The sequence below is a fragment of the Camelus ferus genome, chromosome 6, assembly GCF_009834535.1.
Source record: "Camelus ferus isolate YT-003-E chromosome 6, BCGSAC_Cfer_1.0, whole genome shotgun sequence".
Classification (NCBI taxonomy): domain Eukaryota; kingdom Metazoa; phylum Chordata; class Mammalia; order Artiodactyla; family Camelidae; genus Camelus; species Camelus ferus.
The window spans coordinates 83,135,247-83,273,268 of NC_045701.1; the positions used below are offsets into that span (position 1 = coordinate 83,135,247).

At 40.3% G+C, this 138,022-nt stretch overlaps 3 protein-coding genes and 1 long non-coding RNA gene across 7 annotated transcripts; 2 read left to right on the forward strand and 2 right to left on the reverse strand.

Annotated features, from left to right (window-relative positions):
- Window positions 1-6,016: 6,016 nt before the first annotated feature.
- On the reverse strand, window positions 6,017-36,512 carry ATXN3 (ataxin 3). 3 transcript variants are annotated; one of them, XM_032482539.1, is made up of 11 exons: window positions 36,434-36,512; window positions 30,921-31,085; window positions 30,639-30,683; window positions 29,223-29,308; window positions 28,730-28,796; window positions 26,334-26,421; window positions 21,574-21,706; window positions 20,914-21,080; window positions 19,385-19,481; window positions 13,923-14,056; window positions 6,017-10,329 (listed from the first exon to the last, which is right to left on the reverse strand). In XM_032482539.1, the coding sequence occupies exons 1-11, from the start codon at window positions 36,455-36,457 to the stop codon at window positions 10,235-10,237; spliced, it is 1,101 nt and encodes a 366-aa protein (XP_032338430.1). In that variant the 5' UTR covers window positions 36,458-36,512; the 3' UTR covers window positions 6,017-10,234. The 3 variants fall into 3 exon arrangements, with proteins under 3 accessions (XP_032338430.1, XP_032338429.1, XP_032338431.1); XM_032482538.1 differs by lacking the exon at window positions 6,017-10,329 and adding an exon at window positions 16,894-16,899 and having other exon boundaries at window positions 13,793-14,056; XM_032482540.1 differs by lacking the exons at window positions 6,017-10,329; window positions 13,923-14,056 and adding an exon at window positions 18,407-18,460.
- Window positions 36,513-41,094: 4,582 nt separating this feature from the next.
- NDUFB1 (NADH:ubiquinone oxidoreductase subunit B1) lies at window positions 41,095-46,419 on the reverse strand. Of its 2 annotated transcripts, none has more exons than XM_006184192.3 (3): window positions 46,232-46,419; window positions 42,139-42,283; window positions 41,095-41,210 (listed from the first exon to the last, which is right to left on the reverse strand). In XM_006184192.3, exons 2-3 carry the CDS (start codon window positions 42,276-42,278, stop codon window positions 41,174-41,176), a joined length of 177 nt encoding a protein of 58 aa, XP_006184254.1. In that variant the 5' UTR covers window positions 42,279-42,283; window positions 46,232-46,419; the 3' UTR covers window positions 41,095-41,173. The 2 variants fall into 2 exon arrangements, with proteins under 2 accessions (XP_006184254.1, XP_032338432.1); XM_032482541.1 differs by lacking the exon at window positions 46,232-46,419 and adding an exon at window positions 45,999-46,132.
- On the forward strand, window positions 46,092-73,621 carry CPSF2 (cleavage and polyadenylation specific factor 2). The gene is made up of 16 exons (XM_006184191.3): window positions 46,092-46,574; window positions 49,783-49,840; window positions 52,996-53,178; window positions 54,193-54,352; window positions 54,432-54,537; window positions 55,518-55,647; window positions 57,497-57,612; window positions 58,840-59,027; window positions 59,966-60,256; window positions 65,290-65,390; window positions 65,799-65,999; window positions 68,303-68,455; window positions 69,143-69,368; window positions 70,468-70,767; window positions 71,964-72,098; window positions 72,479-73,621. The coding sequence occupies exons 3-16, from the start codon at window positions 53,030-53,032 to the stop codon at window positions 72,569-72,571; spliced, it is 2,349 nt and encodes a 782-aa protein (XP_006184253.1). The 5' UTR covers window positions 46,092-46,574; window positions 49,783-49,840; window positions 52,996-53,029; the 3' UTR covers window positions 72,572-73,621.
- Window positions 73,622-86,615: 12,994 nt separating this feature from the next.
- LOC116664386 lies at window positions 86,616-90,519 on the forward strand. The gene is made up of 2 exons (XR_004320902.1): window positions 86,616-89,250; window positions 89,661-90,519. It is a non-coding gene; the product is annotated as an uncharacterized LOC116664386 (long non-coding RNA).
- The last annotated feature ends 47,503 nt before the right edge of the window (window positions 90,520-138,022 follow it).

The following is a 138,022-nucleotide window of genomic DNA, read 5'->3' on the forward strand; positions in this document are numbered from 1 at the left end:
GTGAGGGGTATGTAGGGATTCATTATAGTCTTACTTTTGCATATATTTGAAATTTTTTATAATAAAGAGTTAAAAGATATACAAGTTTGACGAAGTCTGGGCTAAAGACATTTCCTCCTTTTCCTGCCCCAAACCCCTGTAGCTAATAAGGGTTTCATCATCACTTAAATGAGCAACAAAACCAACCCAGCAATATCAAACATATCTCATCAAACAGAGCCCATGAACCTAAGTGGTTCCACGTGGTAGGGTGTAGGCTGCCCAGCTGAAATTCTGAAACTAGGATTTTTGTAACCTCAACAGACAGGAGGAAAAAAAAAAAAAAAGACTAACAACAACAACAACAACAACAAAAAATGCTATGAACTTCAAACTGGTTTCCATTTCTCAGGATGCAGCATCATCAATACTTTTCTAGGGAAAACCATCCAAATGGGTTTTTTTGTTCTGAAGAAAACATCCAAATGGGCTTATTTATGCAAATGTAAAGCAGAAACCCATCTTTAAAAGTAAATTAGACTGATCTTTCCCCCTGAATTTCTAAATATTATGCTTATAATTGCTATTTTCTCATTCATTTTAGACATTAGCTACCTACTCCCTATTATGGGAAAAAAATGATTATATAATCTTATATTACCTCTTGTATTACCACATGCCTCTGTTTCCCTTTTTTCTGAGCTCCCAATATAGTGATATCATAATTATTGGTAAAATCATTAATTAATGTTTATCTTATATGAATTTTATTATTGTTAATTGCTGAGCCATGTGGTGTACTAAGATTATATTTCTTTTATTTTTTTCAACTCCCTGTTCTTCTTGAAGTTAACAAATTACATCTTTTAGATTTGCCCAATTTTCTGTTATTACAGGATCACTAATCCTTCTAAAACTTGCCAACAGAATTGTAAAACGTGTTTCTGGTAAAGTTTTCAAGAAGGCATTAAGCATTTTATTGTTTGCCTAGACCCCTTTCTGCCCAGAGCCCTGTGTTTCCCTGCCTCACTCTCCTCTGACTTATTCTCTGGGCCTTGTTTTTCTTTCTGGAAGCTTGTAGAATCTTCTCTTTATCTTTGATGCTCTGAAATTAATAATGATGTGCCTTGCGGTAGGATTGTTTGTTACTTTATTCATTATGCTGGGCATTCAGCAAAGCCTTTCAAAAAACTATGTCTTTTAGTTCTGCAGATGATTTAGAGTATTTTTTTTTAATTGATGAATGTCTCCGCTCTAGGGAATCATTTGTTTTTCAAAGACTTATTCAATCCTCCTGATTTTAGTCCACATCTCACCCCCACCTTCCAAGATAGTGTTGCCCCATTTCCTGTGTACTGTTGGACATACCTCCTTTTCATACTTAGTATGCAGCTTCCTCAGTTCTGCTCATTCCTGTATCAATTTTCCATCTTCCAAAGAAAAGTTCACATCCCTCTTCTACTATTGCCTCAACTGGCAGTGACTGCTAATTGTCCTCCAAAGTCTCTTCTCCCCTTCGTGTCTAGTAATTGAACCCTCACTTTTTACCTGGACACATAGTTTAGCAGAAGATGCCAGTGTCCCTCCTGATAGCACCATCCTTTTACCATTTTCTTGCACACCTGTTCTTGGAGTGCTTTTGCTCCCAAAAGCCAACACCTGTTTCTCTGGGCAGAAGGCTGCCAGAGTGCACATTGCCTATGCCCAGAGAGCTGAAACACAATCTTGTTCAGTAGTGTTTTCAAGTGACACAATGCCCCTGCCCAGTGTGGGACATTTCTAAGATGTGACCATACTGCCTCTGGATCTGTCTGCAGGACTGAGGCTTTGTTTGCTGTTACACTCTTGCTTGGCTTCCTTTTCTTATCTCACTTTCCCACTTCCCTACACCTCTTTTATTTCTTCCTGGGAGCATCTTTTTAAAAAAGTAGTTTTCCCTTATCTCAGGGTCTGCCTGTAGGGTGCCTAAGACTGAGAACCACGTTGTAGCTAGGAGTGGCCATGTGATTCAGTTCTGGCCCGTGTTATATAAGTGGAAGTCTTGTCTGCAACTTCAAGGAGGAAACCTTAAAGAAAGGGCACATGGCCTTTCCCCACCCTCCTCTCATTTTCTGATTGCTAGAGTGCAGATGTAATCATGGGCACCACAGCAGCTGTCATAGTTCCATGAGTTGACGTTGGAAGCCATGGAAGCAATGGAAGCCATGTATGTAAAGCAACAATACAAAAAGCAGGTTCCTGACACTGTGTGATGCCCTATCAGCCCTGTTTGGTAATCTGCATTTCCTGAAGATGAGAGAGAAAAAAACTTGTAGCATATAAAGTCACTGCTATATTAGGTTTTTCTGTGATGGCCAAATCTCATCCAATGAACGCATCTCTTCTGGTCTCTCTGTATTTGTGAGTTTATATATATATATTTGCTTTCATTTTGCTGGGATTTTGGAAGGGAGTAAATACAGTTATCAAGCCTCTGTAATTGTTTTGTGATACAATATACATAACAAAATTTACCATTTTAACCATTTTTAAATATAGAGTTCAGTGGCATTAAGTATATTTACACTGTTGTGCAACCATCACCACCATCCATCTCCAGAACTTTTTTCATCTTCCTAAACTGAAACCCTGTATCCCTTAAACAATAACTCCTCATTCCCCGCTTTACCTAGCCCCTGGCAACCACCATTCTATTTCTTGTCTTTATGGATTTGACTAGTCTAAGTACCTCATATATGTGGAATCATACTGTAATCCTCTGTACTTAACCGGAAGGCCCTAGAAGACGTTTGAAATGATTGTTCAAAGAAGCTAAGTCTGCTTTGGGCCTGAGAAGGTTTTCAGGGTTGGAGACAGAGCTGCTCCTGTGCAGAACAGAAATAGAACTTTTAGAGAAAATGTATCTTATTTGGAGAAGGCATGAAAGCAAAGGAGATGGCATAGGTTCTGCTCCCTCCTGGCCTCTGGCATTGGGTTTGAGCCATTTTTGAGGGGTGAATGCCAGAGCCCATCTGAACTATTTTCTGAGCGACTCAGCAGGACTCTGGGCACAAGCAGAGCTGCTTGGGGCCCGTGTAACAACGTGTGGCTTAGGGCTGCGATGGGGCCATTCCACTCACTTTAGCTTGGAACCAGTGACGCAGCTGGCGCTCCAAGGATTAGACATGATTGAGCTTGGTACTTTTGCATCTTATTTTTTAACAGATTGTTGCTGGCATACAAACAAGCTATTGGCTTTTGTTGCTTACTGACTTCCCTTATTAGTTCCAGTAGCTTTTCAGTGAATTTCCTTGTGTTGTATAGGCATACAGTCATACAATTTGGCATCTTCCTTTCTGATATTTACACTTTATTATTCCCTATGATAACATGTTGCCAGTAACAAAGGTTCACTTATAGGTAATTTCAGCAGCTTTGGGAAGGCTGGCCTCACAAGCAGCGAGGCCAAAGGCCAAGTGAACAGGTCAGATGTTATGACACATGTTCATGTGTGATATGATGGTGTCCTGGACTAGAAGTGGCTGAGATGGACAGAAGGGGGCCACTCAGAAGTTAATCACTACAACTGATGATGTGGATTGACAAGCAAAATATGATGCCGAGTTTTCAAAACTGAATTGTAGTTGTGTGACAGTGATGGGAAAAGTGCATAAATATAACAGGAAGGAAAATAAAGTGCATAAATGGGAAGTGGGAGCCTTGCCTAAAAGTCTGATCTGAGACAGGTTAAAAAACACCTTTAGAGTTAAAAATTTATTACCAAGCACAAGTTCTTGGGCCCAATGCACAGTGAGGCCTAACAAACCGAAACATGGGAGTTTGGAGCCAAGGTTTATTGAAGGGCCAAGCAAGGAAAATAGGTGATTCCTGCCCAAACCACCCCCTCCCCCAAAGGGTTTCAACTGAGCATTTTTAAAGGCCAGCTGAGGGAGGGGAGTCCCAGGGTATGTGATCAGCTGTGCACAATTCTCTGGTTGATCGTGATCAATCCTTGGGAGCCAGAAAGTCTGGGGGCCACATGCTCATGATCATCAGGAAGTTAATTTCTTCCATTTGGTGGTGGTTTTTAGCATCTTAAAAACTCAGGAAGTATGCATGAGATACTATTATCTGGGCATTTAAGAGAGGACCTACAGCAGAGGATACTGGGGAGGGGTCTGACCCCAGAAGTCCCCACAGTCCTGCTTGATTACAAATTCAGCCAGTTTTCGGGGGTTGTTTAAGTTGGACAGTGGCATGGGACGCTCCTTGGTGGAACATGTAGTTGATGGGCCTTTTAAAAGATTTTTTTTTAAAAGACTTTCAATATTCTAGAAGAGACGGTATTCTAGAAAGTGGGCCAAGTTGCTTAGTGTAATAAAGTATAAATACAATCCAAACTTATCTTTATAAAACCATACATAGCATTTTGCCTACATCCCAATACCAGCTTTTGTTCATTACTTTCTAGCCTCTCCAGCCTTCTGTGTTCCTCAGAGACAGGCAGCCACCCCACCCCCCCCACCTCAGAGCCATCGTGCTTGCTGTTTCCTCAGGCAGGTATAGTGGCCCCACACCTTTGCATGGCTGCCTCATTTTTCAGGTGTCTGAAAGTCACCTGTGCAGCGGCCTTCCTTGAACCCCGATCAAAGCAGCCCTCCCTCCCAGTCACATGCTATCACATCATCCTGTTTGTCTTCCCATCTCACAGAATAAGCATAGCACTTAACATGTCATGAAGTCGTGTTCAGTAATTTAAACGTTTCTTCTGCCTAATGGCCACCCAGAACGCAAGCAGGGCAGAGTATCTTATTCACAGTTCCGTTCCAAGAACCCAGAACATGCCAGGCACATGGTGAGTGCAAGTCTTGATGAATAAGTTAATGATACAGGGACTGTTTCTCTCCAGCAGCCTAGAGACCAAGGGTGGTTGGTGTTCCTGACCCACGAAGAACTGGAACGATCTTGAGACAGAACAGGACACAGCACAGGGTGGTAGTCCCATTGAAAAAGAAAGTCCTCACAGCAAGGGGTGGCAGTGAAGTTTAGGGGCAGGGATATCAAAGGGGCAAAAGGACAAGGAGAGTGTTGGAGTGCCTGGGGGTGGGACAGAGCCTGGCGTCTCTGAAGACCTGTAAGGAGGCCTGCTAGTTTGCACACAGCGTGGAAAGGGAAAATGTTGAGTACAGGCTGAAGAGGTCAGCTGGACCCAGATGACCTATAAAATAAAAAATGAGCATTGGCAATACAGAAAATGGTTAAAAGGATCCTAAAACAGGCACATCTTCAAAATAAGGACAACCCCAAGTTTCCCTAACTTCTATATAGTTTTTAGCTGACACATAACATGGACCTTCAAATCAACATGGATTTCATAGGACCCACAGCTGAGTGTTAATGAGATCAGCCATCTAGTGGCATCCAAATTCAATGGACTGGTCCTTCTCAGGACTAAGCTATGAAATTATGCTCAACAGATGCATGTAATAAATTTGAAATTATTTCAAAATTTGTGCCCAACCCTAATTAAAGCTAAAATGGATATACAACCCTCACTATAAAACACAAGGATCCTGTAAGTCTCAACCTGTCCACGTGGATTCAAGTTGTTCCTGGTGTCCAGAGTTAAATGAAATGAGGAAAAATAACATTCTTAAGAATTTGTTACTAATGTACTTTGGACCTCAGGGCTAGGGTTAGGGTTAAAAAACAATTGGGCCAACATTTAAAAATCAGATTTCAAATAAAAATATGGAATTCTTTGCCTCTTTTAGAAAAGATTAGAGGATCCAGTAATCATGGACCCATAGGCAGCAGTTGGTTGGAACAGAGTATCAGTGCCCCCCCCCCCCCAGCTTCATTTATCACCATGGTCCATAAAAACGCTTCTCACATTCGCTCTGCATGTCAATCCCCGGGGATCCTGTTTAAAATGCTCGTTCTGATTCAGGTGGGAGTGTGGCCTGCATTTCTGAAAAGCTCTTGATGGTGCAGATGCTCCAGCCATACTTTGACTAGCAAGGCTACGAATCAACAATAAACACAAATAAAAACCGAATAAAAAAAGCAAACATTATCTTTATTTAATAATCTTTGATATTTAAAATACAACTCATCCAACAGCCACATTAACAATTGAACCATCAGTGTTCAACAGTGCTTTGGAAGCCCGGCTTTTCTAAGGACCAGTCAGGAAGGCCTGTGTGTGCAAGGGCAAAACAACTCAAGAGGGAGGACACACACAGAAGGGCTGCAGAGTTGGGTCCTGAGCAAATGGCACTGCCACAGTGCACTAGAGTCACAGCCAAAAGAATATTTTTTGTTTCAGATGTTTTTTGTACTTGAATTTCAAAGCTTATTTATACAGAACAGTAATTTTTAGAAAGTTATTCCTAGGAGTCCAGTGTTAAGAAATTAATCATATTCAAATGTACACTTTACTCTTCAAAAAAAAAAGCATAAAAGAATCCTGGAAACATTCACTTTTGAACTATGCAGGAGACAACTGAAGCACTTTCTAAATGAATCAGGAATTTTCACATATATTTCACTAATGCATCCCACTCCTTGTATATGTATCCACAGTTTTAAAATATTTATTGATACACTATTATTAATTAAACATGCCAATTACTGTAAATTTAGGGGTGGTTACTAGCACTAAATCTTAAATGCCAGACCATTTTGGAAAAAAATTAAAATAGTATAAATTTTCTTCAAATTAAAAAAAAAATCAAAATTCAAGAATTAACCGTGTCAATAATCTTCTCATTCATGAAAGCAAAATGGAACAAAAATACTTTTATGTATAAGGCTTTAAAAAAACAATACAAGTCAGTTCATTTCTTCAGCAAAAGATGCTGGTTATGAAGGGACCAGAAATGGAGCAAAGTTTTTATTCTGAAAGTATGCAAAATTATTTACACTGATGAGATGATCTGCTAATCCAATCTTACTTTTCTTAATTAAGATCACATCTGTAACATCTCCATACTTGTTGGGACCCAGAAACAACAAACAATTCACTTTGAAAGTAGTGGCTATTGGCCTCTCCAACTGCAGATAAAGTTTTTAATAGAAAGTCATCAATATTAATTATTGAATCTTCAATTTAAAACATCAAGATTTTTTTCCAATCTAAGCTATTTCAATTATTTTCATATTTTGGTTATGCACAGAGAATCAAGCTTTTTTGAATTTGAATAGGTCCAGTGGGCCAATTTTAGACATTTAGTAAATCTTGGCACTAGCATGACATTATTTTAAAACGGTATCAAACATGCAGACATTAAAGATGTGACTTTGGCTCTTACTGGCATAAAATTTCCTTTATTCGACTTAGTATTAAGTGAAATAATGTAGACTATGGGTAGTTTTTGCCTATAATGATCTTCAACTAGTTTTGAGTTTTTCCTCATTAACTTTGGCATGAATAAAGTCTTAATTAAGAAAAATTGTTTTAAAGAAAAAAAAGCACCTCCATAAATATTCTGTGAATTGTAAATTATTTGGCCAAGACCTTAGAGATGAAATATAGTTTACCTGCAGCGACCTTTTCAAACAATTTACATTACTGAAATATTTGTATGTTTTTTTGTTATAGTCAGTTTACACTGTTGTGTATCTGTATGTTAATTACTGTAAAAATGTATATTGATGGTTTAGATCAGATATTAACTACTCTATTTTTAAAACATAAATAACTATTAAATCCATGACATCTATAAATATGAAAGTGTTATTTCCAAAGCTTGTTTAAACTTTAACACCAGCATTGCCACTGTACATATTTTACCCTGGCAATATGAATTATACATTAGAAAAATGATACCAATAGTTTAAATATTAAACATTAAGGTGTTCCCAATTGGTAAAACAGAATGGAAATCTTTATATAAATAAAGTTCTTAGCAGGGCAGTTATTGTGAATTTCACTGTTCCTGACTTGCAGGTGGTTTACACTAAATAGCAGTTCCTGACGTGTGAACTACAGCTTTGTGTAACTTTCAATTTTTCTTACTGTGGTTATGAGCTTTGGCATCTTTTCATACTGGCCAATCAATTAAGAAATGGAATCTAAGCGTGTGATTAAGTTTAAGCCAATGCATACGAGATGGCAGTTCACTAGTGATTCTGAATCTGCCTGTCAAACAGCAACTTCACAATGAACTAAACACATTCAAATGTATCCAGTGTGTGCTCAGCTCTACTTAAAAAAAAATCCCTAACAAAGGAAGGTCAACATGCCGTATTTCCTTAAGTGCTTTAGCAAGGGTGTGTAATGTAAGAACTTTATAAACTCTAATGAATGTTAAAACTTTTAAACGCGTATTTGTTTTCTCATTTTTATATTAGGCAGCTCATCAATTCAAATGCACGGAAAGTTTAACGTAATTTTTCAATGGGAAAAGGTAAAGGCCAAATATCCACGGAAAATATGACCAGCACACTGGGGATAATTACAAAAGTTCAGTCTTAAAATATTTTGGTTTGTAAATCTTAGGGATTTGTACCAAACCCCAACATCCCTTGCAGTTCTAAAGTTTTATAATTTTTCTGAAACATTTTCTGCTGTCAAAAGAAAACTTTAGTTTTAAAATAAAACTGTCTAATTTTACATAAGGGAAACTTCAGAAAACTTATTTGGCACAAAATGACTAAAAAAAAGAAAAAGCTATTTCATAATCATAAATAAAGACATTTTCTCATCTCTTTTCAGTTATCAGTAAGTTCTACATCAAAAAATTTTCCCTGATAAAATGTGTGTAGCCATACACCAGGGTATGGCAATATACCATACTTTAATTTTCTAAGTTGTCAGCTGAAGTTTCTTCTTAAATTTTAGCTTATGACAATTCAGCATTCAACAGGGCTTCAAAAGGGGATGGAGAATGAGGGAAGGGGAGTAGGTGACAGAATCTAAAAGGCCCATTTCAGAGGGCATAGTTAATTTTCACCAAAATCATCCCATTGTATTGACCCAGCAAAAAACTCTGTGTGCATCTCAATTAAAGAATGTTTATCAAAACTAAAGACTTTCTTATTTACAGACTCATTAACTACCGTTACTTCTGTAATTCTATGGTATTTAAACATGATGCAAGTGTCAAATCACAATATAAATTTAAATGTCATTTTGTTGGTAAATTACTTTCATGTTCTAGATCATCTAGACCTCTGGCAAGCTATACCTACTAAAAGATGTACAGCAGAAGGATACCTCTACATTCCATGACTCAACTGTAAACAAAACCAGTATCTCCAGTCACAAGAGAGAAAATAAAATCAAACTGCTAATAAAATTGAAGGCCAAGGTTTATCATACATTCATGGTGGGCACTGTATGTTATTTTACAAAAGAAAGAAACTGGCTAGCACACTATGCTTCTCCTATTTTTCTCAACTGGAGAAGAAAAGGAAATAACAAGGTGCAGGAAAGAGGGTTACAACAAACCTGTAAAGTTCTGACGTAACTGGGAAGACATTTACAAAGCATCTGGGAAAGGACGTGCTCATACACTAACAAAATTCTCATTTATTCTCAAATACTTGTGCAGAGCTGCTTTCAGAGTTTAGGAATGCATCAGAATCATGAAATAATGAGCCCCTTTTACAGTGTTTAAGAAACAAAACCTCAAGAAAGATTACCATCTTTCAAAAGAATTGTCAAAAGTAATGAAAACCAAGGAGCGGAGAAATTGTGATCAGAGAAAACAACGTGAGAAAACAATGAAGTGCACGATACATAGTCGGAGGGAAAACAGGTTATCCTTCCAGAACTATTACTGTTACCAACACAGAAGAGACATTGTCCTAAAAGGTCAATTTGGTTAATGAGAAGTAAAAGCAACTCTTAGAAGATGAAAGTGAGCCAAATTCCCTACGAGAACGGAAGGAAAAGAAAACAAATTGTGTGGGAACAGTTTTGTGGCAAGAGCTAATTGTAATCAGTTGGTCTGCAAAAAGATCCAAGAAAAATGCCCTAATTTTAGACATGTTAGATATTGCACACTCAAAAAAGAAAAAGGAACATTTAGAAAACTATTTTAAATGTCTTTAATTGCTGAATGCCTCTTTGGCTAGTGTTTGGATCATTATTTAGTCCTACAACTGATGCATTTTTCTAACATCTCATCTTTTTGTTTGCAAACCACCTAAGTCTTACTTCCTCTGTTGAAAACTGTTCTCTTTGACACATTACCAAAGTGGACCCTATACTGTAACGACACAGGATAATATTGGAAAGTATGAATAACTAAATGATTTGTAAAAGGTATTATTTTTTTCCTTCTGTTTTGAAATTATTTCTAACAGTTTCTAACGACATGGTTACAGCTGCCTGAAGCATGTCTTCTTCGCTCATAGTATCACCTGTTGGGAAAAAAACATGTATTTCTTAGAAATTTCCAGGAAATTTTCAAAGTCATCAAAACGTAAGCTCTTAGAAAATGTCTATTTGACCACTACAGTTGCCTTTGTTGACTTAAAAAATTTACACACAGTAAAATCCACTCTTTTACAGTTCTGTAAGTTTTGACAAATACGTATGAGTGGTATAACCACCATCCCTGCCCAGATACAGAACATTCCACTGACAAAAAAAACTCTCTTACGCTGCCTCTTTGTAGTCAATCCCAAGCCCTGAAGTCTAGGCAACCACTGACATGTTCTCTGCCCTACAGTGCTGCCTTTTCCTGCATGTCAGCACAGGTGGAATCATGCAGTATGCATGCAGCCTTTGAGCATGGCTTCTTTCACTTAACATAATGCATTTGTATTGTTTCCAACAAAAGCATTATACTAAGGAAAAGAACATTTAACCCTGTCTATAATTTGTTACTTTAAAAAAGTTTGTTTTGAGAAATAATTATTTATCCACAGGAAGGTGCAAAGATAGGTCAGAGAGGTCCTGTGTACACTTTGGCTAAATTTCACCCAATAATTAAATCTTACATTAATTAGAACTCAAACCTAAACCTGAATATTGACATTGGCACAATGTTGTGCATAGTTCTATGGTATTTTGTCATATGTGTAGATTCGTGTAACCATCACCACTGCCGTCAGGACAGAGAACTGTGAGGGTACCACCAGGATCCTGCCTGCCATCCCTTTTCATTCACATGCACTTCTCTTTCCCACCACCTTCCCTAACTACAGGCAACCACAAATCTGTTTTCCATCTCTATAAATTTGTCACTTTTAGAGTGTTACACACATAGAATCATATAGTATGAGATCTCTTGAGAGTTCTTTTTTTGTACTCAGCATGCCCTTGAGATGCATCCAAGTTGTTGCATGTATCCACAGTTGGTTTCTTTCTTTTTTAACCATTTTTTTAAAAATTGAAGCATAATTTACAATGTGTTAATTTCAGGTGTATAGCAAAATCAGTCATATATATATGTATATATATACTTTTTCAGATTCTTTTCCGTTGTAGGTTATTATAAGATATTGAATATAGTTCCCTGTGCTATACAGTAGGTCCCTGTTGTTGATCTATTTTATACATAGTAGTGTGTATCTGTTAATTCCAAACTCCTAATTTATCCCTCCTCTGTCTTTCCCCTTTGGTAACCAAAAATTTGCTTTCTATGTCTGTGAGTCTTTGTTTTGTAAATAAGTTCATTTGCGTCATTTTTTAAGATTCTACATACAAATGGTATCATATGATATTTGTCTTTGACTTACTTCACTGACTATGATAATGTCTAGGTCCATCCATGCTGCTGCAAATGGCATTATTTCATTCTTTTTTATGGCTGAGTAATATTCCATCACTCACTCACTCTCACACACACACACACACACACTTCTTTATCCATTTATCTGTTGATGGACACTTGAATTGCTTCTGTGTCTTGGCTATTGTAAATAGTGCTGCTGTGAACACTGGAGTGCATGTATCATTTGGATTTAGAGTTTTCTCCGGATATATGCCCAGAAGTGGGATTGCAGGATCATATGAAATTACCTTAAATGTAAATGGACTAAATGCTCCAACCAAAAGACATAAACTGGTTGCATGGATACAAAAACAGAACCTGTATATTTGCTGCAAAAGACTAACCTCAGATCAAACTAGAGACTGAAAGTGAGGGGATGGACAAAGGTATTCCATGCAAACGGAAATCAAAAGAACACCAAAGTAGCAATACTTCTATCAGGCAAAACTTTAAAACAAGGACTGTTACAAGAGACAAAGAAGGACACTACATAATGATCAAAGGATCAATCCAAGAAGATAATATAACAATTGTAAATATACATGCACCAACATAGGAGCATCTCTTTTTAATCCTGAGTAGTATCCATGGTATGGATGTACTGCAGCTTGTTAAACCATTCACCTACTGTAGGACATTTTTTTCTTCCAAGTTTTTGATCATAACAAATAAAGTTGCTATGAGCATTTGTGTAGATTTTTGTGTGATCGAAGTTTTCACCTCTCCGGGATTGCCCAAGAACATAACTGCCAGTTATATGGTCAGTGTATGTTCAGTTCTTATAGAAATTATCAAATTATTTTCCAGAGTGGCTGTACCAGTTCAAATGAAAATTAGAACTCTTACCTCCCTCTACTTTCTCCTGTTTATTAATATAATTGCCTTAAGCATTTCCTATATTTTATACTAAAAACCAAGTCAATGTTTTAATTCTTGTTTCAATCATCAAATGAATTTATAAAACTGAAAAGGAGAGGAAAGTCCATTGTATTTGCTCATATTTTTATTCTTTCTACTGTACTTTTTTCCTTCCTGACGTTTCAAAATTACTTCCTTTATCATTTCTGTTTAGAGAACTTCCTTTAGCCATTATTTTCCCCTTCATTACTGAAAAAAATTTTCATTAACTACAGCATTCTAGGTTTAGACTTTACTTTCAGCACATGAAAGATGTTGTGCCACTTCCTTCTGACTTCCAGGATTTCAGATGAGAAATCTGCTGTCATGTGAACTGCTGTAGGCAAGGTGTTTCTTAGCTGGTTTTATTCACCAGCTGAAGGACAGCATTTAAGCAGTTTCCAATTTTTCACAATTATGAACAAAGCTGCTGTAAGCATTTACATATGAGTTTTTGTGTGAACCAATATTTTCTTTTCTCTTGGTTACATACCTAGGAGTGGAACTACTGGATCGCATGGTTAAGTGTACATTTAAGTTTGCAGGACAATACTAAACTGTTTTCCAAAGTTGCTGTGCCATTTTACATTCCTATTAACAATGTATGAGAGTCCCAGTTGCTCTGATTCTTGACCACATTTGGTATTGCCAATTTAATTTTGTTATTAAGCCATTCTTATAGGTGTGTAATGATATCTCATTGCGGTTTTAATCTGCATTTCCCTAATGACTAGTGATGTTGAGCATATTTTCATGTGCTATTTGTCATCCATATATTTTATTCGGTGAAGTGTCTGTTCAAACCCTTTGCCCATTTTTTTGAGTTGTTTTATTTCAGTTTTGAGAGTTCTTTGCATATTCTGCTTACAAGTCCTTTGTCATACACAATTTCTTTTTTACTCAACTTCTACTACCAATAACTGGCCAAAATTGAGGACCTATTAAACCAAAGCCTGATAAGTAACTCTAGACTTTCTGTTGTAATTTAGATTATATTTAGGTGTTTTTAGTTTTCCAAGAGGTAAAATGTATTTATTCTCGACCTACTAATATTCATGATCTCTGAGGAACTTTTGGAGAATGCACTGTGAAGTTGCAAGTATTGTTTATAATTTTAAAGCAAAAGATTCACTGAGTGCTTTAAGGACACTTAAGTACATTTGGAGTCAGCCTGCTCCTTAATCCAAGGAAATGTAGCAGATTACAAACTCATTCAAGGGTTTTAATACAATTAAAGATTAGAGGAGAAAAAAGCAGATAAAGCCAAAATCACGTAGAGTCTGTGTGTCAAACCCAGCATGCAGGTAACAAATGTGATGTATGGTTGGCGAGGCGTACCTAGATCACTGCCAAGTGCGCCTGAACTTGTGGTCGGCTTTTCACATGGCTGTGTAAGCTGTCCTGGTGGCTCTTGCTGCTGCTGCTGCTGCTGCTGCTGCTGCTGCTGCTGCTGCTGCTGCTGCTGCTGCTGCCTGAAACATTCAAGAGTGAATGTATGTTTAAAAAACAAAACCTAAGGAAATTTGCCATGAGAAAAACTATCCATGTGGAAAGCAAATGGTTCTACAAAACAAGAGTCACTGGCATGAATACCACCAAAGAAGGCAAGAGCAATCAGACTGTTAAAAATAACTGAAAAGCATCACAGTGCTGATCCTAGGAAGCCTAGATACAAAATTGAATTTATCAGACAAATAAATTGATAGGTATTTTCACCACAAAATAACACATTGTACAAAAGGAGTCACTAGTAGCTATTATTATGCAAATGTGTTGGTTTATAGATCTTTAATATGGTTAAAAAATCGCTGCAAATAAGCACCTTTGAGAATACAAAGCATCTCAAATTACCATGCGAGTTAACAAGATCTTTCCAGGGCTGGCTCTTTCCTGTCTTTCAGATCTGGGCTTCCACCTCTCCTCAGAGATACCTTTCCTGACCACCCCACCTAAAGCAGCCACCTGGTGTTCTCTCTCATCGCTCCTTTTTAATTTTCAGCATAAACTTATCATCATCTGATATTCTTCTGTCAGTCTCCCTCGTTAGAGTATAAACTAACAAGAGCACAAACCTTATCCTGTTTGTTTCCCTGGTGCCTAAAATTGTATCTGTCACCAAATACTTGATGAATGAAAGAAATGAAAACAACTATTTAACCTGCATTAACAAAGTAATTAATATCTGTTGCATTAAAACAAGTTCTCTGTGAATTTTTACTCAAAAGGAAAATCAAATTCATAAAAATCCTCATTTTAAAACATTTAAACATGATGGTTAGGATGTAAGTATGTAGGAGAATGTCCTTGTACTTAGAAAATATACCCTGAAGTGTTGAGAGATGAAATGGGAACCTGTCTGCAAGTTATTCTCAAGTGGTTCAGAAATGTCAACAATTGGGGAATCTGAGTGGAGGGTTTAGGAGCTCTGTGAACTATTTCTGCTTTTATGTAAATTTAAAATTATTTCATATATATCCATATGTAATATGCGAAAAATTTAAAAAACAAACCTTATAAAACAGCTGACAATCTAAGTGAGAAGCCATAGCTTTCAAAAAATGTGTAAAAGGATTTTAAAGGAAGCAGAATTTTAAAATAACCAGTAACACGGTTAATAGGATAGCACATTTTTTTCTAGGGTCCCTCTTAACCTTGTGTTTTAAATAGGAGAAACAAAGCGAATTCAGCTGATGGGACTTGCAGTTTCTCCCTGTTGGCCTTTGAGCCAGCACACTGATATGTGCACGGACTTATGACTCTGGGGTGCACAGCTGACGATGGACATGTGGGCAGTGGGCTCCCACAAGCATACCGATTCTGGAACATGGCACAAGACAGGCCATGAGGTATGAAGAATTCCTGACACACCCTCTCCATGCCCTCTCCCTCCTCCACTCAAGAAAGTATGTCAGCATGCAAGGCAGTGACGGGTGAGACAGCGACCTTAGAGGGATAGCCTTTTTTCTACTTTAAATTTATGGAAAGTGAGAAGTAAATCAACTGCCAACTTTGACATCTTTCACATGTGATGACACTGTACAACGGAACATGTTCAAATAGCAAATCAGCATCCATTCCCACTGTGCCTTCCAATATGCCTTTAGGATTACAGAGGCTAGAAAGCTAAAAACTACATGTCATAGATTGCTTTACAGCTGGGATTCTGGTTACCAATTAAACACTTGCATGGGATTTAAAAGGCAGAAATGAGGCACAGCCATTTTGCTGCTTGGTTGTTCTCTGCAGGCAAGTAAAGCCATGGAGATGCCAGTTCCAGAATCCTGCTTCCTGGCAGTTGCCATGGGGGCCAGACTCCATGTTCCCATGTTGAGACAACTGCAGTGGCAGCTTCCTGATCCTACGATCACAGCTGAAGCACTGTGTTCTTAAACTCAATATCCTGACTCCCCATCACCCACGTGGGGCAGGACTGCAGCTCTTCCACAAATTGGTCTGTGCTATTCTGGAGGCCTGGCCTCCAGCTCGTCCTACAATTGTGTAAGCCCTTAATTTCTGTATTAAATACTTTTCTGCTTAAAACACCTCTAAGTAGTTTCTGCTTCTTAAACTGGACCTTGATAAACTATGCCACACCACTGAGATGACAGCTCAAGTACTAGACAATCAAAGGCTATGAAAACATTTGTTTTCCTCCTTGGTGGGAAACACCTTTTTAGTGACAGAAAGAAAGAATCTGCATCATTTCAGAGCTAGACCTAGAGAAGACATTAATAATGCTAACACCTATCTGCGGACTATTTCACAGTTTCACACATTGCCTCATTTGATGCTCATAACGTGAGTTATTAAGGTTTTACAGTGACATAGCTGATACGGTAAAGTTTTGCTCGGGGTTTATGACAGGTACAATGGATGCGGAGATTACCACTAGGAAAGAAATATGATGGCTATGAAAATATTAGTTAACAACTCTCATTTATAAACTATGAACTTGTAACAGGTAGACTTTCAACAGTATTTTTTTACGCTTTATGCATCAAACTGTGACTACCACATTAAATGTGAAGCTTCAAATATGCTATAGGAAAAAAAAAAAACCCTATAATTTTCACTGAATAACAAATCAGCACCAGGGTCAGTCTGGAAAGGGTCAGGGGGAAGAAACAGCTTAATAACCTTAGAGCCAAGTTCCCCCAAACAGAAGCTACTGAAACAAGGACCCATCTAGGCTTAGTAATCCGGAATTCTAGTAAAAGGCAAAAATCAGCTTCTCAGCTCCTTCACTAATGAGCCCTACAAGACTCTGAATGCTAGCCAGTGCTAAAAACAAACCCCAAGAAGTCGGCACTGCTCCCTTCTCAGCAACATGTGACTGTGTAAAATATTCTCTAGTTCAACTCAAGTTCCCACCAGTATTTTCAAGGTCAAACCAGGAAGCAGATAGAAGGCTGAGGCTGAAAACCACCACTGTACACCCTCCTCCCCAAGCAGCTACCCTCCAATCAGAAAGTATTTAACATTTAACATTCACCATCTAAAAAAGGGTGCAAGGTCGAAAAAAACGCCTGCATTAGTCACAGCTAGCGCTGTTGCTTGTTGTAACGCACTCTGTCGTTATGGAATGCTACTGCATTATCCTCTGTACTATAAAAAGTTTAATATATTGGAAGTTCCATATTTTTAATCCAAAAGACCCCCAAAAATTTTTAATAAAAGAAGGATTTGTTTTTATATTTTAAAGATGTTTTCCTTTTCTTAGATGTATTTGTGAATTTTATACTTTCTCTATAAAGTATGTCTTGTTTGGACCATTTTATCTGGAAAAAACTGAAGTCTAAAAAAAAGCATGGTAGAATTATCACTTGGAAATTGTTCTGGAGAGCAGTTTAGAAGTCTGTACCAAGGACTTAAAAATGTTCATGTTGTTTAATGCGATAATTTGAAATCTTCAGAATAATGAGAAAAAATGATAGACAATGTGAGGTATAAAGTCATTACAAGAATTGTTCACTGCACCATTAATTATAATAGCAAATATCAAAAGGTTCATACATAAATTGTGATATATACATTCATTTTATGAAATAGAATATAGCCAATGACAAAGAATATTTACTATCATAAGGAAATGAGTACAACTAACATTCAATATATGTGTGTCTGTGTGACTGGAAGAGAATGTGCCAAAACACTAACATTAGTTCTTGAATGTAGGATTGTGTTCTCTATTAATTTAGATGTATCTTAAAAAAATTTTTCCAAAATATTATTTTTTATCTAATTAAACATTTTGAAGTTATTTTTAACATTATAAAGTTGATATTATAGAATTACCATTAAAAATTATCGTAATTATTACCACTCTTGTATGACAAGAGCATTTGGCTATATTAGAGAACATAACACTGAAATGAATACAAATGAAATGATATGATGATTTAGATTCATACTAAATAATCTCACCTTGGGGGAAGGAGAGTAGAAAGCATGGGAGATGGAGGCATTAAAAAAACAAGACTAGGGTGGAGGGTAGAGCTCAGTGGTAGCGGGAGTGCTCAGCTTGCACAAGGTCCTGGGTTCAATCCCCAGTGCCTCCATTAAGGGGAAAAAGAAAAAAAAAAACCAAAAACCAAGATTGGCTATGTGCTGATATTTGTTAAATCTAAGTAGCAGATAAATAGGGGTTCCTTATACTGGTTTCTCTACTTCTATATAAATTTGAAGTTTATTGTAATTAAAAAGTTTAAAAATTAATTTTAAAATTTAAAACGGGGTGAAAAGCACTAAAAGCACTATTTTGAGATTTTATGCATAATCAAACCCATTAATCTATCACTGAATAAAGACTAGAAATATCTCACATTAAGAGGATGTCAGTTGATCAGAACTTTCCTTCATATACTTCTGAGTTGTGACTTTAAAAAAAACAGAAAACAAGGTAAATATTATCTTCTTTATACTATCAAATGTAAAAGGCTCCAACATGTTAGATACTACTAAAGCACTACCAATTATGATGTGTAAGAGTCTTCTAAATGGCAGAGATGCTGAAATGTGAAAATACATGCATTCAGAATTGATGAAATAGAGTAAACAAAAGGCCAGACTCAGCTACGGGCCTTCGTTTTCTGGTCTGGGATCAGAGGATCTCAATATCTTTTATAGATCTTATAATTTTAAGATGAAATTTTATCATTAAAGAAAGAAAAAAGGATGAAGACTTGTGAATGATAGTTACTGGAAAGGATGACATTTTATTGGTGAAATTTCTATCTTGAGAGCACTTATAAAGCTGGGCAGTCAGGTTGTGGGAGCTGATGATTCAGATTTACAGTTACTCTCACGTCCCAGATGCTGACGGGCCTGCAGCACCCCAGCTGTGGCGGTGAGAGGATCACTGAACCAACACCTCCTTTTGGGAGGGTGTTCCCCTACAACAAATCCTTTTTTCCTTCCAATTGACAAAAGGACTTTGCAGGATTGGTCAGGTAACCAAGGAGAACACTCAAAGGATCATTAAGCTTTAGTCTTACCTTCACCCAGTTCCATTTTCCTTTTGATGACTGAAATTTTACAGGGTCTCCTTCACCCATTTCATGTAAATTTAATTAGTATTAGGGCAAAGTTTTCCCCTAAACCTGTATTTGATTTCAATTTATTAGTTATAAATTAAAAAAAATACATTCAAATGTTCACAGGCTCAGGCAGTAACCAGTCTTTTAAAAAAGGAGAGAATTCTAAATAAAATAGTTTAAGTCAAAGTTGTATCTTTACAAATAGACAAAATAGCCAAAGTATATATTAAATATATAATTTTAATATTATACCAACTACTTTACTTTTCAAAGTAGGCTTCTCTTCTCTTCCGTAGCTCTTCTGAAGTAAGATGTGTACCTGACATCTGTGGAATATCTTGAGATACGATTCTGGAAGTACCTGAAAACAAAATAAAACCGAACAAAAAACTTTATTTATCAATCCAAGCAATGATATGCTTATACTCATGTGAAGAAGCTTTTGAAAAGTTCTCTTCTCAAGAATATTATACTACTATTCTGTAAATGTAAGAAAGGATCTGAAAGTCTCAAGGAAAACCTGAATAAGGCAGTTTAAATATAACCTGCAACCAAAGCTGTTACCCATCTGTGATGTAGCAGGTGTGAGGATGTAAGTCCAACAACCAGCTTGGGAGGAGAAACCATTAACACCACGCTTGCATGCTCTCTTTAACTTATTAGAAATGAATTTACACTTTTAAAGGCATAGAATTCCTAAGCAACTTCAAGTGGATAAAACAAACCCATTCTCTGTATTCCTCTATCCTCAAACATTTGGGTACTACAACAACTTAAGTCTGTTTCCATGTTCTCACTTAATAATTGCGCCAATCAGAGATCCTGCACAAACTGTGAAATAAAGAGTGAAGTACACAAAAATGTCTAAAATTATAAAGGCTTGTGTGTCTGTCCGTTCCTGGGCTAATCTGGCAGGGTCCTACTAATCATATGGTGTACTCAAAGGTGTGCCAGGAGACGTGAGCAGTTCAAGTTAAAACATAGCATTAAAAAGGATAAGCTTCATATTAACATGTTGATTGCCACGTCACCCAGATCTGGGTGACAGTTTTGTTTCCTCAGGGGCACCCAATCCACAGTGGGTGATCACTGGATTAATGGAACCTCAATTTTATTTAGAAATTTAAGGAATTTAATTGAGTAATTTCATTAGAAAACAGAAGACAAATTCATGGGGTTTTTTTCTGAAAAGCATCTCAAATTCATGTTAATCATATTAATTAGATAAAAACAAAACTACAAAAAAAAAAACAACCTTCACACTTTCAAGTAAGCCCCTTTGAACAACAACCCAGACACTCCCCGCTGCCTGGATTCCCTGGGGGGTGCGTCTTCACTGTCCTCAGCTGATGGGCTTACATCACTAAAAAACTGTATCCACCAAGGTGGGCTTGAGCTGTGTAAGCTGCACAGCCAACAAGCGTTAAGAGTTTTGTAAAACCAATTTATATGCTCTGTCCAGGCCTTCCTCCATGTCCACCAGCATTCATTTTTAAAATAGCTGGTCTGGGTAAGGGCCCACAGACCTCACAATGATTAATCTCAGTTTACTGTTGTGCTAGCACAGGATTATAACCAAACAGAATAACCAGACATAAAAATATAACTAGTCCTAATATAACATACGTTGTAAAAAGTTATTTGTATTAAAAGAAATCTGAAAAACAGTAACTGACTGTTACATAGCTATTGCTTCTGCAGTGATTATCAAAGAATTCCTACAAATGGCATATGAACTTCCAGAAGAACTAAGAATGATCTGAATAAATTCTTCAACAACAGAATGGCTATACCTTGCATACTGAGCTGAATAGCCCTGCGGAGATCTGCTTCTTCATCTTCCATGTCAATTTCTTGGCGACTTAATGCCAGAGCCCTCCGCAAATCCTCTTCATCTTCGTCTAACATTCCTGACCCATCATTTGCTTCTAAGACTCGTTCCAGATCTGTTTTCTGGACCCTGAAAAATGAAAGCACTAATAGTATCTGCAGACTAGTCTTCTATTTTAGATATAACATAAAGACATTTATAAATCAAAGATTTTATGTCAGTCAAAACTTACACATTTTCTGGCAGATAAGGCCTAATAATGTAAATGTTGTATTGTGATGTGAATCGAAGTTAATATATTTAAGCAATTCAAAGAATTTACCCAAGTTTAAATCAATAAAGTTCACTAAAACATAAACATCTGGGGGGGAGGGTATAGCTCAAGGAGTAGAGTGCCTGCTTAGCATGCACAAGGTCCTGGGTTCAATCCCCAGGACCTCCTCTAAGAATAAATAAACAAACAAACCTAATTACCTCCCCTGCCTAAAAAAAAAAAAAAGCCATAAACATCTAAAACAAAAATCACCAACAATAAAAGGACCACACCTTCAATGTAAGCATGAAAATATAACTCTTGTAATGAAATACTGTCGTATATTCCATACTGCAGGCTCAATTTTACCTCTGTTCTTTCAGTTGTGCTAGTTCTTCGCCAATAAGTTTTGGTCGATGCATCTGTTGCACCCTGATCATCTGTAGGAGTTGGTCAGCTTCACAATCCGGCAGATCACCCTTAACAACAAATATAGAATAACCTAAAAAAAAAAAGGGCAAAAATAAATTAAAATAGCTAGTAAGTAATTCAAATTGATTAAAACTGATAGCAGACAGAGACAGCACAGTCTAGTGTGAAAAATATAAACTGAGGCATCATGAAGAACTGCGTTCAAATAATGATTCTTACACTCACTCGTGGGGTGATCTAGGATGAATTACTTAAAGTCTCTGAGTCTCACTTTCTTCACCTGTAAAATGGGAATAGCCATCTCACAGAGTGACTATGAGAAATAAGTGAAATAGTATCTGTAAAGGGCCCTATTAAAACAGTGCTTGACCAAGTAGGCTACTGACTAAATGATAACAGAGCGGCAAAGAAAGGAGTCAGAGCAAGGAATTTGGAATCAGATGCCTGGGTTTTAATCTCCTGGCTCTTTCACTTTCTGGCTGCATGGCCTCTGGTTAATCACTTTACCTGTCTATGTCTTGGTTTCTTCAACTGTCAATCAGATTATACTGTACCTTCCTCAGAGAGCTGTCTGAGGACACAGTCAGACAATGTGTGTAATAATGTGTAATATGGGGAAAATGAGTCACCTGTGGAAATAGCTGCCAGCAACACACACACACACACACGCCTCCTAACTGAAAACAGGGGCTGGAAACCCAATATCCCAAATCTAGTCAAGGTGTTGAAGATGTGGTTCATGTTTTGAAAGAATTACACCGGTCCAGTGTAATTTTTTATAGATTAGATTCCAGAAAGCCAGGGTTGCCCCAGCTGAATACTCCACACAACAGCTCAATAACGGTGGGCTATACCTAAGTCATTCTCATCAATTTATGTTTTTCTACCATAAAATTTTCTTCAACTTTGGGTCTTGTTATGGATATCCTTTGTAAGCATTAACAGATAGTGACACAAATGAACAAAGATCAAAAGGACTAGTAACAGAAAAATTCGAAACAGTAAAGCATAATATACTTAACATTTTTTTCCCACAAGGACAAGTGCTTAGAGTTCAGACAGCTTAATATGTTTTATGGCAGTAAAACTGTTTCCAGATTCTAGAATAAATTATGTCAGCTCACCATGGTATTCCATGAAGAGCAGAAACTGTCTTCCTGAGATGACACTGCAAGGATCTTAGGTTTTATTCAAGACAAGATTTCATTCTGTCTTGAGATTTCATTCTAAGTGTGCGAGGAGCCCCTGAAGGCTTGGAGAGCGAAGGTGTGCCCCAGTATGTATTACATTTTTAAAAGAGCACTCCAGGCTGCTTCATAAACATAAGATACTTAGGAACCAGAGTGCAAGAAGAGTGGTTCTCACTACAATAGGAAACCTTAAGGATAGCATGTACGTGGAGGGGAAAAAACCAGTCTCTAGTAAACATGTTCAGCTTGAAATGCTTTCTGGACTTGCAAGTGGAGATGTCAAAGTTAAAAGTTTGGTGTTTGGGGTAGATGCCTAGGCAGAAGATAAAAGCTTTAGGAATTATTGGCATATAGATTTTACTTAGAGACAATATTTAAAATAATGGGACAGCACATAGTGCAGTAGTCCAAGGACTGATCTCTCAGTCACTTCATTAGAGACTAAAAAGAGTTTTAACATCCACAAAAGGAATCTGAAAGCAGCAGCCAATGAGGTAAGAGGAAAACCAGAGCATAGTGGCCTGGAAGCCTAGTGTAGACAGTATTTCAATTAGGGAGGTCACAGTTAGGAACAAAAGTTTTAGGCATAAAAGGAGATACAAGCATATAAAATCAAAGAAGTTAAAACACTATGATCCAACAGGTGAACGGGAGACAACTACATGACAACCAATCCAGCAGCAATAAGCACACCAGTGCCCAGACTGTGATCTCTAACTATCATTACTATAGGGAAGGAAATATACAAGATAGGCCTGAAAATTCTTATTATATGAGAAAGAAGGGCTTCAAAAAGCTACTGCAGTCATTTCAGAAGCCTGGGAGTCAAGTTCCAAAGGTTCCCACCCACTAGTCCAAAGTGGGTCAACTTGAGTATCAATACAAATAATAATTACAATGGACAAATAAATGAACTATGTTTTAATGGGTTAGTTTACAGTGACACTTCAGAAACAACCAACCAATTGGTTACCTTTGGAGGAAGGATACTATAAAACTAACTCATTTTAAAAACTGTTAAAAGGAAAGAAATATTTATTCTGCTTTTTCTATATGAACCATACTTCAGGATAATCAAATAATTGGTTAAGAAAAGTCTATTTGTATAGAAGTCCTTCAGCTAATAAATGAAGGAATGATGGGAATCCAGTATCACCATTTTGCAATCTTTAATGAAATAATGAACTAGGCACTGATCATCAATAGCTACCCAAATCACAGAAAGAGAGCCAAGTGCCACACCATCTGTGAAGAGTCTTCCATCCTCCCCAAATCAACCTGCATCTGATCAAGCCTCTAGATCTAAGGACCAGTCTATTGCATATCCAGGGTTCAGAGGGAAAAAGAAATGCAACAAGCAAAATCCAGAATGTGGATGATCCATTTTCTTCAAAACAATAAATCAAGGGAAAAATAAAGTGGAGAAGAAAACTACAGCTATATTTAAGAGACATATCAATCCAATAAAATCAATGCACCATATTTCAACCTGGTTTAACTGTAAAAAAAAAAAAAAAAAAAAAAAAAACCCCAGAAGAATCAATCAAGGAGACTGAACACTGGCTGGCAAGTTGATGTTATTAAAGCAATGTGATTATATTTTTATGTGTGATTATAGTATTGTGGCTATATATACATATATGTATATATATATTTAAAGGGTCTTTGTTTTTAAAGATTTTACTTTAAAAAATCTACAAAGAAAATGATAAGATGCTTAATATTTTCTCAAGATACACTGGAAAAGGAAGTGGGCAGGGTACAGGTAAAACATGACCAGCCATGAGATATTTGCTGGAGCTGAGTGAAGGGTACATGAGGGTCCATCACAGTATTTTTTATACTTGTTTATAAGAAACAAAAACTTGTTTAATAAGAAAGTTATGTTTTGTTCTGTTTAAAGGAGGGTATAATCAACTATATCATCAAATAAGATGAGGTCAAAGAAAGACTGAGAATTGAACACTGGCACTGGCAAATATGGAGGTCACTGGCAATGCTGAGAAAAGGGTTTTTCAGTGACATGTTGGTTATGACAGTGTAACCGGAATGAGTTCATGAACAGAAGACAACACACTAGAAATGATTCTAAGGAGAAAATAAAAATGATAGACAGCTAAAGTTTCCTGGCATTAAAAGAAGCCTTTTCTTTCTAATCAATGGAGAGAAAAAGCACTTACTTCTCTGCTGACAGGAGTAATACAGGAAAAGAGAGGGGAAACTGATCACATAGGAGAGTGGAGAGACAAAAGCAGGAACAAAGGAGTAGGTGGGACGAGCTGGGATCTAGCCCCAAAGTGGAGGGGTTGGTTTTGGTTAGGAGCAGGGGACAACAGGCTCAACGCACAGGTAGAGATAGAAGTAAGGTGACAGATTTGCTCATGGAAAAATGAAGAAGTTTCTTTTAACTGCTTCTGTTTTCTTAATAGAATATAAAGGAAGGCCATAAGCTGGCAGTCAGGAGCAGGGAGGGCAGTGGTTAGAGGTTTGAAGGGAGAAGTTGTGAAGTCATCATCTTGGACAGTGGCACGTGAATATACCAAGAGAACTCATTAGGGGTGTCAAGCAGCACTAAAGACTCATTTGAAATTTGCTATCATAAATTTAGAGCAAAAGCAGTCATACTGTACATCTTTAGCCATGTTCAGATGCTCTGATGGAGGACTGGACAAGCCCAAGATTCAGTTTCAACTGGAGTTGGGATTTTGTCATAAAAATATAATGGAAGGAGAGAGGGAGAATGGAATTGAGAAACGCAACAGTGATTACAGTAATGATGGATTATAGAAAATAAGCAGGCTAATACAGGAATTAAGGATATAAGGGTAATGCTTAGGCTCTGTGGTATGGTTAAAAAATCGTTGGAATAGAAAAAATAGAAAATAATATGGTATAAAGACAGAAGGCAATAATCAAAGAGTAGGGTGCTTATAAGTGGAATTGGAAGGTGGTATAGCAGCAAGGCAAGAGTGAAGACAATGATCTTTGAAAGTAAGAAGCAAGAGATTGAACTGGATTGATTTTTGACATGGAAATCACCAAGAATGATGAAAGGATTTGAAGCAGAGAAATGACAGCAAGTCAGATTCTAAAATCTTCAGTGGGAAAGGAGGAAGATGACAGATGACTGCAAAACAGCAGGGGGTAGAGTTTAAGCTAGCGGTATGTATTTCAAGGGAGCTGGAGTTTTTAGGGAAGAAGTGTGGCCTAGAAGGGGCAAGAAGAATACCTACCCCTCCCCTTGGCTCTGTGGTACATGGAAGACAAAAGAGCCACTACTTAGAGGGGCTGCAAAGGAAGCAGCATCCTCAAGGGAGGGCCAGGTGTCAGCGAGAACCCTAACTCAGCAGCATCATCCAAATCACAGCCTAAAGTTCCCATAAAGTAAAACATAAAGACTACTTCCCTGCCACTGCCATAGAAACAGTACTGTTACACTCAAGTCTAATGAGATGGTTTTATTTAGCTGCTTCAAAGGATAACTTAAGATGTTCAGTCTTTACTTACCTTCCTGTTGTAACTGAGCCAAGAAAAGTGCAAGGTATGTGTCTGATATTAATTCTGGACCCGTCAAGAGAGAATTCAAGTTGAACCACTGGAAAAAAAAAATTGTCAATATTTAAGTTAGTGCACATTGTAATAAAGGAGTTTAATATGTTAAGAATAGATACCACCCATCTAAACTTAGAAAGACTGTCTAAACACTGAAAACATGTCAAATTGAAATTTTCAAAAATTATATAATATGACTTTTAAAAACTGAAATAGAATGTTGCAGATTTATCACTATTAAATGTTTTCAAAGTTTGCTTTATGCCATAAATTATGAACTCTCCACCCAAGGAAAAGAAACTGGTAGCTAGTACTTCACAGTATCTTTATTGATAGCTATAATTAAATCTTTTTCAAAGCATCAGTCCAACAAAACCTAATCTAATCACATTATATTGATGTGGGAGAAAAATGACAACTACCTGGTTTTCCCACTGCTGATAATTTTGGTCAAAAGATTTCAATTGTGAGAAAGCCAGACATTCCAGGAGGAGAATCTGTAACTGCCAACTTATTTTAAAAAGTTCACTAAACCACTATCACATGTACATTATTTGGTCACTACTTCACTGGAGTCCTAATTTAACCCACAAATAAAAAAGTTTCAGAAGTTGTTGTCAGCCTCATGACCAACTACTTTTCTTGGATTTTGACAGAGATAATAATACTTTTCTCAGTCATCTTTTTCATTACACAGGCACCTCAGACTAAAGACTCTACGGTGAAAAATACAATTTTAAACAAAAATATAAACTGGAACCAAGGATAATAAGCCATAATATGACATTTCCTGTATTTATCAAAGATAATTAAAAATGTATAAATTCAATTTTAAAGAACTAATATTTTGAAAAACTCAAAATAATAATGTAAGTTTACATGCAAATCAATAGAAAGGAACTTCTGGAATCTAAGTCTGCAGATCTTAAAAAAATCCAGCGATTACTTCATGCAGAAAAAGCGAAGACTACTTGATCATAATTTTTCTTAAAGATGTAACTAAAACCCACAGGTTAAATAACCTTGGCAGTGTCCTGCTCTGGTTTTTCTCTATAGTTGACTCCCACTTGGGCCAATCTCTATCGCACCACACTGCCTGTCTTGCTCTTTGCTCCTCAGGAGGGATCTTAAGAAATAACCACTTAAGATGAAGCTGCTTCTAGGCAGCAGACTTAAAAGACAATGGCAGGGTTTTTGTTTTGAACTACCTTTTATTGATTTAATTCAATGCACTCTTTCTGGATTTTCTTTTCTTTTTTTTTGTTTTGTATTATTTTATTTTTAAAAACAGCTTTATTAAGGTATAATTGAAATGCAGTAAGCTGCACATATTGAAAGCATACAATTTGAAAAGGTTTAACATAAATAAATACCCATGAAACCATCACCACAACCATGAGAGTACACATATTCATCACTGCCAAGTTTCCCATGCCCCTTGCCATCCTCCTCTTTCACTGCTCCTTGCCCTCCTCATCCCTGGGCCAACACCACTGGTCAATGTGCCTTCTGGCACTAAAGCTTAGTTTGCGTTTTCTATACTTTCATATAAATAGAATGATGCAGTATATATTATTTTGTGTCTAGCTTCTTTCATTTGGCATAATTACTCTGAAATTCATCCACGTCACTGTATATATCAATTAGCCATTCCTTTTTATTGCATTAGCCTGTTTTCAATAATGCTCTTTCACAGAGTCAAAATTCTAAGAAAAAGGACTTTAACTGTTTCAAAAATGGTAGCGTGTATACAAAGATCACTTTTAAAAGATAACATTTTAGATACTTTTTTTGATTTTAAGGCTTGTTCAAGACACATTCCTCTTTTTTTTTGGTGGGGGGAGATAATTAGGATTTTGTTTATTTTTTAATGGAAGTACGGGGGACTGAACCCAGGACTTTGTGCATGCTAAGCACGTTCTCTACCCCTGAGCTACATCCTCCACCCACCATGTTCTTTTTTTTTTTTTAATAGAAATGATTTATGTAGATATATTACATGGCATTTTGGAATGAATAACTTTGCTATGTTAAAGCAAACATGGTTGAAAACTTTTATTCAAGCTGGGACACTATTTCAGGCTTTGTGACACTGCTGTGCTTAATACAAATCTATGAAAATAGTAGTTAACTGACAGAACATCTTTGTCACATAAAAACTCAAAAGTAACCATGGATGTACTGCCTTAAATAGAGAATTTTACTTATGTCCTATCTATCTAGGTTGACACCATGCCACATACACACATTATTGGTGAGTTTCTTCATCTTTAAGGCACCAGTCCCTTACACTTTAGTTGCAAAAGGGGTGCAGAATGAGAAAAAAGGCAGAGAAGGAGCAGAACCATTACCTGTTTTCCTAATTTTCTAACCGTAAACCAGTGTTCTTTATAATTGCATATAAATGATCTTTCATTTCTAGAAAAAGGAAAAAATAAACATACAATATTAAGTTGAAATATTTTATATTCATTTAGTTTGTCTACTGGCAAATATCATACAAAACGTGGTAATTTAGGATTATGTTTACAGTTTCAAGTATCACTGATTTAAAAAAAAAAAAAAAAAACAGTGTGGATCTCAGTGTAGGTCAGTGATGCCAGAACAACGGCACTACACCCCGCCTGAGGGTCAGCTCTGGGCCGCCAGACACCGCGGTGTCAGGAAGCCTCAGCGGCAGATGCTCACGGGCAGGCCCAAAAGGTGCATTAGCAAGACCTGAGGGAATGAAGCAGGGAACATCAAAACAAAAGCATGCAAGATTTAGTTTGCTTCTTAAGAAAGCATAACTTTAAAAATCAGATATAGGAAAAGAAACGTAGGAAAAACAAAACACAATCTTACATAGGATCGATCCTCAGCCTCTGATACTCTGGACTGTTAAACAGGATTAGTTCTAAACCCCAAACTTTCAAGGCATTGCTTATAACCTGTTAAAAAAAAATTGCAACTTTAAAAAATTCCAAATGTAAGTAGTGTAACCATGTTGGTTGTGTGAACAATTGTACCTCATATACAAATTTCCCCAGAAGTCTGTGGTTTTAAAAAAGTGTGTGTGTGTGCGCACGTGTATGCAGATATATCACTAAACTCATAAATAACACACAAATAAAGCATTAAAAGAGTGCTTTTACACTAAGTTTCTGGAATGGAACTCATACAATTCCTAGATAAAACTGCCTCAAAAATCCAGATATATATTCTATCCAGTAAGTGCTAGCCTGAAAATCAGGCCACTGTATTGTACACATGTGATGGTTTAGCTGCTACAGGTCCTGCTTCAGGAAAGTTCTATTTGACCCACTACCTGGTATATCAGTAACAGGGATAATTTTATGTCTATTAAAATGAGTTCCTTCTGGGAATTTAAACTGAAGCTTTCATAAACGTTAAACTTCTATTATCATGGGTTCATAATTTGTACGAAGAAAACCCAAAAGGTAAACCAGATTATTTCAAACTGAGAAAAAAATGGGAAATTTCTGAAAATTCACTATCTACCCTCTAAGGTAGCCAACAAAGCAGCAAGTGAACCAGGTGCGAGCACAGACAAAAAGTGCACTTGGCCTGGTGGACAAATGAGAACGGACGCCAAGGGCAGCGCTAAACAAACAGGAAACAGCGAGCGCTGGGCCCTCCGGCAGCCGTTACCTGCACAGCCCACAACGAGGCACTGGCTGGAAATGCTGGTGACCGAGGAGCTCAGCAGAATGCAAACAGATATTTGCAGGAATAGGTCCCTCAAGAGAAGTTCTAATAAACTCCGGATACACCTCAGAGGTGTCAGAAATAGAACAAAAGACCCACAAGTAAGACCAAAGATCAATTTCACAAGTACATAAATATTCACCCATTGAATTCAAGGAGAGCGATAAGCTTAAAAAAAGGAAAAAGGCAAAGCCATCGACCGTAATAAAGGAATCCAAACCTGGGAGGCTGATTTAAATGTAGAGCTTTTTAAAAGGAGATTATTTAATTTGCATTTGGATGCTAATAATCATAAGTCCAATAAGTCATCATGTTGTTTCAGACTTCGAAAAAGCCCTAAAGATTCTACCATCCTAATTTTCATGTTTATCTATATAAAAATCTAGTACTCTGGAGCACAATCTTATTCTTAGACATAATCAATTGGAGGAACTTCTGAAGGTCATTACAGTGACTAAGAAAGGCTGTAAAGATATTCACATCAAGCCCGCCCTGAGCTTAAACAATGCCTGGGACGTAAACAACACTTAGTACATGCCTGTGATTACTTACTTGAATAGAGAAAAAACCACTGTCATCCATATTTCCAGAAGGCTGCTGTTGAATTTGGATAGGTAGTTGGGACGGGGGTAGAAGATGGAGAGAGAAGGATAAAATGTCGTTAGTGTGCATATTTAAAATCACATCTTGTGCATTCCCATCTACAAAGTCAAGAGCCGAGTTATAATTAACAAGTCAGATCTACATAAGAAGAATGGTTCATCCTTTTCTACACAGTACCCACACTTAAGATAAAAGAAAAAAAACATCATTTAGTGAGTTTGAAATCAGTACCTGTAAAAATGTGCGATAGTCTTCGCTAGTAACTCCTCCTTCTGCCATTCTCATCCTCTCTTCTTCATCGAGCTGATGTGCAATTGAAGATAATTCCACAGGGCTAAAGTATTCTCCTTGCAATAGGTTATTCAAGCAATGCTGAGCACAAAGTGAGCCTTCTTGCTAATATTTCCAAAAGAAAAAATTCAATTTTGTGATTTGTTAAACAGATTTGTACAGTATCTTTCCCTAAAGAGGAATTTAATCATTAACTTCTTAACACAGTCAATCTAACATTTTAAGCTTCAGACAAGCATGATTAACACAGATATACACATTTTCATTTATTACCATTTATAATTCTACCATTATTGAAACTACAATTATTCAGCCATATGATCAAAAACTTGAGAATGATTTATATCAAACAAACATATCATCTATCAAATACACCAAATCTCATATTTTACTAAAAACTACTCTATAATAAACATTTAGGCTCCCTCACTTTCAGTGCCTAAAATAAATACATTTTTGGAGATTCTATGCTGAAAGGAAATTTAACCCCTAGAACATTTGTTCTTTTAACAAGATAATCTCTACTCTATCTAAATGCTTGTTCATAGAATTTCAAATCCATAAACAGGTGAAGAATCTCAAGAACTAAGTAAGAAAAATTCTGTTTGATGTTTATGAAGACATGTAGCTACAGAGCCAAGGTGCTCTTCAAGGAACTCCACAGAAAATGTACACAGCATGGTGCAATGAGCAAAACTGTCCAAAACCCACCCCTGGAGCTCATTTCTGGACAAGCCAGCAAGGGGGCTGCATCCAAGCTCAGCTCTCCAGGGGGCTGTTGGCTTCTTGTTATGGGGGTGGGGAGAATACGACTTCCCCTCAGCTCAGGGTCTTTGGGTCTCGGCTGCTGGCTTTCTCACACAACTGGCACCAAAATCTAAATCCAGGCTGCCTGGAACTAAGCAGCCTGCTTATTAGCTGCCTCCCCTCAACAAGGCTGCTTTCGTTCTCCCTGCAGGAAGGGAGACAGGTGGGTGGATGCGATCCCTCCCTGTGAACCCAGCCCCAGGTTTGTCTCTCTGTGGGATGATGGCAGACAGCAGAGCATCTTCTGCTACCCCAGCCCTCTAAATTCTCCATTTCCCCAGTAAAGTCTGCTCCTTAACCAAGCCTGTCTGATATCCTGCAATTTGCCCCAAGTTATGTCACACACAGATCTGAGTAACACCTTGCAAGACATGTATTTTTCCTGATGAATTAATTTTCTAGGAACAAAGTTCAGCCACCGCAAAAGATATAGGACATATGTGTATAATGGAACAGGAAGGCAGCCCTGAGACAGTCCGCGTGTGAGACGGGGGCTGAGACAAGTTTACCTCCCTGTTTTGGTATGGAATATGGAGTGAGTAGCTCGAAGCTAACGAAGACACTATCTATCCCTCAAGTCACAGCCACGATGGTGAGAGAGGACTTCTCTCCACCTTTCTCCTTCTACTGTATTCCTATTGCTAGAAAGCAACTTCTCCTGAATAATACAATGCAAACTGGAGGGAATACACAGATGCTCTACTTATATTCTGTTGAAAAGGGGATAGCCAGATGGATAAAAGGCACAAAAAAGTGCTCAGCGTCATTAACCATCACAGAAACAATATGTTACTACTACACACTCTCCAGAATGGCTAATGGCTAACATGCTGGAGAGGATTACAGACATCAAAACTATTACATACTACTGGTGGAAATGTAAATTAGTATAACCACTTTGGAAAACTATTTGGAATATCTACTAAAGCTTAACAGATACCTACCCCATGACTTTGCAATTCCACCCCTAGGTGCATAACGTAAATGACAGAAATGCGAACATATGTTCATCCAAAGACATGTGTAAGAATGTCCACAGAAACACTATTTGTATTGCCCCCAAACTGGAAACTACCCAAATATCCATCACAGTAGAATGGGTAAATTGTGTTACATTCACAAAAGAATACTACATAACAAGGACAAGGAGTTAACTACAGCTACCTGCAGCAATACGGGTTAACGTTATTAACGTTAAATAAGAGACAGACTCAGAAGAGCACATGTTGTATGATTCTTTTTACAAAACCTCAAAAACAGGCAACTAATTAATCGATGCTGTTAGAATTCAGGATAGCGGTTACCCTCGCAGGGTGGAGGGAGAGTCAGTATGATGTAAGAGGACATAGAGGGCTTATAGAACGCAGGTAAATGTTCTGTGACTTGATCTAAGTATTATTTACACACTTGTGTTCACTTTGTAAGAATTCATTGATCTGTACTCTTATGATCTGTGTGCCCCTACATTTGCTATCCTTAATAAAAAATTTTAACAACAACAAAGTTTCTACTAACATACAGCTATTTCTCATGATGAGCTAGCTAATAGCGTAACCAGATTAGATTTTCTGAGAACAGTCCTAATGTAAATCTTCTATCTGCTGTCAAGCTACATGCCTCAGCTTGGGGCTCTCATACTATGGTCACCATAGATAATATTACATAGAGAAATAGTGAATCCAAATATTTGATGTAAAAATTCTTTCTATAAAAAAGTAGCATTAAAATACCAAAAAAAAAAAGCACTTGAAACCAAACCTTGTCTACGTAAAACTGTATTGCTTTAGGATACATCAAGTAGTTTTGTAATTCTAGTATGACTTAATAGAAGGAAAGAACAAATTGTTCAGTCCAAACTTAAAGTCAAATCACTTTTTAAAGTCACAAGATGAATCCAATTCTACAAGGACCAAAAAAATTGTAAAATGGCCCCACCAAAGATTACACTTTTCCAGGCCTGCCCCCTCCCCGCCAACCAAACTACCCCAACCATCTCCTCTTTCTCCTCAAGCTTTAACCCAAGATAGTAATTCATTTTGCTACAGTCAAAGTTCAATGGTAATCAAATTCTATGTTTTCAAGCCCAGACTTTATTGTGCTGGATCAGAGGATGAACAAACTGCATCTTCAGTTTTACTGAGATACCTCACAAGACCACAAAGGGTAACTGCAACCAAATCATTCCCTCACTGTCGCCAAAGTCTTCCGGACTAACCAGAAACTAGTTCAAATTCCCAGAGACACTACTGCCTACAACAGAAACCAGGCATAAACCCAAAAGGTACACTCAGAAGTGGCCTAACTGGGGCCACACAATCAACCCAGCAGCACTTTTTCATCTCATCTGAGTAATAATAAGGCCAAACCCCTTATCACGAGGTTTGGCAAACACAAGCATCTGAATAACAACAACGGCCAGCTCTTCTCCAGCACCATGTGCCAGGTGGCATTCTAAGCACTCATGACTCTGAGATGGACACTTTATTATCCTCAAAGACAGGGGAGGAAACTGGAGCACAGAGATTATAAGTAACTTGCCCAAGATAGTTAACGGCAGTGCTGGAATTCAAACCCAGGTAGAGGTTTCAAGTCTGTACTATCACTTCCTCAAGCCACTTATTTGGAACTTGGTGATTCCTAAACCTCAAATATCCTAAAGATGGCAAAGGACCAGAAATCTCTCAAACACACACACACACACACACACACACACACACACACACACACACACACACAGTATGTCATATTGTCAGCATCTTCCCAGTATTTTCATTAATTTTAAATATAATCCCAATAAGTTTGGTTATCACCCTCAGTTTATATCACATAAAAGTACCAATTCAGATGGCACAGTTACCTCACCAAGAACAGTCAGCAATAGAAACAGAAATAACAGAAAGCAGGCACCAGGAAACAACAACAACAAAACAAACTCCAACAGTTGGTAACCAGCTGGTATTAGGGTTTAAGTTAGGGATTGGCAAACTCTAGCCCTTTGGCTATGGTTATAGGTGCTTTTCGTACTCTTGAAATACGCCTGAAGAACTTTATAATAAGAGCCTTCATTTGCTAAGTACCCATTAGTTGATGGTAAGGGTAAATGTGTCCCTGAAGCATCTTTAAGTCTACATTTATGCTGATAATTCAGAGTGACTTCTTTCAGGCAAGTAGACTCTCATTAGTCTAGCTCCCAGCTTCTTTTGATCCCATGGTTTAATAGTTACCTTCACGGAAATCTATCCAAACCAGCTAACAATCAAAATTGTTAAAAATACATACACACTGTATAATTCTCAAGAAGTGATGTGTGAAAATTTTAAGTCTTCAGTGTTGAAACATCTGGTCCTACACCAAAGCTTTTGAGAATTAGTAATAAAAATATGTCCATGCAGGGTTCTCTTCATCCAATCTCCCTAGCCAAGCAACTAAATTTCTCTTGTCCAAGATTCATACATCATGTCAGTCAAAAGATTAGTCATAACCATATACCACTGAGTCCTTCCTTGCCCACACCTAAAAATTGGTCTATTCTAGTGCCAAAACTTTCTAAAATGTTTTCTATAAAGAAAAGCATTACGTAACAATTTGTTTTGATTTATACTGCACTTCTTTTGTCTTTGATTGCGTGTGAGAATTTTTAAATGGATAAATGATCATTTACAAGTATTTAACAAAACAAAACCCCACGTTTCCTAATAAATAACAGCCTCACCAGCAACCCTTTCCAAACATGAAACTATTATGAAATAAGATACGTGCCAAAGTTGTTCTGAGAAAGGCTTTACTCACACCCAAATGGTTTGATAATTGGATGCGAGAAAAGACGAGTTTCTCCACATGCCACTAACATTACCTTCAAGTGAATGGTCACGCAAGAATCAAAGCAAAACAGGCTAGGCGGACAGCAATAAATTTTTTCAAGCCACCCTTAATACCTAGTAAGAAAGCTGACTTCTTAATCCAGAAAGATGCGACTACCAAAAGAAATGAAGCCCAAACATCTCGTAACAAAAACTCTTGTGACGACTTCCCCATTCACGGGCGCATGGGGTTTCCTGCTTCACTTCCCTGAGTGTCAGGCCCTCCATGGAACAAGCCAAGGTCCCTGCCCTCGAGAGCTCACGGACCCAGTGCAGAAGGACATGAACATAACCCCAGAGATCTAAGTGTATGAGAGATTCCAATATAGAATTGAGGAGCCCAGAGAAGGAAAAGTTAATTCTTCCAAGGGGCAGGGCTGGGAGAGTGGGTGGAGTTGGGAAGAGGAGAGGGAGGTGTCCAAGAGGTGACCAGCTAGAACCTAGAGAGAATGGGGGAGAGGGACTGGAGAAGAAATCCCACGGAAAGTGGAGGGGAAGTGCAGAAGCCACCCCCTCTCTCGTGCCCCGAGGCGCCCCTGGCCCTGCCCTTATTCCCTCCCGGCTCCCCAGACATCCCGGGCCCCGGGCTCCTCGGGCACCGGCCGTAGGGGCGGAGGGCGCGACGGGGGCATCAGTGGAGCTCCCCTCCGGATGAAGCTCCTCCCGCTCGGCGAAATCGGGATGAGAGCGTCCCGGGCCCCACCCAGCTCCCCCGGAGGCAGCAATACCGCGCCCCACGCCCGCCGCCGAGCCGCAGACACCTCCCCACCGAACGCGGACACTCACTTTCTCGTGGAAGATGGACTCCATGTTTATTTGTCTGGAGCCAACGGCCCCCGCGCCGAACCACCCCCACCAGCTCCGCCCCCCGACCCCACCCCTCCGCCCACCCTGCCCCGCCCCTCCTCGGGCCGCCCCTGCCCACGAGCCTCGCGCAGACCAATCACCCCCGAGAATGCGAGTCACGTGGAGAGAAGAGCGCGTGAACGCTGGGGCGGTAAACTTGGGGTCACGTGATCTTTGTAGCGCGTCCTCCTATCTATGGTTATCCAGCAGGCTTGGGGGATGCTGCAGCGCCGCCTGACGTATGGAGGATCATCTCCTCTTCCCATCCATTGCTGTGGATTCCTAGGCTTCTAGGGGTCTGGATAAGGACCATCCAGGTTCTATGTTCTTGTTTTCCGTTTTACCTTGTACTTTCTATCATATTTGCATACAGTTATTTAATATCTCTCTCCTCCTCCCTCGCAGAAACTCTAAGCGCTTGTGTAAAAATGAGAGTTAGTATTTATATAGGGTTTACCGTCGGGTGGGCACTCTTGTAAGTGCTTTGCATATATTAACGAATTTAATACAGCAACCTTTGATATAGGGGGTATTATCACTATCTTACACGTGAGGAAACTAAGGCATGGAGAGATTAAGAACAGCACAACCAGTAAGTCCAGACACCTTGTTACTAGTGTTAAGTGGTCTGGCCCTGAAGTGAGGGAGGTAAAAAGTCCAGTAGTGGTCGTGGGAAGTCGGAGGGGGAGGATAGGAGCAGATCTTGCACCTTGAAACCAGGTTGAGAAAGGTGTGCTTTTTAAAGGCAGTGGAGAGCTATGTGGAGTTTTTAAAAGAGACATGATGAGATTTGCATTTTAGAATGATCGCTATGGCTGTAGAAGAGAGTCATTGCAATCAAAGGACTCTTGGGAGAGATGATGGTGTTTGGACTAGGGTGGTGACTTTGAGATGGAGAGATAAGATCATTTTGAGCGATAATTAGCAAGTAGGGAGACTCAACAGAACATGATGAGAGAGTGGGCTCACTAAATTGTGTTGCCATGGAGACTATTGGTGAGCTCCGTGAGTGCAGGTCCAGAGGAACAGAAGGGGCAGAGAGAGTTAAGGAAATGAGACTGCCCATAAGGACCAGGTGCTCAAGGGAGGATTCCCTTACCAGTTATTGAATGTCTCTGCATGTCCCATCCATAGTCTGTACTGAGACAGTCCGTGGTCTTAAGAAATTGTGGCCTAAGTAGGGAAACAGAATATAGTCTCATAAAGTGAAAAAATACTGTTTTTCTGCGTATTTTCTGATTTTTCTTTTTAAAGAAAGCATATGTCTGTGTAGAGAAACGTGTATTTTTTCATGTATGTGCATTACATGAAAGAATATACAGGAAACGCAGAGGTTTCATGTTTGAGTGGGAAGGGAACTAGGCAAATGGGAGAAAAGGGTGAGAGAGGGACTTTTCACTGTTTACAAGTTGAGTCTTGATTTTTGAGCTGATTAATGTATTACTTTTTCTGAAAAAAATATGTGATTGTATCCATGCCCTAGGGCTGCTGTAGCAGCCACAACTTACCACAAACTTGGTGATTTGAACCAACAGAAATGTATTCTTTTATTGTTTTGGGGCCAGATGTCTGAACTCAAGGTATTAGCAGGGCTGTGCTCTCTCCAGAGGCTCTAGTGGAGAATCCTTTCTTGCTTCTTTCAGCTTCTGGTGGCTCCTGGTGTTCCTTGGCTTGTGGCAGCCCAACTCCAACTTCTGCCTCTGTCTTTACCTGGCCTTCCTTCTGTGTCTCTCTGTGTTCTCTCCTCTTGTAAACACCAGCCATTGGGTTTACATCCCACCCGAATCCAGGGTGATTTCATGTAGAGATCCTGAACTAAATATATTGGCGAAGACTATTTCCAGACAAGGTCTTTTTTAGTCTTCTGGATGGATTTGAATTTTTGAGGGTCATGATTCAACTCTCTACAGTGATTAATTGCTTACTGGGATGTAAACGACCCAAAATGACCTTATAATTTTGTTCACTGTTAAATCCTTGGCATGTAGAATGGTGCCCAGCAATATTTAGTGATGTTGAATTAATACTAATTGTTTCATTAGGCCTTCCTGACCTATTGAGCATGTGATTAATAGTGAGCATCATGAAAGAAAAGATAAATGCCTGGGAGCCAGAATGCAAGTTTTGGTTTTGGCTTTGCCACTGAAGCCATGTGTGATTTAGGTATTAGATTTGTTGTGGTTCCTATTCTGATAACTCCATTTGATATTTGGGACATCCTAAACTTTAACTTCGTAAGATAACTCTACTGTTCATCAAAACTCAATGACCATACTTTCCAGGAAGCGTTCCCTGCTCTTCAACTAATTTAGGAGTCCCTGTGCTTCTTCTGAGCTCCTGTATGTGCCTTTGTCATACATGGTAGCTTTTGCACAGTATCATAAAAGCTGCTTTAACCATACGTCTTCGCCAATACCCTTTAAATGTCTTGATGCCTGGGTCCATGTCTTATTTGACTTTGTCTGTCTTGTAGCTGATGTCTTTTGAATGAAGTAAGAACACTAGTATCTGGGAATTATTCTTGATTCTTTTGCCCCCATTCTTCCACCTCACCCCTTGTTCCAATCAGTTCTCAAATGCTGTGTGTTTAAGTCCTCTCTCTCCCCTTTGTCTGCATTGCTACTGCTTAGTTCATGCCCTCTTGGTCTCTTCTGTAGCCCAATCTGAGGATCTCTGAATTGGTCATCTGATTACAGTTTCAGTACGTTCAGCTCATAGAGCTGTCAGTGATCTTTGGAAAATGCAAACCTCACCAGTTTTTCCTTCACTTAACAAATGGAATGTTACTATGTATCAGGCACTGGGACTAGAATCAGGAGAGAGACAGTCTCACTTTCATGGTGAGAGAGTGGGGAGTGAGAGAGACAGAAGTGTTAGGGACGACTTTTGGGTTTCTTCCCTGGGCAGCTACTGTGGCAGGAGAGATATTCACTGAGATAGGAAACAACTAGAGGAGAACATTTGGGGAAGAGAAGATAAAGAGTCTACGTTTTATAGATGTTCATCTAAGAGACATTCAAGTACTTATGCTGAGTAATGTGTGTATATCTATACATACGTATAAATGGTTTGGCTGTAGAATGGGGAGTTGTTGGCATAAAAAAGGGAACTGAAACCACAGGAGTGAAAATAATTATTTGCGGAAGAGGAAGGGAATGAAAAGAGGATCTGGCCAAGCCCTGAGGGTAGAGAAGGAATAGCCAAGGGCAGCAACAGACATTGACTGCTCCTTTAAACATTTCCTTCCCAGGGCTTCCATAACATTACCCCCTCCTGCTTTCCCTCCCAAAACCAAATATTTCAACAGAATATCAGACGTTTGACATTTTAAAATTTATGTGTCAGCTTAAGCGTCCTGAGTTCTGAAAAGGATCAGTGATAAAGGAGTATCATTTCATTGTAATTTTGCTTCTCTTAAATTCAGTCTCACCTAAAACAAAATTTGTTTTCCAATGAGATAGCTGAATATAACAGATTACATTAAGTATATACCCAGGAAACTATCACCATGATCAAGAAAATGAACATACTATACCCAAGTTTCCTTCCCTTCCATGCTACACCCCACTCCAGGGCAGCCACTGATCTGCTTCGTTACTATAGATTAGTTTGCAGTTTTTAACATTTTATATAAATTGAATCACAGTGTATGCTTTTTGTCCGGCTTCTTTCATTCAGGATTATTAATCTGAAATTCATCTGATATATTCTTTTTATTGCTGAGTAGTATTCTATTATATGGATTTGACACAATTTATCAATTCATTGGTTGACGGACATTTGGGTTATCTCTAATTTTTGGCTATTAACAAATAGAGCTGCTGTGAACATTCACGTAAGTCATTGCGTGGCTATGTGCTTTGTTTTCAGTAAATACCTCAGAATGGAACAGCTGAGTCATATGGTAGATATATATTTAACTGGAAACTGCTCAACTGATTTCCAAAGCAGTACAAATTCTGGCAGCTACATTTTCCATTCCTGCCAGCAGTGTTAGTTCCCATTGCTCTATGCCCTTGCCAACACTTGGTAAAATCAGTCTTCTTAATTTTAACCATTCTCATATGTCTGTAGTGGTTTTAATTTGCATTTGATTTGAGCATCTTTTATGTGCTTATGTGCCATTCTCAAATCTTTTTTTTGGGTGAAGTGTCTTTTATTTTTTGAAAATTGGGTTGTCTTCTTATTACTAAGCTATCAGTTCTTTATATATTCTAGATATAAGTTCTTTGTTGTGTGTATCTCACAAATATTTCTAGTCTGTGGCCTGCATTTTCATTTTCTTAAGTGTTTTCTGAAGAGCAAAAGTTTTTAATTTTGATAAAGTACAGTTTCTTGGTTTTTAAAGCTTGTTCATGCTTTATATGCAGTATTTAAGAGATCTTAGCTAAACCTAAGGTCACTAAAATTTTTAGCTATTGACGATTACCAAATAAAATCCTAGCATCATTCTTTCAAAGTGCCTTTGAAGCACATGGTTTGAAAAAAACTTTCTGAAAAATTGGGCTATGATTCAGTAATTATTTTTAAATTACTAAGTGTGACTGTTAGTTGAAATGTGAAAGATTACTGCAGCACAAAAAGAATCACACTTCAAATTCTTCAAATTAAATAATGAATGTGTTTTTATTTCTCCCATAATTTAAAAAATGTGAACATCCTGTAATTCAGCCATAGCCTTTACTTCCAGGTGACTTCTTCACGGGGCCTCAATTCCCTATGTGGAAAGAAAGGGAGGAAAGGCAAAAGTGTAAATAAAACTTTTATGAGAGGATAAAAAGGAAAAGTCAGAAGAATGTGAATTCAATATTTTATGTATTAAATTGACCCATTTAAAAGTGTTTATTAGATTCAACATATTCATTCTATTTTCTCATGATTTTAAACTTTTACCACCTCTTCAATTTTATTCTTCCAGATTAAAAACCTGTAATTTCTTACTCTGTCTTTATATGAGAGTTCATTTAATGTTTTCTAGACTCTTTCCAGCTCATTTTATCTTTCTTGAACTCTGAATGTGAACCTCCTCTACACGACTGTGGCTGCTGCTCAGTTCTGGGGTCCTTGAACTTCCTCCTCCCTAGCTGCAAAGCCAGAGGTAGACACGCAGTCTTGCACTCTAATTCTGATGCCAGATGAGCCATCTCCAGAGACACAACGGGACCAGACAGCTGCCATTGCTATTGGACCACTCAACCACCATGTCTAAAGCCTTTAAGCACAGTTGCTGAGAATACAGCACCCAGCCACAATTAGTGCCTCTGATTTCAGCCTCATCATGGCCTAAGACAGTATATGATAATATAGTTAAAGCCGTATATAGAGAAGGCTTTAGTGAGGTGGTTTAAAACTTTCTACATTAAAGTGTACCCTGAATTAAAAAAAAAGAAAGAAAGAAAGAAAGAAAAAGACTTTTCAAAGATCTGAAATAGCCTGTTCATAAACTGAAGACTTGTTTACATTCCAAAAGTAATCACACAGCTTTATCCAAGGATTAGACAGCAAACAAGATGACAAAGTATCACTTAAATCTAAATGCTCAGGGGGAAAAAACTACCCCTTCTGTTTATTTTTGGCACAAATGATACTAAGAATATTTCCAAAAGCTGATTAACTGTTGGTTTAAAAAAAAAATAAAAACTAACCTTTTGAATAAGAGACTCTCATTCCGGAAGGCAGTTAGCTTTTCATCATTCTTTTTGTCTAGATACCATCCAAAGACAAATCCCATAGGGACAAGTATATGTACCCAGTGGTCACGCACAACCTGAAGTAAGCTCATCATGAATGCTATTAAAAAAAATCAGAAATATAACTGCCTTTGAAATATCTTTTAAATAGCATCTGAAACAGGAAGATAGCTTTGAATATAGGGGACAGATGTTAAAAGTATAATAAGCCTCTTTAAATTTGTTTGGCATTAGAATGTAGTATTCTACTTAAAATCTACTTGATGAAGATTATATAGGTGACAATGATTAGTATAAAAATTACACAGCACTAAAGTCAATTTATTACTTTCTATTTGTAGCTCCACCAGTGATCCTATATAACACAGAAATGGAGAGAGTATTAAAAAATTCTACTTGCAAAAGCTGAGTATATGCACCCTCTTAATATTGATTTAGGACTTTTACATGTATAAAATAATTTTAGAACCTCTCACAATGCCAAAACAAACATAATAATACAATTTTTTTCAGAAGCAGAATTCTTTAGATAAAGCTAAATGATTGAAAACTATTTTCACAAAACTAATTTTTAAAGTGAATGAAAAGAAGAGAAATTTAAAAATTCATACTGAATAATGTCACAGTAGATCGGAATATCAATTAAATGACTCTATAAAAGATACGGAGAGAAGGGAACTTACTGTTATAGTGATTACTAGTACCAGAGTCATCATATAGTCTGACATAAAACATAAAATATTATTATTCTTATTTTACAGATAAGAAAACAATTTAACCCAAATAGGCATTACGTGTAGACCTGGAATTCAAACTCAGGTTCACTCCAAAGCTCTAGCTCCTTCAATTATACTGAAATGCCTCTTGTAGAGAATCCCCCTCAAATTGATATTTATGGTACTTAAGACTTCTTAAGTTCTAAGAGTTTCCAAAAGGAAGAAGAGGGGGACTTCAAAGAAGAACTGTAAGTCATCATATGGAAAATGAATTTGCACTAATTCAATAAAAACACAGTTGAATCGTCAATTTTCTGTAAAAAATTGTACCTAAAGATGAAATCAAAATAAATCTGTATGCACGTGAATCTATAATGAATAAATCATATATAATGGCTGAGAAGACCTGAAACATCTAGAAAGAGAATGCATTACTGCTAACAAAAGTGCTTCTGCGGTTATGCAGACTGGATTCCTGCTTCTCCTAAGACATTCGCTCTCACACACATTCTAATTCTTTATCTCTCAAACTTTACTCACTAGATAAAGGCACTGGGTTAGGAAGTGGACATGAAGTTAAAAGTCACACAATTATTACATACTGTCTTTCACAGAGTGTAATATTACACACAGCAGATTCCAGTCTGAATTATCACTGATCTACAAAATTATGATGTAAGTAAATGAGATGTTTGAAATAACTCCCCAACTGATTTGCCACAACTAGTTCTTGGACATTTAAATGTAAATGTAACCAATCTTAACTTACTCCTAGAAGATGGTGATTCTCTTAGCATTGTGCCTTCCCTTAGTAACATTATTTGCACTTAGATCCTTAAGCACTATTTGATAAACACTTAGGTACTTTCTGTGATTCTGACCAAGTGCCCACCAAGTTAGCCCCTTTATAAACCTGAACCAGTCAAGTATGGGAATAATAATGCATGCTTTAATCAAATAATGTAACCTTGAAAGCACTAAACTACAAAATACTAGACAATATAGGTCCCTGGAGAAGTCCAGGGGTCATCTATTCTCCCACCTGTCCTTATTAGGTCCCTCAAATTTCTTAAGAGGTGTCAAGTCTAACACTCACTATAACTAACTGTTAGATAATTGTATTTAACCAACAAAAGGAACTTGCTGACTCTCAGCCCAATACTTTTTAAATAAGCCCATGGCCACCTGTGGGCTATCCACCATTACTGTTGGCACTCCTCTAACAGGGTCGGAAGCCAATTTTGTCTGGCTTTACTCTGAACAGAAGAGACGAGCCAAGCCCCTGAGGGTCTTGTTGCATAGAGGCTTTCACAGAGACTCTACAGGTAAAGACAGCAGGACTGATAAATAAAAGGATTCTGTATGTTCAGAATCCACAGTTGGATTCAACCACCACGATGGAAGCCTGATTCCATCCCTGAGAGATAAACAGCAAATCTTAGTCCCAGAGGCATTTCATATCACAATTGTACAATCTACTGTTTAATGGCCATTTGTCCTGTATATGTCACTGCAAGACGACCAGGGACGACACAGATTTATGGACATGAGTGAGCTAGAATTTCTTAGAGAATGGAAGTCTAGGCTTGGATAAAGAGTGACATCTACACAAGTGCCCTCAATGGCACTGTACATATTATTAGTGTCCTCTTTATGTGAAGCCTCTCAAGAAAGATTTTGCCTTTACTTCAGAAAGCCTGAAAAAGCCAAACTGGTTTTTATCTTATAGACTTGGGCAATAGAGTAACTGATCATGTACCCTTTGATAACAAAATGATCCAAAATTTTGTCCCTACCTTTAGAAAGAGCTGATTCTTACAACACTCTGTCTGGCATGGTTCTTAATAATTTTCATAATCACCAATTCATGTAATCCTCACACTTCTATCCTGTATTAACTAATACAATGTCCCCGATGCAATAAGAGTATTTTTTTTTCAAATAAGTAAATTTAGGGACAATCAACTTTCCTAAGGTCACAAACACTGTAAATGGCAGAACTGGGATTAATACCCAGGCAATCTGGCTCCTTGGTCCAAGCTCTTTATTTGTGCTTTACAGTCTCATACAGTAAGTATAAAGGTCAACACTTATATTAACCTTAGTCTTAGCTTTATCTCATTTTTCCTAATAAGGGCATAACTAGGAGATATTATGGGTTTGGTTCCAGACTACCAAATAAATAAGGAGGTAAAGTGAGACACAAGAATTTTTTGGTTTCCCAGTGCATTTAAAAGTTGTGTGCAATAGCATTATGTCTAAAAACACAATGTATCCACCTTAATGAAAAAAAAAAACACCTTATTGTTAAAAGACGCTAGCCATCATCTGACAACCAAAGGTTGCCACACATCTTCAATTTACAAACAACGCATTATCTACAAAGCTCAATAAAATGAGGTATGCCTGTATTACCTTTTCCTCAACCCAATTTTTTCGCTTAGCTTCTAAAAAGACTATATAGTCTGTATTTTTCTTACGTCCCTCCGAAATCACGTCGGAAAAATATAGATGAGTCGACATCAAAAAAAAAATCCCACTCTCTAATTAGTCCCTACAGCAATTTATATGTATTGATCAAAAAGTGTCGACTTAACCTATAAAAAACAGTACTAGATGCATGGAGAAACTGAACTCCTTGAGGTCTGGAACCCTGTCTTAATGACATAAACACCCTGGAAATCAAGCACAAATGAATATTATCTTTTTTAAATTACGTTTTCAAAGTGCATGTTTTCTGAAATGGTCGGCTCAAGAGGGTTTGAAAATTAGAAGAGAGCAAGGTTAGCTTCCAGTCCTGAGTAAGGAGGAAGACAGAGCCCTTTCCCCACTGCAGCCTAGGAGCCGTGATTCCAGCCGGCTTCCGGCCGGTCCCGCAACATCTAAAGGTGTTTTCCAGTTATGACAGCCTCAGAGTACCCTCCGCCAAAGGAGCCAGGCGGGAAACGTGAGTCCAGCGGTAAGCAACCCCGACTCCCTCTCCTTCCCCGTCTCCTTCGCTGGGAAGCTTGGCGAAGCCGCGCCGCTCCAGCGCCGGGGAGGCCAAGACCCCCAACTCGGACCCCCACCCCCACCCCACCCCACCCCACCCCCATGTACCCGTCGCTGCCGAGGGCCTTCCCAGAGGTGCACCCTCCCCGCCTGCACAAACGCAGCTCTCGCCGCCTCGGCCGCCGCGAACCCCGGACCCACCTGCGGCCTCGGAGCTAACAACGACCCCACAACCAAGGGCAGCGGCGAGCCCAGCCAGCGGCGCCAGCGGAAGCTGCGGCCTGGGGACCCACCATTCGCTGCGCCCGCTCGAAGAGAGGGGTGGCTCCGGGAAATCCTACCTCTTCGTCCTTTCACTGCTTGACTCTTTCCTGTTTATTTTAGCTTCAACACATTATAAATTCTTTAAAAATAAAACTTCGGCCCCAGGTGACGAGACTTGGTGTAAGCGACACCGCCTTCCTCCAGCTTTGTCCCCCCAACCCCCGAATATGGTATCACCCTGGGTCTCCCCGCCTTAGCGGGTCGCCTCCAGTTTCAAGATGGCGGCCGCCACTGAGGGGATTCTGCTGGCTGATCGTCACGGGCGCCGCTGAGCCAACATCAGCTTTCCTCGCTCTTGAATCTGGATTCCGACTAGGGGCTGGGAAGGGCAGTGGACGGCGTTTGGGGAGGACTGACGAGGCAAGTGGGGGCGGAAAAAAGCCGTGCTCCTTTGGGGGGGGAGGGGGTGTCCTCGGAGCCAGAGGAAAGCCTGGCTCCGACTCCGACCGGGTCTCCGCCGGGGACGTGCTCCTGGGCTTTCGGTTGCGACTGTCCTGGTCGTTCCTGGCGGAAGTGCTCAGCGAGGGAAAGAGAGTGACTTCTCCGTGGGTCTAAAGCTCCTGGTCTTTTATGGCAGCCCCTACGATTCACTCCCATGCTCTCCTTCCCTCCTTTTCGCTCTTTCCCTCCGCCTGTTCAGTCTCTCGGGGCTGGAGGAGTTAATCCGACGCCAGCCTTGGCTCCTTAGCCTTGTGACTACCTTGTTTTCAGCCTCCTCGCTCGGGGTCTTCCCGTCGTCCCGGGTTGAGAGACCACGAGGCTACAGGGCACAAAGTAGGGGTCCTTTTTAGTTAATCCACTCCAAAGACCTTTAAGACGTTAGCAAGCTTTATTAAAACCGTCGCCCCCCTCCCCTGTAGCGTCGCCTTTGAGCGCTTCCAGCATCATCGCTCTATTTACACGCTCTTGAGTGAACAGGTCAGAATAATTTTAACTCCGGCAAGCCTGGCTTCCTGTGACCAGGCAACCTGCGTTATCAATTGCTCGTGCTCTGAGTTTTTATTTTACAACCCCTTTGATCCTGTTACGAAACCAGTGCTCTCCCGGAACTGAACAAGAGGAGACTTCTCTCACTTGACCCCCAGGGCTAACCCAGATTCCTTCCTTTTCCCTTAGATTGTGCATGGTTCCCCTTAGTTGTCATCAACGTGCACGATCGCTAGTGAGAGAGCAAGTAACTGTGATAGATGATTTAAGGTGAAATGGTGTCGGTTAAAAATCACTGCCCAGAAAGAATTTATGATATGATGAGACTTCGTTCCTTTCAGTACACATTTATGTTGCTTTGAGCGCTGTGCTTGGTATTGGAAATTGAGAGATTTCGCTTTTGCTCTTCCCCTATACATTTAACTTCCATTCAACATATATTCTTTGTGCCCACTTGTGCTGGATGAAAATAAATAACATTGCCTGGAGACACCAACATAGCTTTTTAAAGGGATAAATATTTGAGCTGGGAAGCTGATGAGGTCATCGGGATGCAGTACAGGGATACAGAGAGTTTGGAGAAGTTTTGGCTTACGTTGGGAGAGCAGGAGAATGAATGTGCTTGATCGTGCAGCACAGGGGTGGTTGGTGAAGTAAGAGGGAGATTGAGATAAACTTGTGAAGGACTTTGATTCCCAACAAAGGTATTTAGATTATATTTAGTGTTTAACAGGAAGCTGATGACTACTTTGCACAAGGAAGGGGCATGAGGATATTTAGTTTTCAGGACTGTCTCTCTGATAGCTGTATGGAGGATCAGCTTGGAACTAGATGAGAGGAAATTGCAATCATTCAGGTAAGGTAATGAGTGCCTCCCTGAGGAAGAATAGTAAAGGATGTCAGAGATATTTCTGAAATGTCAAATAGAATTCAACTGGTGGCAGCCAATTTGGTGGGAAGAGGGTGATAAAGAATTTTTAGTCTAGGAGACTAAGTGGTTGGTGATACTATTAAAATTAAGTCTAAGACATGTACATAAAACTAGAATGGTGCCAACCTGCACTTTAGGAGTGGCAAAGCACAATGCTCCACAGTCCAAAGCCTTGATTTTAGAGTCTAGATCTAGACTATTAGCTACATGTAACTGTTGAGCACTTGCAATTGTGGTTAGTTCGAATTGAGATGTGCTGTGAATATAAAATACACACTGAATTTTGAAGACTTAGTACCCCAAACCCCCCCCCCCCAGTAATTTCTTAATAATGATTACATGTTGAAGTGAGAATATTTTTGATATAGTGGGTTAAATAAAATTAATTTCACCTGTAAAACTTCATCGTGGCTATGAAAAAAGTTTTAATTACATTTGTGGCTTGCACGATATTTCTGTTGGACAGAGCTGTTCTGGTCTAGACAAATGACGGAAGGATCAGTGAGGAGGTGGAATTTGAGTGGGGCCTTAAGATGACGGTCAGCAGTGATGTCTGCGCACCTTGCTGGCACTCTGCGTTGCCAGTGAAGGCATTCAGGTTTTGTTCTTTTAAATAGTAAGAAGCCTTCAGAAATTTCTGAGCAAGGGATCATAGGTGCAGGGGTGTTTTGGAATATTAATCTGGCAGTAAGGTTTAGGTTGAGGTGAAGGGATGAAAGATTGGAGACAAAGAAACAGAAACCCAAATGTAAGGTAATGAGGCCCTGTATTAAGGTACTTGCTGTAGGAATGGAAAGGGAATGACAAATGTACAAGGCATTCCAGGGGGAAATAATCAGGAGTTGGTAACAGTCTATTCAGGAGGTAAAGGAAGGAATCAAACATGTGGAGTTTCAAGCCTTGGTTACTTGGATAACGACTAATGAATTCTTGTTACAGAGTTATTAAGTACATTTGAGGCTAAAGAAATTCAGTCTCAAAATAGAACCAGCAAAGTTGAAAGGAGGAAGTGGGCTGCTAAATTCTCTTCTTTTTTATCTCTCTACTTTCTCTGTCTTCTTTATCTGATCAATCATAGACACCTGCTAACTTTTCTAAACTACAGTATTACCTATATTACGTCATCTCACTTGATAATTGATCTTACAATGTCTGTTGCCTGTTCTCTGTTCAAACTAGGCCCATAGTTTCCAAGACCTTTCATTAACTGGCCCTTTTTTATCCATTAGGACTTTTCTTTCATGTTTTGCTTATGTGAAAGTGCCAGGCTAGTTTTGTCACTGGTACTCTGTAAGTTTTTGTTTTATGCCTTTGACCGTGTTATTCCCCATTTTGAATACCTTTCTCTTTGTCTCTTTCTATCCATGACCGACCTTGACAAATAATTTAAGATCCCACTTCTTTTTATGATTCTCACTAACAAGCTAATGTCAGTTTTTAAAATCTTATTTCCTAAACTGCATGTTTCAGCCCCTGATTATTACTACTTTGTTATTTACTTTTGTCTTTTATTGTCTAATCCCTCTTTGTTTTATGTAAGCTTAAGCTTCCTAAAATTATGACAAGTTTCTCTTTGAAAAAAGGACCATATATTCGCTTGCTGCTGCTCATGGTGTTCATCTTAGGGCAAGATAGAAGTTAAATAGCAGATTAAAAACAGAAGTAAATCATTATTCACAGTCACGAGACTCTTATTTCTTTATTTTTTAGATTGTAAAGAACTCCTTTGAATTCATGGTGTTTCATCCTATATACAACTGAGATATCAGTAAGTAAAAGCTGTCTAATAAAGACACAGCTTTATTATATTATAAGCAATTGTAATAAAAATATCTTTTCATCTATTGATATCTGGGTCTGTCTGCAAAAAGAACATGAACTCATTCATTTCTATCTGTAAGATACTTTGTATTTTCATTTCATAATCAAAGAAAGTGGGAGTAAGGTAGATTTGAGCAGGAAAAGAGTTGCTCTTAGGCCATTAATATAATTATGATACAGGGAGCTTTTTGGCAGAGAGAATTTTAAGTCCTTTCCAAAATTTTATTTATGAACATTTTAAATCAAATAGAGAATTAGTATCCTTGTACTTCTCCTATATTACAAATAGGAACACACTAAAGTCAATATATTTTTAACTTATCTGTTTCAACAGCTAATTATTAAACAACCACTATATGTAAGACATGTCCTAATACAGTAAGGATACAAAAATAGATCAAACCCCGTCCTGCACTCAGAGAGCTCTCCCAAGCAAGAGGAAGTGCATGTAAATAGGTAGCTATTAATGGTGTGATGACAGCACTAAGCTCATTTAATACTAGCCATCCTCATTTATTCATTTAATAAGCATGTACTGTGATCAAAATAGACACTCTGCTTTCATGGAGTCATCATTCTGGTGTGGAGGTTAAGAGGAGAGAAAGGCAGGGACAAAGTGATTAAAATAAGCAGCAAGTATCTAATGAGCACTAAGAATTTTAAGGAAAAGAAAAGGAAAATACACATCATAGGATGTAACTGAGGTGGGGATGGACTTCAGGGTGGTCAGAAAACGTCTCTGAGAAAATAAACTTGAGGCAAGGAAAATACACAAACTAGTTAGAGATCTTGGTGACAGTGGAGATAGAAGGAAATATTTGAGGTTATCTTTGAGAAATGTAATGGAGGTAAAAAAAAAAAATGTGGGACTTACTGATGGATTGGATGTGGGAAACAAATAAAAGAAGGAATCAAGGATGATGCCATCAGAGACCAGATGCGATTTAAAGCTGTGGGACTGGATAAGATCACCTAGAGAGAAAAGGAGAAAAAGAAAGTCCCACTACAAAGCACTGCCACATTTAGAGGCTGAAGAGAGAAAGAGTAATTAACCAAGGCTAGTGAGGAATGACCAGTTGGAGGTATCAGGAAAGCCAGGAGAGGGTTGACAGACCCTCTGCCAGAGACGGTGTTTCCAGGAGGTTGAAGCAGTTAATTTTGTTGAATGCTGCTACAGTTTCCAGTAAGTTGAGGCCACAGAAATGTCCACTGGCTTAAGTTGTATAGGTTTGTCAGTGACCTTGATGAAAGCTCTTCTAGTGAAATGGTGGGGAAAGACATCAGATTTGGTAGTGTGAGTGTGAGGTGAGAAAGTGGAGACACAATTGTGGGCAAATATTCTGAGAAGTTTTGCTGTGAAAGGGGAGCATAGAAATGATGAAGCAGTGGCCAGAGATTGTAGGATTCAGAGAGAGTTCTTTTAAGTTGGGAATTCTAGAGTATCTGTATGCTAATAGGATTGGTACATCAGTGATACATTGATGCTGCAGTGGAAGAAGGGAGTGACTGAAGAAGTTAAGTTCTACGGAAGTAAATGACAGTGGGATTCAGAGCACACGCAGGGGCTTGGCCTTGGATGAGAGCTGGGCTATTTGTTCCATATGATGGACGCAATTGTGTGCATGCAGATAGGTTAACAGATGCAGTATTGGAAAATGAGGAGTTAGTGTCTGATTACTTTTATTTTCTAACTAAAGAATAAGGTGAGATGATGACATGAGAATAGGATGGAGGGAGAGGTACATAATGCTTGAGCAGAGAAGAGATGTGAAGTAATAGTCTTAGAGATGGAAAGTCTCTGAGGTCGGGAAGTTCAAGAGAAAAGAAGGCCTCTTGAGAAGGCTGCAGGAGAAACAGTATCCTTTGAGAAGAGCCAGGTTTCTGTGAAGATTAGCAGGTGAGGAGAAGCTTCAGAGAAGAGATTAAAGTTACAGGAGGGTATAATAGTTCCAGGGGGCACACTGAAAGGATTTGGGAGGGAGAAGAGTTAGCGGATTAGGTCCAACTAGAAGATGTACACGTCAGTGATAATGGACAGCCTAGGAGTCTTGGATCTTTGGCTGTGACCAAGGTAAACAAGGATGGGAGATGTGGTGGGCTAACCCCCTGACAGGCTTTAGGAAAGGTGGGCAATTTGCCTTAGTTTGTTGATATAACCTTGGACAGATGGTGAGGGATCATCAGGTATGCAGGAAAGGCTAATTTATTTTAAGGGGCTAAGATCTGAAATGTTGCTGTAGATATGTACTTTTGTTAATGAATGTTTTTAAATAACATCTGCTTAATAGCACACAATTCTGGGTCCTAAATCCCAATAGATATGTTGATGTTGTATCTTCTTGAAATATGTGGTTGGCATCCCAACATACATTCCATCAAATATGTGGTGAGCACTTACTGTGTGTCAGCTTCTCTTTTAGAAATTGCAAACATAAAATACTACCTCTGTTTTTTTACTTACTCACATTCCGGTGCAAGGGTTCTTAACGTTAAACTCCTTGAAAAGTATATGAATTTCTATGTGTATAAGGGCCTTTTTGTTTTCTTTTAAAGATTGGGAGGAGAAGGAAAGGCCCATAGCTTTTTATCAGATTCTCCAGGGGGAAAATTCCCTTTATATAAGGACCACTAGTCTAATTGGAGAGAAAGACACATAAACTAATAACTATAATGCAATGAAATCACTACCATCACAGAGCAAAATAAAGGAGAAACAAGTTCACCATGAAGGATAGGTTCACTACTTTAATACACCTTCATTTATTGAGGAACTTGGTATCTCCATTCTAGGTAATTTACATATTATTTGAAATCTTCCAACATCCTTTTTATGAATATATTAATACTCATGTTTCATAAACTAGGATACAGAAGTGAGGAAGAGTTTAATTAACTTTCCAGAACCATACTGGAGTTTCAAACATAAGTCTGATTCCAAAGTCCGCTACTTTTCATTAAATCACACTGGGGATCCACTGAAGGACTCTTCGTTAACAATAGTGTGTAAGATTATATTTTAACTTTATACTTAACAGTGATGGAAATAGGTCTTTAAAATAACTGTGCTTTTATGTTTAATTATATTTTTATTTCTGTTGAAAGAAACTTTTGGATTGTTGTGATTGGACCAAAAAAAATGACATCTATTATCAAATTAACTACCCTTTCTGGGGTCCAAGAAGAATCTGCTCTTTGCTATCTTCTCCAAGTCGATGAATTTAGATTTTTATTGGACTGTGGCTGGGATGAGCATTTTTCTATGGATATTATAGATTCTCTGAGGAAGTAAGTTACTGTTAATACTTCTACCCTTTTAATAAATCAACTTCTCTTTTCTTCACTATGATACCATTTTTATGTTACACAGTGTTTGCTTTTTTCCTCTAATTTAGTTTATAGTAAACAGTTTCATTCTACATATGCCAAAGAGCCAAATAATGACTGTTTTTATTGGTATAGTTTTTGTTGACTTATAAGCTGTGTTTATTGAAATTCAGCAAAATCTTAAGTTGTTAGTTGGCCAGTGGATCGCTGTAGAAATTTTTGCACCCTAATTTTAGAAAAGAGCAAGATTAAGTTTATAAGAATTTGAAGAGAGGAAAAACCTCCCATGTAAAAGTTCTACAGTCAGATAACATTAGCATATTTTCTGTTTCTTTTGATGTGAGACATTTGAGAATGGGTGCTTCGAATTAAGACCATCAGATTCAAAAGGATACTCAATCCATCAAATAAAAATTTAGTTATGTTTGCAGTATTATGCTAATTATGGAAGGAACGAGGACTTAAACATTTAAAAAACTTAGAACTTGTAGCAAAAATTTTTTTCTTACTAATTTCTTTTGTCAGTGAGAACGTATCTTTCATTGATTAAAATTTTACTGTAATGAATGTACTGTCAGTCACCATGCTAAAAGCTGAGACAAAAATCTGTGAGAAATATGTGACCTTTTAAATATCCTTTCCTTAACAAGTTCTTGAACTTAATAGTATACAAGATAACCTTTTGAAATTAGCTTACATATGGTGTCTACTTTTTTACCTTTAAAAAAATGTGTCTAGACACCACATATTTATGTGCAGCTCACACCATAATTTTTGATATCTATGCAGGACAGGGTAGTAATAATTGAAATTCATAGGTAACATAATTTTAGTTCTTAGTTTTGCTCTTTTACCCCAGCATAGTCTTTAATTCAGAGTACTGAGAGGAATCACAACTGGCAAATTAATTTTGAGTATCCTGCCTTTACCCTTGAGAACAAGATTTGAAAAATGGTCATTCTGACTGTGTTCTAGGCATGTTCACCAGATCGATGCAGTGCTGTTGTCTCACCCCGATCCCCTCCACCTGGGGGCCCTCCCGTATGCTGTTGGAAAGTTGGGTCTGAACTGTGCTATCTATGCAACCATTCCTGTTTATAAAATGGGACAGATGTTCATGTATGACCTTTATCAGGTAACTTAAGCAATTAAAAACATTTTCTAACACTCCTGCAGTGATCATTTTTAACCATTTATTTGTATTTTTCTTTTAGTCCCGACACAATACAGAAGATTTTACACTCTTTACACTAGATGATGTGGATGCAGCCTTTGATAAAATACAGCAGTTAAAATTCTCTCAGATTGTGAATTTGAAAGGTAAAAAATGTTTCCGGTAGTAAATAATCAGACTAATGAGGTTTAACTTACTGAAAAGTACAAGGGGAATTTCTAGTAAAAATTACAAGCACTATGGTCTGAAGAATAAAAGATTAGCATTTTTTTACAGGGAACTGTGAACTTCCCCCAGGCCATTTGAATTTTAAAATATTCCAGACCAAATTCTAACAGAATGTAATAGCTCAGGCCTTTTCACATTAATCTGGGAAAGACTTGTTGAGTGTTTACGGTGCACAAAAGTAATGTGGCCAGATCCTCCTCCTCGGAACTCACAGTTAGGTTGAGGAGATGAAGTAGCCCGGAGGACGGAGTGTAGTGATTGAGGTAAATGAAGTGCTGTCGCAGCACAGAGTAGAGCGTGACTTAATTCTGGAATCGAACATCAAAAATTTTATCATTTAATTAGGTCAGGAAGTCATATATTAAGTATATGTTTATCATATATAGAGAGAATTATATTAAAAGGTTTTCATAAATATGAAAAAATGGTGCAGCAATGGACGATGAAGACTTAGCCAAGCAGTAACAGTGGTCTCAACAGCTTTGTTTGTACTAAATTTTTCTGTAGGGTAAATTCTTTACCATAAGGAGGTTTGAATTGTTGTCAATTTAGAGACTAGTAAAGGTGGAAACCCTTGAGAATTGTGTGCAGAATATAAATATTAAAATGTATTATTCCTGCTAAATAATTTAATAGTAATGGCAGTCTCTAACCTTCTATCTATCTGCACAAATATGTCTGCAGAAATACTAACAAAATGACAAGTGTTTGTCTCCATGAGGGAAGGCAGTAGTTGGGGGACAGGAGGCAGAGACTTGCATTTCACTATATGCCTTTTTACTTTTGAATTTTGTATCATTGCATATGTTAACCTATGAAAAAATGGCTTACAAATAAATTACCTTTTTTGAGGGTTGTAAAAAGAAATCTGAGTTTTGTCATTGTCTTGCTGACATAGGTAAAGGACATGGCTTGTCTATCACACCTCTGCCGGCTGGTCATATGATAGGTGGAACAATATGGAAAATAGTCAAAGATGGAGAAGAAGAAATTGTTTATGCAGTTGACTTCAACCACAAGAGGGAGATGTAGGTATAGCAAGACAAAAGCTAGTGGAAATGCAGTTGGTATTATTTCATTCTTTGGGGGAAAAATTAGAAACAAAGTTATTTTTTTAACCAGAAATCTAGAGCAATTTAAAAGCACCAAATGGTGAATGTTTTCAAAATTACTTAATTATTTGCCTTGTAAGGGGAAAAGTTTGATATGAGATAAAAGACACTGTTTTGAAATTTACATGCAAGTATCCACTCTATAAAACAGATATCTCTCTGGAGATGTTGCAAAAGAGATTAAGTTTTGTACATCAAACTATATTTTATATGCTCTTGACCTGCTATTTAAAGAAACTTTTCAGGTAGGATTTTTGTTTTGTTTTGCTTTTGTTTTTTGTTAACGTCAATAACTACCATCTAATATTACTACTTAAAGTCAGGCTTCCTATAGAAGGGGACACAGTAGTCTAATTTTATATACTTCATTTTGTACTCACAGCATTACTTTAAAATTGAAATTACTTTTGTAATTTCTGTACATTAAGTTCATAGCTATTTTATATTACGTTACAATAGTCTCAAGATCTTTTGTATCTTTTATTAAGAAAAATTTGAGATTAATAAATTGAATTTTAGGCTCTTATAATCACAGGTTTATGAGGAAAGTGTGGGTATTTAAATAAATGGCATTCAAAGTTTTTGGGAAAAACTTCTGTCTTTTTTTACCACCTAATAAAATAAATTTCAGGTGGGTTAGAATTAAATAGAAAATGAAACAATGTTGGCAAGTCTGATCTCTTATTTGGGAAAGACTTGGTAAGGAGAAAGGCAGTAGACCAAGTTACAAAGGAAAGCCCTGATAGATTTGATTACAGATAGGTTCAAAATGTCTGAAACAATAAACTAAATTAAAAGACCTATGGGGGGAGGGAAATAGCTCAGTGGTAGAGCGTGTGCTTAGCATGCACCCTGTCCTGGGTTCAATTCCCAGTACCTCTATCAAAAACAAACAAACAAACAAAAACCTATGAACTAGGGAAACTCTTCACAGCAAGTTGACTAAAGGCTTATTTCTAAGACTAGGTCTTAATCAATCAAAAAGATACTAGTTACAAAATGAACAAAAGTTATAAAGTCAAAAGAGAAAATTTAAGTAATAATGATTTTTAAAATTAAATCCCATTAAAATTGTTTTTAAATGGAAACTTTTCTTGAGTTGGTCAGTCTTTCTGGTTGAATCTTTCTGGAAAAGAGAGAGCTTTCTGAAAAAGGTTAAACCTTTCTGGACAGCCATTTAGCAATATCGTTTATTCCAGTAAATACATTTCTAGGAATGTGTCCTGAAGAAACAATTAGAAATGCAACTGAAGCTTTTTGTAAAAGTGTGCTTTGAGAGATTATTTATAATGGCAAGAAAAGTAACCTAAATATCAATAAAGGGAAATGACCAAATAAATATTGTACAGACACAACAGAAAGTTTTTATAATTGTTAAAAATTAAATTTAGAAAATGATTTTAATGTCATGGGAGAAAACCTGGATACAGAACTGAGTATATAGGCACATACATGGGATATCACCCTTGTGAAATATATACACATATATATGCATAGAAAAATTTATTTATGTACTTAGAAGGATGTACACCAAAATATTATATCGATTTTCTTTGAGTGATGGTACTCTGGAAGATGTTAATTTTCCTTCTTGAATTTACCAGATTTTCTTATCAATATCGACTTTTATAGTCAGAAAAGGAAAAAAACCTTATAAAAGAAATTGTGTATTTTTTAGGTGAGATAGGCTGTTGTTTATTTGAAGTGATGTAAAACATTCCTCTTCCTCTACTTTTTTTTTTTCTCTTCCTCTACTTTGTTATAGCCACTTAAATGGATGTTCCCTGGAAATGCTAAGCAGACCTTCCCTACTTATCACAGATTCGTTTAATGCTACGTATGTGCAGCCCAGGAGAAAACAAAGAGACGAGCAACTTCTGAGTATGTGTTACACGCAGTCCTTTCTCCAGAGCTGTGGACATGCATGGCAGTAGGAATTACTGTTTAGCCTGTTCTTTCTGACACGTTTCTTGTTATAAGAGATTGACTTACTCTAGCATTTTTGAAAAAATACTATGTGACTATGTCAATATGTTTACAAAAGATGCTTTAGTTGGTTTGAATTTAACTTTTGTGGGATAGGTATAAAGAGAGGCTCACTCCTGCCGTTCAGCATGTAGTAGCTCTCCCTGGCACTCACTGGTACATGTCTAGGGAACACCAAAACATACAAAGATCTCATATAAATCTACTAGAGAAACGTTTACACTGTAAAAGAAAAATGAACAAAGGAGATAAGTGAGGGTGCAGATACTCCTCTGATCTTGCTGTTGGGTGTTTTACACTCTAATCTGTATCCAGTCTTGATTCTAAGGAGATGCCTCTGGGCCATCCCTGGCTGCTGCTGCTTTGGCTTGAGCCCTTTTAGTTTACATTCTTTTCTTATAAGCTGCATGGGAATTCAACAGGGAAAGCTGGATTCCATTTTTAACATGCTTGAAACCACTGCCTTCATATATCTACTTAAAAAATATGACTTGTATACCATGTTACTCTGACTTTAAGAAGGTTTTCAATTCTTGGATTTTGTTGTTATTTGTTTTTGCTGGAGTTTGATTTTACTAAATATTTTCAAGCAGACTTTTATCTAGAAAGTCTTGTTGGAAGATGGAATATTATATTTTATTCTACAGGCACACATACATACAAAATATATGTATATTAATATAAAGTATAAATGTGCATGTATATAAATTTGGGAATTATATTTTATAACAAAGTTCATTGGGGTAGGCAGGTGAGAACAGAGTGACCTGGAAACCCTAGGCTGGTTGCATTTGGCCTGTTCATCCAGTTTTCTCAGTGTGTGCGTATGTCATTTTTGTGTACTCTGGGTGAAAAGGGTTGGAAGCCACCAATTTATAATTTTTCAGTGAAAACAAAAGTGAGAGTTAATGGCATTGTTTTTCAACTCCTATGAAGATATATTCACAGAATAAAAAGTGGTTGTAATAACCTAAATGAAGTTCTTTTATTTTGTATCTGGCATAGTAATTGCTTATTTTTAAATTATAGTCTTTATAGTAAAAACATGGAACTAAAGTTATCTTTAATTTTGTAGCAAAGTATTGTTACGATCTATATGGATTTTACGTTCTTGTTTTCTAGCAAATGTCCTGGAAACACTTCGAGGTGATGGGAATGTATTAATAGCAGTGGACACTGCAGGCAGGGTTTTGGAACTTGCTCAGCTCCTTGATCAAATCTGGAGAACTAAAGACGCAGGACTGGGTGTTTACTCACTGGCACTCCTCAATAACGTCAGTTATAATGTGGTGGAGTTTTCTAAGTCCCAGGTTTGTTTTCATGTTACCATTTTTTTTTAATTTAAATTTATTTATTTTTTGGGGGGGTCATTAGGTCTATTTATTATTAGTTTTTCTTTTTTCTTTTTTAATGGAGGTCCTGAGGATTGAACCCACGACCTTGTGCATGCTAAGCATGTGCTCTACCACTTGAGCTATACCCTCCCCACCGTGTTACCATTTTTAATAAAGAAGTTTGCTACAAGAGGTTGGGCTTATGGAAAACAATGTTTTAATTGCCCTTTGGATTTTCTTTTTCTGTTGAGGAGGAGGATGATGATAATAATAATAAAAACTAAAAATCAACCACTTACTGTTCTTTGTGCTTTACATGTATTATTTAATTTAATCTTTATGTGTCCTATGAAGTAGGTTCTGTTTTTTCCCCATTTTACAGATAGGGCAAGTTGCTTCTCTGATGCTTAGTATCATAATCTGTAAAGTGGGGGCAAAAAATAGAACCTACTTTATGGGATATACATGTTAGAATCCATTTTTTTCTTCCTTTTGAATAAGTTCTTTCTCTTGATATAGCAATATCTGGGGTAAGATATTTAGCACTTATACACTGCCTTTTGAATAAGATTTAAAGTGACTCATAACTGATACATAATGCAAAATTAGATTTTTAGGGTTGAACATTGGTCTGGAAGGATCTGATGGGGAATAAAAACAGACAATAAGCTTCTTGTCAAAGTGGCACAAATTTAAGCAATCATTAATGGAAAAAAGACTTAAAACAGGATGGAACTTGAACTCGTTGACTGTTGTAGAGTACATTGAAGTTACAATATAGTATTTTTCTAATTTTTTTTCTATTTTACATGCATTTTATTATATTCTCATTTCTTGAGTGTCATACATGGTAACTATTAACTAGTGTATTATAAGTATTTTCTAATTATTGTCACCTTTTTCCCCCATATTAGGTGGAGTGGATGAGTGATAAATTGATGAGATGTTTTGAAGACAAAAGAAATAATCCATTTCAGTTTCGCCATCTGTCTCTATGTCATGGTCTTTCTGACTTGGCTCGAGTACCTAGCCCTAAAGTGGTACTTGCCAGCCAACCTGACCTGGAATGTGGATTTTCACGGGATCTCTTTATTCAGTGGTGTCAGGACCCTAAAAACTCAATCATTCTGACTTACAGAACTACTCCTGGGACTTTAGCACGTTTCCTAATTGATAATCCTTCTGAAAAAATTACAGAAATAGAGGTAAGTGCTTGTATGTGATCTTTGTCTTAAAATTGCTTGAGGAGGTACATTATGCATGATGCTTATGACAATCAGTGACCAAAAAAACCCAAAACTCTTCTGTGGTACCCTCTGGAACTATACTCAGAAGGTATACATATGCACCATATTCTCAATCACCCTTTGAAAGTTCCTTTCACAGTCTTTCCCTAAGTGAAATCTGGCTGTTTCCTAATGATACTCTTTTTATCTGTAGCCTTCTTCAGTAGATGGTCCTCCTAAACTTGTTCTTTTGAGTCTTCTTCGTCTCAGGGAGCAGCAGCACTTTCCAGATATTTACTCAAGCCCCAAATTTAGAAATTTTAAAAATGTTCATTGAAGTATAATGTACACTGAAAAGCATGCATGTTATAAATGTATAGCGTGGTGAATTTTCACAAATTGAACACACCTGTCTAGTTCACACCCAGATCAAGAAATAGAATATTACCAATACTCCAGATGCTCCCTTCCTGATCCTCCCTATCCTTCCAAGGATAACCACTACCCTGACTTCTAAAGGACAGATTAGTAATTTCAGTTCCTTTTTCTCACCACCCATGCCCAGTCCAGCAGTGAGTCCTACTGACTTGACCTCCAGATAGATCCTAAATCTACTTCTCTCCAGCCCCACTACCATCGTCCTAGCCCATGCTAAGTGGTCTTGCCTGGACTGGGCAGGAGTTTCCTAACTGGCTTCACTGTTTATACTTGTATACTCCCTAGTCCCTTCTTCTCATAGTGGCCAAAGATCCCTCTCTCTCTCTCTTTCTCTCTCTCTGTCTCTCCCTCTCCCTCATTTTATTGTGGTAAAACACACATAACATGAAATTTACCATCTTGACCAGCTTTAAGGGTACAGCGCAGTAGTAGTAGTGTACAGCAGGTCTCTAGAACTGTTCATCTGGCAAAACTGACCCTCTGTGCCCATTTTACAGCTCCCAAAGGCATCTTTTAAAAATTCATCATTTCATGTCACTCCCTTGCTTAAACCCTCCAATGGCTTCCTCTTCCTCTTTGAATAAAATCCAGACTCCTTACCTGGGCTTGCAAGACCCCACATGATGTGATCTCCGCCCACTTTTCTGACCGTATCTCATTGCTCATTTTCTGTGCTCTACACTGTATCATGATCTTGTTCTGTGATGTTCCTTTGCATCTTTGCTCATGGCCACACCTTGTCATTCAAGTCTCAGTTTAAAGGTCACCTCCTCAGGCAGGCCTTCTCTGACTACCAGTCTAAAATAACTATTCAGTTAGTTGCTAGCCCAGCACATTACTTTATTTGTCCTAACATTCATTACTATCTGACACTTTCCTTGTTTGTTGTCTTCCATTTCCTACTACCAACTAGAAGATAAGTTCCATGAGAAGGGGATCCTGTTTTTTTATGTCTCTGGCACCCAGAACCTGACTACTTGATACACCAAAGGTCCTGCTAAATGTGTTGGCTGAATTCATGAATGACCAAATGAGTGAATATGTAGTAAACCAAATTTCTGATCACATTAGATAGGAGTTTACTATGTATGGTTTTTTTTCATCTACATTTATCAGTCTCTAGAGTCAAGTCTCACTCATTTAAAAATAGAAAATGAATAAGGATTAATAAATTGAAGTAGATTTGATTAGGAAAAGAAATAGCTTAGAGGTAATACAGTGAAAGACTAAGAAGAAAAATATCTTAGGGTTGATTATTCTGTTTTTGAATATTGCCATTAATTTTAGATATCTGGAAAAATAAGATACAGAGAAAAATTTATTATAGCAACAAGCATAAATTAAATCACAGGGTAAGTGTTCTGTTAAAATTTATTTGTGGTTAAGACAGATATCTTTGTGAGTTGCTAACAGTGTATTCTAAAGGAAAATAATGACACTTTTCTAAGTTGAACTTATTTCCAAGGAAGCTACCAGGCAAATGAGGGATGCCAGATGTAACATGTAAGTCACTCCTTCATCCTGTACAGTAGAAGCACTTGATTTTGGTTTAATTTTTTTGTTAAGTTTTATGTCATAATAATTTCAAAGTTAACAGAAAAGTTATAAAAATAGTGTACCTAGATTTCCCAATTGTCAACATTTTACTGGATTTGCCTTATGACTTCTTTATATACACGCAGACACAAAATTAGATTTTTTTTTCTAAACTACTTGAAAGTAAGCTGCAGATACACCATCATTACCTCTAAACACAGCAGTGTGTGTTACCTAAAAGCAAGGACACTCTCCTGCGAAACCATAGTATTTCCACTGAGACAAGGAAGTAAGCCCTGATACGCTGCCATGTCATCCACTGACCCCACTTGACTTTCAGTGATTTCTCCAACAATGTCCTTTGTAATTACGCTTCCCTTTTTTGTTCAGGATCCCATCCAGGATTGCACATTACGTTTAGTTTTCATGACTATTGACATTTTTGAAGCATGTATGATCTAGATTTTTTTTTCTATTCACATACAAATATCTGTATAATTTCTTTAAAAAAGGAATGGGACCAAATTATCTACATATTTTTGAACAATGAAAGTAAATACAGATTTACCTTATGTAATATGTGGTATATTGTAAACATTCAAATGTTTTTGAATAAATTAATTCTTTTTAGTAATTTGTAAATAATACATTATATACATGTACTGTGATTAAAAATCCAGTTGTTCCCCAAAGTATGGTGCAAGGACCCTGGGGGGATACTGGAGACCCTTTCATGGAGTTTACAAACTATTTTTCATAATAGTATGAAGATGTTATTTGCCTTTTACTGTGCCTACATTTATACTGACGAGTGAAGGCAATGGTGGGTAAAGTGCTGGTGCCTTCACGTAAATCACAGTGGCAGCAAACTGTGCTAGTTAATCACTGCATTTTTCATCACCACACATTTGTAGTTTAAACAAAAGTCAGTTTCACTTAAGAATGTCCTTGATGAAACAGTAAAAGTTATTAATTTTATTAAATCCTTTTAGTAAAAAGTTTTTTTTAATAATCTGGGTGACAAGATGGAAAGTATACAGAAGCACCTGTGTTGTGGACTAAAGTATGATGTTTGTTTGGAAGAAAACTACCTGTGTAAATTTTTGAATTGTGAGTTAAATTAGCCACTTTTTTCTTGGAATACCAGTTTTACTTGAACTAATGACAGGTTTATTCAGATTGGGATATTTGGTAAATATTTTCTCAAAAATGAATAACTGAGCTTGTAACTCTAAGGAAAACAATTGACAGCATTTGTTGCCTAAATCTGATAAAACTGAAACTTTCAAGTGAAAATTAGAATTTTGGAAAACTTATGCCCATCACTGTGAGATTGACAATTTAAACTTAAAAGACTTTTCTAATGAGATTGTTGATGATATTTGCAAATGTGATTTTTTTTTAAGTATTGTCAACATTTGTAAGATCTGTGTAACTTAGTGAACCAGTATTTTCCAAATTACTAATGCATGAAGTTGCAAAATAATGCACAAATGAAAGATCCAGTCAAAGTGTAAGATAAATCAGTAACTTTTCATATAAGAGTACAAAAGCTGTCTGGTATGGTTACAGATTCTGCATTACAACTAACCTTTAAGAAACCACCACTTTTTGAGTTTTAATGTAATATCAAAGAAGAATATTCACGAAAAGGCTATTTAGTTTTTTCTTTTCCAACAAGTGATCCTTGTGAGGCTGGATTTTCTTCATACACTTTAACCAAAAGAATATATTGCAAGAGATTGAATGTAGAAGCAGATGTGAGAATCCAGCTATCTTCGATTGAGCTAGATACTAAAGAGACTTGTAAAAATGAAAGATAATGCCATACTTCTTACTAATTTTTTTTGCTTTGGAAACTATAATTATCATCTTTTGTAAAAAATGATGTTAATGTTAACATGTAATGAATGGTTTTATTATTTTTTAATGAACAGATAAATATTTTTTAAATTTCTGTTTTTAAAAAATTTTTAATTGAAGTATAGTTGATTTACAATGTTAGTTTCAGGTGTATTAAATTTGCTTTAATTTCTGATATTAAAATATTAATTTGAATTTATTCAAATATGAATAATTTTACTATTTATTAAAGGTGAACATTTAATAAATGTAACCTACAAAAAACAAAAATTCTTTAGGGTTCTCTGTCATTTTTAATAGTCTAAAAGAGATCAGAAAGTTTGAGAACTGACTGATTACTGACTTAATCATTCCATGTTGATGGATTTTGAGGTTGTGTCCAGTTTTTCACAACAGACATTGCTGTCATGTACTTTTTTTCCCTTGTATTTGTGTGATCATTTCCATAGGATCAATTCCTAGAAGTAAAAACACTGTGTTAAACAACGAGCACATGTTTAGCTTTAGAAGTTGACAAATTGCTTTCTAACATAGTTATGCTAATTTTTTCATAGCTAAGGTACCCTTTCCCCATTAGTAATTAGCACTGCCCATCTCATAAATTAAAAGGTGGTATTACATTTAAAAATTTCAACAATCATTAATAAGTTATTTTTCTTATTTTATACATTGTATATTATTTTGTCCATTTTTGATGTGTTGGTCATCTTTGTCTTAATTGATTTGAAAGAGCTCTTAGGAAAAAGTAGCTTCTGATAGTCAAATGGTGCTGCAAATTATTTCCTCATTTTCTTTTCATTTTCATGCAATTTAAAATGTCAGAGTTTTTTTTTCTTTTCCTGTCACCGTATTTATTCACCTTTTCTTTTGGGTTTTATGTCATGTGTAGGCCTCACCGACACCAAATTATAAAAATGCTTTTCTGTATTTTCTTTTCCTGATGGTTGATTTTTAACCAGTTTGATTCAAATTAATCTATCCTAGAAATGTGACAGCTCAATTTTAGTACTGATCTAAATAGGATCTGTAATTGCACATAATGGAAACTTGAATAATTTCAGAGGAAAATTCAGTTTAAAGATGATGAATCAATTTAGAGATGTGATGTATCTCACACCCCGCTGCCTTAACCCCCTAATACTGATGTTTTCCTTTCATCTGCCATTTTTCTTCAGTTGAGGAAACGTGTGAAGCTTGAAGGAAAAGAACTTGAAGAATACTTGGAAAAAGAGAAACTAAAAAAAGAAGCTGCTAAAAAACTTGAGCAGTCAAAAGAGTGAGTTGTTTTCAGACAGATTAGAAGTTTATATATATAAGTAATTTTACACCTTATTTCTAGACAAAAAGTTTAATTGAAAAAATTTAAATTTTCTTTAGAGTTTATCTATAACTTTTGTTACATCGTTCAAAAGGTGCTACCAGAAATTGACACGACATTGTAAACTGACAATATACTTCAATTAAAAAGAGAGAGAAAAAAAGATGCTAGAATGCTAAATTCTTTCAAAGCTAATGTTAATATGTATTTATTAACTGGCAGTTAATGCTATATTTTACAAAATATCACTCTGATGTTATTATCATTGAATTAATATTGAACGTTAATTTAATAATAATTTTATAAATATTAATTAAAAATCTCTTGGAGACTTTATGATCTTTATGTTTTCCAAAATCTTCTTAGGGCAGACATAGATTCCAGTGATGAAAGTGACGTTGAGGAAGACATTGACCAGCCATCCGCTCATAAGACTAAGCATGACCTGATGATGAAAGGTGAAGGCAGTCGTAAAGGAAGTTTCTTCAAACAGGCTAAAAAGTCTTATCCTATGTTTCCTGCCCCAGAAGAAAGAATTAAATGGGATGAATATGGCGAAATTATCAAGTATGTGAGCAAAACAAATTTTTCTTTCTTGCAGATTGGAGGTATTAACTGTGTCATCATTTGAACTCAGTGAATTTGGTCTTTTTGGCCATCATGCACTTTGTCAATTTCTGAGTACCTCAGCTTGAAAGACACAGAAAACCTGGAGCTTGAAATGTAAAAACAGGAAGGTTAAGGAACGTCTAGAGAGTTAATATTAAAAGAAAACTGGTAGTTTTATTACTTAGGTATGCGAAAGGTTTAAAAAGATGACCAAGACCTCCCCCCCAACTTAAAAAGAGAAGTAAGGGACATGCGTTGGAGAAAGATATACTATAGGAAGAACTTTAAATTTTTTTAATGGAGGTACTGGGAATTGAACTCAGGACCTTATTCATGCTAACCATGCACTACCACTGAGCTATACCCACCCCCAAGAAAGAACTTTTGATGGCTAGCATTATGTTAAGTTTGGGGAATGGGTCATGTCTCAGATAGTGTTGCACACCTTTTGGTTATAAGAGGAATAAGAGATAGCATGAATGGAACCATGGAAAATCTACAAAATCTACACCCACTATTAGAAAAACAACTGAAATCACATGTTCTAAGCACAAATTTGGAAACACTACTCTCCTGCATAAAGATCCGATAAATGTCAAGTGCCTTAAGCACAATGCACGATGTCTTTCACTATCTGGCTTCTCCCTACTTTTGTTTCTCTGTATTTCTGTTACGGCAGGGTGCGTTCTCTACTCTGGTGGTACCCGCCTTGCCTCAGTTTCCTTCTGCTTGGTTTTTTCATGTCATGCCTTTACACATGTTTTTCCTTCAGCCTTGTTCCGCCTTCCCATCCCAGGAGCTCAGGCTGCTGAATCTGGCCTCACAAACTACTGGAAAACTCTCCTGTTTCTTTCTTGCCACCCCAACACAGTTAGGGTGTTGTACTTTCTTTGTACTCCTAAGATGCTATGTTGAGCATACAGAGGGCTTAGATTGTCCTTGGATTTAATTAGGAAAAGTCTACTGTCTGCTTGGCCCTCTAAAATAGTAGAGAGGAAAACTAACAATCTAAACAGTATTGGTGAGTTTTCTTACCATTTCAGTTAGTGGCCAGTCTGTTTAGCATATGGACAGTGCTCTTTATCTTCAATTTCCTTATCAAAAAAATGGGGGTAAGAATTAGATGAGGTTGCGGTTTTAAGGCGCTTAGCATAGAACCTGACTCATAAATGCACTTTGAGTGGTTGCAACTACTATTGTTGTGTGGATAACAGTTGGAGGTATTGGACTCCAGGGGCTAGAAGCTGCCATAGATAAGTCTAGGTGTTGGGTGACAGAGGCCTGGGTTCTCAGAAAGGAGTGTGAGGGGACATGGGGTTGGGCCATGACAAATACAGAGGTTAGAGAGAATGTTAAAAAAAAAAGTGCTTTTTAATTCTAACATAGAACTCTCTCTGATACTAGAAAACAGATATGATAGTAGTTTGTTGAAATAAAGATGAAGGCTTTTGACAGCAGGAGCTGTGTGCAGTGAGAGCCAAAGGCGAGGCTGGTGTTAAAGACTCCAGAAGACCAGCTGAAGCTCTCATTTGGAATGTGCATCAGAGACAAATGCTTTCTAATAAAATATCGGTAACCAAAGTGGGGAAAAAAAGCTGAAAGCTTTCGAGGGAGCTAATGATTTTGTATCTCGGTCTTCTCTGTAATGTGCATAATTGGAGAGTCATCTGTTTTCATTGGGCAGAGAAGGAATATCAGGGGTCTTAAGGAAACCAAAGAAGATCTGAGATTTATAAAGACTGAGAGTTGACAAGAGAAACTGCAGAAACTGAGAAGAAGAATTGAAAAATGCAGGGCCAGGTTGCAGTCGTACTTATGAGAGCTACTAAGATCTTCTGATGACCTGGATAGGGCCTTTTCACTAGCCTACATGGTGCGTTTTAAAGTGTACTCCTTAAAAAAAAAAAAAAAAAAGTTGGGAAAAGGTATAGCTCAAATGGTAGAGTGCATGCTTAGCATGCATGAGGTCCTGGGTTCAATCCCCAGTACGTCCTCTAGAAAAATAAATAAATAAATAAACCTAATTACCACCCCCCCCAAGTTTTAAAAAAAAGTGTACTCCTTGTTGGTTATGAACAATATAATATATGCAGTCATCTAATAATTAATATTGTGAAGTTGCACTGGCTTTGTATCAAATGTACATTTGAATCTTGAGATATGTGAGGAGTCTAAAGATTATGCCATTTACTAGTTAGTTATATATGTGAAATAATATTAGCTTGCTTGTTACTACTTCTAATTAGAGACTTACTGTTTAGACCAGAGGATTTCTTAGTGCCAGAACTTCAGGCTACTGAAGAAGAAAAAAGCAAATTAGAGTCTGGCCTGACAAATGGAGATGAACCTATGGATCAGGATTTATCTGACGTTCCTACTAAGTGTATTTCTACAACAGAATCTATTGAAATAAAGTAAGTGCTTTTGTTGCATTTTGAAAGTAGATTACTAGGTAAAATTTCAAGCACTTGAATTATATAATTTACATCGTTTCAAAAATGAGATTTCTGAGTATCCTCTAGTAAGTTTGTGCTTTAAAACTTTAATATATGTTCCTTCCTGTGGAGTATGGTGGTATTTTCCCTTTGTTAATGGTATTTGAATGCCGGAATGAATTGGTGGTAAGGAAGGAGGTTAAACTTTAAATTGTGCATTTATATGATGAAATATTCTTTCTGGTCTTTTTCGTAGCAGGTGAGCTTGTGCAAATCACAAGTTTAATTTTTCTAAGTGCCTGTTTTATAAAATAAACTCCTTGACTTAAACATCTCTAGTGCATTAAACTCTTAAAAATACCTCTGTGAACCTTTTCTTTTCCTTTCTGTTTAGAGCAGTTAACACCAGTAAATGATCATTTCGGAATGTTCTTTTTTCAGTCATCAGAAAGCAAAGTGGTTATTTGTGTAGTGATACCATTTAGTATACATCCTTGGGTAGAGCTGAGAGCTCAGTAATGCGTATTACCAGTATAACACATGGGCATTCCCTAGACCTCATTTTACATATCGATACATTTCTTTCCTGGTGATAAAAGCCCTTATAAATCTAATTTTAGAATTAACCTACCAGGAAAGTAAGCTTGAATAATTGTCTAATTACAGAGCCAGGGTTACTTACATAGACTATGAAGGGCGCTCTGATGGGGATTCCATTAAAAAAATCATCAATCAGATGAAGCCACGACAGTTGATCATTGTCCATGGGCCACCAGAGGCCAGTCAAGATCTCGCAGAGTGCTGCCGTGCGTTTGGTGGGAAAGATATTAAGGTGTACATGCCAAAGCTACACGAAACAGTCGATGCCACTAGTGAAACTCACATCTACCAGGTAAATATGCCGGCAGTTGAGCCACATAGGAATAAGTACTTTTTGTTGCAGGTTAGGACAGTTACATGAGGAATGCGGTGGTGACTGAGACAGACATGGTCCCTTGTCCTGGCAGATCCTACAGGCTGTGGGGCATATAACAAGGAAGTAGCATTTATCGCACTGTTATACCTCTGCCAGAGGAAGTCTAGGATGCTATGAGAGTATAAAGGGGGGGGGGTCCAGCCCAGATGTGGAGGTTTAGAAAAGGTGGACGTGACAACTAGGCTGAACCCTAACGGATGTTTAGATGGGTTGTTGGGGTGGTGTAAAGAGAGGGAGAAAAAGTGTTCCAGGCAGAGGGAGTAACATTTGTGAAAGTACAGAGGTCAGGGGAATGGTGAGTGTTCAAGAATTCAGAAGTTTTCTAAAAATTCACAGATGTTAAGGTTCTATTCCTAATTGAAAAAAAAATGGAGACAGATACAGAAAGCTGGAATAGCACGGAGGAGAGATTGATAAACTCCTATCTGATCGTGGGAGATGGTGTCAGTTCAGGCAGCAGTGATGTCTATATTGGTCTGGAAAAAAATGTATTGAATTCCCCAGGGAGAAAAGTCGTTCTGGGCAGAACAAGAGGAAGCAGCATTGCAAGAACAAGGAGGTGTGGAACTGCATGGTATATTGAGGAAACCATAAACAAGTCAGTTCTCCTGAAGTGGCATCAAGCACTAGAGGATGAGCCTAATCAGTGGTTCTCAACCTCGGCTGCACATCTGGAGAGCTTTGGGGGAGTCAGGAGGACTCAGTGTTCTCGCCTGAGTCTCATCGGTTGTATTGGAATCACTGGTGGTGGGACTCTGGCATTAATATTGAAAAAAAGATTTCTGTATGATCCCAATGTGCAGTCAAGGTTAAGAACCTTTATTTAGAAAAGTAAATAGGGGTCCTAATGATCTTACAGCTCATTACGGATTATGGGGAAGATCAGATGAGTGAAAGATTTCCAAATTGTAATACACAGTACTAGTGTTAGAAAATGGTAATAATATGTTATATTTAGTTGATAATTTATACTCTGTGGGCTTTATTTTTCTTCTCCCCTTTGCATCATATCTAGGTGAGATTAAAAGATTCTCTTGTCAGCTCCCTTCAGTTTTGCAAGGCAAAAGATGCGGAATTAGCTTGGATAGACGGTGTCTTAGACATGAGGGTTTCCAAAGTGGACACAGGAGTTATTTTAGAAGAAGGAGAACTCAAGGATGATGGAGAAGACTCAGAAATGCAAGTGGACGCTCCTTCAGATTCTAGCGTTATAGCGCAGCAGAAGGCCATGAAAAGCCTGTTTGGAGATGATGAGAAAGAAACCGGCGAAGAAAGTGAGATCATTCCTACATTGGAACCCTTACCTCCCCATGAGGTGAGAAAGCATGTGCTGCTTCTCTCTCTCCCTTCGTTTGCCGTCCTTTGAATTTTCTTTTTATGTTTTTAACCATTTAAAATGTCATATATAGGCTTGTTTTGGAGTTTTGAAACAGATGACTCAAGATCTGCTTCTGTGTGCGTGCATGTGTGTCCTCTATGGCTAGGGGATGCTAACAATATTAAGGAAGCCCTTAGCAAATCTTTTTATAAGATACGTAATTGTTTCATGATGTGTTTTTCCAGTATGGACCTTTAAATATTAAGTTTGATCGTTATGCGGGTCACCTACCTGCTTCTAATCAGGAGTTTTATAGTTTTCTAAGAATGTCATACTCTTGCACTCCATTTTTGTATATTGTCAATTCCATTCAAATCACTTTTGGTTTTGATATAGTTAGAAATCTTATTAAGTATAGGCATAATTCTAGTCTAGTATTTTATTTACATGTTCTCAAGAGATACCTGGTTAACTAGCAGAGCTTTCAGGTAATTAACGCACAACAATATTAAAACTATAACATGAGAGTCTTACATGACTGTCAGGTAATGTCTTCAGCCTTTCTATGCAGTAAAGAATGGAGAGACAGCCTTTGTCATTGGATTCCCTTCTAGTACAACTCCTGAAATTGGGGGCAGGAATCAGAATCTTTCTTCTCTCTGTGCTAAAGCTGGCACTCTTCCAAGCAGTTTCAAAGTAGCAGCACTAGGTTGAACTGCTTGCCTTTCTGATTGTCAAACCCATGGCATCCACTGCATTCACTGTGAGGGAGGAAGGAAAGTGGAAGTGGGATCAGGGGAGAATTAGCCTCTGAACTTAGACAAAGGACCAGGATCCGGAAAATGACTTTTTGGTTCAGTTCTGCCTACTGGCACTCTAGTTGACCCCTTTAGGCAAGTGGGTGAGTGCAGAGCATAACATTATCAAACGTCTTTCTGTTATTAGAAGGCATGACTAATAAAATCGATTGTGAAACATTCAGAAAATGTGAAGGGCTTTGTAATGTTAAATAATGAGGTAAAAATCAGAATAACAAGTTGGATTGTGATTTACAGTCTTGAAATGATCTGTCAAAGGACTTCAGGGAATAATAGAAAATATCTTAGAGATCATGTGTTATTTCTCTTTATTCGGTATAACTGTGTGTCTGGTGTTTTATTTGAGTTTATTCTTTCCCTTTAACCTCACCTAAGGTTCCTGGACATCAGTCAGTTTTTATGAACGAACCAAGACTATCCGACTTCAAACAAGTTCTTTTACGAGAGGGGATTCAAGCTGAATTTGTAGGAGGTGTACTCGTTTGCAACAATCAAGTAGCAGTTCGTAGAGTAAGTGTGTTTTTAATAAGGACTGGATTGAACAAATGCTTCTGATGTTTTGTTATTTTGAGTTCTAATTCTTGATTGAATTAATTTTACAAACTGAAAATCAGTCATTTATATTCATAATGATGACCTTGAAGTCTTTTAAAAGTGACTCAAAGACGTGATGTATAATTTTATTGTAAATTTTTATTTGAATCCTCTGACATCTATGTGTCTACGTAAAATTCATGACTTGAATATTATACCCATATTCCGTGAATCAGAGCAGTCCATTCCCTGACCAATCATAAAGTAATCTAGTTAGTACATTTTGGTTATTATATTTGCATATTAATGGGTAGAAAATGTACTAAAGAACTTTTTTTTTTTAACTTGGTTTCTAGACGGAAACTGGACGCATTGGATTAGAAGGCTGCCTTTGTCAAGATTTTTATAGGATAAGAGACCTTTTATATGAACAGTATGCCATTGTGTAAAGGACATGATGTCAAGAAGTATCTGTTTGACCTTTCTAAGAAAAAAGGATTCTTATTCTAAGCTTTTGCTTTTTTGTTTTGTAACATACAGAAAGAATCTGCCAGAAAAACTTAACATGCATTAGATTTTTAAAAATGTAAATAGAAACCATTTTGCTAATGCTCAAATGACTGTGCTGCCTTCTGGCTTTCAGAGTCTTAGAGATCCTCACACGTGCGCAGGCCCGGGAGTTGCAGGTAATTGGCTTCCTTTGCAGACCCCTTGTTCCAGAAGGGCTTCTTACTTGAATAAAACAATGCAACTTAGCAAACCAGTTCATGGCCTTAGAGAAACACGTTTGCATGAACTCTTGCAAACTGTTTCTTACATTTTCTGGAATGAAAAGTAAGAATTTATTTAGAAAAGATGTGCTATAAAAACTGATAAAGCAGTTTTTTTTGAGGTCTATCTATTAAAAGCAAAACAAAGAGTATGTGCTCTTTTGAATTCCTATGTGCGTTGTCTTCACGTGGAACATGCTGACTCCGTGCCCACATTTAGCAGGGATCACTCTCGTGTGAGGTAGCTCACCTTTGGTTCAGAAATCAGTTTTTACGTCCCCCCATTTCTTGTTTTATGAGGATTTTGTTGTTGCTGTTGTTGTTGAGTTTGAACTATAACACCATCGTTTGAATATACATAATTAAAAAAAACTTCCTGGATGTGTTCTAGTCTTAAGGGCTCTGCGTACATTTTAGACACATCTTAACTATCAGCTAGGTGACTGTTTTGGAGGCTGTTTAGTGCTCTGTTTTTAGGGAAACAAATGTTGAACCTCACATTTTTAAACAGTAACAGTATAATTAACAGGTGTAAATTTTTTCATCTCTTAGGCTTGCCCTCTCCTGTGGTTGCCCAAGCAGTGGTTGGGTTTTATACACATTACTACAGAAATAATACTGAAGTTGGATAAGGCATCCTTTCTATGTTCACGTCTTTCTTGGGGCTAGCAGCCCTGATATAGTATAAACCATTTGTGTTTAAGAGTAAAAATAATATGTGCAATTTTCCTTGATCTTAAAAATGAAAATCATTTCACCCTCTTGTAATTCTGTTGGTGCTTTTTTAGAATGTAGCATAATCACGGCAGACCTGGATGTTTATTTCTAACTATTTCAGCCCTCCTCTTTACACTTAGTGTTTTTACAAGGATCAGTCTTCTTGTTTTACTCATGTGGAACTATGTATAGCACAACACAATGGTATCGGACAAGATTTAATATTTCATTCTATTTCAAATGCTTACAAAGCTTTTACTGTGGATTACAGTGCTAATGCAAAGTTTACAGCCTCCTGGTACTGAAAACCAGATACACAAAACAGTTACAGAAGATGAAGATAAAGAGTGTGTTTGTAGAGCTTTGAAAAAATTTCACTTAAAACTGTTATTACTAAATAGAGGACACCTAGAATCCTATTTATATTCCAGGGAGAAGAAAGTCTGCATTTGTTTCATGGCTTAAAGCATCTGGTTATACATATTACATTGCAGCACTGATACTGAAAAATTGTTTCTTGCCTAGCCTTTTTATTGTCCTATGAACAGGAATTAAATTTTAAAGTACTGGCTGAAGATGGCTGTGCTAACTAATGTCATTTCAGGAGCAGTATTTTTACCTGTTTGTAGATGGCGATATTACTAATACTTCTGAAATGAAGGCATTTGTTTAGTCTCAGTAACTTAAGAAAAATATTAATTTTAAAAAGGAATCTGAGATAAAGCGTGAACTCAGAAAGACTTTCAGATCTTTATTGTTTAGAAGCAAAATAAACACAATGGACCATTAACTGATATCTATAAATGATTTGGTTAAAAAGAAATTTTAGTGTAGTATTTGTAGCAGTGGGATTATAAATGTCAAATATTGCAAAGTTTCCATATTTTCATGAACCAGTAGGTGGCCTGAAACAGAAGTGAGGAAATCAGTTTTCTGAGCAGGGCTCTAAGGAGGACCTTTGCCTTTTTAAAAAAAATTTCAGATAATGATTCACATACTATAAAATCCACAATTTTAAAGTATATAATTCATTGGTTTTTAGTGTCTTTAGAGTTGTGCAACCATTGCCACCATCTTATTCTAGAACATTTCATCACCCCCAAAAAGAAACTCCATACCCATTAGCAGTCACTCCCCATTCTCCCTTCTCCCCAGCCCTGGGCAACCATTAGCCTGCTTTCTGTCTCTAGGAATATACCTATTCTGGATGTTTCATAAAGATGGAGTCAGACAATATGTGGCCTTATGTGTCTGATTTCTTTCACTTAGCATAACGTTTTCAGGATTCATCAATGTTGGTAGCATGTATCAGTATCTTTTGATGGCTGAATAATATTCCATTATGTGGATAGACCACGCTTTGTTTATCCATTCATCAGTTGACGGACATGGTTTGTTTCCACTTTTTGGCAATAATGAATAATGCTGCTATGAATATTTGTGTACAAGTCTTTTGTATGGGCATATGTTTTCAATTTGGGGTCAGGGGGGGCAGGTATATTACCTAAGAGTAGAATTGCTGGATCATATGGCAACTTTGTGTAACCTCTTGAAAACTTGCCAGACTATTTTCCGAAGTGGCTGCACCATTTTCCATTCCTTCCAGCAGTGTATTAGGATTCCAGTTTCTCCATGTACTCGGCAGTAGTTGTTACCATCTTTTTTATTTTACCCATTTTAGTGTGTATGAAGGGGCATCTTATTGTGGTTTTGACTTGCATTTCTCTAATGACAGGTGATTTTGAGTGGTTTTTTCTGTATTTACTGACTGTATATCTTCAATATACGTATCAGGAGAAATGTCTTCAGAGACTTTAGTATTTTTTAATTGGGTTATTTATCTTTTTATTGTTGAGTTATAAGAGTTTTTCATACATTCTGGATACCAAATCCTTATCAGATATATGATTTGCAAATATTTTTCCCACTCTAGTTGTTTTTTTCACTATCTTGATAGTGTCCTTTGAAACACAAGGTTTTAATTTTGATGAAGTCTGATTTATCTATTTTAGTCCTTGGTTCCATGTGGTATTGGTATCATATCTTAGAAACCCATTGCTTCATCCAGTGTCACAAAAATTTATACCTATTTTTTTGAAGAGTTGTATAGTTAAATATAGTTCTTACGTTTGACTTTGATCCCTTTTGAGTTAATTTTTGTATGTGATATGAGGTAGGAGTCCAATTTCATTCTTTTGCATGTGGATATCCAGTAGCCCCAGCATCATTTGTTGAAAAGACTGTTTCCTCATCAAATTTTCTTGCTACCTTTGTTGAAAATCAATTGTCCATGAACATATGACTTTGTTCTTGGATTCTCAGTTCTATTTCACTGATCTATACATCTGTTCTCATGCCGGTACCACATTGTCTTGAATACTGTAATGGTATATTAAGTTTTGAAATTGGCAAGAGTACATCCTCCAACTTTGTTCTCTTTCAAAATCATTTAGGCTATTCTGATTCCCTAGTGTTTCCATATGAATTTTAGAATCAGCTTACCAATTTCTGCAGACAAAGCCCACTCACTTTTAATGGGGAAAAAAAAGTAGTTGAAATTTACAGCTTAACATCTTAGAATGTTATGGCAGAGGGGGATTGGAGAACTCACCTAGTTCAACACATTTTAGTATTGAATGAGTGGGCGTATGGAAGAGAAGGGATTTGCTGGAGAGCCAGATAGCTGGTCAGAGACAGAGTTGGAACCTAGCCTTCATAGAGTGCATTCATTTAATGCTAAATGAATAAGTCTAGAATCCTGATAGAATCCACTGATTCAGTACTAAAGTAAGTGTGTTGAACTAGCTGAGTTCTGCAGTTGCTCTCAGGCGTAACATTCTGAGATTTCAACCTGTAAATTTCAGCTACTTCTTTTTCCTGCACGGCTCTGCTGCTTCAGCTCCTTAGTTACAGTCACTTTGCTTAGGAATAATATGTCCAGTTTATCTGCTCTGAGAACAGCATCCAGCAACTGTTCCTTAGGGACAAGAGCCTGCTGAGAGACTGGCTCCATTCTAGATGATGCCAGTGAAGTGGGGGGGAGAAAGGGTAAATGTCACCTTCTGTATTTTGTCTTTGGTTTTAAATTTCTAGAGTTCTGTCACGAAGTTATAGTCCTTTAAATATTGATGAACTCATTACCACTTAAGTCAAAGGGTGGAAATAGTAGTTAGTAATTCAGTGATTGAGATGTCGATTGTTGGTTTGTTTCGGTGGTGGTTGTTCCTTGCCACCCCAAGCCCTTCTTTATTCGGCCATTCCAGTGGAGAAGTGAAGATGCAGTGGGAATTAGATAATGAACATTCAGATCTGCCTCCCTGAGCAGGGAGCAAGGAAAGGTGTTACCCTTCTTCTTTTGTGTTCCTCTTACCCTAACCACCTCAGTTGTGTTTATGAGAAAATACCGAAAATTGCCAAAATAAATTTAAAACCCTAGGACTTTGCTGGAAGTGAGGGTATCTTTGCTCTCTCCTGTTCACCCTCCACCCCACCCCCACATGCCTACACAGCTCTATTTTTTTTTTTTTTTTTTTGGTGCTTTTTCATTCATTATTCAAGCCCATTTCATTTCAGTTCTTGAAGTCAGAATGTGATTTCAAGGAGCAAAACAAAAGTTTAGAGAGTTTTAAATCTCTCTTCAGTGTAGCTGAAGAGAACCAAAAGTGTGTGTCCTTCTTTTGTGAAATTGTTAATAGATTCCATGGGTCCTACCCAGACTTTTGACACTGAGTGATAATTTCAAGTGGAGAATACACAAAGGATTCATAAGGACGTACTACATACATCACTTTCTGAAGTTTTTTTATTCTAATGTTCAATATCCATATTCATATCCATTATCATATGTGTTTTCTTCTTTCCCCTTGATACAATTGTTACATCTTTTAAAAGACACTACTAATTGTACATTTAAAACTAGTGAAGTTCTTCAAACAAATCTCTGTGGGAAGCTGTTTTTATTCTAAGGGTGCTGCTACTGTCCTTGTTTTAAATATTTTTGGAGCTCTCATTTCAGATTTGTTTACCAAGCTTATGGGAAATATAAATTATTTTAGAAATACACTGTGGTCTTGGCTTAACATGACATTACCACATGATTCTAAATGACCAAATAAGTAAATAAAAATAAGATGATAAAACTCTTTTTATGGACAGACATTTGCTGTCATAGGAGATTTTTTATATTAAAGAAGTATTAAATACCAAACTATGATTAAAAGTAATTGAAATCACAAAGATACTCTAATTCATCACCCACAGATCATGGTTCAGATTAAATTTCATATTTAATTATCAGAGGATGTAGGTCTCTAATGAGATTGTATAAATCAATCAGTTGTAAGAAAAACAAATTACTAAACGTGTAGGATTCAAATTTTCAAGGTTTTTCAGTATCTCCCATATGTGATTTTTTTCAGGAGACAAACTATTGTAGGAAGAAGGAAGTGGGTTTAATGAGATCCAGAACATTGTGTGTGTGAAACTATTAAGCAGAATTTTATATCTACATTATTTCCCATTAAGAAAAGCTTCTTTCACATTTATTCCAACTATTCTTTTGAATAGTTTTACCTGAGATAATGAAACCATTAAGCAGAAATTTTTCTGGTATAAAAACCAGTGTAATAAATTTCTAATAGCTAAAAGACCACTTGTGTGTGTCTTATATTTTAACTTCTTGTTTTGAAATAATTTTAAACTGACAGAAAAGTTACAAGAATAGTTAAGTTCCTGCATATCCTTCCTCTAGTTTCTCGTTACTAACATTTTGCAATATTTACCTTATTATTCTATCTATGTACACATTTTAGTATTTGAACTGTTGATACTAAGTTTCAGTTACGGTGTCCTGTTGGCCCTAGACATTTCAGTGAGGTTTTTTTTGTTTGTTTTGTTTTGTTTTAAACAAGGACTCTCCTGGGTAACTTCCATCGAAGTCAGGAAATCAGTATTGATAAAATTCTACCAAATCCACAAACCCCATTCACATGTTACCAGTTCCTCCAAAGTGTCCTTATAATAATCTTTTGCTTTTGGTCTAGGATTCAGGACGGGATGACGCATGCATTTAGTTATGTTTTCCCTCCAGCCTTCCTCAAACTGGAGCACTTCTTCCGTTTGTTTTTTGGGTTTTTTTAAAATTTTTTTATGACCTTAACATTTTTGAAGAGTACTGGCCAATTACTTTGTAAATGGCCTTTCCTTTGGGTTTGTCTGATGTTTCCTCCTGATTAGATTCAGCTTTTTGACAGGAACACCAGAGAAGTGATGCTGTGTTCTCTGCATTACATTAGGAGACACACAGTGTCAATTTCTCCCATTACCGGTGACTTTAATTTTTAACAATTGATTATGCCTGTAAGGTTTCTCCACTGTCAAGTTAATAATATTTTGTACTTACTCATTAATGAGGATAAGAAATTTGTGGGGAGCTACTTTGAGACTAAATCCCGTGTTTTATAAATATTTATCCTCTAGTTTTGGCATCTGTTGATGATTCTTATCTGAATCAGTTATTGCCAAATGGGGATTTTCTAATTACACTGTGGCATTTACAGTTTCTTGGCATTCTGGCGTAAGCAGTTTCTCTTCTCCCCCTTTTGTGTGTTCATTATTTATGTCACATGGAACATGGATTTTGTTTTACAATCTACAAAGTATCACGGTTTATTTTGATGCTATAGCTGTCCTAGATTTGGCTGGTGGGAGCACTTTCAAACTGGCTTCTGTGTTCTTTTGATATGCTCTCAGGTTCTTTTTCTTTTTTAATTGTGGTAAAAAAAAATCATATCTTAACCATTTTTAAGTGTAAATTTCAGAAGTGTTAAGTATAGTCCCGTTGTGTAACAGATCCCAACGCTTTTCGTCTTGCAGCATTGAAACTCTATACCCACTACACACTCCTGCCTCCTCCCAGCCCTCAGCAATCACCTTCCTACTTTCTGTTTTTATAATTTTGAGTGCTTTAGATATTTAGTGAGCAGAATCATACAGTATTTATCCTTTTGTGACTGACTTAGTTCACTCAGCATAATGTCCTCAGGGTCCATCCACGTGGTAGCCTGTGACAGGATTTCCTTCCTGTTAAAGGTGGCACAGTAGTCCATCGTGTGGCCATACGACTTCATCTAGTCACTTGTTGGATATTTGGGTTGTTTCCAGCACTTGGGGCTGTGAGTCATGCTGCAGTGAGCATGGCTGTGCAAATATCTTTTTGAGATCCTGCTTTCAAGTCTTTTAGATATCTATCCAGTGAGGTTGCTGGGTCATGTGGTAATTCTATTTTTAATTTTTAGAAGAACTTCCATACTGATTTTCATAAGGGCTGCACATCCCTGTGGTTCTTTGAGCACTTCCTTACTTTCAGTCACCACAAGCATCGTTCCAGTCTCCCTCTTGTATTTTCACTACCCCAGTTCTGGGATTGGTCATTTCTCCAGAGTCCTGGTTCACTTTGGTGGAGAATGTTGCTTAGAACCAAGATCTGGGTGCTAGGTTGCACTCATTGGCACCGTGCTGGCAGGTCCTCTGAGCATACAGTTAGGATGTGTCTCCATCTGTGCTTGTTTCCTCATCCATCCATCCATCTAGAAGTTCTGCAAGCTCGCACTGATCTACAGTTCCACCTGGACTCCACAGGGTTTATTCTAGTCTTCCCTCTCTTCATATTTGTACCACCTTTACCCTATAGTAAACACAGGGCTCCCATAATCTTCAGTATATTCGCTTATTTGTCCACTCCCCTGCGATACACCAATTTTTTGATCATGGGGCTGACTCCTTTGCTTGAAGCCCCCTGCACATGGCTGCCGTGAGGATGGCATTTCCTCCCATTCCTGCCGCATGGCAGCTCCTGCCAAACGAACCCCATAGCAGGTATTTTAAAGAAGGCACCTTTGGCTCAGATGGCAGTGCCACAACAGATGTTCCGTTCCAGTTTTCATGGTGGTCGAGCAATAAGCACATGACATGAGCACGGATTCTGACGGCGTCTATTTTGAATGGGACTTTATAATTTGGGGGTATTCATCGTGGTTATATTGCTACAATATTTTCCTCATTATTTTCTACTCAATAGCTAAGCCAAAGTAATGGTCACTGTGGCTTTGGGTTACTGGGGGAGAGTATGAAGAGGAAGGAGGTGGAAACCCAGTCTCAGAGGAGTAATGGGTTTGGCAGGAAGACACCACACAGTGGTGATCACAATCCCAAATGGTCTCTAAGCAAAACATTCTAGCAGTTAAAGATCTTAAGTTCTGTGTTAATATTATTTTATAACTGTCCTTGCAAAAAACTTTGCCTGTCAGTTCATCATTTGGATCATCCACCCCCTTAACTCTTAAGCTTTAGGAGTGTCAGGACCAAGTTCACTACATTGAGTGCTGACGTGTTCTTCTATCAGTCAGTCAGTTATTCTTCAATCTTAACAATTTGGAGTGGGAGGAATAATATTGTGCCCCTGGACAAATGATTCCTTAGTAAGCTCAAGATGGAGTCCAGTTACATAACAAATGTAGGAACCTGTGTAATAATTATTAGAACTTAATCCTACCTATGGGAAAGTGGAGTCTATGGCCATAATTATTTCCATTTTAGAGATTTGGTTTATCTAATGGAAATAATTGCTCAAGCGCTTTTTTACTAAAAAATAACTGAGCCCCTAGCATTGTAGCTGATACTGAGTATTTTCTATGAAGCAAATACTGTGCCAAGCACCTTACGTTCATTGTTTCATTTAATCATCATGATCGTGGGCAGAATGGACACTGTTATTACCCCACTTTACAGATGTGGAAACTGAAACTTACCGTCTGTTGTTGGTCTTCCAGTTCTTACACGTAGTAGGCATTACAGTGTGTACTGGTTTTGATATATTATTAGAGGCCTTTAGTTTTGAGTACGACATTGTGTGGATGGGGCCAGCTACTTTAAATCTTTGCACTTTGAGTGTATGGGGATGGTCATGGGACCATTCCTAGGGTTGCATGAGGATCAAATGATATGAACCATGCAAAGCACATGGAGTGTCTGGCACATGATAAACACCTCAATACACGTTAATAATTATTTAGTGCCACTTTCGTATCTGTCACTTCATTCAATCTTTATTACAACCCTAAAGGCTAGGGATAACCTCCATTTTTACAAATAAAGGAACTGACTTTGGGGGGGTCTCAGTGGCTTATTCAAAGTCACATAGCTGATCAATATTGAATTGGGTCCTTTCACCACTTGAACTGTAAAAAGTACTCTAATATTTATCCTTTTAGCTTCTAGACAAGGATCCTTTGAAGTAACTTCTGATCTATTACTCACAGTTTACTCTAAATAACAGTGGAATTTACATCATATGACCTAATGTAAATCAAAGACATTTTTATCTTTAGACATTTTCTAAGACAATTTATATGCAGCAGACTTTCTGGTTTGGTCAAAGTGATAATGCGTTAATCTAAAGGTACTGAATCTTTTCCTGCCTTAACTGCTGATTTTATGCTGTTCCCCTTAGAATTACAGAAAACAGTCTTCCCTTGGTCAAAATGAGAAAATCCACAGGCTGCCTGAGAAGCCTGGAACGTATGTATCCCTGAATGCTCATATATTGACTCCAAAAAGCCATCAAACACTTTCCCACAAAATCTTTACGGAAAAGAGGGAGAGATGGGGGTTGGATTAGGATTTAGTCAAGTGGGTTTCTCACCCTTACAAAGTTATTTCTAAAGGCTGCTCACAGATGGACAGGTGCTTGTCTGAATCGCAGGCTCTGTCCTCTCCTTACAAGACGCTTTTATACATTTCCTGGTTGAGGGTATTGGTGGCAGGTTAAGACAACTTGCAAATGACCTGGCACTGGAAGAAGGAACTTTTGTGTGAGAAGACAACATTGGTACCTAAAGGGATCCTGACAGGTTTGGACAACGGGTGAAATCTGAGAAGATGGAATTTCACCTGTCTTTCTAAACCGATGGCACAAATATATAATGGAGAGAAGAGGCCTAGCCTAGAATTCTAGGTTTATAAAGCATCATTTCATTGGACTGTTAGCTGAGCATAAAGATAGCTGCCCCAAAAGCTAATGACTTGGGGCCATTACTCATTGACTCATGGACTCTGTAATTAACTAATAGATTGTTTAAAATAAAGATGGAAATGGGCTTCCTACTTCATTCTACTGGTAAGACCTGCTTAGTTCAGTAAACATTTTTCTCCCTCCTCCACCCGCCCCTCTTTTTTACTTTCCCCTCTGATAAGTAATGAATGCACATTACAGGACATTTAGAGGGTGTAGGAAAGCATAAAGAAAACAGGAAAAAGCCCTATACTAAATGTAGTCCTTTTCTCATTCTGGCCTATTTCCATTTTTTGCAATGAAATGTTTATGTAATATGTATACAATTTTGCATTATGTCTTTAGAGGAAAATTTTCCATGTTTAGAAACATCTTTTAATGGCTGCAAATACTCCATCATATGGTTGTATCATTATTTACTTAGCTTTTCCCGGTTTTTGGATGGTTTCCAATTTCTCTCTATAATCTGCAATGCAGACAGATTTATTCATAAAGTCATGCATCATGGTGATGATATAAATACTAGCGCATAATTGCAAACAGCCCAAGTGCTACTTTTTAAGGATGTTAATATCTTGAGTTAGGTCCAAAGGAGAGTAACCAGCTTGTTGAATGACCTGGAAACCACAGCAAATAGGAACTAGAGACATAGGTGGGAGTGTGCAGTAGGGCTCCTTTTTGGAAAAGAGGGTCCCTGACAAAGAAGTGAGCTAAGAATCACTAAAAGCATCCGAGAAGCTATCAAGTAAGTTGCAGTGTTCTTTAGTTTCCCAAGGTGACCTGGCTTTATGTACACAGAGTGCAGTAAACCTTCTTTCTTTGAAGAAGAGGAGTAGAGTGCTCTGCATTCAACAACTAAATGAGAGTACAGTCACACACCCACCACCGACCCCCAAACATAACTGTTCTGAGAATTTGCTTCCAGTGCCAGCATCTTCTATGTGAATTATCTATGTTTATCTTCCCTTCTCTTGCTGCCTTTTTGTTTTGTTTTGTTTTGTTTTGTTTTTTAACAGTTTCTCTCTGAAAACTTATGAGACCACGTTTGACCCTGACCATCCTGGGAGAGCCAGAACATTTTTTAAGAGATTTTTTTTTTTACAACTGTCACTCTCTTCATTACCTTATTGCTAGTAATTATTAAAAATGTTTCACAGTGGGGAAAAAACCCAGAGCTCTTGTGCAGCTGCACAAAACTTACCTACAGACATCAGCCTCCAGCAGCCATTCCAAGAAGCACCAACTTCCATCTTGTATGAATCCTTCATTCCATGGCTTTGGTTTCCTGAAAAGTGAGGTCAGTGTAAGCATATTTAGCTCCCAAGTGCTCAGAAAGAATTAACTCCTTTTGGCAGTCCTGTGGAAATTGATGAAGGACAACAGAAATAAATGATAAGCTACAACAACAGAGTATGTTATACCTTACTACACTAGGGAGGGAAAGGATCTGTTCCCATTTAGTCGCTGACCCAGAATGAAGAGGACTGTTACTGAACACCTAACTCTGTAACACACTCTTGCTCTGCATTACTTTTATTTAATCTTTGCAGCAGCCTGACCAGATCTAATAAGTTATCCCCACGGTACAGATGAGGAAGTGAAGACTGAGGCTAAGAATTTCCCAGGTTTCAATCGCTAGTAAGTAACAACCGGAGCCAGGATATGAATCCAGATTTTCTGAGTATTCTGAAGCCCACCCTCTTAGGATAGATTAAAGACTTCAAAAGACTGCCTACAATTGTAGCCCTATCCCAATATGGCAACAAATAGATACTCAGGAAAGAGGAAGGAAACAGTTGTATAGATTGAAAGGATATGGAGATACTCATGAAACAAGGCAAGGGTATTTCCTGTCTTTCAGAGAAGGAAACCTCCATGTGTCTCTGTCCGTTGGGTTAAAACTCAAGGATCTGTTTATCCCTAGAACTTCAACTTTCCTCGCCACCAGTTCAAAATAGAAACAGTGTTCATCTTACTTAAAGCTGACGTTTAATCTGGAATTACGTGATGTTTCCCTGGTTGGAAATGTTCCCACAGCGTGCTGCAGGCTCACCTGTCCCACTTCTGGAGCACTTTTCTGCTGCTGGTAGGGCTGCTCCAGACAGACTTAACATTCTGAGATGCCCTCCTTTGAAATAAAGTCAGGAAAGGACTAGTGTCAAATGTAAATTCAGAAACTAAGGAAAACCTATGAACTCAGGAAGCAGAAATGTACAAAATGATTAGTGGGTCATTGGAGCTGTTAATTTTGATTTCTGTTCTAATTCCCTTTCTGGCTGTGAAGGCACCAATAGCTAAGGAAGATAGGGAGCCTGATATTTGGCTTTTTTATACCTTAGACACTGGGCTAAGAACATTACTGCATTTTTTTGGCAATAGCAAACCTGATTAACACTGAACATCCATGAATAGGGAGAGGTTGAGTTGATAATGGTGTATCCACACTGGAATATTTAGCACCTATTCTAAAAAATAATTTTGATTGATAGATGGATATTACAATTATGTGGAAAGATGTTCATTAAAATGACAAAAAATAAGCTGCAGAGTAATATATAATAAGGTATGACTACATTTTTGTAAAACTATATGTGCAAATGGCTGAAGGAAGATTTTAACCTAAGTCTGCATCAAAGATGAAAGGTTTCCCAGTTTTCAACTTATGAATTTTACTAATTCTTTTCTTTTGCCTCAGTGGGTGCTTAATCTAAAAGGACATTGTTATGGATGTCACGTGAAAATTCACACCTCCCCTTTATGCCTGTGTACAAAGGAGCTGCAGAGAGGCAGTAGGGGAGATAATGAGGAGACAGGGGAGAGGGGAAGAAGCAGGAAGGTAGAAAAGGCTGTGCAGAAGTGTTTCCCCCAGAGCATCACTGCCTGTGGCTTTCATTGCCCTCCCCATTCACTCTTGCAGTGAATGGACCCCTGTCCATCTATGCCCATCTCATTTCCAATATATGATTCATTGTCCTTTAAAGATGGTAAAGTGTGGACAAGTTCTGACATCACATGTGGTTTCAGGTGGCATGTTTAAGAACATGTATACTTGGTTTGGCATGAGTATTCTGGGTCTTGTCCCCAGCTTGGCCACCCAAAATGGAGGACGAGTGTGAGGAGTGAGAACAAATGAGAGTCTCCGTGTGGAATGAATGCTGACTGGAGATTTGGAAAGCTTGGTACTGCCCCTTTGTATGGGACTCAGGCCAAGTCTCTGATCCTCTTTGATCCTCAGTTTATTTATCTGTAAAATGGACCTGGAGTGGGATTAGTCTGGATAATGTATAAGACCCTGCCTGCATTATGATTCCATTGTCCAAGTCAAACATACTGCGGTGCTTGGGGCGTGGCACCTATTCTTTAGATCCAGGGCACTGTGGGGAAGATGTAATAAAAGTAAGACCTGGCAAATGAAGCCTTTCTGGGTCCCCACAGCTCTCATTCTCCACAAAGCCCTCCCTGTCCTCATTACCATTATAACCCACTGGGTAGAAAACAAATATCATATTAATTCTGCCCACTGGTCTCAACAAAGGGGGAGACTGCTCACATAATTTCAGTACTTCCAGCCAACATTCCTTTGTTGGACAGATTTACTATAGATCTCTTCTAACCTGAACTGCGGAAAAATCCTTCTGGTACAAGTGGTTGTCCCCTGGAGGTGTCTTCACATTGAAAGCACATTTTGTTCATAATAAATTGGTCTTATTGTAGTTTTCCATGGTGGTAAACCTAAAGGCTTCCACTTAACAGCTAATCTTAAAAAGGGTAATTAGTTGGAGTTATTAAAAACTCACCATCTAACAGATTTTTGAAAACTCATGCAGCGCCTTGGAAAATATTAATTCCCCTTTCTTTTGCAAAATAACCTAAGCAAATGAAATATTCCTTAGAAATAAGAGAAGTCCTATAAAGAGCGATGGAGGTGATAAATTTTTAATGCTCTGGATATTCTAACTCCCTATTCTCAGCCTAAACTAGGGGATAGAATCTAAAGAAGACATATTAAAATTTGAGGGAAATGAAATATATTTAATTCATCTATGTCTATCAATAGAAAAAAATGAGTATGTCAAAGAATGGAAGGAGAAATGTAGAAGAGGGGCTTTTTATTGTGAGGAACTAGGCTAAGAACATGATTTGCAGAAATTATTTTCTAAAAAAAATGTACTGTAAAGCAACTGAAAGATGGTTTGATTAGAAAAATAACACTAAGACCAATTCATATCCAATGTAAGGCTTATGGAATTGATCCCGTTCACTCTGGAGCAATCTGTGGCTTCTGGAATAATCTGTGACCAGAAAATTTAGACATAGAAATGAATAAAGCCCATCATTATACTCTCTTAATCTATTGAATGTTAGCCCTCAAGACACCCCTAAAGTGGGGCTAGTGCAAGTCAGAATCATTTACTGGAAGCGGACTATATGCAGAGTGCTGGGCTAGTCACTCTGGGGAGAAAAGAAATAAGGTGCTGTCCCTGGCATGGAATAGTTCTGTGTTTAAGAACACAGGCACAGCAGTCTCTTAAGTAGATCAGAACAGTATTGATTGGATAAGACACCCAAGAGCAGAGTGATGGAGAGAAAGAAGGAAGTGAGGGAACCCTACTGACCACCTCCTACTGGCTGGGGAGCAGGGGTGGGGCAGGGCCAACCTCAGAAAGGAGTGGAGGCTGGGGTATGGAGGGCTTCCCCTTTGCCTCCCAGCAAATCTGAGGGATGAGCATGAAGAAGACTGACCACCGTTGACTTAGTCTGAACCTGAGAATGTATTCTTCCTAAGTGACAGGTGTTGCTTTACTGGGGTGGTGGCAGGAGCTTAGCTAACAATGTGAGGCATAGTAGGATGGATATAAGATGGTATTTTGGAAGTAAGCATGAGTTTAGAGCCAAATAGCTGATGGACTGAGTTCTGGTATCAGCCACTTTAAGGCATGTCAATGGATTTGTCTCCACCAATGTGCAAAGAGGCTGTGGGATCTGGAGTCTGAGGTCTGGCTACGGGACCCTGGACATTGCCTCTGTACTTCAGTTTTCTCAACTGAATAATGAGACTGGTGAATGTAATAGCCTTCTGTGGTTTTTGTCTACCCAGCAGCCATGCCCCCTTCTGCTAGTGATAGCACCTGGTTTGCCTTTGAGAGACTCATCCTCTCCTGGGTCTCATGTCACCTGACTAGAAGGGGAACAACCACAGCCCCAGGAGCATGTGACACAGCGCAGAGCCACGTGATTGGCTCAGGGTGGGGAATGTGACTCAGGCCAGGCCAGAGAGGCCCAGCTCCAGACTTCCATTGAAACAGTGGTGGGGCAGGACCTTGCTTTCCACTGGCCTGCTAAACTGGTAGGATCTAATCCTGGGGATGGTCATCTTTACTTCTTGGAGGACAACCTGCCTGAGAATTAGGCCAACACAGAAGAAAGCTAAAGTTGGAAAGAGAGGAAGTTGGGGGGAACAGAGAGAGAGAAAGAGAGAAAGAGGATATTTTTTGAGATCCTCTGAATTCACCCCTTGAACTTCTTATATGAACCTATGAATTCTCTTTTTTGGTTTGTTCATTTGTTTAAGCTGTTTTTTTCTGAAAACTTGCAATAGAAGGTTTCTGACTAAGGAGAGCCCACCCTATAGGACCAAACAATTGTGAGAGCCACACAAATGTTTGTTCTCACTTTTCTCTAAACCTAAATCTCTGATCTCCAACTTGGAGATAATACTTGCCCTGCTTACCTTGAAGGGTTGTTGTGGGGGTCAAATAGGATAGATAGATAAACCCTTTGAAATTCAAAACACTACACAACTCTACCACTAAATAATTTTTAGTCAATTCTTCTCTCAAATCGAGACTCTTTGGGGAATTCTGAGTAGAAATGTTTCTAAATCAGACATTTTCCTTTTTTTTTTAATTTTTCAAAATATGACACCAAATTCCTTTAAAATATTTCTTTTTGTTTCTTGTCATCAAGAGAAGCACTAACCAGGCCCAGTGGAGGGGAAAGCAATTGAGTTTGGATGTTGAAAATGTCCTTAATGACAGGGAAAATGATGAATTATTGGAAAGAGGTAGGGTGTAGCTTGGATTAGAACTTGCTATTGCTTCATCCGGAAAATTCTTTAGACATTGAATCCCAGGAGATAGATTGTCATCACTTACATCTATGAGGGCAGGGGACAGGCAGGGCATGGGGAGCTCGGGCCTCCAAGGGGGGCCACTACCCTTTCCCCTCCATCCCCGCTGCACCCAACTCTGCACTTCTCTCTCCATCTCTGAAGGACCGTGGGGAGAGCTGGGCCTTCTATGTCACAACTAGGACATTTATTCTTTAGAATTAATCTCTGAGGGAAAAAGGGCAATGCTAGTTGAATTCATCTCTCCATTTCCTCCAACAACGTTTTCTGTAGACCTTGCAAAGCGAAGGAGGAGCCTAACCTCATGCTTTCAATGACAACGTTAAGGGGCTCACCTGGCTCTTGTGTGTCACAAATGTATCAATGACTGCTCTTCAAGTCACCACCTAGGAAACAAATATGCATCCATCCAAACATGGAGCCATCATCCTGAAATTGCAGGTAAATGCAGACTAAAACAAAAAGCTCCCAGCTCATTCATTCTGTTCCTACTACACCCATATATGCCCATTTCATATATGCAGGTCTAAGTATACAGCAATTTCCCATTTTCCCAGTGAAAATACTTAAAACATCCTCAAACAAAACCAGCCAGCTTACCAACCAGCCAAACAAAAGCCAATATTTTTGGCCAACTTGAATGTATAAACTCATAGAGAAATAAATAAAATAGTCCAGTATTTATAAGATTCAATTTTTTTTAAATGTCCATGTCTAAAAGTCACATATTATAATAAAAGGATATATTAATTTAGAAATTAGCTTTTTTTCCACTCTCATGTTTCATGGAGGAATTTCATCCAAGCTCTGCTGGAGGTTCATTGTCGTCTGTATCTTTGTTCTCGTTTGAGTCTTCGGACAGTTTACGACCTCAGTCCATGTTGGAAGAGATGCAACTTCTTTTGAAACTGTGTAGGATGCTGTCATTGGAAGCACAGGGAACAAGTCCTCCTGTGGGCACACTACACTGTAAGTACAGTATATGTGGACCTCTACATTGTAAGTACTAAATGCATTGCCTTTTTTTCCCTTAAAGTAACACATTTATTATCTTAGTGTTCTGGAGTTCAGAAATCTGACAGGGTCTCAGCAGTCAAGGTGTTGGCAGGGCTGCGTTACTTCTGAGGCTTAATGGGGAAAATCTGTTTTGTTGCCTTTTGCAGCTTTTAGAGCTGCTGCCTTCCTAGGCCTGTGGTCTGCAGCTACATGTCATCACTTCAAACTCTTCTGCTGTCACATCTCCTCTGACCTCCTGCCTCTCTCTAATAAGGCACCTTGTGATGACATTGGGCCCACCTGGATAATCCAGTGTAATCTCCCCATCCCAGGATCTTTAATGACACCTACAATGTCCCTTCTGCCACGTAAGGTACGATATTCATAGGTTCTGGGGATTAGGATGTGGACAGCTCGGGGCCATTGTTCTGCCCGCACAGAGGGTGTGTAGGGGCTGCAGGACCTCAGCAGATGCTCTCTGGTTGAACTCACCTCCAACGCAATGTTGAGTTGGGTGTGAAAGCCCAAGAGAGGGGGAGGGAGGCGTCCCGGATGCCTGAGCCTGGTGGGGACCCGGCAGGTGCCCGGCCCTGCTAAATGCATTGCTTTTTACTGGTCTTTAAAAGGCCTTAAAAAAAAAAAAAAAAAAAAAAAACAACTCATACAATTGTAAGGCCCTTCCCCTTAGAACTAAATAAATCTGTGTTAAGTGTCTGTCTCCTTTTTTATTGTTTCTATCAGGTCATTATCAGCATCTTTAGAAGCATCCCTAATTAGCACTGACTGATTTTTTTTCAGACCGATGTGTCTTCTCAAAACAGTGTTTTAATGTTTAATATAAGATAGCATCCCGTCACATGCTAGATTTTGTAAAGAACTGGATATAAGGCAACTCCCTCTTTTTGGATAATTTTGGGGGGAACCCTGACATATATGGTTTAATCACCAGGAGGACTTGGCATTATATTTACCTGCTAGTCATGAATCCAACAGCTGCTATGTGATACGTGAAGAGGTCACTGATGATTATTTGTATGCTGAAAACAAAGAGTATTAACGTGCTCCCATAACCCCACCTATGAGAGAACAAATCCTTTGCTATGGGGACAGCTTCTAGGCCTCGGGGTTGGTGTGTTAATGATGATGTGCGATAGAACTGAGGAATTTTTAAGGAGGAAGAAAATGTAGGTTGAGTTATTTACAAAGGGGCAGAACTCTGCACGCAAGATAAAAAAAGGGTTAATCCTGAAATGAGAGGAATTGAAGGAAAAGAGAAAGGTGACTGTGGGCTAGGCTCTTCCTGCCCAACCCTCCCTCCCTCCCTCTCCTTCTCCCTCTCCCTCTCTCTTTCTCTTTTCCTTCCTTTCTCCCTTTCCTTCCTTCGTTCCTTCCTTCGTTCCTTCCTTCGTTCCTTCCTTCCTTCCTTCCTTCCTTCCTTCCTTCCTCCCTTCCTCCCTTCCTTCCTCTCTCTCTCTCTCTCCAATCCACCCCCTTGTTTTGGGAATTCATAGTGGGGATGAAGGGGAGGGAGGAAGAGAGATTGAACTTGAAGCCAGAAAGCAGTTTCAGGGCAGCTGCTGGGTGATGCTGTAAGAGATGCACCTTGAATCACACAGGACAAGCAAGAGAGATGTTGAGTCCCTTTTTGGCATTTTTCAAGAGACTAGACTAAATCAAGATTTACATTGCTTTCAGTTCATTTTGGGGTTTCTTTTGAGGAAAAAGAGATGGGCCCACTCAGAAGCCCGAGTTTGTGGATTTTTACTTGTAATATTAGGAAATTAAATTTACAGAGTGCTTCATAATTTTCAAAGTGTGTTGTTATCAAACATCTACCTCCTAGAGACCTGCCTCAGAAATGGTTTCCTTTTCTGTTAACGGGGCTCGGGGCAGGGATCACCCAGGTGACGAGTAGGAGGCTTGAGACTTGGGGGTCTCCCTCCTCCTTCTCCACTCCCCTCCCTGCCCTCCCAGCATCCGTTCCTCGCCTCGCCTGCTGCATGCGGACAGGTCTCACTGTGACCCTCTGAGTCCCTGCAGTGGGAGCATCAGGAAGGGGCACAAGGCAAAGCTCAATCCCATAAACTGTCCGTGGCTGATCTTTGTGGGTCTGTCTCTGCAACGCTGCCCCCCCCCCACTTCCTCCCCTTCCACAACCTCTCAGGCAGGTGCATCACATAGTGGAAAACATGTAGAATTTGTTGTCGAAACGGGCCTTGAAAACCCACTCGTCCTCATTTTCCGTGTGACCTTGTGTGTGTAACCCACACCAAGGTCCTGTTTTTCTAATCTGTAAAATGGGACTTATATCATATTTCATTGATTTCAAGAAGTACATTTTCCCACATTTTAATACTTCTGCGATTGGGATGAGTCTTAAAGTTCTTTGCATGTCAAAGTTTCACTGGCAGCATTTCCTCCTTTTCTTTAGAGGTTTGTAAAAGAAGGGTGTGTCTTAGAGTTGATGAAAAATGGTGTATTTTTCTCTGTGGGCTATTGTATGGGCTGGAAGTCATGTGACTGTGACAGAAAAAGGATTCGTCTGATATTTCGTCAACCAGGAAGGGCGTTTCCTGGGAATCAGTGAAGGCTGTGATCAGCCTGAAGTCAGCCTGAAGCAGTGGAAGCAGCCTGAGGAACTGAGTTCCTCACAAACTCTTCCCCAAACTTCTATGTCCGTACGTTGTGCAGGATTTGGAGTCTATCAATGCGATTGTCCTGTAGGGAGCTGGCACCCACCCCTGAGGATTCAGTCATCTTGAGGGAAAGTTCTGCTGGGGGTAGGAGGAGGGTCCTGGAGGGAGTCCAGGCCTGTGTGTGGCTCGGGAAGGGTCGGAGAGGCACCCCTGCCCCACAGCCCCAGCCCTGCTGGAGACTTGGGGGAGCCCCGTGGCCAGGGTTCCAGGCAGCAAGCAGCCGGGCTGTGAGCCTGGCGCCTGGCAGAGTGGCAGGGGGCGCTGGGGAGCCTGGGGGTTTCTGACTGGATGAGCTGGGGGAGTCTGAGGCTCAGAACTTCTGCCCTTCAAAGGGGTGGCAGAGGCCGGTCTCAGTCAAACAGCACCCACCTCAGTGACGCGTGGCCAAGGCTTGTTCTGGCTTCAGAGCCATTCTGGCCACTATGAGGCCAACTGGGGAATGTCAGCCCAGAGGCTCTTGAAGCAAGACTACAGGGCTAGCCTCAGACATTTCTGTGCCTCGGTTTCCCCACCTGTCAGTTGGGGAATTAATACATCCACTTTATATTACTGTGAGGATTAAACGAGGTTATAGCTGCAAAACACAGAAAACACTGTCTGAGGAGTAGGTGCTCCATTAGGCTACTAGTCACACTCTTTAAGGTGTAGGAGTAATTCTGATTTTCTGCATTTAATTCAGATTACATAACTTACCCTAAGAAGCAAATTTAGTTATATCATTTCCACATCCTTGGGAGGGAAGCCCTCTCATTGTCCCATATATTATCCACATCTGTTTCATTCATTCGCTCATCACTTATTCATTCATTCAACACTGAATTCTAACCATCTCCCTGTTGGTGACAATTTGACCTCTTTCTCTGCTGCTTTTGCCTTGAGACCAGAGAGGAGCAATCAGTCCCCCACTGGTCTCCCCCTCAGCTGCCTCCCTTCCAGTTTGAATGGTTTCTCCAACATCAGAGGTAGGCGGGTGTGCCAGGTCACTGGCCCAGCACTGTCATCTTCCAGGTGAGGAGACAGAGGCTCAGAAAGGCATAGTGGCTCATCTGGTCCCAGGCGCCACTCAGGTGTCGTCATTCCCAGCCACCCGCCCATCCTCTGCAGAACCAGTACAGCCGGTCAGAGGGCCTGGGAGGGGAGGCGGGAGCAGGGCAAAGTAGCCCCCCCCCCAGGTCAGGAGGGTGCTCCCTCAAGGGGCTGCTCTGGCTCCTAATGGACCCTTCCCCCTCAGCACTCACCCTCAGCTAAAGGTGGCACCAGCCCATTACAGATGGCACCCGGAGATGAGCCACCGGTTGGAAGTTTGTCCTAATCCTGCTCTCTCCTGCTCTAATTCCCTGCAAATAATCTTCCCAGGCTGGCCTTAGCCTACTTACCCGGGGCTGGAAAGCACATGAGGTAAGCCACTCAGCTTAACATCAGAATCCGCAGCACGTCCCTAGCACACAGCGCCCTCCCGTTTCACGGGCCGGGAAGCTGAGGCCTGCTAGGCTGAGCGGACTTGAGTTCTGACACTGCGCCCCTGAACCCGGCAGTGGGAATCTGAGGCCCACGCTGAGGCCTTCATTATTCACGAGGCCTGTTCCTGTGCTCCTGAGCCTGTCTGCCCTCTGCCCCGGGGGCTGAGCTAACAGGGGAGTGAGCCACCCTCACTGCAGGCCCTGAGGGGAATGTCTGCTTCATGCCCTGAAGTGACAGGTGAAGCCGGCCTGCTCATCACCGCCACCTAAGGCCTGTCTGTGAACAAACACTGTGGCGCCCACGTCAGCCTGTGGGCTGGTGGGCAGGCGGCTGGACCACCTGCAGTGGAAGAGCTGACTCAACCGGAGGCCTGGGAAGATGTCAGTCATTCAACACACACTGATAAAGCACCTACTATGTGCCAGGCACCTTTGCAAGATGCTCCCAAATGTTGGTTCTCACAGCCACCCTAGAAAATGGTTCATTGGTCCTGATTCCTCAGTTTACTGATAGGGAAATTGGGACACAAGGACAAGGCCACACAGTGGGAAGGTTGGCAGAGCTGGAATTTGAACCCACATCATCTGGCTCCAAAGCCCTCACGTTCTTACCCACCTCACTGTACAGGCACTGTTGACTGTCACGCCACACGCAGCCCTCAGAGATGGCTGAGATGGAAACGGCTTATCCCCTCAAAGTGCCAACTGTAATAGTAACACCTGCAGTACAAGGCACAGAGGTGGGGTGCCCAAAGCAAAGGGCTTACAAGGCTTCCAGGACTCCAGAGAAAGAGGGATATCACTTAATGCATTAATTTACTTAATTTCAGTATTTTTTTGTTTTGCTTTATTTGCTGGCTTGCTTATCATCTGTCCCCATATTAGAAAGTAAATTTCATAAGAGCAGGAACTTTGTCTTGTCACCTCTGTGTCCCCAGCACTTATCATGGCCCCTGATATGTAGTAGGTACTCAATATAAATTTACTGTTTAATCAGCGTGGTAAATTAAAGATGGCCATAAATTCCTTGCTAATTTTCCCATTGAAAAGGGGGTCTATGTCTCCTCGCTTTAAATCCAGGTTGGCCTTAATGACTTTCTCAACCAATAGAATATGGCAGAGTGATGACCTGGGACTTCCCAAGCTCAGTCATAAGAAGCTTCACAGATTCCACATGGGGTTTGTGAACTCCTACTCCTGGAATACTCCTTCTCAGAACCTGGTTTTCTTACTGTGAGAAGTCAAAGGCACATGAGGAGACCATGGGCAGGTGCCCCAGTCAACAGCCCCAGCTGAGCTCCCAGCTGACAGGCAGAATCAACTGTAGGCCACAGAGGTGAGCCAATTTGGACATCCAGCCCAGGTGAGCATTCAGAGAACCACAGCTCCAGCCAACAAATGTATGATTGCAGCTATATGAGAGGCTTTGTGTGAGAACCGCCCAGCTGAGCACAATCCATCCAAGAACCATGAGAGATGCAGGGGGTGGGGTTCTGATGTGGGATGAGAGGGGAGGTGGCAGTATGCCTATGACCATGATACAACAGCATGCGTGTTCTAGTCTCATTTACATAACATCACGGAGATACCTATGAGGATGCCTAAAGAGGGGGCCTGAGAGATAATCACCAGGTTGTTAATGGTGATTATCTCAAAACGGTGACATCCAGGTGACCTTTACTCTTTACATTTTAATAAATCGTTCATGTTCTTTATAGTGAGTATGTTATTTATATAATTACATATAAAAAGCAAGGTTATTGAGGGTGGAGTGGGAGAAAAATAATAAATTAACCTCAGGGTTTTTCTACAACACAGTAGATAGCCTTAAAGATTATCATGGCTTTTTTTTTTTTTTCCTACTGATAGAATTAAATGGACTTAAGTTTTCATCACCAGGTTTTTATTCAGATGCTAGCTCAGGCGAGGTTAAGGAACTTGCCCAATGTTGCAAGGCTAATATATCAGTAAGGGTTCCTATGTGCAACAGAAACCAACACTAGCTGATTTAGGCAGAAAAGAAATTTATTAAAAGGTCATTGGGCACCTATTCATGATAAAAACTCTCAGCGAACTAGGAATAAATGGGACCTTCTTCACCTTAACAAAGAGCATCTACAAAAAACCTACAGCTAGCATTGTATTTAATGGTGAGAGTCTGGACACTTTCTCCCCAAAACTGGGGAAAAGTCAAAAATGTCTGCTCTCATCACTCCTAGTAACATCCTAGTCAGCACAATAAAGCCAGGAAAAGAAGTAAAAGGCATAAGGATAAGGAAGAATTAAAACTGTAGGCAGTATGGTTGTCTACATAGAAAAGCCCAAAGAATTCATACAGACACTGTTATATCTAGCAAGTGAGTTGAGAAGAAAGCAGGCTACAAGGTCAATATATTACAGTTTATTTACGTATTTAATTGAATCTTTGTATGCTAGCAATGCACAAATGGAAATGAAAATTAATTTTTAAACATGTGCCATTTACAGTAGCATAAAAAACAAAACATATATGATTTCTAAGCTGAAAACTAAAAAATACCGATGGGAGAAATCAAAGAAGACTTAGATAAGTGAGATATACTGTGTTCCCCATCGAAAGACTCAATATTGTCAAGATGCCAATTCTCCCTAAATTGATCTCCAGGTTCAACGCAATCCCAATCAAAATGCCAGCAGGCTTCGTTGGAGAAATTGACAAGCTGGTTCTAATATTTGTATGGAAAGGCAAAGGACTTAACTTGGCCAAAACAATTTGGATGCAGAAGAGCAATACTCTAGGACTGATACTACCTGGTTTCCAGACTTACCATAGTAATCAATATAGTGTGGTATTGGTGAGAGGAGGGACACATAGATCAACAGCACAGAAAACAACCCAGATATAGACCCATACATGAATCAATTGATTTTTGATATGGGTGCCATAGCAATTTGATGGAAAAAGGATTGTCTTTTCAACAAATGGTGCTATTGGACATCTATAGGCAAAAACAAAACAAAAACCCAAACCTCCTCAGCCCATACCATATAGAAAAAATCATTTGAAATGGGTTATAGACCTAAATGTAAAAGCTAACATAAAACTACTAGAAGAAAACAGAGGAAAGTCTTTGATACTTTGGGTTAGGCAAATATTTCTTAAGACACCAAAGAAAATAATAATAAAATAAACTTTATCCAAGTTAAAAAACTCATGCTCTTTGAAAGACACTTATGAAAATAAAAAGACAAGCCACAGCCTGGAAGGAAATATTTACAAAACACAAATCTGATAAAGGACTGGTAACAGAATAGATTAAAAATTCTTAAAATTCAATAATTAAAAAAAGAAACCAATAAAAAATTAGCAAAATTTTTGAACAGACATGTCACCAAAGAAGATATATGAATGACAAATAATCAAGTGAAAACACACTCAACAGTACTTATAAATAGGCAAATGGAAATTAAAACCATAGCAAGATACCACTATACACCTATTGAAATGGCTGAATTTTAAAAACCTGACAATATCAAATGCTAGTAAGGATGTGGCGCAGCTAGAACTCTCACACATTGCTGGTGGAAACTGGTCGAAATGCCAACCGGTACTGCCACTTTGGAAAATAGTTTGGCAGTCTGTTATAAAATGATACATATATTTACCATATGACTCAGTAATTCAACCCCTTTGTATTTACCCAAAGGAATGAAGATGTATGTCCACACAAAAACCTGTATGTGAAAGGTTATATAGCAGCTTTATTCATAATCACCCCAAACAGCAAACAACCCAAATGTCCATCAACTGGTGAATCAATGAACAAATTCTGATGCATTTGTAAAGTAGAATATGACTCAGCAGTAAAAAAGAACAAGCTACTTTTACATGCGGCAACATGGATGATTCTCAAAAGAATCATGCTAAGTAAAAGAAGCCAGACTCAAAGGCAGTACACTGTATGATTCCATGTATATGACATTCTGGAAAAGGCCAAACAATAGGGAAAGAAATCAGTCAGTCATTGCCAGGGTCTGAAGGTGGGGGAGGGGAATGGACACATGCAAACTTTTTGGCATAAAGGAAATATTCTTTATCTTGGCTGTGGGAGTGGTTATGCAACTGTATATACTTTGGCCAAAATTCACAGAACTGCACACTTAAAAAGGTGAATGTCACTGCATATGAAATATACCCCAATAAAAATGGCCAACTAGCACATGAAAAGTTGCTCAACATCACTAATCATCAGGGAAATGCAAATCAAAACCACAGTGAGATATCACCTCACACCTGTTAGGATGTCTATTATCAAAAAGACGAGACAAGAAATGCTGGAAAGGATGTGGGGAAAAGGGAACCCTTGTGCACTGTTGGTGGGGATGTAAATTGGTACAACCACTGTGGAAAACAGTATGAGCATCTTCAAAACTTAAAAATAGAACTTCCATACAATCCAGCAACCTACTTCTGGGCATATGTCTGAAGGAAATGAAATTACTATCTCCAAGTGATATCTGCACTCTCATGTTCACTGCAGCATTATTCACAATAACCAAGACATGGAAACAACCTAAGTGTCCATCAGTGGATGACCCGATAAAGATGTGCATATGTGTGTGTATATGTATGTGTGTGTGTATATATGTATATATATATATATACACATATACATGTACATACTGTGGTATATTATTCAGCCATAAAAAAGGAAATTCTGCCATTTTTAACAACATAGATGGACCTTGATGGCATTTTTCTAAGTGAAATAAGTCAGAGAAAAACAAATACTATATAATCTCATTTATATGTGGAATTTAAAAACATCAACCCATAGAAACAGAGAGTAGAATGGTGGTTCCCAGGGGCTGAGGGGTGGGGGAAACTTGGAGCTGTTGGTCAAAGGGTACAAATTTCCAGGTGTAAGATGAATTAATTTCTGGGAATCTAACGTACAGCGTGGTGAGTATGTTAACAAAACTGTACTGTGTACTTCAAAGTTGCTATGAGAGTAAAACTTTCATATTCGCACCATAACAACAACAAAATGGTAATTATGTGAGGTGAAGGGTTAACTAATCTTTTTGTGATGAACGTTTTGCAATATATACACATATTAAATCATCACACTGTACATTTAAAACTTACACAGTGATGGATGTCAATTATATCTTGACAAAGCTGGGAAAAATACACCCCAATAAATCTGAGAAAAGGGGGGTCATTGGGAGGGCCAGAAAACCTAGTTTTGATACTACACGGCCATGAAAAATGCCCAGTCGTACTGGACTCTGGCCGTAGCCAGTGAGTGCTACTGAGTGAGTGTCCATCAGGCAAACAGAAAGTGCCTCAGGTTTTCAAGCAGAGAAACAATCCATGGGCTGAACTGATGGGCCCGGGCCCTGGGCCGGTGCTTCAGCAGCAAGGGAGGCGGGGACTGCGCATATTTGGCGTTTTCAGCCTCTGTAGTGGGAGGCAGCCTCCAGCTTTTCAGGTGGGAGATTCACCATAAAATAAAGGGGTTCAGATGCTAGAGGCCAAAAGGAATAGCAAGAGCGCACTATAGCTAGTAAATTCGAAAGCTGGGTTTCAAGCCCTGAGCAACCAGGGCCAAGTTCTTCATCACGACATGGCAGGTCTGGAGGTGGTGCCAAAATGCTGCTCCCAGGACCCAGAACCTCTCAGTCTGGAATGGGTTGATAATGTGGGACTCACACCACATTCTCTCCACCAGGAGACTCTGGGCATCCCCATGGCTTCATCGGCACCTCTCCGCCCTGCCCACACTGAAATCCCATTTGGGCCCTTCCGCACCATGTGTGTCTTCAGCCGGGAATGTCTTTTTTTGGCTTAGAAGCAGCCAGATCCCCAGAGAACAGGAGGAGGGGCAGGAGGGACAACCCTCCCTGAGCCCACAGACGGAGAGGCTGGAGCTTTGGGCAGCACCAGTGCCAGGACGGAACAGGAAGGAGGAGAGGGAGGTCAGGGTGGGTGGAGGAGGAAGATTAGAGGTCAAGTTGAGGATCTGATCACTTGCCTTGTTCCCAGAGAAGGTCCAGGCTGCCCAGGGGCTCACCTACCTCTGGTCTCAGCCTGCTGATCCTCCCATGCTGCTCAGTCTTCTTCCCCCTTCCAGCGATATCTGGGTCTCTTTCTACCTACTTCTTACCAGCTAACCCTCAGCACATCCTGGATCTCAGCCTCCAAGCACCAACACACCTGAAAACACTACCTGCAGGGCATTGTTTTCAAACAGGGAATAACACAGCTGAGAGAAAGGTATGGCTCCCTAATTCAAAATCAGCCACGCCTGGGAGGGCACCTTGGGAAAAGGAAACACATGCGGAGCAGAGAGGAAAGAGAAGCACGGTGAAGAGAAGCTCTTGGATGCACACCCACCTGCCAACCGTTCTCCACCCCTGCTTCCTCTCCTCCCGCAAAGAGGCTGAAATGGCCAGACATGTACCTCCCCACCCTCCTTTGCAACAAAAGTAGGGCATATGCTCCAATCCCGGCCCACGGGGCCTATAAGAGCAGGAGTTTATTGATGTCTTCTGAGTAAGGTAGTTTCCCTACTGAAAGGAGATGCATGATTGGGGATGCTCTTCTTCTCCAGCCAGATATCACATCTGCATGTGATGCTGGAACTGTGGCAGCCACCTTGTGACCGTAAGGATGAGCCTAGGACCAAGCTATTATGCTGAGGAAGGCTGAACAGAAAGATGAAAAAGGGTCTGGGTCCATGATGATATTGCTGAGAACCAACCCTGGGCCTTCCCTCATGTTAGTGAATTATGTGAGATAATGAAGCCCCTGTTGTTTAATGCTCTTGTAGTGGGAGTTTGCCCATTACAGCTGAAAGTATTCCTATGGCCACAGAAATAAACCAGCATTTGCCAAACCCCCCGTTGTGTACAACTATGTTAGGAGCTTTCTATAAGGTGATTATTACTTTATCCCCATGCTACATTTGAGGAAACTGAGGCTTAGAGAGGTTAAATAACCTGCACAAAGTCACACACTAAGTGTCAGAGGCAGGATTTTAAGCTACTGTGACTTTAAAAACAAATTACTGAGTGCTTACTACATGTTAGGCATTCTCTAGGGGCTGGGGAGGCAGTACAAAGGAGATGGACAAATCTGAGCTTTCACGGAGGTTCCATTTCAGTAGGGGACGTGGGCCTTTAAAAAGTGAACAAAGAAGCAAGATAATTTTAGATTCGTGATAATCGCTAAAAAGGACATCAACAGGGTGATACGGTGGAACATGATTCAGCTTCTCGTGTGTGTTGGAGGGGGAGGGAACATCTGAGATGGGTGATTGGGGAGGGCTTTGTAGAGGAGCCACTAAATGTTGACAGACAGGAAGGAGCTGCCATCACTATGTGAAGACCCAGGGAAGGGCTTTCCAAGCTGAGGGAACAATATGTGCAAAGTCCTTGAGGCAGCAAAGAGCTGGGGACATTTGAGGAGCTGAAAGCAAGCCACTGTGACTTGAGCTCAGTAAGGAATGGAGGAGGCTGAGTTTGGAGAGAGCAGAAGTCAGCCCCTGTACGGTCTTGTAGGGCCTTGTAGATAGTCTGGATATTACTCTGATTGAGATAAGGAGTCGTTGAAAGGTTTTTAAGCAAGGGACAGCATTATCTGCTTTACATTTTTGATGGGTCTCTCTGCATGCTGTGTGGTGGGAATTGGATATAAGGGGTAAGAGTGGAGGCAGCAAGACCAGTTGGAAGGCCATTGGTGTGGCCTTCGAGAGAGGTCATGGTGGCTTGGAACTGGAGAGTGGCCTAGAGAGGTGTGAACAGATTCCAACCTGGTTCCCAAGGCACAAGCAGCAGGACCTACCAACGGATTGTGTGTGCAGGGTATGGAAGAGGAATGAATCAAAGTTAACCTCAGGGCTCGGGCTTGGGCAACTGGCTGGATGGTGATGCCTCAAGGGAGAGGAAGAGGTCTGGGGAAAACTCAAGAGCTCTGTTCTGGAGTCCAGAGCTGGTGTTCTTTCCATCCTACCCCATCGCCTCCCTAAAGTTAATCAAATACTCACTTTACACTAGGAGTTATTACTGCCTTGTGGGCAAATCTGAGTGGTGAGTAATGTGAGGTGGTACTGGGAGGCAGGAAAGGACTCCAGGATACAACCAAGGCTCTAAGAGCATTTTCTTATCACCCTCCACCCCAAGTGCCTATAAAGTTCAAGTTCCACTATTTGTTTATTGGGATCATTAAATTAGCACCGTGTCTTAGAGAGGGCACCCCAAGTGGCAGATCCTGAGACAAGGATGTGAGGGCTTGTAGTTTAATTGTGAGGTAATCTCCGGAAGCACTGGTAGGAGAGTGAGGATGTGGGAGAAGGAGGAGGAGGAGCCAAATGGGGTTTGTAATGAGCAGGTTACCACCGTGGGTGATGGGAGTGTGGTCTCGCTGGGGACCTCTGAAAGAGTACAGGACATGCATCAGAACTGTTCCCCTCAAGGGACAAAAAGCTGGGTCGTTTATCCCCCAAATTCCATCCACTGACCAAGGGTTGCTCCCAGCGGCATCAGCTCTCAGTACCTCTGTCTTTGTCTCACGCTGACCCTCAGAGAAAGCCCTTGGGTGGAGAACCACAGGTGCTTGCAGGAGGGAACCGTCTTCATGCACTAGAAGAGGGAGCCCCAGGGGCACAGGATGAGGGGGCACCAACAGCCCTGCCACTGCTGTGCCAGCAAAATGTTTTCACTTCGACTAACCCTTTAGAGTGAGTCTCAAAACCACTAGACAATAGTACCCAAAGTGCAGTCAGTGAATCAGTGCCACAAACCGTTATCATTCGCAACAAAGAATTTGCATATCAACCCACTGCCTCCTTCATAGAGAGTCTTGCTATAAAAGAGTCAGCTGATCTAGACCATATGCCTAGTGATGAAAACTGATTTAGCTTCTGGTACAGGCTCCTTGCTTATTACAGACTGGTAACAATTCACAGACCAGCACTGAGCTCGATCGACTGTGAGATCCCTCAGGACAGATGCTGTGAAATGTTCATCTCTGTATCCCTAGGGCCTGGCACATCATCTAGGGCAAAGGAGGCACTGGTGGATCTGTAATGTGACATTTTATAGATGAAGAAATAGGGACACAGTGAGGTGGCCTCCCAGTTCTGCTGCTTGACCCCTCTACACCTCAGCACTGCCCCCTGGCCTGACAGATCCGTCTGCAATGAGCTCTCTTCTAGGAGAGTGACACCAGTTAGAATCAAGTCCAGTGTCATTATCCACCTTTAAGAATTGTGTATTAGGCTGCGTCTATCCCTAGGGACCAGTCATGTGGCCAAAGCTCTTCCCCAGCCATGCTTCTGCTTGACCAGCCTGCTTTCCGTTCCTAGGACACTAGAGAAGAGTGAGGAAGTCATATTCTTGGGTGTCTTGTTCCACCCATGGAAGGCACCAAAAATACCTCCCCCCACCTGTGCTAAGCTAATCCACCAAGTTTCCAATTCCTTTCAATAAAGCTTGAGACAAGACAAGACAAGTCCCAGAACCCATCATCCCAGTCCCCTCTGGGCACATTTGCTTCCTTCAGGGCTTCTACGCAGAACCCACCTCCATCAGCAGCCCCCTTGCTTTTATTAAGTGGCAGATACAACCCACCTGCTAAAGCCAGGTTATTTTGTATGCAGAGATTTTTTTTTTCCTTTTTGGCTTATTTCTAGCTACATTTCCAGATCCCTGAGGGGAAGTGGCAAGACAACCTCTGGTCAATTCCATAATCATTATGCCTGACAGATAATGCAGAGAACGCTGCTCACACCTCCGCAGACACACTCTTGTTATGTTCTGGTTAAGCGAGTTTTGAAGGGGAGATTCTGCTAAGTTTGCGCTGAACTGAAAAAGATTGACTCAGAAGTTGATCAGAGAGCTGGAAGGAAGCCGGCCCGAGTGGTTGCCAAGGGCCCCGTGCAGAAGTGCTGAATGTGTAAACCGTATCATTGTTTAAAAATGAGCCAACCCAGAAACTCTGACTTCAAAGAGCTCAGCCTCAAACAGCAGCAGGAAGCAGTCAGGAGAGGCTCCCCTGTGATCATGCCACACAGAAGGGGTTCGCTCGCCCTCATTGTCATTCCAGTTGCAGGAAACAGCAGAGATCCTGCTGGATCTGGATGCCTGGCGCTCCGGGATGGCAATGCCGGTGTGCGGAGGCCAGAGGGCTTGGGCAGCCATGAGCCAGAGGCCAGGTAAGGGAGAGAAAGCACAGGCAAGGAATGTGGATGAGGACTGTTTGCCTGCCTAGACTGTGCCTGACAACGCTGTAGACACACAGTAAATATTTGTTGAATGAATGAATGAATGAATGAATGAATACCACATGCAAGGAACTGTGCTAGGATCTATCCATGAACCAAATCAGTCAAACATTCCCTGTGGAATCTCCATTTTAAAGACAGGGGTAACAGACAACAAACATACCAAATACAGATACCACAGAGCGTCCTAGAAAGAGTTTTGTGCCTGAAAATAAAAGAGAGCGCCAAGGGGCTTGGAAGTGCTGGGGGTGGGTGGGTGTTGGAATTGCAAGTAGGATGGCCAGGGCAGGCCCCGCCTTTCCATGTCATCACTGAGCAAAGGCTTGAAAAGAGATAAGAGAACTGGTCATGTAGGTATTTGGGAAAGAGAGCTCCAGGTTAAAGAAAAAAAGCTTGTGCGTTGAAAACTTCTGTCCACACAAAAACCTGCACACAGAGGTTTATACAGCCTTTCTTGTAACTTAGAAGCAACCAAAGATGTCCTTTAGTAGGCGAATGGATGAATAAACTGTAGTACATCTGGACAATGGAATATTATTCAGTACAAAAAATGAGCTCTCAAGCCATGAAAAAACCTGGAGGATCCTTCAGTGCATATTGCTAAGTGAAAGAAGCCAGTCTGCAAGGGCTACTTACTGAACGATCCTCACTGTCTGACAGCCTGGAAAAGACAAAACTATGGAGGCAGTAAGATCACAGGTTGCCAGCACTGGGGGGAGGAAGGGATGACTAAGTGGAGCACAGAGAGTTTTTAGCACAGGAGAACTACTCTGAACGGTACCATAACGAGGGGCAGATGTCACTGTACATTTGTCCAAACCCATAGAATGTACAGCACCAAGAATGAAACCCAATGCCAACTACGGACTTTGGGGGATAAAGATGCACCAGTGTAGGTTTATCAACTGCAACACATATGCCACCCTGGCCGGGGGGTGTTGAGAGTGGGGAGGCTGTGCCTGCTGGGGGGAGGAGGCACATGGAAGATCTCTAAACCTTCCACTCAATTTTGCTGTGGACCTAAAACTGCTCGAAAAATAAAGTATTAATTTTAAAAATGCAAAATAAAAATAAAAAGCCTGTGCCAAGCTGTGCATGGACCCGGGGAGTCGGAGGCACAGCGAGCTGGCCAGCGTGGCTGCGCGGACAGAGCGCGGGGAGACGGGCCGAGGGACGAGACAGCAAGTGTCAGCCAAGGTCGTGGCAAGAAGCAGATGGTCTGCTCACGTTGGATGATTGGAGGAGAGTTTAATTAAAGGACAATTTGCAGAGTAGACAGGATTCCGGGGCACCCAAGGGATAGTTCAGTACCCCCAGGTGCCAATATTAGCCCTGGAACTGAAGGGGTAGGAAAAGAGAAGTTACTGGAACCTGGGGAGAGAGGAGACGGCTGCTTGTAGGCTGAGTGATGCTAGCAGCCATGCAGAACCCTGCCCGGAGGCAGCTGAGGGAATAAGAACCCCAGCTCTCCTCTCCCCTCTCCCTCAGCCCCCTGCCCAGGGCTCCTATTGTTCAAACTCAACGGGCAACCAGAGAACCCACTGCAGGTTGGCCTCGGGGGCCGAGAGCAGGGTGGAGCAGGGTGAAGAGTGGAAATACAGGGACCAACCACTGAAGCCCAGCACAGAGCAGACTGTGCGGGGCCCTGGGGGCCACCTAACGACTGTGGCTTTTCCTGTAAGCAAGATAGGAGCCACTGGGGCTGCTGGACAGAGGAGTGCCATGATCTGCCACTTGTCACGAGTGACTGGATGAATGTTGTAAATAAGCACCAGGTGTTGACCTCAGTGCCGACATCAGTGACTGCGAGCCGAAGGAAGAGCGCGAGCCCTTAGTTAGGGTCAGCGGAGAGGGAGGTGCTGGAGGTCAGTAACGGTGGTTTGTACATTAGGAGGGAGACAGGACAGGGCTGGGGATTGGGAGGGTGCACAGCATGAAGCACCTCCAGGCCCAGGCAGCCCGGATCTGCCAGGGCTGCTTTATCCTCTTTGCCCCTGAGAGAAGAGTTCCAGATCCGTGGCTCCCTATGAGATTCCACTCTCAGCCTGGTGGGCGGGCCTGGACCCCTGTAGGACTGCCCCGGAGACACCATGCTTGTGGGTGTGGTCCTCTATCCATCCTGCTGGCTTTTATCAAGTCACAAGTGCCGGCCCGAATTTGACAGTATGTTGCCTTTGTTTAATGTTAATGGACTGAATTGTGCCCCCCCAAATATATGTTGAAGTCCTAACCCCTAAAACCTCAGAATGTGACCTTATTTGGATATAGGATGGTTGCAGAGGTAATCAAGTTAAGATGAGGTGGAGCTGGAGGCCCTGAGTCCAGGATGACTAGTGTCCTTATAAGAGGAGGAAGATGATGTGGAGACAGACACACAAGGAAGGAGAGGGCCATGTGACCACAGAGGCAGAGATTGGGGTGATGCTGTTGGGACACCAAGGAACACCAGGGATCAACAGCCACCACCGGAACCTAGGGACAGGCCGGAAGGATTCACCCTCAGAACCATTAGGGGGAGTCAGGCCCTGCCGACACCCTAGTGTCAGTCTTCCAGCCTCCAGAGTTGTGAGAGAATCAATTTCTGTTAAGTAACCCAGTTGGTGGTTCTTTGTCAGGGTGGCCCTAGCGAACGAATGCCCCCACTCTCCCAGTTCAAAAGCCTGAGTAAGTGTTTTCAGGCTGCCGTGCTGTGCAGGATACACCGTGCTGGCATCTGGATTGCGGTTCTCTTCCTGGGTGACTATGATAATTTCACAGCCAGACTGACCAGGAAAAAGGGACCCTTTGCTTGGCCAGCTCTGGTCCCCCCCCCCCCCCCCCCCCCCGCCGCTTGCTGGAGACAACCTTGCTGTCTGGCCAGGTGATGACTGTGAGATGATGATGGAGAAGTTCCCTGAAATGCGCTGGGCCTCAGTTAGGGGTGTGGTAGAGGGGAGTCCGGCCGCAGAGCCTGGCGTGGAGCCAGCATTCACCACTTCATGAGCAAACTTTTTAGGACTTTTAAATTACTCGGTGGAGTTGGTTGAATGGTGGCCTCCAAAAAGTTATGTCCTGGGAGCCTGTGCATGTGACCTTGTTCAGGAAAAGGGTCTTTGTAGATGTAATTAAGTGAAGGATCCTGCGAAGACAGGTTAACCATCTTAGGTTAACCACATGGATGCTACACTTAACAACACATGTACTTATAGAAACAGGAGAGGAGACACAGACGCACAGAGGAGGTGGTGTGAAGACAGAGGCAGAGATTGGAGGGAGGAGGCCACGAGCCAGGGAAGCCCAGGAAAGCCAGGAATAAAGCTCCCCTAGAGCCGGAGGGAGGCTGGCCCTGCCGACCCCCTGAGATCAGACTTCTGGTCTCTAGAACCATGAGATTATAAATTCCTGTTGTGTTCGGCACCCAGTTTGTGGCACTGTGTTGTGGCAATCACAGGAAACAAATACAGCCAATAACCTTAACTAAAGGAAATGTCAACTCTGATGGTGACAGAAGCCACTAAACAACTAAAGAAAGCCTCTGGGTGGCATTGGGCCGTTGGCCAGACTCAGGAGGGTTCAGGGTGAGTCAGATCTGCTGAACCCAGAAAGGGAACTCAGACAGAGAAGTTATCTGCCAGGGCTGGGTGTTCATGTTCCTTTGGGTCTGGCTGTCGGTTTGTCCCTCCTAATTTTGTTATTTGTCCAATACAAGTTAATGTCCCTGATGAAAACTTGCCCAGTTTAATGACAGGGTCTTTGTTGAGACAAATGGTCTAGTTATGGGCCCATCTCAGGGGATGTTCTCTTTACAGGCAGTCCTTTGCCTTCCTGGGATCCTGTTGGCAGTGGTACCATCCCCACCAGCCACCAGAAGGGTGGCTTACTTCAGAGTTTCCTGGACAGCTTGCTCGGCGGGGGTGGCCGGGAGCTGCTTCCTCACCTCCTGCCCAGCGGCTCCTCCTGGAGACACCATCTGGCTTCTAAGATGAAGCTTCACTTGGAAGGAGATGGTTCAGACCAAGGCCAGGACTTCTGCCCCCGGTTCCCTTCCATTTCTGTTTGTTAAGAAAGGTGGTGATGAACGTGAACCTAAGCACAGAATGTTGGTGTTTACCCAGGCACCACGGGGGCTGTAGTCGCCAACCACGTGGAAAAGAGAGACACAAATCTGCTGAAGAAGCAGCCACATCCGCTGCAAAAGGTAGTGATTGTTTTTAGGAAGTGATGCCTAAAGTGCCCAAAGTGACTTCATATGCACAGCTCCAGAAACATACATTTACACATCACTCTGTGAACCGTGACTTTTCATTCCCATCAAATGACTGCTCTTTAAAATTAATCTTGCTCATTTTGGGAGGCAAAGAACTTGAGTAAACATTTCTTCAAAGAAGATATATAAATGACCAAAAAGCATGAAAAGATGCTCAGTGTCACTAACCCTCAGAGAAATGGAAATCAACATCCCAATGAGATACCATGTCACACCCATTAGGATGGCTATTTCCAAAAGACAGAACATAACAAGTGTTGGTGAGGATGAGAGGAAAGTGGATGTCTTGTGTATTGCTGATGGGAATGTAAAATGGTGTAGCCTCAATGGAAAATGGTATGCCAGTGCCTCAAAATATTCAATACAGAACTACCATTTGATCCAGCAATTCCACTTCTAGGTATAAACCCCAAACAGTTGAAATCAGGGACTCAACAGATATTTGAACATCCATGTTCATAGCAGCATTATTCACAATAAGCCAAAAGGTGGAAACAATCCAAACATCCATCAACAGATGAATGGATAAACAAAATGTGATAGATATATACAATGGAATATCATTCAGCTTACAAAAAGAATGATGTTATAATGCATGCTATAAAATAGAAGAACCTTGTGGGCATTAAGCTAAGTGAAATTAACCAGGCAGAGAAAGAGAAAGATTGAATGATTCTACTTACTTGAGGTTCTAAAATAGTTAAGTTCATAGAGAAGGAAAATAGAATAGTAGTTATAAGAAGCTGGAGGAAGAGAGAAGTGAGAGTTATTATTTAAGAGGTACAGAGTTTCGGTTTGGGATGATAACTTTTCCCTTAAAATATAAGTATATTCTTAAAAATGGTTAAAATGGTAAATTTTATGTTATATATATTTTATCACAATAAAAAGTTAATCTTTCTAATTTTTTATTACAAATTTTCTTGCACATGTACAAAGAGAAATGATAAGTGTTAATGTGTTAGCTCCATTGGCAAAGAATAAGTTTGCAAACAGTTAAATGATGCAATGTGATTTCAATGTCATCCCATGTGTTAAGAACATCAGTTAACTCCAATGAGGGATTGGATTTTTTTCAACCAATTCATGGATTTAAAATAAAGCTTAAGAAGTTAATTCTGCCAAAGGTAAAACATCCAAAATTAATGTAAATACTTGTAAATTTAGTTAAAATATCCAACAGTGAAGATAACATTGTTTCTGTGGTCTCAATACAAATACATATTTTGGTGAATCACAGCTTCATGATAAAAATGATGTCTTTACTAAATTAGCAACGACCTTGGAATGGGTTGTGATGTACAACCCATGTAATTTCTAATTCATTCAAAACTAGGTGTGATTGCCACCAACTGAAATAAAGGCTGCAGTAGTTAAACATTGCAAATATTTTTATGCATACTCAGAGAAACTGTGGTAATCCTGAGGCAGCATTAAAAATACTTTAGCATTATGGGACACACTTTCTCTTTTTGCTGGTGTGTCATTTAATCAGATGTTAGAGATGCTTGAGCTTTGGCAGAACGACTTTGCACATCAGCCCAAGAGTCTTACCAAGCTTTTTCTTTTTTGAAAGGGAGTCTCAACATTTTTGTCAAAAAACAGTTGGAAGTATTTAATCAAAGTACTCAAGGAATGGAACACTAAAATAAAACTTCAGCTTTTAAGGCTTTTTAGCAAGTTGCAATAATTGAAGACAAAGCTTGCACATAGGAAGGAATGAAAAAGGAAAAGAACTGAAAAAATTCAGGGATGTGCTTTGGGAAATCTCAACTTGAGACGATTTGGATGGAGCTTCTCTTTTTAAATGTACAAATTTATATTCTGTACCAGATGGAATAAAATTAAGAAAAGCCTACAATCTAAGTTTGACAAAACATTCAAAAGAGTTACAAAAAGAGATCTATCATTCGATGCCTTTTTATCTTATAATGATACTTACCAAAGAAAAGTAATCTGAAAAGAGGCAAAAAGACAACATGTGCAAATATTTCAGCTGAAATATTCTTCATTTTGATGTGAAATAAATTAGAAGTGAGACTATTCCTTATTTAGCAAAATTTCCTTTGAGCTCACAGGGTACCCCAGCATCTGTAAAGAATTTTTTTCTCAACTAAAAATATCATGGTCTGTAGAGGAGTATTTGGAAGATCAGCAATTTCAAATGTATTGACAACTCAATGCAACTTTGAAGACAACTTCAAGCAATATTATAAAAATAATCTAAAAATGGTGACCCTAAATTGAAAAATAAGACAAAACATATTTTTCAGAAGAGTACCTGTGATGAAGTTTTACAATCAGCTATAGACACAAAATGGATTAAAATACTTGACTGTGCACCCAAAGTAATTATTCTTCTAATTTTTTTAATGTTCACATAATTACTATAAATACTTTTAAAATTTTGTTCAGACACATACAGATCTATGTTATTTTTATTTTGAGACTTTTATTTTGAAAGATGGTCTTTGAATAGAACTCTTTTATAGGTCTGCCAATGTAATAAAACCAATTTATTGATCAATATATAAATATAATTAATGTAGTTTTAAATTACTTTTAGGATCCCCCAACCTCATGGGAGACCAGTCTGAGAGTTTAAAATCCTGCTCAGAAGACTATATGGAAAGGCCACGGATGCCACAGTGTCCATGTGGAGCGAGTGGGCCACAGGAAAAGAACAGAATGCATTGCCCACATCAGGGTGTCAGCAATTGCAGTGCCTCAGCAGGAGGATCCAGAGAAATGCCTGTGCAAGAAAGGTGTGTAATACAATCAGACTCAGAGACTGGAAGCCATTTCCTGTAGTACCAGTCAAATAGCAAATCCTCTGCCTGCTACTCCTGCTTTCCCTCCCCCTATCCCAACCCACAGGGACCAGAAACCAGAAACTGGAGTTAGCCAACCAGGGAGGAGAAAGGGAGAGAAGAAGGACCACAGCTGGTCTTCCCCAAGGGAGGTGGTGATGCTGGAGCAGGAGGTGCCGTGGCAGGAGGTGGGGGAGAAGTCTTACCTCTGAGACAAGACTTGGCTGTTGATTGGACTGGAGAGTTGAATTTCTGAATGGAGACGATGGTTGCAAAGAATATTACTGTGGGGCTTTCCAAAACCAAAGAGCAAGCAAAAATAGAGGGGCTGATGCAGAATGAAACACTGATGTTACAATGTGGATGGATCACAAACCAAAGAAGCCAGACACAAGGGTCACATGCTGTATGATTCCATTTATATGAAGCACCCAGAATAGGTAAACCCATAGAGACAGAAAGTGAACAGACTAGGGGAGTGGAATGGGGAGTGTCTGTGAATGGGTGCAGGGTTTCCTTTTGGACTGAGGAAGATGCCTTGGAACTTGATAGAGATGGTGGTTGCACAACATTGTGAATGTACTGTATGCCACTGATTTGTATACTTTAAATGGTTAATAGCTAATTTTCTGTTCTGTGAATTTTATCTTAATTGAAAAAAAAAATCAAGGGACTGCCCCAAATGTTCATCCAGGGACGGAAAAAAGATGCCCCCTATTGAGACGTTTTAAAGGCCAGTGCCAGGCAACAATCAAGTTTTTATGAGGATGGTATCACACTCATTCTGATGTAACGCATAATACTCAATCGGGCTAGTATGCGTCAAACTATATCAATTACACTCTCTGGGGGATTTAAAGAATTTTCAAGGGCAAATTTGAACTCTACTGGAATTTCACCTACTGTGCTGACTTCAGAACTTTAGCTCCACATACTCTGGGCAGCAGTAAAGCATTAGACAGGTGAAGAAAAGACAGAGAGAAACAGCCTGAATTGTCTCCCTGGGAGCTGAATCATATTATTAGGAGAGTCCCTGGCTGAGGTGAAGTTCTACAAAATTCTGCTGCCACAGACTCTGAGCCACTCTGGACCCAGAACCAGACATCACCCGCTGTTATTCTGAAGTCCAGCTCTTCAGCATGTCCTCAGTTCCCCTGACTCTGGATTCTGACCACAAATCTCCCAATTCTTGAGACAGGTTCTGTCCATAGCAACCAAAGAGGCTGGACAGCTTGAAGTCCAAGAATCCTGCTAACTCATAAAAAGGCTTTTACCCTAGACAAACAGTGACTGCCAGCTGGCAGGAATCCTGGATGTCAGCTCTGGCTATTGTGTGCCCAAGGGGAGGTAGGTAGACTATTCAAAAACCTGGCAGGGCGCTACTAAGCTTTGAACTTATAAATGAGTATTAAAATTGGAAACTATTCAACTAGAGAAACTGGGAAGTAATTAAGATCCAAACTACATTATTAAGTCAAGTGAGCAGATCAACTCGACCTCTCCATGCCTCAGTCTTCTCCTTTGCAAAATGGGAATCCTTTTGATTTAACCAGATGGCTGTGAGAATAAAATGATATATACATATATCAAAATGCTTTGAAAAGTACAGGATATAAAACAAAACATAAGGGTTCTACCCAAGCTGTTTACATAGGAACTTAGCCAAAAACACGCCTGAAACCGAGGGCTTTCAATATTTAGGAATGAAGTAGGCCAGTGGGTGGGTCTATGGCCAGACCATGCTATCTCATGCAGCATTGGCAGATCTGTTTGGGCTGTGTATAGACACCCTGTTCTGAATTCGTCATTTATTAGAAAGAGAAAACTGGCCAGAAGGGATAAATCCAATGAGAAAACTTAATCATCAACCTCTCATTGTTAATTGCCTTTGTTTTTCAGGATTAGTAGATCCTAGATCATAAAAATAATACAAAGATTTCAGAGTTTAAAATTGGGGGCATGAATTAGTTGCAAAGAACAAATTTCGAGTGTTTCTTCTTTGTTTACCTAGTTGGGAAGACAAAGGACTTACATTTAAGTTGGCTTATTTGGAATTGAGAGAGTTTTATCTGAATGTTCCATTCTCTACCATCTACAGTGACATTCAGTTTAACTCAGTAGATATTTGCTGAGTTTCCATTTGGCTCCCAAGCTGGGGATAATAGGGTGAATGAGACAAGTTTCCTCTCCCTTAGTTTGCACCTTGGCTCTTGGGGATCAGCCCCAGTCTTAGTCCTGGGTTTGAAACAGATTAGTGGCCGAATCTGCAGACATCACATCCATTATGCTTCAAAGTGTACGCTGGCCAGGGATTTCCACAGAATTAGCAGCAGCACCTGTGGACACCCTGGTTCGAAACCATTCCATTGAATAGCCATAAAACCCTCTAGTCCCTTAAGGATACCCTGAATCAAGAGTCTGATATTTAAACTGACAGCCATTCATCACGTTTGAAGGGCAGACATCTGAAATTAGAATGCCCAAAGGTCAAGAAAGCAGAAGATGATATTTGGTGTGTTTTAAGAAACTGCATTCATCTGCATGGTGGTTGAAGGTTTTTTTTTTTTTTAAATAAAACATTCACTAAAACCCCAAACCAATTTTCAGCCTGAGTACTCCCCATGATTTTGCTCCAAATACTGAACAGATGGGCACTGAGTTGAGTTTTCCTAAATCTAAGCCCTAGCAGTTTTGCCCAGCTCAGAAGTGCAATAAGCAGGACTCACCCCAAAGTACAAGGATACTGATTCTAAATGAATTTTATCCTTCCAAGGATCACAAAATACTTGCCCTGAACTGCCTGCAAATGCAAAGTTCTTCAGGTTCTTCCAGTCTCTCTTCTGCAGATTCAAGAGCAGCCGAATCCACAAATTCTTATCAGGAGTTTGTTTCCCAAACAGGTATGGAAGCACAGGCTTTCTGGAAAGAGGCAGAGGATTCAATTTTGCCATTTGGGGAAGGGAAGGAGGAATCACTGAGAGGCTTAGAATTTCAAAGCTGGATGTCTCCTTAGGTTTGGTCCAATGACCACTCTTCATTTTCCATCTCCAGGACTTTTTCTCTTTCCCAAACTAAATCTTTACTCACTAAACAGTCATTTTCCATTCTCCCCTCCTTATGTCACCCACCATTCTACTTTCTGTCTCCATGATTTTGATTACTCCAGGAACCCCATATAAGTGGAGTCATACAATATTTGTCCTTTTACAACTGGTTATTTGACTTATCATAATGCTCTCAAGGTTCACCTGTGTGGTACGTGTGGCAGGATTTCCTTCCTTTTTAAGACTGCATAATATTCCATTGTATGTGTGTACCACATTTTGTTTATCCGTTCATCCATCAATGAACATTTGGGTTATTTCCACTTTTTGGCAAATGCTGCTATGAACATTTGTGTTAAATGTCTGTTTGAGTCCCTGCTTTCAATTCTTTTGGGTCTGTACCCAGAACTGAATTTGCTGGATCATGTGGTAATTCTGTATTTACATTTTTTTGAGGGACTTCCCTAATGTTTTCCAAACTGGCTGCACCATTTTCTATTCCCATTAGCAGTGTACAAAGGCACCAATTTTTCCACATCCTCGCCAACACATAATTTTCTGGTTTTTTTTTTTTTTTTGATTATAGACATCCTAATGGGTGTGAGGTGATATCTCACTGTAGTTTTGATTTGTATTTCCCTAATGATTAGTGATGCTGAACATCTTTTCCTGTGTTTATTGACTATCTGCATATCTTCTTTGGAGAAATGTCTTTTCAAGTCCTTTTCCCACTTTTAAATTGGGTTTTTTTGTTGTTGAGTTGATACCTCTTTTTATACATATGATCAAATGGGTCACAGAAAGGCTGCACTTATCCAAAGACACTCAGCAGAGCCAGAATCAGAATTTAGGGGGCCGAGTACCCCATCAGAGCTTTGTCCCATTTCATTCCTTACAGAGGAGGAAACTGAGGCACAGAGGTGAGGAGACTCATCTCTACTACTTAGGTCTATAGCCTTTAGGGCACAGTCTACCAATAACAGGATCCATTTGCTGCATCTTGCTGAGTGATTGGAGCCTAGTTTCTCAACCCTGGTGCTAAGATCTGAATGTTATCTCCCTTCCCCAAATCCCTGTGTTGAAGCCCCAATCCCCAATGTGACTGCATTTGGAGATAGGGCCTTTAAGGAGGTATTTAAGGTAAAATAAAGTCATATGGATGGGCCTTAAACCAATAGGATTAGTGTCTTTATAAGAAGAGGGAGAGACACCAGAGCTCAGTGTTTTTCTTTCTGTGTGCGCAGAGGAAAGACCATATGAGGCACAGCAAGAAGGTGGTCGTCCGCAAGCCAGGAAGTGAGGCCTCACTGGAAACCAGCCCTACCAGTACCTTGTTCTGGACTTCAGCCTTCAGGGTTGTGAGAAGATGCATTTCTGTTGTTTAAGCCACGCCTGCAGTATCCTATTATGGTAGCCTGAGCCAGCTAATATACCTGGATTCTGAAAGTTACCAGATGGAGAAGAACCCAGAGAGAAGAGCCAGGGTGGAGCGGGGTAGCCAGGTTGGCCAGCTGGGTCTCACAATGGGTGTGGCCATATTAAACTTCTCTGAAATCTTACAGGATTCAATTTAATGTCCAAATAATCTCCTCCTGGCAGGACACAATTTCCTGATGTTGAAAATAAAAAGCTTTAACAAAGCCTACTAAAATAATCCTGAAGGTTTCCTGGATATCAAACAGCTCTCACCAAAAAGTACTCTGATGATTTAAAAGTCCCAGACACGTACATATTAGATTTCCCTCAAAGTGCACATGGTTTCACCACTGGTATTGAACTTCTCTTCTTATGTTCTCTTCCCTTGGTTCCTTGGTTTGGGTGGTTTTTTTCAGCTGCTTCTGATGTCTGTGCCAATCTTTCCCTTCATGTCCACCAGATTAACTGCCAGATCTCTTCAAAGCTCCTTATTTCTGTAAGATTTTGTGATTCTTCAGATGGTCTTGGCCATAAGGCAAATAGGAGCAAAGTCCAATGGGAAGAGGCAGAAGCTTAGAGCAGTTGTGGATGGGGCATTTATGGGGTGGGGGGGAGCATGCTCGTCATCATCCTGGGTCCTAAGGATGGGCCCAGGGGAGGGAGCTGGGATGCCAAGGGGGAGGCAGAACTCTAACCAAGTCATAGGAACGGGCTCAACACCATAGGAGTCGCCCAGCATGGTGCATTAGCCTGGTGTCTGCAGACAATCTTCTAAGCCACTGACCTCCTCCTTTCTGTCCCTCATCCTGTGCTCCATTGTCTCAGTTTCTAGCCCACCCTTCCTGTCCTCACTTCACCTCACCCATCCAGTCTCTGTGTTTCATGCTACATAATATTTCATCACACTTTCCTGGCTTCATCTGCTCACTGGAGACTCTTCAGGATAATGTCACAGACTTGGGACTTCTTTCAGGGTGAAGGGTGTGATCCCAACATGAGTAGAGGCTGGCTGAGACCCAGCTGTCTCAGCTTCCCAGAGGGAACTCTGTCACAAACCCCAGAGGCTTTGAAGATTTTGCTTGTTGTCAGGGACTGAGTCGGGTGGGAGTTCTAGACGGGAGGTCTAAGAACGTGGGAAGTTGGAATTTACACAAGGAGTTAAGATTCCAAACTTAGTGCTCACTCTGTTATAGTTCCTCCCAAACTCTAATGTGCATCTGAATCTTCAACATGCAGATTCTGATGTACTAGGTTGGGGCATGGCATTTTGCATTTCTAACAAACTCCCAGGTGATATGGACACTGTTACTCAGGCCCTTTGAATATCAAGGCTCCACTCTGTCATATTAAGGGAGGAATACCTGTGCTGGAATTTCAGCTACCATGGAAGGCTGGAATTTTTTGAGTATCATGGGTCTCTAGTCACACCTGGTGGGTATCACCTCCTCCCTTGCATTTCATCGGGCTTGGATCTGTAGCTCAGAGGTTCTCAAGCTTGAACATGCTTTAGAATCACCTAGAATTCTTAAAACACCATTAGCTGGGTTCCAGTCTAAGACTTCCTGATTCAGTAGGTCTGTGGTGGGGCCCCAGAATTTGCATTTCTAATATGTTTCCGGGTGATGCTGATGGTGCAGGTCTGGGGACCAGACTCTGGAACCACTGTTGCTGAGTAACTGAAACCTGGGTACCACAACCTCCTACAATAGAAGATCTGGTGGTTTGGGTTTGAATCTGAATCTACCCCTTATAAACCTGATATGGGATAAGTCACTCTTTTTCTCTGAGATCAAGTGTTCTCATCTACAAGCAATGATTATTCACCTCACTGCACAGGGTTGCTGAGCAGATAAGAGAGAGCGTTTGCAAGTGCTTTACACATTCATTAAGAATGGATTCCCAGTCTGCATCCAGCTGCTGTCACAATTAAAAAGTTGTTTCAATGGTTTAAAGACCTAAATATAAGACATGACACCATAAAACTCCTAGAAGAGAATGTAGGCAAAACATAAATTGTAGCAGTATTTTCTTAGATCAGTCTCAAAGGCAAAAGAAATAAAAGCAAAAATAAACAAATGAGACCTACTCCCACTTAAAAGCTTTTGCACAACAATGGAAACCACCAACAAAACAAAAAGACAACCTATAGAATGGGAAAAAATATTTGCAAACAATGTGATGGGTAAGAGGTTAATATCCAAAATATACAAATAGCTCACATAACTCAGTATCAAAAAAAAAACAAAAATGAAACAACCCAATCAAAAAATGGGCAGAGGACCTAAATAGACATTTCTCCAAAGAAGACATACAGATGGCCAAAAGGCAAATGAAAACATGCTCAACATTGCAAATTATTAGAGAAATGCAAATCAAAACCACAATGAGGTATCACCTCACACCAGTGAGAATAGCTATCATCAAGAAGTCTACAAATAATAAATGTTGGAGAGGATGAGGAGAAAAGGGAACCCTCCTACACTGTTGATGGGAACATAAATTGGTGCAGCCGCTATGGGAAAAAGTATGGAGTTTCCTTTAAAAAACTAAAAACTAGAGCTACCATATGATCCAGCAATCCCACTTCTGAATATATCCCCAAAAAATGAAAACTCTAATTTGAAAAGATACCCAATGTTCACAGCAGCACTATTTACAATAGCCAAGACATGGAAACAACCCATACCCGTTGTGTGTGTGTATATATATATATATATATACACACACACACAATGGAATATACGCTATATATAGATACACAATGGAATATTAATCAGCCATAAAAAGAATGAAATAATACCGTTTGTAGCAATATGGATGGATCTAGAGAATATCATACTAAGTGAAGTAAGTCAGACAAAGATAAATATCATCTATCACTTATATGTGGAATGTAAAATATGATACAAATGAATCTATACACAAAACAGAAACAAGACTCACAGATACAGAAAATAAGCTATGGTTACCAAAGGGGAAAAGGAAAGGGGAGGGATAAATTAGGAATATGTTTTAGTTGTTTGACTTCCCCTTTTCATGGAATTGAGTAAATTAACCAAACGAATCAATGTATTTTTTCCCGGTATCAAGGGCAGAAGTATTAGGAGAGATAAACCACCTTCATAGTTTTTGAGGGATATGTTTTGCCCCTTGGGCTTCTAGTTTTACTTTTTTTTAATTCTAAGGGGTCTGTTTCATTTCTAACTAGAAGCAAAGTTACTCTCTCTAACTTGAGCAAGAAAATGGGTGTGTTCCTTAGGATTTATCCTGGTTTATCCTGGTTACTAATGACTGAGACTTGAAATAATATTGGCCCATATGAGCCAGAGGATTGTTTTTTCTCTCACCTCAAGTCTGAAGGTAGGTAATACAGGGCTGGTATGGAAGTTTCACAAACTCTTCAGGGACTTAGGCTCCTTCTGTTTTTCTCTCCACCATCCTCAGTGCTGATTTCCACCCTCAAGTTCACTTTGTGGCTGCAATATGGTCACTGTTGCTCCAGCCATCACATCAGCACTCCAGGTCTAAAAAAGGAGAAAGAAGGGATTAAAAAGTGCATTTCTCAAATGAGTTAATGCCTTTAAAGCTAGTACATTTACACCCCCAGTAAACTTTATGTTTTGTTTCTAAGGAAGAAGGGAGGATGGGTATTCACATCTATGCTTTGTTGGGATTTGGGGTAGCTCATGGAACTGAAGATCAGAGACCTGAATGTCTCAGGAACCCACAGGAAGTCTTTTTAAGGAGCTGTTGTGGTTCTGCTGTGTTTAGCTCTGCTGCCTTCACCCAAGATTCAAATTCCCGGGGGAAGGAGAGTCCAAATTTCAGTTTATCTTAGCTGCTTATTGGGTGATCAGGGAAGGAACAACCTCCACAGTTGACTCACCACCAATTATAAGGCGTCGGGTGGGATCCTTGCCCAAAAGAAGGGATTCTGGGCAGAAAAAAGCCACACGTGTCTCCCAGACTTCATTTGTTGTCCCATTTCGTTCTCTCTTCCAGCCCTGGACTCTCCTTACCAGAGAGAAAGCACAGTAGGGTGTGGAGTGGAAAGAACAGAGTTTTTGAGATCAGCACACTTGAATTTACTCACAGCTCTGCTGTTTACCAGTTGTATGTTGTGGGACCCAGATTAACTTGATTTGGCTGAGCCTCAGTTTCCTCCACTGTTGCGAAGGGGGTAATCTTAATTCTGTAAAGTTGGTGGTGAGGATTAACATATGAATAATGGGATCATCACAGTCTCGTTAGTCCTGAGTATGAATAGGGTCACTTTGACAGTGGTGACCTAAATTTCTCTGATTTTTGATGACCCCTGTGTTCCCTGATCCCTGCTTCAGTTATTTATGAAGGCATTTAGGGATGTCCTACACATGTGCTTACCGAGAAGGCAGATCTTGCCATGCATTGGTGCTGCCCGACCAGGCACTTGACCTTTCTCCTTCACTCAGCCCTGGGGGCCTTTATCAAAGCAGAGTTCTTCTCCCTTTTTTGACGTCACTCTCAGTGGGAGGGATCCCAATTTAGCATGCCTTAGGCGCCCAAGTCTCAGAGTTTTCCTGCCGCCTCCTCCTTCTCTGAGACTTGGACATGCAGCCATGGTGCTTCCTGGTGGGTTCCTAAGGCTGCAATTGCTTGTTGCATATACAGAAATCCATCTTCTCCTTTCTCCTTTGGAAGTAAACTCTGATTTCACCTGGAGGAAAAGACAAGACTCTTTGGATTCCCTTGGAACTCAATATGTCCACGTGACTAAGTTCTGGCCAACAAGATGGAAGCAGAGGGGCTGTGTGTAAGGAAGGCTGCTTAGGGAACTTTCTCATTTGTAAGTGTGTCCTTTTTTGCCCTCTTCCCTCTTTCTTCTAGTCCGTAGCCTGCGTTGTGATGACTGGAGCTCCAACAGCCATTTTGGACCCTGAGGTGAGCTTGTGGATGGAAGCTATGTCCTTAAACAGTGGAGCAGAAAGATTGAAGCCTATGTCCCTAATGATACTGTGGAATCCCCATTAGTTCTGGATCTCTTTTGCATCAAAGAAAATAAAACTTCAATTGTGTTTAAGCTAGTTATTTTGAGTGTTTTCTTTTTTTTTTTTTAAGTGCTATAGTCAGCTGAAATTAATAATGGGTGGTACCACACCCACACTAGGTAATTTCCCTTTTCCCTTGGGAAGCATTTTCGCTAGGAGATCTCTCAGTCCTTATGCAGATAGATTTCAGATGGGGTCTTCCCCATTGGTACTCCAGACACGTCCAGGCACACCCAAACCCTACCTCGTATCAAACTGGGTCCCTCATAACCTATGCAAACTGCTTGGAACAGAAACTTCATCATGTACTTCAATTACAAAAATAAAAAGAAACATCATCACATTCTAGCTATTCTTATAGTATATGGTCTGGCACATTTCTGAGCACACAGGGGTAAAAATTAGTCAGCATTCTCTCCATCCTTTATAGGTGTAGTGGTCAACTGACTGTAATGTATGGGGCTGAGCCATCCATGGTGAGGAAATTCTACGTAAGCAGCTATGAAACAATTTGCCCCCAGAGGTCCCTTTTCCCTATCTACCCTTGCTTCTTTTTTAGGACGTTGCAGACCAAATCCTGAGCTCAGATGGGCTCCCACCATCAATCGATAACACTTCCTGCCTAGCCATTGTGCAGAGGGGTCCCAAAGGGAAAAGATGGCATCCCTACTCTTGGAGGCATCTCTACCCATTGGGGGCTAATAACACCAAATAATTTGGGTTGAGATTGGCACTCAGGAACACCATGCCAGCTCCAACCATCTGCTACAACAATCCATCATGGTCCTCTGAGGTCTGACTGGTCCCAAATAGCCCCCAGGTTTCCCGGGTTACCTTCTCCCCTGCAACCCCGCCCACCTCTTGCTGACCTGAATCCAGGCCACTGTGGTTGCAAAGGTCCTCATTATTATAGAGTTATGGGTGGTTGAATGGCTTTTGTTGTTTTGATGTTTTTTGATTTAAAGCAGGAAGTCAGATCTTGGCCAGTTCTAGAAATTCAGCTTGTTAAATGAATTGAACTAAGAAAAAGAGAAATAGGAAAAAAATGCCTAAATAAATGGAATGAACAGGCCAAGTCAAGAGATGGCTTCTTTCCATGTCTCTGCAAAATGTGGAAAGTGTGCTTCTCCTGGCCTGGGATTATGAGGCTGGAGTCGCCACCCTTCCTGCTCCCCCACCTTCCTTTCTCTCCCTCGCCCAGGCCAGGCTGAGGAGTCTGGGCTTTATTTTCCACCAAAGACACCCAAGGAATCCAGGGGTCAGGCCCAGTCAGGTGACCCAGCGTGTGTCAGGCTGTTCAGAGTGTGCCACCCACCTTCCTTCCTGGAGTCTTAAGTTAAGGCCTGGGATGGTCTTTGCTCTGCAGAGGCCTTGAGACAGCAGAAGATGGAGGCTGAGGTGTGGACAGCGAGGCCCAGAGGAGGCTCAAGAAAGTACTCCAAGCCAGCACTCCTAAGAAAAAATGTTCCTGAGGGTGGGGGCTGTCTTTCCCTTCACAAGGTCCTCGCTTAAATGTGGAGTCCCCTTCTGCAGTTCAAAGGAAGTAGACTCAGTTCCCCACATCCTATAAGGCCAGGTGCCTTCCTCTGAGTGTGTGGGAAGGAGGCTGAGGCCCTGATAGAGAAGGTTTTCCCGTCAGTAACCCAAATGCAAAGCTGGTCCAGGAAAACTTTATGGAGTAAATCCACCCCCACCCCTTGGAAAATTCTAGCAAATTATTATATCCTGCGCTATGTACACACTTTCTATAAAAGCAAAAATTAAATGGTACTTTGGGAGACGGGGCCTTGGGGGGTATTACACCATAGCCCAGGGGAGCTGAGAGGTTTCCTTTATTACACCTAGTCCTCATCCAGCAAGACTTATTGTTTATATAGTTGTATCTACCTCTCCATTCAAATGATCAGTACAAATCCAGTTACAAATGACAATATCTCTTTGAAATGGTGATGGTGACAGAATCTTGAAAGTTTGCAGCATGCAAGGGATGGTAAATGGAATGGAAAATGTTCTTTATTACCAACTTATATTACATAAACTCTCACTGACAGTCTATTTAATTTGTATATTAGTTATCTGTTGCTATATAACACATTACCTCCAAATATAGCAGCTTAAAACAACATTTATTATCTCATAGTTTCTGTGGATTAGAAATCAGGAGTGGCTTAGCTCAGGGCTCCTGGCTCAAGATCTCACGGGAGGTTGCAGTCAAACTGTTGGCAGGGGCTGTAGTCTCATCTGAAGCCTTGCCTGATGTGGAAGATCTGCTTCCAAGCTCATGGCCATGACCGTTGGCAGTCCTTGGTCCCCTCAGCATGTGGGCCTCTCCACAGTGCTGCCTTGTGACATGACAATAGCCTTCCCAGAGTGAGTAATCAGAGACAGAGACCCAAGACAAAAACCACAGTCTTTTTATAACCTAATCTTACAAGTGGTGTCCCATTAATTCTGCCATATTTTATTTGTTAGAAGCAAGTCACTCAATCCCACCCACACTCAAGGGAAGGGGATGAAACAAGGATGGGTAAACCAGGAGGCAGTGATCACTGGGGACCATCTCAAAGGCTGAATTCCATAGTTTCTGCCTTTTTTTTTAAGCATCACAAATACTTCAGGGATTTCTGTGGCTTAATCATTATCTTGGTGTCCCTACTGGTTTCTTTTCTTTAAGGTTAGATGTTCCTCAACCACAAACTCTCCTGTAAGAGAGTTTTCAGGAATCTAAGTCTTGGCATTAGAGATGGAATTCTATCCTGTGGTTACAAGTCTTTATCTTCTGTGGTTTGGGGATAAATGTTCCACAAAGTGGATTTTCCAGACAACTGAGGGCTTTTCCCTTTAAGCACCCAAGTTCTTTCCATACTGAACAGGAGACCCGTGTGATTCTAGAATATAATTCCTGAGACCACTGAGAACACTTAGATTACAAAAGGAGAGATATGTATGTATAACTGGATTTCTCAGGAATAATAATTTCATGATGTCACCTTTCTCATCCCACATTTCCACACATTAAGTTAAATAAATATCTTTGTAAGTTTTGCTAAAATCTCTCTCACTTGATGAATAACTTTTTTGCAGTTTGAAGCAATTGCTAAAATAGCTTCGAGAATCATTTTTTCTTGTTTCTGGAGGACTTATGTTCTAACTATAAGCCTCCATTGAGTCAAATACTTCATTCTTTTTTTAAAAAAATAAGTATTATCTTTTATTCTAAGCCGAACTGTTGTTCAAGTACATAGGCAACCAAGATTTCCTATGTGTTCAAATGGCAGAATCTATTAGAGGATAAAGTTAGAGCCCCCCCCCCCCCCACTACCCCGCCAACCCTGAGATAATTAGAAGAGCTTCAACAAAAGAACAGGCAGAGAGCATTGGATTTGTATCGCTGTAGACCAAGACAAAACACAAGCAGTAACTACGATGGAGGAATGGATCCTAAGTGATCTACAACTGATATAACTGGCAAAAATTCAGATGCAAAGGGGGAACAAAGCTGTATATGGTTTAAACACATTGTAGATAAATGAGCCACTTCATTCTCTGGGTTACTCTAAACATCTATTTCCTGCAGAAGAAACACCAGTGTCTTTGTCATCCTCGCTTTCTTTTCACTTCTATTACAGCTCTAAAAGTCCATTTTCTTTGTGCTCTTTTCCACGTCTCAGCTCTGAGGCAGAGGGGCACAGTGGTCCGGAGGGGAGGCTCTGGAGCTATTACAGTCTTGGTTCCACCATGTACTGGATGTATGACTTTAAGTGAATCACTTGACCTCTCTGGCTTCAGTTTCTTCATCTGTAAAATGGAACTTATTATGTTCTTACTTATAGGGCTACTGTGAGGGTTAAATGGAACAGTCCACATAAAGTTCTTAAGAAAGTGCCAGGAACATAGTAGGTGCTCAGTAAGTGTTAGAGTGTTGTAGACCAGTGGTCACTGGTCATGGGAATAACAGTCAATGACAAGGCTGTGCTGAGGGCAGGTGCTGGCGATTGACAGGTGTACTCACTGGCATCCGGGTGTCCACATTCTTGTCCCACGTAAAGGCAGATCACTGCACATCTAACCTTCAGGGTTGCTCGTGAGTAGAGTAGACACCAACAGTCTTCTCTACTGGTCCTTCCAGCTGCTGCAAAGAGAGAGCCAGGAGCCTGGAGTGATCTTTCTCTTGAGATTCAGATCCCTCATCAGGAACCAGGGCTGGCACGCAGACGCGTCCTCCCACGTCTCAGAAGTGTGTGCCTGGGGCCCTTGAACAAAATGGCCCAGACACTAGCGTGTTCCAAATGCAAATGTTTGCATTTCATGGTTCTGCCTCCTCTCTCACTGCCAGCTGCTGCTGTTGGCACTGCCAGGGTGCCTGCTTCTAGCAGCTCCCTTCCTTCTCCTTCTAATCTCTTACTTCCATGGGCTGGGAAACTTGGGAGTGAACCTTGTTAGAACCCTCTATAAAGACAATGCTTTGAGTGAGGGTCCAAAGGCTGTGCCACGAGCAATGCTTGGAGCTGGTGTGGTACCGCGGCAGAAAAAGCAGGTGGGGAGCGGATGTCGTCTCAGGTCTCCAAATTTTTGAAGTTTTATTTTAAAAATAATCACACAGTAAAATTATCACACAGTAAAAATTATCACACAGTAAAATAGGCTCTTTTTCCTTTTATCTAAATTGAACACATGTATAAATTTATGTGATCATCCCCCCAAATAGGATACAGAATAGTTCTGTGACCCCAAAAGACTCCCTTTACAGCCAGGCTCTCCCCGACCCAGAAGCCCTGGCAACCCCTGAGGTGCTCTGCATGACTGCAATTTTTTTGTCCTTCCCAGAGCATCGTGGAGATGGAATCATACTGTGTGTAATTCTGAGACTGGCTTCTCTCACTCAGCATAATGTCTTTGGCATCCATCCAAGTCGTCATCTATCAACAGCTCATTTCTTTTTATTGCTGAGTAAATAGTCTATTGTATTGTTTATTCACCTGGTGAGGGACACCTGGGTTTTCCCAAATTTTGGCTATCACCAAACTGCTGTAACATTAGTTTACAGGTGTTTGTGTAAATAAAAGTTTTCATTTCTCTAAGGTAAATATCCAAGAATGAGACTGCTGAGTTACATGGCAAGTATATATTTCACTTTATAAGAAATCACTAAACTGTTTTCAAAAATGACTCTCCCATTTTGCATTCCCACTAGAAATGTTCAGTTATTTGTTCTGCCTCCTTGTCAGCACTTGGTATTGTCTGTCTTTTTTTATTACAGTCATTCCAGTGGATATGAATTAGTATTTCATTGTGCTTTTGATTTGCATTTTCCTAATGGCTAATGATGTTGATCATCTTTTATGTGCTTATTTGCCATTCTCACATCTTCTTTGGGGATGTGTCTTTTTAAGTCCTTTTGTCATTTTTTTAAAGTGAGTTGTTGGTTTTTTTTATTGTTGAGTTTTAAGAGTTCTTTATGTATATTGGATACAAGGGAAGTCCTTTGTCAGATCTGAGACAAGCCTTAAACAAATTACTTAAGCACCTGAGTCTTCCCCTTTATTAAATGGGAATAATGTGGTTTTCTCTGCCCACTTCTCAATGTTGCTCTGAAGATCAAATGTTAAAGGCAAGAGAAACATTGGAAATTGGGAAGGGACGACCACTGCTGTTTGGATTAACCAGGTTCTTGAGTGAATGGTCTGTGACCAACAGGTGTTTATTTACATAATATTATGCTCTTTTCAAGCAAGTACTTGACAGATAAAAGTTTCAAGAGGAAGCAGAATTGTGTGGAGAAATGGCTTCTGCTGACAGCCACACCTTTTTGTCCAGCCACAGCTGGAAAACAATTTCTACCCCAAGAACCTAGAAAGCTTGGCCAGGAAGGTGCTACAGGTCAGATGTTGGCTGAGGAACTCCTCTGCACATGGTCTTTAGACAGCAGCTCTCGTTGGCACAGGCAGAGCCCAGCACTCCTCTTGGGAGAGGGTCACACGTCACAACTGAGGGTGAAAGAGAGACGCGCTAGAGAGGGTGTGCCTCATCCCCAAGGGAAAGGAGGACTATTGGACATCCTCCAGTTCCCACGGCTTTGCTGGGTCCCTTGTGAATGACTCAGTCTTGAGGGTGGAGAAGAGGAGGCTGCGGTGGCAGAATACGTAGGACCCACGTCCTAGACGTGCTCGCCTGTAGACTAGTGATGCTCACCTGCGTCCTAGTGGCGCTTGCTTGCACTCTAGTAGTGCTTACTAGTACCCGAGAGGTGCTCACCCACACCCTAGCCGTGCTCATCTATGTCCTGGTAGTTCTTACCCGTCTTACAAAGCGGGTACAGTGGTGGGCTCCCCACTGTCCACCTCACCCCTCCCAACGAGCACAGGAGAACTTCCGTTTGAAGAATTAACTTCAGCTCATGGGGTGACCCCAGGTTATTTGAGAATAATGCCATTTACCTTGCTACTGACTGGTTCTGGAACGCACATGACTTGATTCTGCCAGTGAGACACCAGAAGCGGTTTGCTGGGAAATGTTCTGCCTTTTGTGGAGGGATGAGAATCCAGATCCATTCCCTCTCACCCTGTCTATCTGTCTGTTTGTCTGTCTCTTTGTCTCTGCCTTTCCCCCCCTTTGCTGGGACCACAGGGGCCCAGACTTGGAAGGAGTCCAGTGCTGAGAAGGGATGAGCAGAGACCTGGAAAGGACCTGAGTCTTTGGTTCCATCCCTGAGCCTGAAGCCCACCCGGCCTGGATATCTTTACTTGCAGTTGATCGTCATCTCTGCAGTTTAATTCCGTTTGAGTTCAGTCCGCTCTTATTTGCAGTCCAAACATAGTAGCTGTTATAAGTAGTCCCCTCACCAAGCTCAGGAGCCCGCCTTAGTTCATGAGTTAGATTTCAGAGATACAGAGTGGCTCTGGGGCTGAGGACAAAGGAATAAGACAGAAAAGACAATGACCTCTTCCCTCCTCAGTGCTATAACATCAAGGCAGTGTCATGGACCAACACTCATTCTTTTCTGTTTTAACATGGAAACATTTAAAATCTCCTAAACCTTATTAACTTGGGTTAAAGGGAGGGGAGAGTCTGAATTACAGCATCTGTACAAGGAAGGCACTTAGTTTTATTCTGCTTTGAAGTGCACAGTAACTGGACCAACACCGGGTGGAGGTCCTGCTGGTCGCTTTAGGGAAGGCACAATTAACATATTGTTGCTATGCCAACACTAATAATTTCTTTGGGAGTCTTTTCTTCATATATACAGTGGCTGAGTCAGTAGTTTAAATGAGGGAACAGAGGCAGTGGAGGAGGATTTAACCTATTTCGGGGAACAGGCTGCTGTCAAGGCGTAGCGGCCACAGGCAGAACAACACGGTACTAACGATGCATTCATTAAAGCCGGCTCGGCCACGCCAACCCTGACACTGCCCAAGTGCTCACAGGTTTTAAATCTGAGGAGTCCTGACGGACGATGCTCCAGGGCACGTGCACTGGAGGCGTGCATGCACCTGGACTCACACTGTCGTTGGCAGTGACAAAGCCTCGCACACCAGGCACTGTGGGAGAAACTTGCCTGGGCCCTGTGAACTCTCAGGTCTCTCATCGTGGGGAACGTGGCTGCATTTGCGCTTGGTTGGTTACCAAGGCAGCGTGGGAGTGCATGTGTGCGTGGAGGGGAGGGTGGAGATTCAGCGTCAGTTGGCAAGAGCATCACTTGATTTGTGGGGATTTCTCACGAGCCCTCAGAACCCTGAAAGAACTGCTAGCCCTTGGTTCTGACCCCAGCCCAGTTTTCCTCATTGGCCTCCCAGACTGTTGCCACAAATCTCTAAGACAGGAGCAAATCAGGCTAACTTTTTCTTTAGCAGATAGAGACTCACTCGTTTTAAGAAAAGCAACCATCTAATTTTGGTGCGTATTTTGGACGCAAGTTGGGGAAAGTCCCCTTCGACTAAACAAGAAATGACCGTAGAGGAGACAGGATCCCTCAGCACGTGCCAGGTGCTGAGCGACCTGACAGCCAGCCCTCCCTCCTTCTTTCTTCATCACGTGTGACTGGAGCACCTGCCGCATGTCCGGCACCATGCAGTGCGGACACGGAGATGAGAGAAAAGCAGAACCTGCCGTGAGGGGCTCACAGCATAAGGCAAGACACGAGCACACACATGCACACACGCAGCTCTAACGTGTGTTGAGATGTACAAGGAGCACAGAGGAACATTCTTGCTGGAATTCGAAGTTCAAGGAGGCATCCCAAGTACAGGAGGGAGAGCAGACAGAACGTGCAGAGGCAGGGCGGTGGGAGTGCAGGTGGTTTGTCTGGGGACCAGGGATGCCCTCAGCCTGGCCGTGTGCTACAGGGTGAAGCACACGGACTCTGCGGGTGGGTTACCGGGATGCACACTGCAGGACCATAGGGACTTTATCCCCCGTATTTAAGTCTGTTCTCTTGTCTGGACAAGGGTAATAATCCTACTTGTAGAGGGTTGCTGTGATTAAATGAGGTGATGCAGGTGAAGTGCTTAGAGCCAGCCGAGCACCCAGAAGCGTGTCACCCGTTCAAGGTATTTCATAGGCACCACTGTCAGAGGAGTTTGGGCGTTAGCCACTTCTGAAGCCAATACTCCCCAATTCTTTCTCAAGGAGCTTTGGTCCTGCCAGGGATGTGAAAGTCTTGGCCATGGAAGTTATATACTCTTTTTTAAAAAGTGAGGTTCTGCAAGACATTATGTTGAATTGAAACTATCAATATAAATTCATAATCTTGAAAAGAAATGTTTCCAGCTTTGTCACTACCAAGGGTAAGCTCCTTGCAGCCAGGTTTTGGTTTTTATTCTTCTCCCCTAACCAAATCAGGACTCCTTAGAAGGCAGCTGATTCCATTTCAGGAGAGTGATGGTGGTGGTGGTAAATAATCAGGATGGAAAGTTCTGGATCATCTGATTGTTGCAGAAAGGAAGGATGCTATCAAGGATGCCAAGGGCATCCCAAAGGTGCTCATGCGGACAAGTTTGACAATTTGACCATCTACTAATGTGGTTAATTGGCGCAAACTCATGAAAATCCATGAATACATAATGATATGCAAATGAGAAGTTAGTCTAATGTTGGGTTAATTGAATGATTTGAGGTGGATCTAGGGTATAGTACTTACTTTTTATTCTAAAATTAAGGGATTGTTGATATATGTGAGTATTTCATTCTCTAAGGTGCGTAACTGGTTATAATGATTAGGGATGCGTGTGTGAGCCTGAAGTTCACGCCTGGCCCCCCTCCTCCTCTGCTCTGCATCTCACAGGGACTGTCCCTACGGGCTGTATTTCCTAGGCTTCTGGCTGGACTTGGCCACTTGGGAGGGAGGCTGGAGAGAGGGAGGAAAGGAGAAACCAGGCTGTTTGTCCCCGTGTTCTCTGTCTCCTGCAGTCTCCAGCACTGGCTGCATCGTCTCCCATGGCTCCAGCTGCTGTCTTGTTGGAGCCACTGTGGTGCCGGCTTCTTTAGGGGTCCCCAGCCCAGCGGGTCTCCACTAGCACCCCTCCTTTGTCCCACCAGCCCAAAGGTGCTAGCAGTTTTCTCAAGTTGCTAATCTTACTGTCCCCTGTTTGGCTTCTCAGCTGTATAACCAGTTCCCTGCAATGAATCCCCTTCATGTAAATTACTGAAATGACCTCTGTTTTCCACGTTAGTATCTGATAGAAAATGTCATTGTCTCTATCTGCATAAGCAGGAAAGAATAAACACCAGGAACTGCACGTAAACCAAATAATCCCAGAATAAACAGACACAGCGGCAAGGGCGGGAAGGGCCAATGAGCACTGTGGCCACATCAGATCCAGGCAGGGCGACTCGAAGCTGAGAGGCAGCAAAGAATCAAGGAGGGAGAGGGTTCCACAGGACGTCCCAGTGACAAATTCATCACGTGTCCTGAGGAGAGGAACTTACTTTGCACATTCAATCCCTCATCAAGTAGGAGATGAAATTTTTAGATGGTCTTATATGAATTATAATAAAATGCAAATAAAAGCATACATAAGCTTCCAATAATATTGTTGGACCAGGTCAATACATCCTAACAGGACAATGGGTTAGATGCTATCAGCCAAGAGACATTTAAAGGTAGAATCAGTTCTGGGAAAGACACCGAGAGTGGCGGATGACTTTGGTGTCCTGTCTGTCTCCTCCTGGTAAACAGTATACCCCCACCTGTCACTTGACAGCTTCAGACCATGAGCCCTACAACTCTTTGCCAGCTGGCAGTCTCTGACCACTGGAACCAGCTTAGCCCATGTGGGCAGCCTGGATGTGTCCTCTACCAATATCTGATGAGAAAGTGTTCCAGCACCCCTGCCTCCCACGTGGGGTAACAGAGGCATAATGTACACCATCTCCTATGATTCTGGGCAGGACTGTGCCCAGTCACCCACATCGGTAACCTGCTTGCCAACTCCGCCTCTCTGGATTCCTCCCTTCCTGGTCTCACATCCCCATCCCCTGCTGGGTGATTCCTAGAATCACCTCCCAAAGTAGCTGCTTCCACACATATCCTTGTCTCAGGGTCCACTTCTGGGGGAGCCCTGACTAGGGCACCATTAAAAAAAATACACTCATTTGGAATAATTTTAGATTTAGAGAAAAGTTGCAAAGATAATAGACTTCTCACCCAGTTCCTTCCAATGTTGATTTCTTAAAAAAAAAAACAAAACCAAAAACAGCTTTATTTTTTATGAGGAGGAGGCAATTAGGTTTATTCATTGATTTCTGTTTGGAGGAGGTACTGGGGATTGAACCCAGGACCTTTTGGACACTGAGCATGCGCTCTACCACTTGAGCTATACCCTCTCCCTTAAAAAAAAAAAAAAAAAAGCTTTATTGAGGCATAGTTGATATACACAGAACAAACATATTTAATGTGTACAATTTGGTGTGTTGGGGAATATGCAAGCACTGGGATGCCATCACCACAATCAAGGTAAGAGGTGTATTCAGCACCTCCCAAAATGTCTTTGTATCCCGCCTCCTTTTTTGTTGATTGTTTTTGGATAAGAACACTTAACATGAGATCTACCCTCTTGACAAATTTTGACATTAACAATACATGTTGGTAACTACAGGTACCCTATTAAACAGCACATCTCTAGAACTTACTCATCTTGCATAACTGAAACTTTAAACCCACACATTATCTGGTCATTTGTCATTTGTCATTTGTTAACCTAAGAGGTTGACACTGCACATTACTCTTAACAAAAACCCAGGCTTCATTCAGATTTTAATCAGTTTTTCTAATGTCCTCTTTCTGGTCCAGGATCCCACGTTGCATTTAATTCAACTCCTTAGTCTCCTCTGGTCTGTGATGGTTTCTCGGTCTTCCCTTATTTTGCATGAGCTTGACAGTTCTGAGGAATACTCGCTGACGTTCTGTAGAATGTCCCTTGGTTTGAGTTTGTCTGATACTTTTCTCACAGTTAGACAAGAGTGATGGGTTTGGGGGAAGCGTATCTCATCAATAAAGTGCTCTTCTCATGACATCATCCCAGGGAAGACACCAAGTTTAAAAACTCCTAAACTTCTGTTAAAAAAAACCACCCAAATCCCAGATGCTTAAAGTCATCAGAAGTAAAATTATTTTATTTTAAAAGGGACACAGCCTGGGGTTTGGAGACTCATGTTTGAGTCACTTTATATTGTACATCCAGGTACTACATTCCAGCCAAGAATCAATTAACTAATTGCCCAATTCTGTGTCCTCAGCTTGTCTGAGGAGCTGTCTTCTGTCTTTTGGATCTGGTGAGACTAATGACTTCTCAGGATGGAGTGAAATATTACTGAAACCCTAGGATGACATAAAAAATGCAATGAAGCATAAATGAACATAGCAACAACCCTGGGAAGGTAACATATCAAATGCAGAAGGATGAATTAAGGCCATGGTGTGTGTGTGTTTTAGAGTGGATCTAAGTAGATACAGTAATAAGCTATGTAACCATTGTGTTTCTGAATGTTTTGTCTATTTGAGATATTTGGAGTATTCAGAAGAATTAAATGCATTGTTTGTAATTGTATTTCAAATTGTTTAAGAACATATCATTCATCATATTTATAATTGAGAAAAATTGGTTTTCTGAGTTCTCTTAATTAGATGTAATTGTAACAAACTAAGCATTAACGAAAGTCTGCACAATTGTGGGGGCTTCTTTTACCCCAAAGAGAAGCCCCTTGGATGCTAAATTGTCTACCAGTGGGTTACAATGGGACTAACAGTACCTCCCCACCTCCATCTTAAAAGCTGTTAGCTTTTCAGGCCACTGAATACTGAGCATCTCACAGATGCTTTAGGCATTTTCATATCTTTCATCTCATTTTATCTTCATGAGAATCTAAAGTTATTATCTTCATTTGACAAATGAGAAAACTAAATGTGTAATTTAGGATTCATTTGACTGTGAGAAAGAGAATACTGGACCAAAAATGACTTAGCAATAGGTTTCTTATCTTCTTGAAGAGGTACAGGGCTAGTTAATTCAGGGGCTCTGATACACCAGGTCCCAGCTTCTCTGTGATTCTCTTCACCACACCTCATGGTCACAAGGTGGCTGCAGCAGTTCTAGGCACCCACAGTGTCCCCATGGAAAGCAGGCTCTCCTATGGGCATTGCCTATTAGGGAGAAACTCCTCTTCTAACCGTGCCTTGCTGACTTCTCCTCATTGGGCAAGATTGTGTCCTGTATTCAGGTCTGAGCCAATCACCAACAGAGGGGTGGAGTTATAGGACTGACTTGGACCAGTCGACCTTCATCCCCTGGGGCTGGGAGGGTGAATATGCAGCCAAACCTGTGGGAAAACGGGCACGGGCAGCCCTGGCTGTGAGGAGGAGAAAGGAGGGCACGGCTTGCCTTGGCTCACCCAGCCAAGCCAGGACTGGAATCTTAGGTTCCAACTTACACTTTGGTATTTCCCATTAGATGTCTCTGAGTCCTTGGAATGAGATCGCAGCTTTAACTGGTCTTAACTTGGAAGGAGCCCTCAGGGTCTTCTGGGACAGTCTCCCTCTGACCAGCTGGCATAGGTGGGTTTTCAACTTCTCAGATAGAGTTTGTCCTGCTTCTTCCCAAAGACTGTCCCAGCTCCTGAGGCTCCAAGGTCCACGTAGTCCCCATCTTTACCAAACAGATGGGAACGCTGGGCTAGGGCGGGAGAAGGGGCTCGTGGTCACCACGTGAGGGGACTGGGATCAGGGCCTTCGACTCCTGATTCTTGATACGTCGCCCTTTCTACACATGGCTGTCCTGCAGGTGGATACTAATACAAGTGAGTGTGTATGGGAGGCACTCTAGAGCAGCATTCAAAAGCATGGACTGTGGAGCTACACTGCTGGGTTTGTAGCCTTGGGCAAGTTATATCATCTTTCTCTTCCTCCGTTTCCTCATCTGAAAATGGGTATAAAAACTGGACTGCTTCCTCATGTCGTTGTGAGGAGTAAATGAGTGAGTACATGAAAAGGTTTGGTACACCTAGTAAGCTTTTTAATTATATTCTCTCTCTCTTTTTATTGAAATATAGCTGACTTACAATGTTACGTTAGTTTCTGGTGTACAGTGTAGTGATTCAGACATATATATATCTGAATATATATATATATATTCTTTTCCACTATAGGTTATTACAAGATACTGAATATAGTTCCCTATATTATATTCTAGTTACACTAGAAACTTGTTTATCTATTTTATATATAGAAGTTTGTATCTGTTAATCCCAAACTCCTAATGTATCCCTTCCCTCCTCATAAAAAAGTATGAAATAATACCATTTGCAGCAAAAGGGATGGACCTAGAATTATCATACTAAGAGGAGTAAGTCAGACAAATACAAATATTGTATGATATCACTTACATGCAGAATCAAAAAAGATGATACAAATGAACTTACTTACAAAACAGAAACAGACTCACAGATGTAGAAAACAAACTTACGGTTTCCTTTTTAATTATTCCTGTGCTCCTACCATGTGCCCAGCCCTATGCTCTATACTTTGCATCCATCTAGTCTTTAGGAAGCCTCCATGATAAGCAGACTTGTTTCACGGATGAGGAAATTGAAACACGGACATGTCAGGAGACTAACACAGGGTCCCACAGCTGAGGCCACGCTGAGTGTCAGACCACGTCTGGCTGGCTCCAGAGCCTGAGCTCTGAACTGCCTCATATTCTGATTCCTTCCCCCTGGTGTTTGGCCTCTTGGGTTCTCTACTGCAGATGAAGGAACTGAGGCCAGCACAGTCAGGCCCCCTAGTTCACGGTCACCTAGCTAGTCAATGAAACAGAAACGAGGATACGGGGACCCTTTCACCAGCTCATCCTTCCCTTGCAGGGACAGAGGCTCCTGAGGTTCCAACAGCAAGATTTGTTTTGGCTACTCTGAGTGTCAAGTAGTTCTTCCTCGTGTCAGACCCAAATCTTTCCTGCTTTAATTTGTACTCATTTTCTTTGGCTGAATCCCTTAAGAGGTCTTTTTCTATTTGAGTTGTTAGCTTATGAGTCAGTGAGCCTTTCCACCTGCCACTCAGCCCTGCCCTGTTCGCCACCCCCGTGTCACTGCAGCACCTCTCCCTGAGGATGTGCCCAAGGCCTTCCTGTGCCACCTTCAGGGACAAGGGGACCAGGGGTCTCTAGGGAGTGTCCACTCCTGCCTGGGTCTCTGCTCAGCTTCACCGGGATTCTGTTCCTCCCCAGGCCTGGCAATGAAGCATCTCCTTTCCCACATCTTATTTCCTTGTACTTCTCCAGACTCCCCACCTTCCTGGGGGGTCCTGTGACTATTTTATGTGAATGGGGGTGGGAGAGACTGTCCTCTAGACCTGCGCTGTCCACCACTAGTCACACGTGCCTATTTGAATTGATTAAAAGTCAATAAAATTAAAAATCCCGTTCCTTCGCTGCACTAGCCGCATTTCAAATGCCTGATAGCCACACTTAGCCAGTGGCGTCTGTACTGGACAGTGTGGATATGGAACATCGCCACCACTGCAGAGTTCTACTGGACGGCAATAGAGCTGTGGTTCTCAAGCTTAGAACCATCTGGAGGACTTGTTAAAACACCTGATGTCAGGCCTCACTCCCAGGGTTTCTGCCTCAGTAGATCTGGGCGGGTGGAGGATTTTCATCTTTGACAGTTTCCCAGGTGATGTTACAGCAGCTCATCCAGGCCCCCCCCCCCTTGGAGAACACAGCTGTTCTCCCACCACTGGGAGAGCCTGCTTGGCAGACCCTGTGCACTGGTCCTGAGCAGATGGTGGGAAAGATGACAGGTGGGCGCACCTTCCTCAGCTGGGCTTTGAGAAGGAGCCTAAGACCAGCTTTCTAAAAGGCGAACATTGTTGGGCCAGTGGGGTGCGCTCCTGAATTTGCCCGCCTAGACACCCCCAGCTCAACAGAATAATCCTGCCCCCTGTGGACTGCCTGGGTTTCATTTCTGTAAGTTCTGAGAAAGACCACTTTATCTCCAGCCCTCATCACTGTCCTTCTCCAATAATGAATGCACAACGTGGAGCCACTCCAGTGTCATCTAAGGTACCAGCCCTTGGTTGCAGTTTTCTTTTCACCTTGAGCTTTCCAGGACCCACAGGAACCTGGTACCTTCTGTCGGAGAGGTCGTGAGGGGTACAGGAAAGCACTGGATTTGGAGTTGAAAGATTTGGATTCAAGTCCCTGTATCACCCTGGGCATTGCCCCTCTGAGTTCAGAAATGGGGTGATATGGTCCTATTACTTACTTTATGCTCAAGTGATATGAGAGGCAAATTTTGTTGGCAAGTCACAGAGTACTGTCCAAACCTCAGGTCCCGTAGCTTGGTGAGTAACTCTTAGAGCACAGGCTCTTCCTGATTGGAGTTATTTTTTTATATTCACACCTCTCAACAGCCTGAGGGCTCCTTGAGGCAGGACTCTGTCTTAGTCATCTATTATTCTTTGAGCCCCCTAGTGCTTGACTTGAGGTTCAGCAAATAGTCATAGCAATAATGATTATTATACTAAGATATACAGCATGTATTATGTCAGGCACTGGTCTAATATATTAATTCATTTAATCCTTCCTGCTTCCCCGCAAGAGATTTCACGTCATAGATGCTAAGTATCTACTGAAGCATCTAGGGCAGCCGTTCTCCAACTTTAACATGAGCAGGAATCATTGGGGGCTCTTGATCTTGTTAAAGTACACATCCTTGTTCAGAAGCGCTGGGGTGGGGCCTGGGGTTTTGCATTTCCCACAGGCTCCCAGCTGCCAGGTGATGCTGTCAGTCCATCGACCACACGGTGGGGTCAAAGACCTAGATCATTTAACAAGTCATCAAATAGAAAACATCCTGTCCCTCACGGGGTGGATGCAGGGGCAGAAAACACTCAGAAAAAAAATAACTCATGTCTTACTTTGGTGCGAGAGGATTACAGGTCGCCAGGATAGACATTCTTTGAGGGGATGATGAAGTGAGTCAATCAAAAGCGGCTTTTAAAACCTCATTGGAACAATCTATTCCCCCAGTTTCCAGGAAGGGAGTAAGGTAGTGAATACTTTCCAACATTAGGAGTGGAGCTTAAGGTCTGGGCTACACATCTGATCTCAACAGGGAGCCCAGCAATTGCTACCAAATCGCCTGGAGTCTGCCATCCAGGGAGACCTTCCAAAGCAGCCACAGGGACAGGTGGAACCGAGGCCATTTCCCTTAGTGGATGGTTGGACGTTCAAGGGCAGTGGGAGCAAGTGTGTGAGTAAAACGTGGCCTCAGAGTCAGACAGAGCTGGGTTTGAAGTTCGTTGTCACTTGCTAAGCTGTTCAGCCCACGGCACGTTACTTAACCCTGTGGTTGTTTCCTCAGTGTAACATACAGATAATTCCAGGTTTGACAAAAAAACCAAAACCCCTGGAGGATTGAAAACAGAATGACTTTAAAGCAGGGAATTGGTTACAGAGAGGATGGCAGAGCTTAGGAGCCACATGGGGGAAGGGAAGGCTATCCAGAGATTAGCAGGAAGACAGTCATGGGCTGGGGGCCCAGGAGAGAGGTGGTGTTTCCCTAGCTCAGGGGTCCGGTCACCAGGTTGGGGCTGGAACTACAGAGGACACAGCCCTTGCCAGTACTGCAAGCTGGAGCAAAGAAGGAAAGGAGAGGAGTGGCTCCGGGGCCAACCTGCCACAGACAGGTTGAAGGATTGGGCTGGAAAGCCTGTGTAAAGACCTCCGGCCCAGTTGCCTGAGGTTAGGTCGGTGGAGG

Bases quoted from the DNA above. Each gene is read 5' to 3' on its own strand.
- NDUFB1 (XM_006184192.3), bottom strand. From the start codon at position 42,278: ATGATGAGCTTACTTCAGGTTGTGCGTGACCACTGGGTACATATACTT. The intron at 41,211-42,138 runs GTTAGTTTTTAT...CTTTCCACATAG, and splicing joins GAGAGTCTCTTATTCAAAAG to GGAATTGAGGCCCCGTGAAG.
- CPSF2 (XM_006184191.3), top strand. From the start codon at position 53,030: ATGACATCTATTATCAAATTAACTACCCTTTCTGGGGTCCAAGAAGAA. The intron at 53,179-54,192 runs GTAAGTTACTGT...ACTGTGTTCTAG, and splicing joins ATTATAGATTCTCTGAGGAA to GCATGTTCACCAGATCGATG. The intron at 59,028-59,965 runs GTTTGTTTTCAT...CCCCCATATTAG, and splicing joins TGGAGTTTTCTAAGTCCCAG to GTGGAGTGGATGAGTGATAA.
- ATXN3 (XM_032482538.1), bottom strand. From the start codon at position 36,457: ATGGAGTCCATCTTCCACGAGAAA. The intron at 29,309-30,638 runs GTAAGTAATCAC...TTTTTTTAACAG, and splicing joins GTGGTTTTTTCTCTATTCAA to GTTATAAGCAATGCCTTGAA. The intron at 21,081-21,573 runs GTAAAATTGAGC...TTCATTTTTCAG, and splicing joins GCACAACTGAAAGAACAGAG to GGTCCAGAAAACAGATCTGG.